The sequence below is a fragment of the Neofelis nebulosa genome, chromosome 4 (assembly GCF_028018385.1).
Source record: "Neofelis nebulosa isolate mNeoNeb1 chromosome 4, mNeoNeb1.pri, whole genome shotgun sequence".
NCBI lineage: Eukaryota > Metazoa > Chordata > Mammalia > Carnivora > Felidae > Neofelis > Neofelis nebulosa.
Window position 1 is genome coordinate 37,378,738 of NC_080785.1, and position 144,179 is coordinate 37,522,916.

At 35.7% G+C, this 144,179-nt stretch overlaps 1 long non-coding RNA gene across 2 annotated transcripts; it reads left to right on the forward strand.

Moving 5' to 3' along the window:
* Positions 1 to 3,894: 3,894 nt before the first annotated feature.
* Positions 3,895 to 119,962, forward strand: LOC131509113 (uncharacterized). Of its 2 annotated transcripts, XR_009260296.1 has the most exons (3): positions 3,895 to 4,187; positions 119,338 to 119,412; positions 119,766 to 119,962. It is a non-coding gene; the product is annotated as an uncharacterized LOC131509113 (long non-coding RNA). The 2 variants fall into 2 exon arrangements; XR_009260295.1 differs by lacking the exons at positions 119,338 to 119,412; positions 119,766 to 119,962 and adding an exon at positions 54,339 to 54,831.
* Positions 119,963 to 144,179: the final 24,217 nt, after the last annotated feature.

Genomic DNA, 144,179 nt, shown 5'->3' on the forward strand with positions numbered 1-144,179 from the left:
TAGGGATTATTATTAGTGTAAAATTTTTTTGTCTTAACAAAAACTTTATTAAAGAAATTCTTTTTTTTTTGCTGCTATGGTATCAATTTAAAAACTTAAAATTAACTGAAATTTAAATATTTAAAATTTAAAATACACAAAACATGATAATGGATGGTGATTATGTTTGGTTAACTCTATGTAAAGTATTATATTTTCCAGTGGAACTAGTTATTGGAAACAGAGGTAGTCATAAATATGTTTTAATTAACTGAAGACTATACATTTTTCCCAAATGTAAAAATTAAGTTAATACGTGAACATGCATTCTCTAGACTCTTTGGGCTGAGGTCAAGGTATTAAAAGTCAATATAAAAATGTATTTCATGAAAATCTAGAAGTAAAAATACAGAAAGAAGTATCTTTTAGTGAAATCTTACAAATTGCCAACCAAATACTAGTAGAGATGCAGTTCTGTTATTTTTGAAAGCAAGATGTTTTATACCTAAGAATAACATGTTGTTTTTCTTTTTACTGTAGGAAATACACTTCCTCATACATTAGAGGAATAGAAATCATCTACCCGTCAGCTGTCACTTCAGATGTGAGGCAGCATAATGGGCTCCCAGGCAACTGCTGAAAATATCTCAGAAAGGGCTTTTCAGAAGTTTGTGGCCTGATGCATACACAATGCAGTGGTGTGGCTGTTAATATTATTTAGGAGTAAATTAGTAATTTTTCCATCACAGAACAGCACTGAAAAGCTAGAAAGCAACTACAACTTTCCTTGACGTTGGTGAACATTCATCATTGCCTTATATATTTTTAGCTTTTAAAACACTTCTATTAAAGACTTTATTTTTTACAGAAGCTTTAAGTTTACAACAAAATCAAGAGGATTTCCTCATTCTTAGATGTAGATTGTAAATTTTGTCAGGAATATCACATAAGTGGTTTTGTGTTCTTCCCAGTACAATTTATCAGGAGGTACATGATGTTGATTTGCCACAATGCTGTTAATTTTAACCTTGATCAGGTAGTGTCCACTAGGTGTACATAATGTAAAGTTAGTATTTTTCTATTTTGATTAAAATTTATTCATGGAAGATGTTTTAACATGATATAATGTTCTTCATAAAACTTTCCTCTACTATTAATATCTAGTGATTTTCTAGCTCCATCATTCCTTTCTCATTCAGTAGTATGCTTTCTAATATACATAGGAGTGTTTACTTGTTGTTTACTTTAATCTGTGTATCTTTATGGATTTATACTTCATTCACTAAATTATAGTCCATTAGTCTCATTATTTATGTTAATGTACAAATGTCCCAGATGTGGGAAGCCAAAGTCCCTTCAATTGTGTCCCATTTTCTTTTGACATATTCCCATCATTGTTTGAGTTATTTCCTATTTTCTAGCACAATAAGAGTTTTGAGGCTCATTCTGAAATTTTCATGTCCCTAACTTTGGAATCAGTTATATCCCCCAGGGTTCTGATTCATTTTACTTAAGAATAATACTTAGAAATCAAGGTCTGCACAATTTAGTGTGGTACTTTTGATTGGTTCTTTAAGTGTGCTCATAACTAATGCTTCTAGATCCTCTTTGTTAGGAAATACACACACAAACATACATACTAAAACATACATTTACACATATATAATACCTATCATCTATTTATTATCTATCGTTCTCTCTCTAGGTATGTGTTTCAATTGATACCTCCATTGCCAATCCAACACCATAGCATATAATCTATTCCTCCACATTTTCTTATTTGTAACTTAAATGTGGTTTTACCATCTTATACTCCAACTTGAATGTTTCAGAGTTCCAAATGTTCTACATCCCTGCCAATATTTGGTGCTATCTTTCTTTTTTGATTTTAGCCATTCCAGTAGTTAAATAGTGGTATTTTATGGGGTCTATTTGGCATTTACCAATGACTAATAACATTGATATCCTTGTTAGTTGTTTATATATCTTCCTTTATGAAATGTCTGTCCATGTTTTCTCCCTTATTTGTTCAGTTATTTCTTTTTTTGATTGTGCTGTACAAATCCATTATACATTCTATATTCTGTATAATGTTCTTTGTCAAATGTGTCATGGATTTTTCTTACAGCTGTTGGCTGAGCCTTCCAATTTCTTAGCACTGTATTTTGCTGAGTGGAGAATTTTTTTAAATTTTGATAAAGTCTAATTTATCATCTATTGTGTTAACCTTGCAGATTTTTGTTATTTGTGTTCTGTTCGAGAATTTTTTGCCTCCATCTGCCCCTACCTTATTTAAACAGATATTTTCCCTTTTTTCTTCAGTTTTTTTATGTTGATATTTATGATCCACATCAAATTATTTGGATAAGATATAAGATAGGGGTTGCTTTCCTTTTCCCCATATGGATGTCCAGTTGTTTCAGCACCATTTGTTGAAAAGATTTTCTTTTTCTCCATTGAATTGTTATGGATCTTTGTCTAAAATCAATTGACCATGTATGAGTACATTTCTGAATTCTATCCTTGTGTGAACACTATACTGTCTTGACTACTTTATTTTTATTCTTTAAATCAGGTTACTTAATTCCTTAAATTTTGTTTTTCAAGATTATTTGGCTTTCCATGTCTATAACATTTCTATAGGAATTTTAGAATCATCTTGTTAATATCTATTTTAAAAAGTGATCTTTCTGGATTACCTATTATATTTCATTTTCTAAGAAGAGCAACAACAAAAAGTGAAATAAAGACAAATTTTACTTGTATCTAAGTTTAGAAAAAAAATTTTTTTTCAATGAGTCCTGAGTCTTTTCAATGAAACTTCTTTAAGCTTTTCAAATTTATGTACTAATAGAGATATACATTCATTGGAAAATTTGAAGGTAACATAGAATTTCTAAATTCCATTAACAGCCATCTGTAACTTATAGTTCCTCGAAATAATTTCAAAGGTACAATACATTCTGCCATGATCACTTCAAAATTATATTGAAAATTTAGAGAAAAATGTTTGAAAACTCTTTACAAAATGGTTTTTGTGAAGTTTTTCAGTAAAATTAATATTGAGCTAGCATACAAAGAATTCACTCTTTAGAATTTTTAAAGAAGCTAGTCAAATAGGTAAAACAAGAAAGTAGCTAAGAAAATAGCTTCCTAATATAGATAACCTTGGAATCTCAGTATTCCTTCTTGGTTAATAGCTAATTCTCAAACCATATAAGCAAAACAAACAAACATAAATTAACACCAGTTCCTTATTGGTAATTACCAAAGTTTATAAAAGAACTACCTATGATATGTTTTACTTGACATGATCTTTTGCCAAAACCCTCTCTGTTCCCAATACTGCTTAGAAAAATGTCTTTTAAGTGAGGGCCTGAAAACTGAGATCAATACTTCAAAGAGATAGGGATGCTAACAGCACAACTTTATGGCATGGCAACTTTAAGTCCTAATCATCCCAACTAGATCTTGCCTTTTATTCTATCTTGTTACTGTACTGATAGTTCCAGGGTCATGCCATCACAGGAATGGGACAATGAGGACTTAAAAATCATGCAGTTTGTAATTCCAAATCCTGTCTTCAATGACTTCTCCATGATAAACTCTGTTGGAGCCACAGAGAAAATGAGAAAAATTAGAACAAGGTGGCAAATGTTTCATAAAATTAAATTTATTAATCTTTTTATCCCATGCCCTTGTTGCTTTTATATTAAAATATCTTCTACTTTATGAAATTATATGCTATCTACATATAACACACACTTATTTAGTAAAATGAAAAACTGGTTGTAGGTCACTAAATTTAGGAGAGGAAAGCTCTAGAACTTCTGATTTTAACGCAATCTTTCCCTTTATTCAATGAATTCTAGAATGTCCCTTATAATAACCATGACAATATTAGGTAGTTTACAATCTTAAAAATTTAGGGTTTATCTTAGATATTCTTATGCTATGAAGTAAGCTTATATAAGTATTGTGATAATTCTACCAGAGTTCACTTGACTGTCCAGAGTCCATCTAATCAATCATGTGTTTGATGAGCCAGATAGTCTCTAGGTAAGACACTCTATGGGTGTGTCATAAACTACAATTACTGAAACAGGTAATTCAGTTTTTAAAGAAATTAACCTGATATGTAAAAGCCTTAGCAAAATAGGACAGTAAGAAGTCATCTCCAATTGGTCTAAGAAACAACTCAGCCCAAGGTAAGTGTTCTAAGAAAAAGTGATTTTAAAACTAGAAAGAGAAACTAGAAAGTTGGAACCTGGGTAGTGATAAAGTAAGGCCAAAAATTTAGCAACGGAGAGGGAAGAGGGAAGGGGGAAGGATAGGGTCAGAAATTAAATTTCTTTTTCTCTTCTACGTAGCAACATTCTTCTTGGCAGGAAATTCTTTTATTATTAAAGTATTTTGAATCTTTGAAAGATGATTTCCTATTCTCCACTCACAGCATGGTTCACTTTGGAAAGGGATGTCAAAATAATGAGAGGACTATACATTTCTGCTTCAGAAAAGAAAGAAAACTTGGGAGAAGAGAATATGGGGAATAACATGAGAAATAGAGCAGGTATTGAGGTATGAATAAGTGAGAATGTGAGCAACATGATGGCATATAGGCATCCACTGAAAATCATAGCCATCATGGTCAAACAATTTTTAAAAACAAGTTCTATTTTAAGTAGTTTACATTGTGATGGTATTAAATAACTATCCTTTTTTTACCTCCAAATCTCCAGTTTGAGGAAATGAAGACAAACAAGATAATTTCAAATCTAAGTTGCCACAGAGTGGAAAAGGACTAAAATCTTTCTGTCCACTATCTGAAAAATTGACCTTTGGTTAACTCTAGCTTTGTTTCCTATAGTAACCAAAAAAAGGAGTATCTTTGTCAACCGTGCTTCTGGGGTTGGTTATGATAGAAATGACATATGTTTGTTAAATTATGTCTAAACATGAAGAAACTATAAATGTGGTGACAGTCCTTTCCTCTGGAACATGTTCATATAGCAACACCTTTATCTCTTAGTTGATCAGAGTAGCTGACTTCCTCCAACAGGTACTTTCAGTTCTTTTTGACTTTAAGTCTTAGGGTTTCTAGGAAATAGAAAAGCCTTTCTATGTATTGAACATGATTATACAAAGAATCGGTTAAATTGGGCACAAGACATGGTCTGGGACCCAAATTCATAGGCCTGCCAAACAAACTTAATGTGACAGATACTATGCTTATTTGTAGGCATCATTTTAGTTTTTATAATGCTAGTGGTATCGTTCCACCTTAACCCCATAGATTGCTAAATCTTAGCCAAGGAGTTTTCTCCAGTTTGATTCATTCATGCTACTTTTTCAGAGGACAGAGGCTCATAGGAATCTACAAATACTTATATAATTCCTGGACAACAGTAGAAATAAAAACACCTTTTTTCCCTAACCAATGCACTCTAATATATCAAAAGTGGGAATTTCACATATTGAAAGAGTTTTCTAAAAATCAACTTTTGAGGAAAGACTTCAGGCCATCCTGACATCATACACACCAGTAGACAAAATCTCTTCCTTTCCACAGGCATGTATTCTATAAAAGCCACTGCCACCAGGTTCCTGGGAGATTTGGCTGGGGATTCCTGCATTTACCTTGGGAGTGCCCCATTAAAAAAGTCTTCTGAGAAATAGCATATTTTTCAAAATACATTGTGAATCATTTCATCTTTTTGTTAGGCACAGTAAGAGTCTAATAATGCCTTTAATATCCCTCTTTTATTCAGATGATGTTATTAATACCATCACAACATTAACCAAGCAAATAAGTACTATGAACAGGTATTACTTCATTAGGTAATTCCCACGGTCCAAATTTCTTCTAGCCTCTTTTATAATTGATTTGTCCACTTCATTTTGTGAAGTGTTTTTGGAAACAAACAAGCCTTTCTTATTGTGTTAAAGAGTAGAGCTTTGAAGTTCAGAGTCTGACATGTTTTAACTACAACTTTTGTAGCTCTGTCAGCAAAATGAACTACTAATCTGAGCAGGCAGTTGTAAAGTTTCTAACAAATAAGCTATTAATTTATCATTAGTTAATTTTTAGTTCTTATTGAAATTAAAACTCTACTTTTAAATTTTTGCATGACAGACACTATATATTTATTTGTAGTAAATATATATTATGTATTTAAGTCTAACCAAGAATCATTCTTCTAGTAATTGCCGTTAATTCATTTGCCTATGCAAATTTAATTCTAGACAAAACATAAACTTCCAGTGTCTTACAATAAATTACTACAGCATAGAAGGGTTTAAGTTGGCCATTTTCCCCAAGTACATGACACATCAGTAAACACTATCAAATATGCAATATGAAAAGGAGTATCAAGTAATTCCACCTGGGTTTTTCAAATTTTGAAATTCTAAGAGCTGGAAGGGAGACAATAGCAATTTCACTTGTTTAAAAGCCTCTTTAGATCCTAGGGACAGAAACAGATCCTAGGAAGAATTGTCCTGTATTTGTTTCATCAAAGATTTGGTCCATTCTGCAAAATCTGTAATCTTGTCTATAATGCTGTACTAGACCCAAAAATTGTCCAAGTTTTGTGTGTGTGTAGTAGTAGTAGGCCACTTAATCTGCAAAATTGGATTATTCCCATATTGTAACACTCTGTGGCCTATAACTGACAACAGGTGCCCTACATATTTATCTCAGATAAGTAATATTGCAATTTGTCTATTGAGGTCTTATGCATTTGTGAATCAAATAATTTTAACAAAGCCAAAGTATTAGTTTTGCATTGTTTTTTTTAAGTTTTGGAGGTTACTAGAAAGCATCTACATTTTGAATAATTATAAATGGCTTTAGTAGAACAAACTTCTCTAAGTTATCCTGTAAATGACTAGAGACGATAGTGAGGGAGTCTTGAAACCCTCGAGTAATTCTTTATCATAAATATTGAGGTGCTTTTAAGTAAAATCAAACAAAAATCTCAATTGGTCCACTAGAGGGACAGAAAAAGTAGAACACAGATCAATCATAGGAAAAGACTTTGCAGATAACAGTACTGAAATCAGAATAGTTGCAGGGTTAGGAACTACAGGGGTTAATGAGTTTTCTAAGATCTTGTACAGATCTCTATAGTAGCTAACCAGTCTCTCTTAGCTTTATTTTTTATGGAAACATGGGAATATTACACAGTGAATACTCCCTTTTTAAATTATCTGTTCTTATTCTAGTTCTTTTTTACCTAATTTTATTCTTTCTAATTGAACATCTGACAATGGATTTTTATTTACCTCATGGCCATACCTTATCTTTTTGGAAAATTATTTGTATTAGCTTTATATTTTTAATTAAACCAGAATCATAGTTCCCTAGGACCCAAAGCTATGCATACAATTGTCTCAGCTCAGGGTGCTTTTTTAGAACAGTGTAAGACTGCCACTCTCTGGTATATCCCTTTTATTCCAGAAGGCAGAGAATAACCAATCCAAGTGCCTTTTTCCTAAGGTAGCTTCATAAACATTCCAACTGGAGTATAGAATATGAGCCTTTAATTTGCACAGCAAAGCTTTCCCCCAGTAGGTTTACAGGAGATTCAGAACAAAGAACGCCTGTTCCTCAATCAGAGCAACTATCTATAAGGGAATTGTGGAGGGCAAGAAACAAGTAAAGGATGATCCAAAACAGCTACAACCTGCTCTGTGGCCAAGTGGAAAGTGAGAAATTTCCAAGGAAACTGCAGAATAAGTGACACCAGTAGTTATCAGAAAAGGCAAGGATAGATTAGCCTGAGAAAAAGTTATTGACACGTGGTTCACTAGTTCCCACTGTCAAGATTCCCTCCATGTTTCTATCTACTTTAAGCCATTTGCCAAATATTTCCTAGCTGAGGGTTGTCCCTTAAACTCTTTTGATTCTCTTATTCTTATAATCCCTACATCCTTCAGAGTCTCTTTCTGCAATCCCCTTCCTAATTCCCTGGCTTTTTGCAAAAAGGACATAGATTTACTGTCTCTTTTCTTGCTTTCTTTCCTTCATAGGTTGGCCAGAGTAGGGATTATTCCCTTTAGTAGAGTTCTAACTGAGCAGCCAACAGAGCTATAAGGTTGTCCAGTGTCTATAATGTTGCACTAGATTATTCTCAAATAGTAGCTACTGCTAACATATGAGTAAGAGTCTGTTCTTGCCATCTAACCACCTTTTCTGTAAACTGGGTTTAGATAATGGGCATGAGAGCCAACACAAAGGTAGTTAGGCCAGGAGGCAATTTTTCTCTCCCTGGGATCTATGAGGATAGATTTTGAGAAAATTCCAACAAACCAATGAAAGATATCAGCGGAACCTTACCCATCTTCTGAGTATACTGCTGCAACTTCTCCCAACTCATCTTTACCAGAAAGATATCAAGTAAATGGCTGTTAGCAAACCCTCTCAGTGGATCTCTATTCCTCTTAGCTCATCCATATTTTGGGAGGAGGGGAGGAGCAGATAGTTGATTTCCCTTGGCCACCATACCCCTTGATGTGGTGACTGTCTGCACCCCAACATTTGCACTATCAAAGGATGAAATTACCAGTTTTCTAAAGTAAATACTCTAAGAAAAAGGATGGGGAGGAGTCTCTTCCTTTATTTTCAACAGGGATAATTAGGCTTCTTATTTATTTTATTTGCACTTACTATATACAGGGTTATTTTTTTGCAATAAAATAGAATTTTCCCATAACATTTAAATAGGAAATTTCACAAATTTCACTGAAATTATTTATTATTGAATTATGTCATATAATTTCTTTTCTCATCTTTACAATAGCAAAAACTACAGAGATGCTTGTGTATGTTAACAATTTTACTCCTCTGTGCATAGAGTCTATTCCTTGATAGACTTAAGGAAAATGGCCTCCATGGTTTATAATCATCATTGCCAATTATTAAATTCTTATTCTAAATAGCTGATAACCAATGGCACTGTTTGTAACAGATCTCTTTCCCCTGTGCTGCTCATTATTCTCATCATCACTGCATGGACTATAACATGTACTCAAGCTTTGTAAAACTTGTACTGTCCCTATCCACAGCCATCCAACTAATTAATTATCTTCAATCTCAACATTACTCATAGAAGCAACATATTTCACTGATCATAGTGGTTAACTCAGCCAATGATTCAATTGAAGCTGCTAAGGGAATATTTAATTTTTGAAAAGAGATCCTCCATGCAGCAAACTAGCAATATCAGAAGTACTTATATCCATATGATATTCTCTAGTGCTTTTTAACTTTGGAAAGCTTTCCTGGACTTCACAGCACATTAAGAAAAATGAGTGTGACATAAGGGAAAATTACCACACGTTTCAATGTTTTGTAAGATGTAATGATATATTTTATGGCAATGCAGAGATTACTATACTCACTAAAGGGAAGTTATAATACAGTCACATATTTTTTGATGGATTGAAATAAATTGCATTAGATAGCCAATAAAAATTCTGTGACTCTACTTTTCTTTTTCTTTTTTTTTTTTTGGTAAAAGAACAAATTGACTTAATTCTGATTTTTCTTTCAGACTTCTCTCTCATTCCAAAAAATTAAGTTTAGTATTTTTTAAAAAATAATATAAACTTGTTATAATGTGAATATATCTGGTCAACACAGACAATAGTCTAATCTTTTAGCCATTCATTAATTCATTCTGACTTGGTAATTACTTAGTGATATATAGAACACATGGCCTCTACTGAAACCACAGGGTGAAGGGTGTTGTCAGTGGTGCTAACTGGTAGTGAAAGTCCTGATTGCCCACCAGTCTTCTTCAGACACAATCCCAGGGAGTAGTAGATAGGGTAGAGCAAGAGGGCTAGTTGGAGGTGGAAGTCCAGACTCCTGACATGGTCTCCACTAACGCTGGGGGTGGGGTTTTAGAATGCATTGCGAGGTTGAAGCCCCACTCCCTTACTTTTATGTCTTTGACACCACTCTAGCAGAAAGATTGGGTCCCCACTTGTCCTTGCCAGAATGGATGGGGGTCAAGGCAATACCTTTTCTGTAGTATTTTGCCTGAGTAAAATGGTTATTATATACAAATTTTTGGTCTTGCTAGTTTCTATCTTTCCTGGTGCTTTGATTAGAGACTGCAGGTTCTGTTGTTGTTTGTTTTGTTTTGTCTGTGTCCATTGGAATTTCTAAGTTGCCCACTTCTTGAACTCTAATCATGGGATATATGAGAGAAAAAGTATGGAAGTATTGAATCACTATATTGTACACCTGAAACTAATATTACACTGCATGTTAACTAACTGAAATTTAAATAAAAACCAAAAAAAAAAAAGAAAGAAAGAAAGAAAGAAAGAAAGAAAGAAAGAAAGAAAGAAAGAAAGAAAGAAAGAAAGAAAGAAAGAAAGACAAACCAAGGCATTCACTACCATACTGGTCAAAAAAATTAAATTTTGGATTATTTTGAGAATACCTTCTTGGAAATGTTTAATTTCTCAACTAAGAAAAATATAGGCTATATTACATATAAATATATAATATTCAATATTTTATAATATTGAAGTATAAAACTTCAATTTCATTTATTTAGTTCCCAAGGTTAGTTACCATTTTTTGTAACAGCAAACCAGTCAGGAAACTTAATCTTTACCAGAGCAATTTTTTTTTCTCCTGGAAGGTGGCATGCTTACTTTCTTGAAATAATATTAAGTCATATCATTTCTCAATATTTAATGCTCATATGAATAACTTTATATGTTCTAAAGCCTGTAACTTATAACACATATAGTAGTGGGATATTGGGCCAACCATATATTGTGCTATAATTCAGGAAGTGAATATGAACAGAAATATCTGCCTTATGAGAGACCCTCCACCCAGCACCTTTACATGACTTCTCTAAGAAAACAAGGTATTATTAAGCTTCTTAATACACTTTTAGGTTTTTTTTTTAATTTTTTTAATGTTTATTTATTTTTGAGAGAGAGAGTCAGAGTGTGAGCAGTGGAGGGGCAAAGAGAGGGAGACACAGATCCGAAACAGGCTCCAGGCGCCGAGCCATCAGCACAGAGCCCAATGTGGGGCTTGAACTCACGAACCATGAGATCATGACCAGAGCCAAAGTTGGACACTCAACCGACTAAGCCACCCAGGTGCCTCTATAAACTTTTAAATGATAGTAAAAGTAGAATAGACAGTCACTACTCCTAGTGCAAATGAAATGACTTGGTGTAGAAATTGTTCAGTCTACTGAGTTTCAAGAACTGGCTTGAATATGTCACTGCATAGATGAGATGATGCCAGCTTGCTAGTTTCAGTTCAAACTTCTCAAATAGCTGCTTCATTTTAGCTGATGCCAAGTCATATGAAACGCCAATGTTTGGATTCTTTTAGATCTAGTAAATTCACCAGACTGTCCCTCCAATTACTAAGATTCCTCATCTGGAACATGTCTGGATAGTGTCCAAAAGAGAAATTAGCTCTTCTAATAAGTTTTAATAGTAACAACTGCTTTATTTTTAAATCATATTTGAGTTTTAAATATTTTTTCTCCAGCTAAAAATTAATAAATAAGTCTTGATTTAAAAGAATGGCCACACTGATGTCTGTCAAGCTCACCCAAATAGCCACTTATCACCTATGAAATTAACATGTCCCTCCAAATCTTGTTTGTGTCCCTGATAAAATGTATATAAAACCTGTCCCTAAATTTTGATCACTACTTCAGAAGTGTTTAGATCTGTGCTTATATGTATTTATATGTCTTGGTTGTTTCTAAGTCTCTACTTATTCTATATTTCTTGATCATGCATAGAAGAACCCTTTGGTGAGTTGGATGAAGCCCTATTGAAAGTGTCTGTGAAATCAGTCATGCCCTTTGAACTATTTATCATCCAACATATAGATTAATTTTTTTGGAAAGGTTTGATTAAATTTATTTCAGTGGAAGTTTATGGGAATCCTGAAATAGGATTTTATTTTTAGATCACAACATACTTAGCCTTATCATGCTTGCATTGGGTATTCATGACTAGGAGAAAATTGTCATTTTCTGTCATCTCTTCCTAAAAAACTGGAGACAAAAAAAGCATGCTGATGACATTGTTTTATTGTCAGATGTAGAAGTGGATTCAATAAAAAACTGTTCTAGCTAATTACTGTCAGAATAATTTTTAAACTCAAATGATCATTTTTTGCAACTATATTCTAACATTTAATTGGTATACATTTATGAATCCTAGAGTAAATAAAATTGTTGAAATACTTGGAGACAGATTTTGAAATGTGTTTTTTTTTTGGGGGGGGACTTATCATTACTTGAAATTTGGCCACCCTTGGGTACTATATTAACCATATTAATGAGTGCATTGGGTATTTGAAATGCTTTTGACATTTCAAGGCTAAAATGTTCATGTAATACTTATAGCCCTAAACTTTGAGGTTTTTACTGCTACATAGTTAGTCTAGTATTTGAGCAGCTTTAGCGTTACATTTTGAGGAAATACTGGCCTGCTCAAAGATAGAGCCTTGACTTAATCTTGTACCATATGTGAAATGGCTCTACACAGACATGTATCCTGACTAGGGCATCCTATTTTCATAAGATTTCAATACAAACTTCAATAAATCGACTGTTTGCCAAAGCAAATGCATGTGACCTGAATTGTCAGTTTAGATTATCTGTAATTAAGTTTCATGGAAAACTGCCTAAAGGAAAAGCAGTACATTTGTTCTAGGCATTTTAACTTTTATCCTTGAATCAAATTGTGCCTTCAACAACCTACAATCCTGAACTATGCAATCTGGATGGCATATTAAGTAATTTCCATTAAGATATATCATATGTAAGATCCAAGTGTCACCAGTTCCTACAAAGGATATCATACATTGACATAAATTTCTAATTTTGCTGGCTATCTTAGTAGGCTTAGCCAGCCCAGCAACAGGTTCTCCAGCCCCTGCCAGTATCACTTTCGCAGTCTATCCTTTATCAACAGGTAAATCTTAGAGTATAGAGAAGGTGTGCTACCTATGCTGTATCCCAATAGCTGTGCCACTGCCAGGAGCTCTCACTTACCAGGTATTATTCTGGCCATCACAATGCCATAGTTTCTCTGTTTGCTCCAGCAAACACAGTATTTCTGTTTGTGTCCTGTGCCATCAGGTCCTCTATCTTACCCCTTCTGTTCCACATTAGGTTGCCAAAGCTGATGGGTAGTCTATAATACAGTACTAGAGAAAATGAGCCTCCTTTTTATGTCTTACATCATGTTAGAGGAATATCAAGAAGTATTGTGTGAACCACAACATATTACATAAATAGCTATTTGCTTTATTTACAAACTCCTATATTTTTAAGACATACACCCATGTTGATGTGAACAGGAACATTATTTTCAGTGTTTTTTCCACTTCAGTCACCTTGACAATAGTGTTGGCTGACCACTTGCAGAGTCATGTCTCACTTCTGTAGTAGTTTCCTATACACTCAGTGGAAACACTATTCTTGCTTCTCCTCTGGACTCTATACTCATTGTGGCAAAGCTTCCCTACAGCATGATGTGCAAGGCAGGGAAGAACAGATGGCTCTCTCCTTAAGTACTTGTTATGAAACCTAGAATTACTAATGCTTGTTCCCATAATCAAATGAAGTCATTTATGAACATAGCTCATGTGTATGCTGCTAACTCATCTCCATATCATGCCCCCAAAACCAACTCAAGAATGAGACAGTGGCTATGCCTTTCATCCTCCCTGTTGGTCTTACTGGCTGGTGTTCCTGCACCAAAATAAATCTCTTCCTAACCTCACAGAAACAAAAGCACCTAAGCAGAACACCACATGCAAATCAATACCAGCAAAGTCACAGACCCAAAGGCTTCCAGAAATAGTAATTAATTTTGGGCTCACTTAGAAGTCCAATCCTTGGCCAGAACACATAAATTGCCAAGTAGTGAATAAAGAAACCATAGTATGATGTCTGCTAATCTCGACATTAGCTGGGCCTGTCTCTCTGACCTCCTATTTGTTGTAATCCCATGCTTACTTGTGGAACCTACTGCTTTAATTTCTTTTTCCTGGTTTAACATTTCTCAGGCAATGCTCTCTGCCCGTGAATCTGCCTACAGGCTTCCCACCGCCCCCTCCAACCCCGCCCGCACTGACCCGGAACTGCCCCCTAGAGGACACAGGGGGGCATTGCTGGGCCAGTCAGGCTTTGGAAGTTTCATGATCAAACCTGAAATGGCCCACACATAGTAGATGCCTGATGAATGTTTGCTGATGATTCTGAATTCAGTACCAATAATAAATTACTTTATTACAGTATCTCACTGCTCTGCAGCTGTTTCTCATCCATTTTTGTCACACTATATCATTGAGCCACATTCCCCAAGGCTTCGGCTAAGCTACAACTTGATTGTAAATTAGACATCTCTGGAAAAATGTGTTAAAATTTTTCATAGTTTGTTTCGTGGGGGTAGGTAGTGGGGACTGTTGTTGTTATGTGGCGGGTGTTGTGTGAAAATGAATACAGCTTTGCTAATATAAATCCAAGTTATGTGGCTCAAAATACCAAACTCAGTGTGTGGTAAAGGCTAAGCCAACACTGCACATAGCCAAAGGCTTTCCTAGATCTAGCTAAGTGCATTAACCAAAAAGCAGCTTACCTGGAAGAAATGTACAAATGAGAATTAAATCTATTCTAGTTAAAATCAAACATACTTGAGTCTTCAAATATGAATGACATTTCTATGTACTGCTTCTTAGAAGAAGTATCAATTACCCAAGAGTTATCAAAATTTACTTTTCAAAGAATAGTCTTTATATTTTGAAACCTGGTTGTAGACCTAACTAAGTATTAGTATACCTTTTGGGGGTATTTGCATCAACTGCAGACATGAAAAATGTCTCCATTTGTGCTATGGTATTAACAAATTCTACTATCTACAGGACAGTGGCAACTGACCATTTTCCCTATGTAGACTTAGGCACTGCACACCCGTCAGAAATACTCCCCGCCTGAATTGAAATGGACCAAAAGCACTTAAGAATGTTAGGCAATGTCAGCATATACTACATCTCTAATTATAAACTCCTCAAGGACAAAGTCATTGTTTCTCACCCCTCTGTTTTTTTCACTCAGGCACCTACAACAGGATTATTCATTCATCAGTCTCCTAATAAATAGTGATGACTGTACTCCTTCTGAAACATAACACTTACCCAGATTAGGTATCTTCTAGTCGATTTGTCAAACACCATAAATCAGGGGTTCTTAAACTGAGAATGTAAGAAGATATGTGTTCTCGTATGGGAAAAGGCTAAAATTTTTATTTTCATAAATCCAACCTCTACTGAAATTTAGCATTTCCTTCAATTATGAAGTAACAGCACAGAATAGTATTAACGGTATCTATGACTATAAACAATAGAATTCAGAGGTGATTTTAAACCATATTAATTTTTGATGTTTAATTTATTTTATACTCATAATTATCTGAAATGGCATGAGTGATTGGGCAAGCCACTAAATCACACATGATTAGAGCTGTCTATTTACAGATGTTAGTGTAACGTAACTGCCGACTCATGGGCAACTCCGTGCCTGGTGATCATTCAGGCACCCAACAATAAAGGTGCATGTGTTTTCATCAGTGATTCAACGACATTACTTTCCAGTACTCCATATCTACAGGTGTTTTTTTTATTCTTTTTAACACTTATTTATTTATTTTAAGAGAGAGAAGAGCAGGGGAGGGGCAGAGAGAGAGAGAGAGAGAGAGAGAGAGAGAGAATCTCAAGCAGGCTCCATGCTGCCAGTGCACAGCCCAATGCACTCTTCTTCTATAAAGAAGTATATATTTTAGTATATCACAAAAATTTTTAAACATTTTCTTAACTCTTTTGGTATGGCACAAAGCTTTCAATGAACATATGTCTTATGTAATAGAAAATAATGGAAATTAAAGTATGTCCAGGTATCTCATGTAAGTGATCACTGATTAGTAAACTTTTTTATTCTTCTTTCTATCTTCTAACTGATTAGTTTGTCTGCAATGTAGTAAAACTTTGTATTCATGTGTCAGTATAGTGCCAAAGAATTCCACGAAGACTCTCTTTTATGCTACTACAAAGATTTTCAATTTGAGGAAGAAGGAATTGCCCTTGGAACCTATTAATCTTTCAAAAAAGACTAGAGTAGTAAATGGTGAAAATAAAGTGTAACTAAACGAAGTATTTGACTTATGGACAAAAGAAACATTTTCTCAAAGAACTAAACCAAGTGAAATCAATTTGTGGGTATAGATAGTTTTTATGATCATTTTTATTGAATACACATTTAAAAATCCATTATTCAGGGACTCATTTCCAAGGTCTCTTTATCATAATAATATTTATAATTTTCCTAGTAAGAATTATCATTTATTCAAGCGGAATCTTTGAACTGAATTGAATTCAATGCTCTAAGAAACAAAGTCACACTTAGTAAAAGTCAACTGCTGAGCAATCAATGGAAATAGAAACTTAGTGTATGAGACCATTGATCATTTGCTATTGGGCTGGATAGAAAAGACACTACTATAAATGGAAGATTTGGTCATACCTTATGGACATGATGGTTCTGTATAGTTATCGTGACAACAGACTTTGCCATAAATAAACAGAAAGGCAATTTATCTGAGGTATTAAGCTTCACCCCAGTAGAATACTGCAATTATGCAGTTTTTCTGTGACAGAATTGCTTTCATGAACTCTGAAATCTATTATGCATCATTTCCTATAATATTGCTTTCCCATAATTTTCCTTGGCAGGTAAGATCTCAGCTATACACTTAATGTAAACTGTGATAACAGCATCTACATTACTAAGAAGTTCCAATTAGTCTTTGAAGATTATAGAAAGTAAATAGAACTTATAATAATATTTTTAGTTATGGACTTTGTTTCTATTTTACCAAATGACTAGAAATAACAACTGGACTGTAGATTGACAGATTTTAGAAAAATATTCACAATGAGAACAAATTTTATCTTAGTATTTCTTGTATTTAGTTTCATTTACAATAACATGCCAGTTTAAATTACATCAATTTGGCTCATTTCACTTAATTTCACACTTAAGAGACAATGCAAATTTGGAAATCACACTTACATGTGGCATAGGCCTACACTTTAAATGTCATGCTTGTGTTCTTGTTTATTTGATTTCTTTCGAAGCCCCTGGCAATTAGCAAGCCATGGAGGAAGTAGTTTAAAGACAGAGCTCACAGAGTCGCCTAACAGGATGTATGTGGGATATAAGAGAAAGTGTGGAATCCAGATGACTACACATTTTGAATCTAAGAAAACTGGATTTCCAATAAGGAAGATGAAGGAATGAGGAGATTTAAAGGCAAAATCAATATGCCAGTTTTAGGTACCTTTAGATGCCTACTATATATCCAAGTAGAGATGGTAAGAGGAAATTCAATTCTAAAAGTCAAAAAAGAGAGACCCATGTTGGAAGCTCACAACACATAGATATGATACAAACCATATCGATGGATAGGATCTCTTAGAAAGTGAGTGGTGAGACAGAGGAGAACAGGTTCCAGGCCTAAGATAGAGACCACTAGAAAATTTAAGAACTGAAAAGGTGAGGAATTTCTAGCAAAAGATACTGGGAAGGAGTGGTAATTGTGTTGAAACAAAAATCTGTTAGAATGTGATGTGAAGAAATGTTTAAGGAGGAAAGATGAAATCAAGAGTTTCAAATGCTATAGACAGATCAAGTAATAGAAACTAAAATTTGCCCAATAAGTTTAGCAACAAGGAGGTCACTGGTAACCTTGATAAGAAAGATTTCAGTGGAGTAATTAAAAATAAAGTCTGATTGGAATGGGTCAATAGAGATTAGAAAGTAGGACGTTGGAGAGGGGGAATATATACAACCCTATCTAGGAGTGCTATCACAAAGAAGAGAGAAAGGAGAAGCCTGTAGGAAGATGAAGGTTTAGCATTTGTGCTTGTTATGGTTGTCTTAAAGTGGGATATATATATATATATATATATATATATATATATATATATATAGTGTTTGCACCGTGATGGAAATGTTCAGTACAGTGAAAAAGAAATTGATGATTTAAGAGTATGAGGATAATTGAAAGATAAAGGTCTTAAGTAGGTGATGAGGGATAGAATCCAGGGCACAAGTAGAATGACTGTGGTTGGGGGGCTGGGTGGAAAGATTGTATTACGTATAAGAAAAGGCTAGATGTAGAAGTATACATAAAGGTCATGTGCAGGAAGATGTAAAGATTCTTTTAAAATTGCTTCAATTATTTTGTTGAATTAATAAGACAGCTCAACATCTGAGAGTAAAGATGAAGGAGGGATAACAGATTAAAACAGAGTTGACATGATATGAAATAGTATTCTTAGAAAATAGGGATACAAACTGATTATGAAAATGTCACAGAAGCACAGGGTAGTGTTGGGGTTTCATTTGAATTCTGTGATTTAGAATCTGAAATGAGACCAGTCAGCTTGGCTGCATTTTCTTCAGCAATGTTGCTCTGATATACATCTAGAGTAGGCAGAGAGTTTGATTTAACAAGCTTTGGAGTTTTGCCAAGAGGAAGGGAGAAAGAATAAAAAAAAGAATTATGGGTATATGCAAAAGATTGATTAGAATAGTGAATCATGGAATCTAATTCTTTGTAAGAAAAGAAATAAGGACATAACATGGGTGACAGTGAAAAGCTAATAGAATGAATATATTGGAGTCTGAGTCAGGTCAAAGAATAGTTAGAATTAGGGTGCTAGAAAAATAATGGAAAGATGGAGTTGGTTGTCAAAGACAGGGATACTTGTGATAAACAATTTAGATGAGTTGTAGTTATTGCACACAACAAGACCTGGAATACATTAGAATATATGGCTGAGATAAGAGGAGAAAAAAATCACTAGAAGTCAGCAGGTTAAGAAACTAATAAGTCAGGGCGCCTGGGTGGCTCAGTCATTGAGCGTCCGATTTTGGCTTGGGTCATGATTTCGCAGTTTGCAGTTTGTGAGTTCGGGCCCTGCGTTGGGCTCTGTGCTGACAGCTTGGAGCCTGGAGCCTGTTTCGGATTCTGTGTCTCCTTCTCTCTCTGCCCCTCCCCCACAGTGCTCTGTCTCTCTCTATCAAAAATAAGTAAATGTAAAATTTTTTTAATAAAAAAGAAATTAATAAGTCAGCGTTGAATGTATTATATAGATAATATACACGGAATTGAAATTACTCAGACTGAGAAGAATGGTGCAGAAAAATATCTTGAACCAGTATCATCAATAAATGAAGGCAAGTGACCATTAGTGATGAAGATGACTGGAATAGAAGGTGATAGCATGAGAATCAAAACTGGGCTTTTGATAGTGGCTGAAGAAACAATGTCTGGAAGGAGCAATGAAGAAAGGTGAACTTACCACACCTCTAGTAATATGTGGGATGCCACCACCTGAGAAGGCTGTAAGAAAGCTAGCTCCCAATTAGAGTACAAATGAGAGCCCATTTATAGAATATGCAGAGCCATGTAGAAAAGAGATTCTGGGTAATGAGAGATGTCCATGCACCTTAGACTTCTTAAGTCTGTTGACTGAAGTAAACAGAAATGGGAGAAATCATGGATTATTTTCTTAGTGAGTAGTTTGATGTTAGTTTTCCACCTTGGGATAGTTATCAAGTAATTTGTGGTGGTAAATCAGAGTGTACATGATACTGATGAATATCCATCTTACCAGGAACATGGAGTAGTCTCTGTCCCTCTCCAGCTCTGTAAAGAGGGACTGTTAAGAGTAGGGGACAGCCTTGCTAGGAGCATAAAATTTCAAAGGTTATAAAATACAGCATTTATGGCTCAAAACTCATCAGATCCCATGGGACTCTGCAATGACATTGAGGTGCTCTAGCAGAATATGGTGAAGATCTGTTATTGAATTTTCCATAAGAATTCTTAATTGTTAAATCAAAGGTTGCTCTTTTATGGAAAATAGCAGACTTCTGCAAAAGGAGGTTGAGATAAACTTCTGTTAGTAAAATTCATACTTTTTAATTACTGACTATAAGGTATAACTAAATATTTAGTGGAGGTGGCAGGAAGGAAATAGATGACCACAGAGGAGAGTGAAAAGGCAACAAAGAAATCACTGTCCTAGAGAAAAAGGTGATTTGTATGCACAGAAATCAACTTCTGCCAAAAAAAATGCAATACTAAAATAAAAATTATTTCAAAACCTAATAATATGTGACTTAAGAAAATGTTACCAAGAATAATCTCTGACAGCAATGTACACAGTCTACTTCTCTTTGAACCAAACGACAAACTACAAGTCTAAAAACATGTCCAATGCTCTGTACCAATCTGCAGAAAGATTATCTAATATTGGATAGATCATAACAGATGAGGTACGACTATCAATCAACTGGATTTGTTGTTCTTAAAAACATCTGAACCTATTATTCAAGAGCTGGGATTTCTGTTTCCATTACTATCTTTCTGCCTACAGGTCTGTGTTGCTTAGAATACAAAATGTGCATTACAGAGAAATGCCCAGTTTAGAGAAATAGCATCATCTTCTCTCTAACTGTCTAGGAATAGGATGACAAAATTATCAGCAAAACATAGGGTTTAAAATAAAGTCTTACAAGCTTTATTTCTATCATTTATATAAACAAATCCTATAATTTCTTTACTAAATAATTTTCCTAATTTAATTATGTATTCATGCATTCACTCACTTATTTTATTAGTGTCTACTCTGTTACTCTGGACCACACACTGTGCTAGGCCCTGTGAATATAACAGTGAATAAGACAGAGAGATAGCTACAAGACAGATAGCTACAGAGAGATAGCTACAACAAATAGACATAATGAATAAATAAATAATTGGAAGCTATAATTAATAAATAAAATAAATACCAGGTCCTCACAGAGACTATAATATTATGGGAACAAAGTTTAGATTGTAAAGTCAAGAAAGTGATATCTCTACAATTTACTTGTTATCTACAAATGGGAGAAAAGATATCTTTCTAGTGGAGAAATCTGGCAGATTCTATCTAAGAATCAATAAAGTTATCACCACAAATATGCAACAACTAAAGTGGTACACTGAGATAGTATTTCTATAGTATTCCTGTAAAAAAAATAATAACCTAAATCCAACCATCAGGCAATCATTAAAAACAACAACAACAAATAACTGGCTTGGACTTTTCAAAAATGCCAAAGTTGTTAATGTCAATGAAAGGTTGAGGGACTGTTTCAGATGAAAGGAGACTAGAGAAATATGAAAAACAAATGTGATGGAAGTCTAGATTGGATCCTAGATGGAAAGGTAAAGTTGCTATAAAAAACATGGAGTCAACTAGCAGATTTTGACCATGGAGTACATACTAAACAAAAGTATTTTATTGATATTAGTTCTCCTTAATTTGAAAAAAATACCATAGTTACATAAGAGAATGACCTTACTCTTAAGAAATAGATGCTAAATTATTTTGTGGTGAAGGATCAAGGATCAAGGTGAGTGTAGATTAACCTAAAATGGTTTAACATAGACAGAGATGGGTAGAAACAGAGAGAGAGAGAGAGAGAGAGAGAGAGAGAGAGAGAGAGAGAGAGAGATACACATGGCGGTGCCTGGGCAGCTCAGGTGGTTAAGCGTCCAACTTCAGCAGCTCAGGTCATGATCTCACGATTTGTGAGTTTGAGCCCAGCATTGGGCTCTGTGCTGACAGCTCAAAGCCTGGAGCCTATTTCTAATTCTGTGTCAACCTCTCTCTCTGCCCCACCATAGCTCATGTTCTGCCTCTCTCTCTCTCTCAAAAATAAACATTAAAAAAAAAAAAGAGAGAGAGATACACATAGAGAAACAGAGACAAAGAGAGACAGAGACTGACAAAATATACACAAATGATGAAAATATTTACAAATGGTAAATGTACGTTGAAGTTGAATATGTGTTCATTGTACTATTCTTACAAATTTTCTATTGTTTTAAATTTTTCTAAATAAAATCAAAAGCAATTTAAACTTATACCCGATGGAACAAAGAATGGTATTACCTATATGGTAATATAAGTAATAAATTTCAATATGGCAAAGAAAAAAAGATGTTCTGAGTTCAAAGTTCTGAGGGAGGAAAAAGAAAACAAAATGCCATGCAGTCTAGCTGAACTAAAGAGGGTTAAGTTCTTCCCTGAGTTCAGAGAGATTCCTCTACTGGTGTTGAAGAAAGAAGCCACCACAAATTGTACAGCTGCAAGGGAATGCATGCTGAAAATCAGCATGTGGGATTGGAAGAGGATCCTGATCCTAGGACTAAATTGATCCCAAGCTGACACCTTGATTGCAGCCTTTTGAGAACCTGAGCAGAGTAGCCTGGACTCTGACTTGCAGAAATGATGAGATAATAAGTGGCATTATTTTTAAGTTGCTAAGTGTGTGGTAATTTGTCACACAGCTATAGAAACTAATACAGTTGACCCTTAACCCAGGTTTGAAATCCATGGATCCACTCATACACAGATATTTTTTCAGTAAATATAGTACAATACTATAAATGTACTTTCTCTTCCTTAAGATTAATAACATTTCTTTTCTCTATAATAGGAAACTATTATAAGAAAAAGTATATAATACACATGACATACAAAATATATGTTAATTGACAGTTTATGTTATTGATAAGTCTTTCAGTCAACAGTAGGCTATTAGTAGTTAAGTTTTGGGGAGTCAAACGTAACACATGGGTTTTCAATTAGGTGGGGATTGGCTCCCTCAACCCCTGTGGTGTTCAAGGGTGAACTAACTGTACGCTATGCAAATGACTTAGCACAATCTTGGAAAAGAAAAGTTGGAAGACGCTACCTGATTTCAAGACTTACTATAAAGTTTAATTAATCAAGACAGTATGATTTTGATGCAAATAGAGATAAACAGATCAATGAAACAAAAATAGAGAATCTAGAAATAATCACAAAAATAGACAACTTATTTTTGATAGTCACTTAGGCAATGCAATAGGAGGAAAACCAGTATTTTCAAGAGATAATACTAAAAACATTGAATAAACAAATAGGAAAAAAAATCAGCCTCAAACCTCATTTCAACACCAGGCATGAAAATTAATTCAAGTTGGATGACAGTTCAAATTTTAAAGCTAAATCTATAATGCCTCTAGAAGAAAACATAAAGGAGTGTCTTTATGATCTTAAGACAGGAAAAAGATTCTGTTTTTACCTTTAAGTTTTTAAAATTTTAATTCTAGTAAACATACAGTGTTATATTACTTTCAGGTGTACAATATAGTGATTTAACAATTCTATACATTACTTAGTGCTCATCATGATAAGGGTGTTCCTAATCCCTTTCTCCTATTTCACTCATCTCCCCACCCACCTCTACTCTGGTAACCATCAGTTTGTTCTCTAAAGTTCAGACTATGTTCATTGGCTTGTCCCTCTCTCTCCCCCCCTTTTTTTTTCCTTTGCTCTTTTGTTTTCTTAAATTCAACATGTGAGTGAAATCATATGGTATTTGTCTTTCTCTAACTGACAGATTTCACTTCTCAACATACTCTCTAGATGCATCCATGTTCTTGCAAATGGCAAGATTTCATTCTTTTTTATGGTTAAATAATACATTGTATATACATATCACATCTTTATCCATTCACGTATTGGTGCACAGTTGAGCTGCTTCCGTAATTTTGCTATTGTAAATAATGCTGCAATAAATATAGGGGTGGATGTATCCCTGTGAATTATGGTTTCATATTTTTTTGAAAAACACTCAACAGTACAATTACTGGAGAGTAGGGTAGTTCTATTTTTAACTTTTTGAAGAACCTCTATACTGCTTTCCACAGTGACTACATCAGTTTGCATTCTCACCAACAGTATATGAGGGTTCCTTTCTCTTCACATCCTCACCAACACTTGTTTCTTCTGTTTTTATTTTAGCCATTCTGACAAGTATGAGGAGATATCTCATTGTATTTTTTATTTGTATATATCCCTGAGAATGAGTAATGTTGAACATCTTTTCATGTATCTGTTGGCCATCTGTATATCTTTGGAAAAAAGTCTTTTCATGTCTTCTGCCCATTTTTAATTGGATCATTTGTTTTTCTGGTGTTGAGAAGAACTGTTGTATCAGTTCTTTTTTTTTTTAATTTTTTTAAGTCTATTTTTGAGAGAGAGACAGAGAGTGAGCAGGGAAGGAGCAGAGAGAGAGGGAGACACAGAATTCAAAGCAGGCTCCAGGCCCCAAGCTGTCAGCACAGAGCCCGATGCAGGGCTCGAACTCACAAACCATGAGATCATGACCTGAGCCGAAGTCGGACACTCAACTGACTAAGCCACCCAGGTGGCCGTAGTTTTATCAGTTCTTTTTATATCCTGGACACTAAACCTACATTGGATATGCCATATGTAGAGTGGGAGAGGGCCAAAGCATAAGAGACTCTTAAAAACTGAGAACAAACTGAGGGCTGATGGGGGGTGGGAGGGAGGGGAGGGTGAGTGATGGGTATTGAGGAGGGCACCTTTTGGGATGAGCACTGGGTGTTGCATGGAAACCAATTTGACAATAAATTTCAAAAAAAAAAAAAGGATATGTCATATGCAAATTACTTCTCCCATTCAGTAGATTGCCTTTAGTTTTACTGATTGTTTCCTTTGCTGTGCAGAAGCTTTTTATGTTGCAGTCCTAATAGTTTATTTTTGCTTTTATTTCCCTTGCATCAGGAGACATATCTAGAAAAATGTTGCTAAAGCCAATGTCAGAGAAATTGCTACCTGGGCTCTCTTATAGTATTTTTATGCTTTCATACGTTACATTTAGGTCTTTGATCCATTTTGAGTTTATTTTTGTATATGGTCTAAGAAAGTGGTCCCGTTTCATTCTTTTGCATGTAGCTGTCCAGTTTTCCCAGCACCATTTGTTGAAGAGACTGTCTTTTTATCATGGGATATTCATTTCTCCTTTGTCAAAGATTAACTGACTAAATAGTTGTGGGTTTATTTCTGGCTTTTCTATTCCATTCCATTGGTCTATGTGTCTATTTCTGTGTCAGTACCATACTGTTTTTATCACTACATCTTTGTAATATAACTTGAAGTTCAGAATTGTGATGCCTCCAGCTTTCCTTGGCTTTTTCAAGGTTTCTTTGACTATTCAGGGTCTTGTGTGGTTCCATACAAATTTTAGGATTGTTTGTCATAGCTCTGGGGAAAACGATGGTATTTTGAAAGGGATTGCATTAAATGTGTACATTACTTTGGGTCGGAGGGACATTTTAATATTTGTTCTTCTAACCCATAAGCATGAAATGTCTTTCCATTTCTTTGCATCATCTTCAATTTATTTCATCAGTGTCTTATATTTTCAGAATACAGGTCTTTTATCTCATTGGTTATGACTATTCCCAGGTATCTTATTGTTTTTGGTGCAATTGTAAAAGGGATTGTTTCTTAATTTCTTTTTCTGCTGCTTCATTATTGGTGTATAGAAATACAACAGATTTCTGTACATTGAGTTTGCATCTTGTGACTTTCTTAAATTTTTTTGTCATTTCTGGCAATTTTTCAGTGGAAGCATTTGGGTTTTCTATACAGAATATCGTGTCATCTGCAAATAATAGAAATTTTACTTCTTTCTTGCCACTTTGGTGCCATTTGTTACTTTTTGTTGTCTGACTGCTGTGGCTAGGACTTCAAGTAATATACTGAATAATGGTGGTGAGAGTAGACATCCCTGTTGCCTGGCCTTAGAGGAAAAGCTCTCAGTTTTCCCCCCATTGAGGATGATGTTTGCTGTGGGTTTTTCATATAAGGCCTTCATGATGTTAAGGTATGTTCTTTCTGAGCCTACTTTGTTGAGGATTTTTATCATGAGTGGATGTTGTACTTTGTCAAATGCTTTTCTGCATCTATTGAAATGATCATATGGTTCTTATCCTTTCTTTCATTCATGTGGTGTATCATGTTGATTGATTTGTGAATACTGAGCTACCCCTGCAAACCAGGAATAACTCCCACTTACCATGATAAATGATTTTGTATTTTATTGTTGGATTCAGTTTGCTACTATTTTATTAAGAATTTTTGTATCTTTGTTCATCACAGATATTGGTCTGTAGTTCTCTTTTTTAGTGGAATCTTATCTGGTTTAGGTATCAGTGTAAATTGTTCTTATAGGATCAATCTGGAAGTTTTCCATCCTTTTCTATTTTTTGAAATAGTTTGAGAAGAATAGATATTAACTCTTCTTTAAATGTTTGGTAGAATTTGCCTGTGAAGCTGTCTGGTCTTGAATTTCTGTTTGTTGGCAGTTTTTGAATTCTGATTCAATTTCATTCCTGATAATTGCTCTGTTCAAGTTTTTGATTTCTTTCTGTTTCACTTTTGGTAGTTTATATGTTTCTAGGAATTTATCTATTTCATCTAGGTTGTCCAATTTGTTGGCATACAATTTTTCATAATATTCTTTTATAATTGTTTGTATTTTTGTGGTATTGATTATTTTTCCTCTTTCATTTGTGATTTTATTTATTTGGGTCCTTCCTCTTTTCTTTTTAATAAGTCTGGTTAGAGGTTTATCAATTTTATTAATTTTTTTCAAAGAACTAACTCCTAATTTCATTGATCTGTTCTATTCGTCTTTGTTTTTAGTTTCAATGTTATTTATTTCTGCTATAAACTTTATTATTTCCTTCTTTTTTCTGGCTTTAGGTTAGGCTTAATTCATTATCCTTTTTCTAGTTCCTTTAGGTGTAAGGTTAGGTTATTTGAGATTTTTCTTACTTCTTGAGGTAGGCCTGTAGTGCTATCTACTTCCCGCTTAGGACCACTTTTTTCTGTATTGTAAAGGCTTTGGACCACTGTATTTTCATTTTTATTTGTTTCCATGTATTTGTTTATTTCCCCTTTGATCTCTTGGTTGATCCATTCATTGTTCAGTAGCATGTTATTTAACCATATATTTGTGCTCTTTCTAAATATTTTTGTTGGTTGATTTCTATAGTTTCATAATGTTATTTTCAGAGAAGATGCATAGTATGACTTCAGTCTTTTTGAATTTGTTGAGACCTGTTTTGTGTCCTAGTATATGGTCCATTCTAGAGAATGCTCCATGTGCACTTGAAAAGAATGTGTATTCTGCTGTTTTAAATCCATCTGGTCCAGTGTGTTATTCAAAGTTGTTTTCTTGTTGACTTTCTGCTTGGATGATCTGTCAATTGATTTAAGTGGGTGTTAAAGTCTCCTACAATTATTGTGTTATTATCAATTTATTCCTTTATTTTTGTTATTAATTGTTTTTATATATTTGGGTGCTCTCTTCTTGGATGCATAAATATTTACGATTGTTAGATTTGGTTGGATTGTCTCCTGAATGATTATATAGTGTCCTTCTTTGTCTCTGATTACAACCTTTGTTTTAAACTTTTATCCAAAATAAGCATTGCTACCATGGCTTCCTTTTGACATCCATTTGCATAATAAATATTTTTCCATCCCCTCTCTTCCAATCTGCAGGTGTCTTTAGATCTAAAATGAGTCTCTTGGGGCTCCTGGGTGGCTCAGTCGGTTAAGCGTCTGACTTCGGCTCAGGTCATGATCTCGCGGTCCGTGAGTTTGAGCCCCACGTCGGGCTCTGTGCTGACAGCTCAGAGCTTGGAGCCTGTTTCAGATTCTATGTCTCCCTCTCTCTGACCCTCCCCCATTCATGCTCTGTCTCTCTCTGTCTCAAAAATAAATAAACGTTAAAAAAATAAAATGAGTCTCTTGTAGGCAGCATACAGATGGGTCTTTGTTTGCTTTTTTTATTGAATCATCTTTTGATTGGACCATGTAGTCCATTTACATTCAAAGTAATTATTGATAGGGACACCTGGATGGCTCAGTCAGTTAAGTGTCTGACTTCAGCTCAGCTCATGATCTCATGATTTGTGAGTTTGAGCCCCATGTCGGGCTCTGTGCTGACAGCTCAGAGCCTAGAGCCTGCTTTGGATTCTGTGTCTCCCTCTCTCTCTCTGCCCCTCCCCCCACTCATGCTTCATCTCTCTCTCTCTCTCTCTCTCTCTCTCTGTACGTTTCAAAAATAAACATTTAAAGATTTTAAAAAGTAATTATTGATATATACGTATTTATTGTCATTGTGTAATTTGTTTTGTGGTTGTGTTTGTAGTTTTTCTATGATAGTTTCCTCTTTTGCTCTCTTTCATAGTTTGTTGGCTTTCTTTAGTGATATGCTTGGATTCCTTGCTCTTTATTCTTTACATATCCATTACTGGGCTTTGATTTCTGGTCACCATAAGGTTTGTATATAACATCTTCTGCATGTAAGTTGATGTTCACTTCTATATTAAGTTGATGTTCACTTGAGTTTGAACCCATTCTTTTCTCCTCTCCCTCTTATGGTTTAGGTATATGATATCATACTTTACATTCTTTTATTTTGTGAATCCCTTAACTGATTTTTACAGATATACTTATTTTTACTGCTTTTGTGCTTTCTACTTTTCACATTCACATATGTCTTTCCTTTCCACAAAAAGAGTTCCCTTTAATATATTTTTGTATGGCTGCTTTAGTTGTCATGAACTCCTTTAGTTTTTGCTTGTCTGAGAAATTTTTATCTCTTCTATTCTGAATGATAGCCTTCCTGGATACAGCATTCTTGGCTGCAGACCCATTCAGCACTTTGAATATATCATGCCACTCCATTCTGGCCTGCAAATTTTCTGCTGAAAAATCCACTAATATCCTACAGGGTTTCCCTTCTATGTAATCATCTTTTCTCTTCCAAATTTTGAATTATTTATATATCACTAATTCTTTGCCATTTTAATTACTATTTGTTTTGGTGCGGACCTCCTAGGGTTGATTTTGCGGGAGGCTCTCTGTGCCTCCTAGATCTGGATATTTGTTTCTTTCTTCAGATTAGGGAAATTTTCAGCTATTATTTCTTGAAATAAATTTTCTCCCCCCTGCCTTTCTCTCCTGTTCTTCTGGGATCCCTATAAATACAAATGTTATTACACTTGATGGAGTCACTGAGTTCTCTACATCTATTCTTATTTTGCATAATTCTTTTTTCTATCACTTGTTCAGCTTAATTACTTACCATTACTCTGTCTTTCAAGTCATTAATTCATTCTTCTGCTTTCTTTAGCCTGCTATTTATTCCATCAAGTGTATTTTTTATTTCATTTATTGTGTTCTTCATCTCTGATTACTTTTTTTTATCTCTTTATTAAGGGTCTCACTGATATTGTCCATTCTTCTAAAGTCCAGTGAGTAATGATGATTACTTTAAATTCTCTTTCCAGAATATTACCTATATCTGTTTCACTTATGACCCTTTGCTGTGGTTTTGTCCTGTTCTTTCATTTGGGACATATGCCTCTGTCTCCTCAGTTTGTCTAACTCTGCGTCTGTTTCCATGTGTTAGGAAAGTCAGCTGCACCTCCTACTCTTTTTTTTTCTATATATTTTTGAGAGAGAGAGAGAGAGAGAGAGAGAGAGAGAGTACAAGTGAGTGAGGGGCAGAGGGAAAGGGAGAGAAAGAGAATCCCAAAGTGGGGCTCAAGTTCACCAGAAGTGGGGCTGTTTGTTATGCTGTCCCTCTCAGGGTGGGGACGCCACTTCCTAACACCCTTAGGGCTCTCCCAGAGCCAAACTTGCTGATTTCTTAAAATTCCAGAATTTAAGTCCTGCTGTTTGTAAGAATTCAGACAATTTGTCCCCTCTCACTTTCAAAGCCAAATGTTATGGGGATTTGTCTTCCCCATGTAGGCTCCACAGTATAATAGTAGAATACTTTTTTTTGGCCTTCTTCCCACCTTCAGCTCCCTCCCCACCATGGATGGCCACTGTCTGTTTCACTCCCACACCACATCTTCACCCTTCCTACCTTCTTCAGTGTGACTTCTTCTCTGCCTTTAGTTGTGGAGTTTGTTCTGTCAGTCTTCAGGTCATTTTCTCAGTTATTTATACTGATGTGTTATCTAGTTGTATCTGTGGGACAAGGTGAGCTCAGTGTCCTCCTATTCCACCATCTTCCCCTGCCAAGCACAAGGAAAAGGTTTCTTAGATAGGATATAAACTGCATTGAACACAAAAATTTAGTAAGTTGGGCTTTATCAAATAAAATATGCTTATGAAAAGACTCCATTACGAGGATTAAAAAGGCAAATTGTGGCCTAAGAAAATACATCCAACCAATACATAAATAATCACAAAGCAATAATAAAAAGACAAAAATCTAATAAATAAATAAACAAACAAACAAACAAACAGACAACCCAATTTATAAATTGGACAAATTGACATACACATCCCCAGAAAAGGTATTTGAATAACCAATAAAGCTTTTGAAAAGGTATTCAACATCATTAGTCATCAAGAAAATGCAATGGCATCAATTAGATGGTTAAAACTATAGACATCGGGCTCTGTGCTGACCGCTCAGAGCCTGGAGCCTGTTTCAGATTCTGTGCCTCCCTCTCTCTCTGACCCTCCCCCGTTCATGCTCTGTCTCTCTCTGTCTCAAAAATAAATAAACGTTAAAAAAAAATATTAAAAAAAAAAAAGGGGCGCCTGGGTGGCTCAGTCGGTTGAGCGTCCGACTTCGGCTCAGGTCATGATCTCACGGTCCGTGAGTTCAAGCCCCGCATCGGGCTCTGTGCTGACAGCTCAGAGCCTGGAGCCTGTTTCTGTGTCTCCCTCTTTCTCTGACCCTCCCCTGTCCATACTCTGTCTCTCTCTGTCTCAAAAATAAACATTAATTTTTTTTTTAAACTATAGAGACTGATAACAATAAATGTTGGTAAGGATATAGAACAATAATATTAAGAACAATAAATCCTCACTATAGGGTTATTTCAAATAGTATATTAATTTAAAATACTTATGTATGTTTTATTATAAAAATGGTTTTAAGGTCTAGCTCTTACATAAAATGAGATATATACAAAAACATGCACAGATGGAATCCTTTAGGTTTGATCCCAAAAGAATACTGATCACCTTCTCCACAGTTCTTTCTGCACAGGTTAGTGTAAAAAGCAAAAACAAAAACAAAAACAAAAAACATTTTATGTAAGATTTGGAAAGTGGAAATGACACAGCAGCCTTATTATTTTTACACTCAAGGGTTGATGTTAAAGTACCAGGAGTTATGGCAGTTCACATATCCACTGGCTCAACTTGGTGGGTTAGTACAGCAACCAAGTCAGCAAGTCTTCCAACTGATCTTATCAAATCTCATCTCATCTGACTCTTGAGCCAGGTGTGTGTTTAGCGTTTTGATGAAAGGCACCAGATTCTCTGGTAGGTCACTCTCAGCACTGTAGTTAAAAGCTTGAATTTCAGTCCATCCTCATGGGTCTCTGCTTATACTTACATATTCCTGTTTATTCTTGATCATCCCCCCAACTCATTTCTCATTCATCTTTCCTTCTCAACTTCCTTCCCTGTTTCAGGCCACAGGACCCAGAAACATCCACAATAGCATCATAGAAACTGTTTAGTCAGCTTCCAAAGTTCTGTAGGGTCAAATTACCATAGGAAATCACTCATTATATACCAGTCCTATGGTTTTGTTTCTCTGATTGAATCCTGACCAATACTATCACCTGCCCTATGACCCAGCAAGGTACTCCCAGATATTTTCTCAAGAGAAATAAAAATATATGTCCAAAAATAGCCTTGTACAAAATGTTCCAACATCTTTATACATACATACAACAAACTAAATGTTCATCAACATGAAAATAAGCAAATAAGGTACTAATACATGCAACAACATGGATGGATTTCAAAAACATTATGTTAAATGCAAGAAGTCAGAAAAGAGACAACATATTCTAAGATTCCATTAATATAAAATCCAAATACAGGCCAAAACTAAATTATCTCCACAGAAATCAAAATATCTCCATCCCCAGTGGGCAATGGAAATAAGCACAAGGGAACTTTCTGGGTTATGAAAATGTTTTATATCTTCATTATAAATGTCAGTTTCACACAGAGGGATACATTTGTCAAAACTCAGTGAATATACATTGATCTGTCCATTTTACCGAATGTGAATTTTACCTCAATAAAAATGTATTAATGAAAGTGATAGAATACGATATATTTAAAAGTGCTAAGAAAATATGATCAAAGACATTAATTCTGCTTGAGGAGATTAGGGAAAGGTTAATAGGAGGAGGGGCATTTGTGCTCCTGCTTTAAGAATAAATAGGCAATGCCCTGGCAAGCAAAGTTGACAAGGAAATGAAAGGGATTTGCTTGAGAAAGGCTGAATGCTATGCAAGTACGTAGAGTGGGAGCTCCATGCAATGGTACAGAATTTGATACAGTTAAACTGTACACCAGGGGAGGTATCAGACTGGAGAAAGTATAGGTAGAAAGCTAGGCAGAAGCAGGTTATAAAGGGAAGTTTACATTTTGCTAATAAATTTCAATTTTATTCTACTGTGAATAAATTATTAGCAATGGCATTTAAGTAAAGCAAAGTACTGAAGAAAATTAATTTGTATTTTAGAAAGGTAAGCCTGTCAGTATCCAGTATAGTTGGGTTATTTTATATGGAGAAGAAGCAGTGAGACCAAATAGGAGATGAGTATTATAATTCAGCAAGAGTTAATAATAATCTGGATTGTGTCAATGGTTATAAAAGAATGACAGGTATCAGAGATGTTTCAGATACACGACTATAATGATTTGAGGATGAAGAGTCAAACAATTTCAATTAACATGGGTTGAACAACCAGATTTTACATTAACCAGATGTAGGTGGAAAGGGGGTAGATTCAGGGATGGAAATTAGTTCAGTATTAGATGTGATAATTTCAAGAGGCCTATAAAGGAGTTCTAAGTGGAGTTATTTGATGCACAATTAAAATGGCCCCTTGTTGGCTATAAAGCAGAGTTGAGCTATAGATTCATTTGCCTAATTTTTCCTATGCTAATCTTTAATAAAAAGAGAAAGTAAATAATGTAACCCAGGATTGCACCTGGCACTAGCTTTGGCACAAAGTATGGAGGTTTAGTGTTCTGGGCATAGAAATACTGAAATAGATGGCTATTAGGTGCTGAATGTGGTAGCAGCACAGATAATCCATGCGGGGAGGAAAAAAAAAAAAAAAAAAAAAAAGACCTGCTTGAAATGAAAGGATTAAGTGATTAGAAATTGTAGTGCAGGTAGGGAGAAGATCTTTAAAGGAGGAATAAAAGAATGCTTGGCTGAATAAAAGAATGCTTGCTTAGGGATACACTAAGATAACTCACAAAGATCAAGTTGATGTTACCTTTTATGGCTAATAAGGAGCTTGTGATGTAAACAAAAAGGCAATAAATACACAGACTGGTAAATCCTATAGTAAGAGTAAATTGTGGATATTATGTGAGAATGTAGGAGTCCATCTAACCTAGTCTTTTATAAGTCATTTTTCTCATTGGAGAAATAGACTGCTTAGCTAAGTCCACATAAGTGGCTAATATATGTCAGAATGTAAAATCAATTTCCTCAGCCCCACCACCCAAAATACACCAAATCTAAAAAACAGTGGTAGTAAGGCTAGTTCTAAATTTTCACAGTTCAGGACTTTGTGTACCACTAAAAAATTTTGGCTACAAAACTCCTATATATTAAACTAATTTAAAAAAAACACTTCATCTTTAATACATAGCTAAAATGTCCTTGATTTCTGATTCTTTATTGTTAATGGTTTAATGACCAGGGCATATGAGTATCCAATTTACTGAATTAGACTCTAAATATATTTCTCATGAACATTAAAATGCAGCTTTCCTGTGAATTTTCTATTTTAAAAGTTAACTTTCTATCCTATCATAAAACAAAAATATTCTAAAATATGGCCTGATTCAGTGATTGATTTTAGTTTTCAGGTACTTTTTTAAAAAGGAAAGTCCTCTCTCTCTTTTCTCCTCACCCTCATAAGAGTTTAACTTAATACTAAAGATTCTACTAATCACATCAAGAGTACACAAATCAAGTACACAAATTTGATTTTGGGAAGTTTTCAGGCTTGTTGCCTCCCACAGGAAACAAAACTACTTGTGAGTCAACTCTCCTCAGAAATGTGTTCCATTTCAATTCATAGGCTGATTATTTTCCAAACTTTCTTTTACATTTACAACCCAAATTCATATTGATGACCTATATGTTACCCAATGACACTTTAGAATAATAATTCCAGACCTGAGTGCCACAAAAAAGTGTAACATGTCATATATTTGAGATTCTGCTCTTAGGCTGGTCCATGGTAGTTTTCAAATAATTATCATTAGGGAAGGGGGTCCAGATGGCACCAGGAAATACACACATATGACAAAGACAGTAAGCAAAAGGATGAGTAGTTGAGAGAAAATCAAATTACTATACACTATAAACAGCAAGAACAATAGAAGGTGCCATGAAAAGAAGAGAGTCATGATCACCATAGATTTGTCAAGGCTTCAGATGCCAAACCATCTGGTCTACTCTAGTAAAACACATTATCTTTATAACTCATAGAAGTCTCATTAAAGTTTTTATTAATTTTACTAAATTTCTGACCAAAATGGCAGGATGTTTCTGGACTCCTATGGACATGAGCTAAAAGAACAAAAACTGGAAATAAAATAGAAAGTCCAAAATTCAGCAAACAATCATACTTCAATTGGAATATAACAATGAGCTAGCATCCTTAGCTAAATGGTGCGCTGAGACAATATACAAACTCTCAGGTGAAAACTGCAGGTAAATTTGATCAAAGCTCACATACAGAGAATGTCAATAAAGAAAAAGATCATGAACAAATTCCCTGAAAATGGCTCAAGGAAGGAGCCAGAAGGAGAAAGAAAGAATTCAAATAAAATTAGTAAAATTAGCAGTGTTTAAAAGCAAAGAGTGAAAAGACATCAAGAAACTTGCAGGGATGAATATGTTTGATATCTTGATTGTTGGTGATAATCTCAAAATTTACTAGATTGTACACTGTAAATATATTCAATTTATTGTTTGTAACTATACCGCAGTAAAACTTTAAAAATCAATACATTTGTATCTTCTTCTATCACAGAGACTTTACTTGTGAAACATTTGGCATAAATTCTCTGTTTCCTCTGCAAAGCAAGTCAATACTTTAAAAATGCCATAATTCGAATGAGATAAAAATCTATGCCTTTTAGAGTGAGAGCTCTCATGATGGCTGTAGATTGATAGCCTGAAAAGTTACAGAGTTGCAGGAAACTATTCTTTCCTTAAGCAATCTTCAGAAAGTTATGCAAAAGAAAAATAGAAATGTGGTTCACGAAGTTACCTCAGAAAAATGTGTTTAAAGATGATATCACAGACAACATTTCAGATGAAAATTATGGAGTTTTAATTGGTCTGCAAGCTTCCAAAATTCCCAGTAGGTAAAATGCAATAGCAACAGATGGCAGACAATTTGGAAATCACAGTGGAAAGCAGAGCATCTTAAAATGTAGATGTATACCTAGAAAAAATTTCAAGAGAGCCTTATATGTAAGCACTCCGATCCAAGGCACGTGTTTTAATATAGATTATTTATCACTGATAAAGTCACTTTAATGTGGACTTATACAAGATAAGCTTACATCATTATTCTTTCTGATTCTTCAGGAAAAAAAGTGTCTTTGTACATTTGGTGCCTTTCATGATGATGAGTAATTCTTGATGTGGAAATTTTCGTTTTCTTGGTTTATCACTTAATCAGAAGCCCTGAAAGAATTTTTTAAAAAGCTAGCTCTATATCACTTGCAAATTGAGCAATGACCCACTGAGTAATTAAATTGCCTGACTTTTTTAAGATGACATCTGAGATAATTACAATGAAGCTCACTGATTCATTCATTCACATATTCCTACAATACTGTTGAGTATTCAATATATATCAAACACTAGAACAGACAGCGAGGATTCAAATAAGAGCCAGAAAGGTCCTGTGGCAAAGCAATCTGCTTTCTATTGTGAATTTAGAAACTAAATAGAAAATATTATGTGATAAGCACTATGACAGAATTCCTGCACATAGCATTGAGTAAACGCAGCCAAGTGCACCTATCCATGGACTGGGGGGAACTCAGAAAAGTTTTTCAAAGAAGTCATATTGGAATTAATGAGGCAAGGAAGGTGTGGTAGAGGATAGAGAATATGCAAAGGCAGGAACTGACTGAGTATTTTCTCTCTCTTTACAGTGAAATTTGGCTGATTTTATACTAGTTTTTCTATATTGCTTACATATAAGCCAGTAAGTTGAGCTAAACTTAAAAGCGGCTGATACATCCACTTAGACTACTTGGTCAAAACTTCATTGACAAAGCAATATAAGACATGTTGTGTCTGAATGATTAAATAGATACGCATTTAAAGCTTAGGGCAGAGGACATTCCGGAACTTCTTTATCTCATATTCACTCCAATCAATTCTCAATGAGATCCCATCATATTTCCTTCAATGAAGCATGTCTTGAACATGGGCTTTGGAGTCAGAAACACCTGGGTTTGTCCCCAATATTGTGTTTGTACACAATAACTAGCTTGAATTTGGGTTTAATTTCAATCAGTCTCAGTGTTCTCATCAGCCCTGCAATGTGAGTTTTAGCAGTATCCACTTCACGTTGCTGTTCTAAGAACCAAACGAGGTGAAGTTTGTAAAATACACGAGAGGTTATTTAGTAAGAACTCAGCAAACAGCAGTAAAAATACATACTCTGCAAAATGCACAGCTGCATATCCCCAGCCCCAAAGCATGTGTTTTCACATAGTATTTTAAAATTCAGATAAAAAAGAAATCACTTGAGAATCTTTTCCCTGAGGTGGAAGGTCCAGCCTAAGGAGTTTGCTGTTTCACAGGGACATTTAGACTTCCACCTGAAACATCTGAAGCTCCACCACATTTGTGCCAACCTAGAAAAACTGCATTAACTTGACTCTCTGCCTGTGCTGAAGATCAGTAGTGCAGCTTGTAAGAATTAATATATCATGTGTTTCTAATCTACATGAAATAAGTGACAAAATCAAGGCAATATCATAATCAAATGCACCCGTGTCAAAGTTCATCCTTCCACCCCGGCCAATGCCCTCTCCTGGGGCTTGAGTGCCTACCTAGTCCTTATATTTCATCAAGAGAAGTGATTTGTGAAAGAAAAGAAGTTTCCTTAACCAGAGTAATTGTTCTACAATGTAGAGTGAGGATGCAAATTTAATTCACACTACAATCTGTGTATTTCAAGAAAAAGCAAATTCCTTTATTTTTTTATAGATTATCTGTACTTCCATACAAGTCCACCCAACCTTTAGCAGGGAAAAATTCACTAAATGCCTAATATAATTAACATTTATCATATTTCAAATAGTAACTAAGGGAATGTTAGATTTCCTAGGATTAACTCAGTTCCTCAGGTGGTCTTCTCTCCTTGCCTCTCCTTCTAAGATGGCATCTCAGAGCATGCCATATAGAGGAATGTGTGATTCATGAGATCACTAAAAAGTGAATTACTTGAGGTCTCTTTGTATGGTATTTTCTGACCTTTTATGTGATGCTCACATATGATCTCTGAGCTCAAGATTTGTATATCTCTGAGTTTACTGGCATTTTATATGACTATATAATAAGTACCACAAACTAAAATGTTCAAAACAGAACACAAGTTTTATTCCTGTCTGAATCCTCCTCATTAATATAAATGATCCCATCATCACCCATGTTCTCTTGGCAGTCAGACTGATCTTGAAAATGTTATTCAAACCTTCAATCTCCTTCAAAACCATTGACTGTTCCCATTGCTTGTAGCATGCCTTAGAGCCTTTGTAATTCACTGTTCTGTGTGCTTAGGTTTCTGGCAAGCAAAAATGTTACTTCACCAGAGACATTTGTGACCACATTGTCAAGAGTGGCAAGAATTGAGTTCTCTGCTTTGTATCACATAGCTTTCTTTGGATTGCACTATTTTTTCTAATGTATAATTTTTATCATTAATTAAGCAATGTGTTTTTTTTACTAGTTTATAGTCTCTTTTCCTTGGTTGTAAACTCCCTATAGGACTCTATTTGCACTGTTATCATCGTATCTCTGTCACTTAATTTACTGAGCAGAATAGATTAATGAAATCACTGTATGCAGCAGTTTGATCTACATTTAGTTATGCTTAAAAATTATTTGCCAAGTTATACAATTTCTTTCATAGTTGGCATATTATGGCTTCAGTCATTTTAAACTACTATTATTATTACCAATACTCGACTATTGTTATCACTATTACTACTGTTGCCTTTTAAACATTCCATAATGAAATAACTGATGTCTCCTAACATATTTAGAAACAAGAGCCTAGTGCTTCACTGGGAAGACCGGGTAATAATTACTGGAGCGTTGGCCATATCTGCCACTATCACTTTAGGACTCTGCCAGGAGCATTTTAGAAGCTAGCGATGATGATTGCCTTGAAGATTCAGTCATTTGAAAAGTTCAGATAACCTACATACACTTAGAAGAAATGTATAGCTCCTATACATAAATTGTTAACTTCTCTGGAGTGTGCCCTTTTCTGTAACCATGCAGATCTAAATTTTATGCCCAAGGTTCTGATAAAACACATAGTCCAGTGATCCTTTGCATTTCTATGGTCCTGGGCCATGAAGCATGATATTGCATGAGACCAGTATCACCCAGAATTATCACTTGTCCTGAGGCCTGAAAAGACCTAATGAAATTTAATTTGTTTTGCTGGGAGCATTATTGGCTCAAGCATATTGCATTCATCTGGAAGCTTATCTCTGAAAACCTAGAAATAGCTGCTTTGACATTAACTTTTTCCTTCTGTTTTGTATCATCGTGAGTATTGTGGATATCTGCAGAAATTACTCACATTTGTAGCCATGGTGGTTGAAACTGTACATTAGACTTTACAAACATGTGAACTTTCCTTAAATTCATGCACAGAAAGAAAATTCAAGAGTCTTTCTCCCAGGAAGCTTTCTTAGAAAATCCTTTTAAGTTAACCAATAGAATACTTGTCTTCTCTTTTATTAAGAGTTCTCAGAATTAATTTCACAGACATTTTCCGCCTTTACACCTTTTGCTGAAACTTTTTTCAAGTCTGATAAATATGTTAAATCGCTCAAACTAGCTGATACTAGTGTTGAAACTTATATCCATCAGCCCTAGCTCCTGTGTTTGCTGTGTTCTGTGTGACTTTGGCCAAGTTTTTTGTTTTTGTTTCTGTTTTTGTTTTTTAACCTTGTTAAGTCTCTATTTTTCCACTGTAAAATAAGAATACTAATGACTTATATTGTATATGATTCTCCAGGGTTAAATTAGATAAAGCAGTAAAAGGCCTTAACCAGGGGCTTGGCACTGTTGTCAATATATGGTAATTACTATTAATAGCTACCTTGATGGCTATTTCTTCTATCTAGATAATTCTTTGTGTCTAACATATTTGGCTGAAAATTAATTATTTACTTCTGCAGAAAGTTTGTTGTGTTTTCAATGCTTAAGTGCCATAACTATCCATTTTACTCACTTCCCCCCATTTTTCTTATTTTACATTTTACCTCTTAAATAGGTAAAATATAATTACAGTAAAAACTTGGATTGTAAGTAACTTGTTCTGTAAGTATTCTGCAAGATGAGCAAACATTTCTAATAAATTTTAACTTGATAAGCGAGCAATGTCTCAGAATATGAATAGTATGTAACACCAAATGTCACATGATCACAACTGAGCCAATGGTTCTCGAAATTCACTTTGACGTACAAGTGCTTTGGACTACAAGCATATTTCTGGAACAAATTATGCTCACAAACCAAAGTTTTATTGTATACGGGCATTATATATTTTGAATGCCTTTATTATGCTTGGCTAAATTTTTAAGACAACTCTCAGTATCACTGCATTGAGTACGGTTGTCTAACAGGGACCATTCTTCCCTTTGCTCATGTTTTGGCCTTATAAAGCACCTCTGCTATTATGAGAATAGATGTTTCACACCTTTTTCCCACTTAAAGGCATATTACAGAGACTTCTTTCAACACTATATATGATCCCTTATTAACTCCTCACCAAAGGAGGGTTGGTGATATAATTGATTAGAGTCTGAGACAGTCTTTGTGCTTTCCAAATGATAGTGTTACTGTGCCTTGAAAAGCAACCACATGGGAGCCTTTCTTCCCTTTCGTATCATCTGCCAAGAGGATTTACACCTTCTTTTTGTTACAACATTTATCTTGGTTTTTTTTTTTTTTTGGTTTTTTGTTTTTTGTTTTTTATCCCCCTTGTAGAGAGCAGACACGAAAGTGTTTCTCACCAAGGCAAAGATGCCGATACAGGCCCTCTCTGTTTTAGTGTCTCTCCCTGTGGATTGGTGGGTACCTCCAGCTCCATGAGAGTGACTGGGCAAGGAAATTTAGAGTCTGTCTGAAAGACTCAGGTGTTCTAAATCCCAGGGAATAGTGAGTACAAAGTTTCTGGGTCTAGCTTTTCAGGGAAACTCTGATTTCAGAAAATTCTAGCTTGTCAAGGAATTAAGAAATGTATTTGGCTATTGTTTCTTGTGTGTGGTATAACTTCAAAGGATACCCACAAAGACAGAAAAAGTGAACAAAAGCTTTAAGTCATCTACAATCCTTAGTGTTATGCCCCTTCTTTCAGAGCAATTCCAGGAATGGTTTCATAATGTAACATAAAGAATTATAAAAAGAGAAGTCAGTCCATTGGTATTCACAGATTTTCACTAAATATTTTCGTTTTCACTATTCATTTTTTCCCTTCAATTCCACCTAGAAAAGGTTTTCAGAGTGTAAAATTTTGTTAAAAAAAAAAAAGACTCCTAACTGTGAAATAAACACTAGTTCTAAAAATAACCTTTATGTTCTTCAGAAAAAGGCAGCCACAATCTCAAGAACCCAGTCGTGTAACTTGACCATTATTTAATGTCACATGGACTTGCAGGACCTATTTATATAAATTGGCAGACGCTGAAATGGTTTCAAATATATCTCTAAAACCCCACATAATCCCATACTTGTGTGATATAAATTCACAATCTCATGAGGAAAAAGAAAATCAATTTTAATTTCAAAATTAAACTTGGAAGAAACCAACAAATTTAGTAACAATAAAAAATGTTTGACTTGGTGTTCCCAGAGTTTTTAGTAAGAAACTACTAAAAAAGCTTATTTTTAATATGAATTTTGGGGAGCAAACTATCTCTCCAGTGAAATCTAATGATGAAGTGTTTAAAATAAAGGCATAGGCTCTGGAGTGAAACAGAACTGGGTTTGATTCCTTAACTAGGTGAACTCAGATTTTTATAGACTTAAGTTTCCACCTGAGTAGAAAATGAGTGAAAACTCCTTCCCCATAGGGTCATCGTATCAATGATAAATTTGTCAAGCACATAGGATAGCAGTAATCTACTAGATTACTAATCAATCTGGTTAGTGAGTACTAATCAATAAGTAAACTCAAAATAAAAGTGGGACAGTACAAGAATATTTTTATTTTCATTTTAACACATATTTTATAGCTGGCTGCAAGATATTTAAAAAATATTTTCATTTTTATAAAAGGAGATAGTAATAGTGTAACCAGATATGTATTTGGACATATAGGGATATTAAATGAAATTAACAACCTAATTTATTTCCCAGCTTCTGTGTTGTCATTCTCTCTCTGATTGAGAGTTCTGCTGAATTAATCTTTCTAAAGTATAATTACCATCTTGTTACTCTCTTGTTCAAAAATCTTCACAGATTCCCCACTGACCACTGAATAAAGTCCAAACTTCTTATCGTGCTTTTTAATACACTCCACAAATGTAATCCTAATTTATCCTTCAGATATTACTCCTTACTATTTTCCTCTGTAAATCTTATGCTTAATTCCTCAAATTCAGAGATCTTCATTTATTCATCTTTGCAACCCTACCATCCACTCTACTGCAATGTGTACATGCCGTTCCCAGTCAGTACCAATATGGTTGTTTCCAGGTTTGTGATTCTCACCTCCTCCAAAATTTACATTGTGATTTGTCATCATTTCGAATGCTGTTTTGGTCTTTTGAAATGTTAGTGATTCCCACAGAACTCTAGAGCACACCATTTCAACTGCATCATCAAATGGTTATTTATAAAACTAAGATGATCCCTTCTGGGAAATATATCACTTCCAGTATAATGTGGATGCCTTCTTCATTTGGGACCTAACCCATGCCTTCACCATCTGAAGATATGACTATCAAAGACATTAAAATCTTTTGCTTAGTTCAGTGTTACAGAGAGTAGATGTTCAGATGTTATTATTTTTTTCTTTTTAAAATTATTCTTAGATGTTATTTTTTGAATAAAGAAATGAGTTGAAGTTCGCAATGAAGGATACAGGCTATCTACTTTTTCTCACTAGTCGATAGTATGCCACTATTGCAAAGAAAGAACATAGTCAATACAAATATTGTCCTAAAGGCCATAATGCTTTCCAGCCAGTACACTGTGATTCTTCATATGATTACACATTAATTTTTCACAGACTTGTTATAGCTTCTTACCAAGAATGGAATGTCTATAATTGTCCTCTGTTTTCTTTAAAATACTGAGAGCTACCATCTTCATTCTGTTGCTCAAGCACTCATATTGTTACTAGCAACTAACAAATATTACTTAGAATCCCATATGCATAGAGCACCTTGTTAGGTACTATAACTAATAGTTAAAACAATAATTCTCAAGAAATGTATCGATACTTGATGCCTATACTCCCTTATGACCATTCTCTTCTTCACTCACCATACATGGGCCTTGGGCTGCTTAAGCACTCTGCTAAAATCACTGTTGTCAAAGCCAATCACCTCTCTCTCACAAAATCTAACTCGTATCCCTCTTCTCATCTAGGCAGCATTTGCCACAACATAGTCAAGAGTCTCTTGATCTCCCCTGTGCCCACCTTTCTCCAAACATTTCCCTAATTCTTCCTGGGCTCAATAAAAATCACTGCCCTATTATTCAAGAAAAATTAGAAATCAGTCTTATTTTTTTTCTTCGTTCACTTGCTGCATTCAAACTAATAGAACCGAGTTGTATTAGTCTTCCTACAGAATATATTCTGAGTCTATTTCCCCTCATCTCCACTGCAACCATATTAATGACAGATTCACATAAAGTGTACTCCATCTGTGACTGAACTACTACCATTACAATATCCTTCTAATTGGTCTCCCGCCATGTCTCAACCCTCTTATAATAGATTCTAAAGGTAATAAAAACTTCTCACTTCCCTCCTTAAAATCTTCTAGAAATTTTCTACTGGATATAGAACAGCACCCCAAAACCTTACCATGGTCTTTGTACAAGGCCTCCACGAGGTCCTGCCAACACTAGAAATCTCTCTTATCTCTTCCTCTACTAACAAGTTACTTATATAAACCAATCTTCTTCACAGTACAGGGCCTTTGACTTGCTTCTTCCTTCTCAGAGAATCTTTCCCTGACCACCCAATATTAAAGAGAATTCTTAGTCCTTTGTTGTTATATTATCCATTTCATTGGCTTCACAACATTTGCATTTACAACAGCAATGAAATGGGTCATAATTCTGGTCATTTACTGATATGCTTCTTTATGTTTTGCATAAATTGTCCAAATTACAAGTTATCTGGGGGCCAGGAATTGTCTTCTTCTTTATAGGTCTAGCACACAAGTTAGCAAACAGTTGCTTCTGAGCCAACCCAGACACTGCCAATTTTGTAAACACAATCTTATTAGAACACAGCCACACCCATTGATTTAAGAATGGTCTATGGCTGCTTTCATACAATAAGGATAGAATCAAGTAGTTGCAACAGAGACTGTATGACCCCCAAACAAAAATATTTACTATGTAGCCATTTCCATATAATGTTTGCCAAGGATTTTACTTCAATTACAGAAAGCCAAGGTGGTTGGATCCATTATAAAAAAACAAAAAACAAACAAACAAAAAAAACCCAAAAACAAAAACCTTACCAGTTATCTAGCCAAGGACTTAACAAATTTTGGAGCCTGAATTAGGGTATTTGTAGTAGAGTCTGAGAGAAGTAAAGAAATCACTCAAAGAGAGCATATATAGATTTTCACACCTGCCGGAGTATAAGGAATGAAGGAAGAGAATGGTATGACTCCAGGGTTTTAAGTCTGGGTACCTTAGAGAATGTTGATACCACTAATGAAAACTGGGATGTAAGGAGAAGGGTGTGATCTGGAGTGAGGACAAAAATATGATAATGGACATGTTAAATACACAGTGCTAGCAGCACCTTGGAAGTTAGTGGAAGAAGCTGAGAAGAGGGATTGAGATGAGAGAACTGCATTTCAGACTCATACGTACGTGAGCAATAACAATTTTTGAAATACTTCATGGAGATAAAGATTCAGAGAGATAATCTTTTTAAGCAAGAAGATACTGAAGGACAGAACTTTAAGAAATATATATATGTAAGGGTGAAAGAAGAAACAAAGGAGAAAAAATAATCATCTAAGAAGGAAAATTACAATCGTTTCCAGAAGAAATGGTTTTTGAGTCTTAACTGCTAAAAAAAGAAAGTTAGAAATGTAAAAGGAAAAGCACAAAATAGGAAAATTTTTTGCACATTTATAACAAAAAATTATTCATATACTTCATGAGATGTATAAATAAAATTATATGCATACACACATACAGAATTCTTATAAATTAAAAACCACAATTCAAACACCTTATATTGGTAAGGATAAAGGCATCATGGCTATGCCAGCTGATCAAATGACAGTGACTTAAGAAATATAGAAATTAACTTCTTCCTCATGTTGCAATCCGAGCATGAGCATATCAGAGCTGACATAGCAGCTCCATGGGATGGTGGTAAGCACCAGGCTCCTTCTAGCTTGTGATTCTATTATTCTTAACATACATCTTCTATTTTGTAGGCTATAATGGCTGCTCCAGTTTCTGCCAAAATGCCCTTATTCCAGCTGAAAAGGAAGGGGGAAAGACAGTAGACAACACCTCACTCTTTTTATGGACCCAGACATCACACACATCAATACTGATCATATTCCATTAGCCAGAAAACAGTCACAGGGCCACTCCAGCTACCAAGAAGCCTGGAACTTGTTTTTATCTCAATAACTATGTGTCCAGATAAAATGTGTGGGCTCATTCCCAACTAAGGAAAGGGAAAAGATACCAGTAATAGCTGGTAGTTTCTGTCCAACACCACCTCAAATGGGGGGATGGGAGGAAAGACACAGAACATGAGAAAAAACACAAAGAATGTAAATAGCCATTAATGATCATCAAAGAAATAAAAAAATGTAACAAGATACTAGACAATTCTATGACATTAACAATAACCAAAAAAATGCTAATATTTACAGGTAAACAAGCCTAACCATCCATCCCTGCCTAAACCGAGACCAGACCACTTCACTGTCACACCTAGACTCGTACAATTGCCTCCTAATTTACATGCTCGCTTCAAATCTTGTCATTCTCAATCAATCCTCCAAAGTGCTCTTAAGTGATCTTTAAGAAAACCCAAATCTTGATCAGCTTACTTTTTCCATAGGGAAAAAAAAATCCAGGATTCTGACCTGGTATTAGACCTTACAGATCTTCACCATTACTCTACATGCCAGGCATGAGGAAATGCTGACAGTTCCCCTAATGGACCTTAATAGTTCACACTTTTGCTGATTCTGCTTGCTCAGTCTGGAATGCTTTCTTCTGGCCTCCCTGGCAAATGCCTACTCATCTTTGGACTCAGCCCAAATGCATCTTCTTCTGTAAATTCTGATATCTTTTTACCGCATATAGAATTGATTTTCTCAGCTCTGCCCAGACTGCATCCTGTATATATTTGTACTACTTTATCATGAATTTTTGTCTACTTCTGTCACTAAAAAATTAAGCTTTTTAAAACACAGGATTGCATCATCTCTTTCTTTGATCTCCTTTAAATACCTTAACTCCTGTCACATAATAAACCTTCACTAAATGTTATTGGTGAAGGTACCAGCACCCATCCTTCTAATAACAATGTCTCTTAAATCTTGGACTTGAGTAGAAGGGACAAATCTTACCTGAAGGCTGACAGGAAATTTTATTAGACATAGATGTCCCCATACCTTGACACTTGAATACTGTCCTGGCCTAACCTTGCATAGAAAAAAGCAAAACCAAAAACAAGACTTTTCTTTCTTTAAGTTTTAAGAGGCCTCCATTGCAATATCTTGCTGTCTGTTCTCAAATGTCAACCCCTCCCTATTCTGTGGAAGCACAATGAAAAGAGGAATTAAGTTGTTTATGTTGTTTATGTTCCCAGAATCTGGTCTCCACCTCTGATATTCAAAATAGACAATGGATAGATTCCTCCATGATCTAAGCTATTTATCAATTACAGGAAAAACCTACATTAATTTTCCATTTGTTGCCTTTCTCAATCCATAGTCTCTTTGGGGGAGGGAACATGGGAAATTTAAAATTAACTAAATAACAATATTCCCAAATCTAAGGAGATTGTTTTTTTAATTCCGTTTTTAATGTTTATTTATTTTTGAGAGAGAGAGAAAGTGTGTGTGTGTGTGTGTGTGTGTGTGTGTGTGTGTGTGTGTCTGTGTTTGAGTGGGGGAGGGACAGAGAGAGAGGGAGACACAGAATTCAATGTAGGCTCCAGTCTCTACATTGAGCTGTCAGCACAAACTCACAAATGAGATCAGGAACTGAACCAAAGTTGGACACTAAACTGACTGAACCACCCAGTTGCCTCCAAGGAGATATTTTTTAATGGCAATGAAATTAAAACCAGGAGAGCCATCAGTCAGTTCGCTGACCAGTCATAACTTCTTTCCCAAGGATGTAACGTCAGATGTTTAGTATTGAATCTGGGATAAGGAAGATTCAGAATCCCTAAGAATTTTTCTGCCACTCTTGAGTTCTTTCTGATTTCATTTGTATATTCAGCTGCCACATGACTAATATAGGTCTTTATACCATTAGGCCTCTGGAACACCACTACTTGCTAATGCTTCTCAATAAACTAAAGAATGATAAACAAATTTGTATGGCAGGGTAGAGGATAAGAAGGGCATGTCAGGAACAAATGACTAAGATCTCTACCAGTTTTTCCAACTCTAAGCAAATTCAGTTAGAGGAATTATATTATACTTTATTATCTCGTAATTCATCTGTTCACTTTAAAAATTTTTTGTTTAATGTTTATTGATTCTTGAGTGAGAGAGAGACAGAGTGTGAGTGGCGAGGGGCAGAGAGAGAGAGAGGGAGACACAGAATCCGAAGCAGGTTCCAGGCTCTGAGCTGTCAGCACAGAGCCCAATTCGGGGCTCGAACTCATGAACCATGAGATAATGATCTGAGCTGAAGTCAGACGCTTAACCGACTGAGCCACCCAGGTGCCCCCATCTGTTCACGTTTTTAAAAAGTAATGTACTGTTTCTTCATAACGTCATTAACTTTCTTTAAATTAAAAAAGTTAGAGAGGGAGGGAGCCAAACCATAAAAGACTCTTAAAAACTGAGAACAATCTGAGGGTTGATGGGGGCGGGGGCGGGGGTGGGTGGGTGGGTGGGTGATGGGTATTGAGGAGAGCACCTGTTGGGATGAGCACTGGGTGTTGTACGGAAACCAATTTGACAATAAACTTCATATTTAAAAAAAATAAAATAAAAATAAATAAATAAATAAATAAATAAATAAATAAATAAATATTTAAAAAAGTGTATCTTTCTGTTTTTTGGAATTACGGTTTTCTTTACAGTGACTTCTAAGCATCACATAGGATTATAAACTAATAAAAGATTATCTCTCAGAATAGAAGCATAATCTGAATCTTTACTTTTGTGTTTGTCAATATTTGCTCTGGCCCAAGGCATTTTTAAGTGACTAGTCAGAGACCATTCCTGTTCTCTTTTTCTTTTGTTTGCTTTTTCCTTTGAATATTTCCCAACTGAAGTTCAGAGAGAAGCATCTTTCCTCTCTAGATACAAAGCTACATAAGGGAACTCTGGAGCTCCTGGAGGGCAAAACCTTTATTTTATGGCAAAAACTGACTTAGAACTGAAAACAAAAGAGGAAAAGAGCTAGGAGTGGGAGGTGGGAGAACGGGAGGGAGAAAGAGGATGAGAGCACAAATCCTGAAACATACAAATTCCTTGTTCCCATCATTCCCTACAGTGACTTCATTCTTGCTCTTTTTATAATTTTATTATGTGAACCACTTATTTCCGTTTCACCAAATCCGCTTTGAGTTTAGTTTCTATTCCTTGCTTGAGAGAGTTGAGAGAGTACTAATAAGCACTAATCAGTCTCTGACCATGATAATAAAATTCCAAATTTTGGTTTTCCTCTCAGAATTTATGGATGCAAGGGGATTAATTCAGAAATGAATGAAGAATGCCCTTGGTTTTGTGAATTCAAAACATGTTAGCCAGTTCTCTGCCTACTGCTTTGAGAATGACTATGGAGGAAGTAACTGGGGAGAAAATGTATGACTACCTTCCTTCCATAATCTTAAAATTTGCTGAAAGTGTTAAAATTTCCCATGTAAAACATTTCCCATTTAAAATGTAAAATTTAGAAAATGTCTAACTCTTGCTATTCTGCTTTCTGGTAGGAGCTGGCACACAGCTGTATATGCAGAAGCTGTGAGGAGGACATTCATGTCTTTGCCTAATTAATGTGCAGCTTGGCTGGACTTTTGTCCAATCCCTGACAATGCCAACAGTGATAAGGGACCATTAAAGTCTAATGAGCTTGGAAAAATTAGAAATCTGAGTCTTCTGTAGAATGTTAAAGCTGATCTACTTGTGTGGGGGAAGAAAAAATCTTAAGACTTTCGTTCTATTCATTAACAATGTCCTTTTGAATTAGTAAAGAAATGTTCTTATCATTTAAAGCTCTATTATGTAAGTGTTTCTTTCATTTTTTAAGCTCAAACTGTGTTGACTAACTGCAGCAGGGAGAACAAATAAATTAAATCCTTCTTTTCATCAGAAAGCAAAACTGAGTGTGTCTAAATCAAGTTTTTTGTCTTAATAAATAAAAGGTTCCTAGAGGAAGTGTTATCTGATCTTAGCAATCTGATGTAAAAGTAAAATGTACACAATTTTGTGCAATGTGAACACAGATTAGTTACTGATGTTCACTGCTAGTCCATTATTAATTCACATGTTTCATTAATACTTAAATTATTACTTTTAGTTGGAAAATTATAGAGGATGCCTAATAAATTTCTTCATTCTTCTTTATCCTTGACTTCAGCCATCATAAATTGAATTCATCCATTCTCCAATTAATGTATGTTCATACACACAAGCATATTACAGGATCACTTTAATACTATTAGTACATGAGTATATTAGTAAACAAGACAGATACTATCTCTACCTCTACCCTATATAGGAAAGCCTTTATGGAAAGTCTTCTTGTAAAATACTTTTTAATATAATGGATTCATGCAATTAAGTAATATTGTGTGTTACTATGATATACTCCATATTCTAAGCCTCCTTGAATAGATCAAAAGAATACCATTGCTAGCCTGAAGTCCATGTTATAATGAATATTGTTATAATGAAACTTCTGTTTGCTTCCAGAAGATGAATAACATTCAAATTAGAGAAAAAGGCTTTCCTGGAAATGACCTAACAAGACATTTAAACTCACCATCACTTCTGCATTCTGAGGTATTTTCCTCAGAAGTTCACATACAAATCATTAAGGTCTATATATCATTCCCATTTATGCAAAGGACAGTGACAATACAAATCAGTCATTTTGATCATCAGTAAAAATCAATAACGACACACTCACTGCCTGGATATTTGTGTAAAAATTTGTGATTTTTTTCTTTCTGAATCATTTCCCCTGAGCTGTTTCTACTGACAGAGTATGTCTACTCACATTAGTGACAGGAAGATATAATTAACTGTATGTTGTCACTAGTGATTGGATGATCCATGAAGTAAGGCACACTAAGTGGGGCAGATGAAATCCAGGCTATCCTTCCCCACATCTGCTGAAACAGAATTAAGAAATAATCTCTGAAACATTTCCACTTCTCATTTCCAAAGTTTATGAGGATAAAAATGACGATAATCTATATTTTATAGGATCTGTAAGGGAAATATCCTACTCTACTCTCAGAATGTGTCTGAGATAAAGATAAATCTATGTAATTGTAATTAGGGTGAGATCTTAATAATTGGTAAATGTTACTATGCCTGATTGTTAAGTGTGAATTGTTAGTAAAAAAAAAAAAAAAAAAAAAAAAAGAAATCATTATATGGTTCCTAATCATTCACTCAACAAATATTTAGTAGGTGCCTTCCATATATCACAACTTTTCAAACAACTGAGAAAAGAGAGAAGATTAAAATATAATTATTCTCCTTGGAGTAATATCAGCCTAAAGGAAATTAGAAAATTGATGCTTAAAATAAAGCAGTATCAAAGCTATAGAAACAGGAAGATCACAGGAGAAGGATTAACAGATGTGAGGAAAGGGGCCTCAGAAAAGCTCCAGGAGCATGTAATACTTGATCTGAACCTTCTAGGATACTTGGAAGATATCTAAAAAACTAAGAGTAGAGGAGTTTACAGGAGTTAGGTAAAATGTAGCAGCTAATATATAATTCCAGAAAAAGGCCACCCAACAGCAAAGTCAAGTAGTTGTGAGGTCTTAACACTGGTGGGAAGAAGCAAGTAATATGGTTTATTTGGAGAGAAGGGAAAGGAAGGAATATTGTAGAAAGTGAGCCTAAAAGAGACAGCCTAAGGTCAGATCATAAAAGACCTCAAATGCCTCCATGAGGACTTTGAATTTTATTCTCAAGTTTGTAATAAAAATTTCCAAACATGGCTAGTTTTGTATCTTATTTTATTTTATTTTATTTTATTTTATTTTATTTTATTTTATTCTATTAAAAATTTACTTTAGAGACAGTGAGAGCATATGCACAAAGTGAGGAGAGGGTCACAGGGAGAGAGAGAGAATACCAAGCAGGCTCCGCACCCCGAATCTCACACGGGAGTCAATCCCAATCCCACAACTGTGAGATCATGACCAGGGCCAAAATCAAGAGCCGGGCTCTCAATTGACTAAGCCACTCAGGCACCCCTCATATGAAAGATCACTCTGCTATTAAGTTGAGATGAGTAAGACTGAAGGCAGGAGATCATTTTGGAAGAGATGGAGCAGGAATGGAAGATGTCCCTCTCATATCAGTTAGAAAACTAGAAAGATGGCTGTGCTTCTTCCCAAAAATGGAAACAAAGAGGAGTTTCCTTCTTTGAAAGGTAAATGATAAAGGAAAGCCCAAGTTCAATTTGGATATTCCAGTTTCAAAGGCATGTACAACATATGAAGTGGGCAGTGGAATAGAAAGAGGACAGGAGCTTAGAAAAACTATGGGTGAGAAGTAGACCATGGGCAGTATAATCATATGGGTATTGGTTTCATCGGTCCTGACAACCTCCTCTTCGATAGGCCCATGCTGCACTGGCTATTGTTATAGGTTTGCTCACCTTCACTGAAGATAGCCTCAAGTATTCATTAAAAGAATTTTTAAAAAGAAAAGAAGATATTTCCAGCTCTCTTCCCAGAATGACTGAGTAAGAATCTTCAAGGAAAAGCTTGGAGGCCTGTTTGTCTCATTTTGTTTTAAAAATAATACCCTTAGAGGATTCTTACTGGCATGGAATTCTAGGATCTGCTAATCTAGCAGCAGTATTTGTTAAGCACCTACTATGTGTTAGCATTCTACTCTAAGCTTTGTGCACATATAGTCTCTAGGCCTTACAATAATATAATACAATAGATATTATTATTGCCATTTTAACATGAAGAAACTGATGTTCATGGTCTTGCTCAACGTCTCAAAGCCAATGAGTGGAAATAGCAACTTCTACAAATTCCAGTATCTGCACACTTTACATTAAAATATACCTTGCCCTGCTTTGTTTTGAAGAATTCCCAGAATTACATGAAAGGTATTTTCTTTTGGTAATGAACCTACAGCATTGGAGAGAACATGAAGAAAGTGCCAACAATATTATCTCTACGAGTCTAACACCAGACCATCTTTAGTGTTGCCAATCCCAAACACATCTTTCCTTTCTTGCACCAATATTGCTTGCTAAGCAGCAACTGTAGGTGCTTAGGTGCATAGCCTCATACCCTTTAAACATGTTCTCTATTATTTTTGTCTTTTCTTCCTCTTTTCTCTTCATTCTCTTGCCTGAAGATAGAAACCACTACCCATTGAATTCTGGCCAACTTTGAGTCAAAAGATGACTGAACAAAATGAGGATAATGAGAAGGGAGGCTATCCAAGTGGGAATGGCAGGTGGGAGGAACAGCAGTGATATCAAATATAAATAGAGTATAAGTAAATACAAAATGCTTGATTAAGCTATATTTCAATGGTAAATACTTTTTTGCTACATTAGTCTTGTGTTCAGCAAGTACAAATACATTTTCCTCAACTACAGGTGTCCTACTCTGACAATTAATGATCCTAGGATCCTCATCCAAAATCATGTGCCCTGCAGGTCCTTGTGGTGCTAACAATTGGAAAGGTTAAGTCATTTTTTAGCCTGCTATTCTTCCTGAGGTTTACAATGCAGCAAGCTTTTCTGTATATGACCATCAATCAACCACTACTTAATAAAGGCCCAAAGGGTGCAGCATCATACAGAATCCCATGCCATGGTAGATTTAAGAAAGCAAAGACAATAACTGATAGGCTTCAAAATAGATGATACAGAACACATCCAAGCAGGGATACTGGAAGCACAAAGGAGGATCCAGAAGCCGGTGAAGATAAAGTTAACTAAGCATTATGATGTCCTTGTAGAGACAAAGGGTATCATAAAGGGACAGCAAAGGCCAAGAAGTTCCACAATACAAACTATGAAGCCAGTAAGTGAAACATCTTACACTGCAGGACAGTAATAAAGTACTTAAATAAGAATGGAAACATGTCAAAAGATCATAAGAGTCAGCTTAAAAGTGTCCCACTAATTAAATCTGGGACAATTTAAGCATCAAAATAATTGCCTTAACAAGTTAAAACCCATTAAATAAGAATCCATGAGTATATGCTGATATTAATCAATCAATTAGACAATATGAAAGAAATGCTCTTTCTTATCATAGAATGCCAGCCATTAAATGAAAAAGGAATGATAGAAAATCATTTGGCAACCATCAACACAATAATTGAGTCAGGCAAAAATCGTCAATGGATGCTAAAACTAGGGGGTGAAAATTTAATGGGGAACAGGATATTTACATAGCCTCAAAGTATCTCATACAAGATATTTATTAATTACAAACTAAAAAACAGTAACTTGAAATGTTGTTTATTATATTATCATTAATAAAAAAATGGTTCTATTCTAATTTTATGTCACTGTTCTATAGGAAAATTCTTTAGTATGTATTTGAACTAAAAGTTAAATTGAAGCCAATTTTTCTGATATCAATTTATTTTGCTGTCTTCTCTCTAACTCCTCTAACTATTGCAGGGAAAGAATTCTGGGTAATTGGTTTTTCTAATCAGTTGCATTTTTATCGATCAAGATTTTATTGACTTTATGGTCCTAATTTCAGTGAATTTATAAAAATTATCCATCATTTTTCTTTAACTTTATAGTTATGGTATACTCTCTCTCAGAACAGATCTCTTAGAGGTCTATAAGGAAAATAGCACTTGGAAATCATGTTGTCAGAGCTATGGAGAAATGATCTGGGTGAGACAGATGAGAAAATTATTCTCAACCCCACATGCACCATACTGGATAGAGAACCTATATTTAGCCTGAGCTCAGCAGAGCGGGAGGGATTGGTGCTCAAGGAAATGAAAGAAACAGATGTAGCACTCTCATGAAAAGGCCATTCAATCATAGCACTTTAGAAGGATTATTTTCATTCTAGCCTTGGTGCATTTAAAAGAAAACACTTCTTTCAAGTACTGTACAGCATAGCTACAGGGGCTTCCAAGTCATAGTATTATGTTTGGCCTGTCCCAAGTGAATTCCAAGGAACACAAATCCTATAAGATGCCAATACATATTCCAAAAAAGGTGGTATCTATGGTCAAATAAACTTGGAAAAAATTGGGTTAAACTAGGTTAACTGAATTCTTTTACCACACAAACATTTTGAGAAACTCTTAGTTATTCATCTGTGTAGAATGCCAAATTTCCAGAAGCTTTGTGATACCCTACACATTCAAAATTATTTGATTGTGAAACCTCCCTTCTTTCTTGCAGAGCTTCTTACAGACCTTGTGTTCCAGTAAATAAGAAAGAAACACAAAATACCAAGAAACTTTGCCCTTTACATCAAGGAGAGAAAAACAGGCCTTCCCTGAATGATTGAGAACAAATTCAACAAAGAAATGGTAATTGATGCATGGAGAACACCTTTATAAAAGTCCTACAAGACTGTATTTAAAATAACTTGTTCCATCTAGCACCCAATCTTAGTTTCTCCTATAAAATGACGCAGGGCTCCTTAGAAAACTGACTAATTCTAGAGTTGGGGCAGGAAAAGTACAAGTTGACCCTGGCCATCATGTAATGACAGAAAAAGAAAAAGTGCTAAAAAATTAAAAACACAACTATGGATACATGTCAAAAGGATATAAGGTGAGCTGAAAGAGTTCCCTGTGGCCAAAGCCATAACAATTTGAGCAAAAAAAAAAAATGAATAAATTTGTACTGGATTATAACCCAAAGTATAAAATAAAAAGACATGAGTTAATATTGATATAAATAAACAAGTGAATAAATAAATAAATGAGGAGAAAAGACAAATAAATCTTTCTTACAGAATTCCAAATGGTACTTTCTACCCAGAAGGTGGAGCCAAACTCTCCCTCAATCCACTCCTGACCCCTCCTGTGTGGGCTACACTTAGTAACTTCCTTCAAAAGAACAGAGAAGGAAAAAGCAATTTACTACAGAGAAACTAGAAAAAAAAAAACTACCTGGGGTAAAAAATCATGGTTCACATCATCAGTGGTAAGATAGGTTGATAGTGTATTACCTGTATTGCTCAGGCTGCCATAACAAAATACCACAGATAGGGTGGCTTAAACAACAGAAATTCATTTTCTCACAGTTCTGAAGCCTAGAAGTCTAAGATCAAAGTGTCAGCATGTTTGGTTTCTTCTGAGGCTTCTTTCCCTTGGTTGGCAGAGGGCTGACTTCTCTCTATGTCCTCAATCTGTATTGTCTGTGTCCTGATGGCTTCTTATAAGGACACCAGTCATACATCACAGCCCACCCACATATAAGGAATTAGATTGTAATAGCAGTAATTTATGAAGGCATTAGGAAATATGGAAGGAAGGAGTAGAAGAAAGAAAGCAACACATTATGAATGGGATAAACCAAGACCAGTTTGTATGTTCTGAAAAAAGACACAACAGTATTATACAGTGCTATACTCAGCACAGGTGTCAAGTATGACACTGATGTAGTAAGATGGACAACACTCAGGAGAAAGGAATAGGAGGCGAAGCAAGTGTGAAAGAATTCACCTCTCCATCTTTCATGGAGAGCTATCCAGACCAAGGGTAGATATGGAATTTAAAATGCTTCATACTTGGGGCGCCTGGGTTAAGCGTCCGACTTCAGCTCAGGTCATGATCTCATGGTCCGTGAGTTCGAGCCCCGCATCGGGCTCTGTGCTGACAGCTCGGAACCTGGAGCCTGCTTCAGATTCTGTGTCTCCCTCTCTCTCTGCCCCTCCCCCACTCATGCTCTGTCTCTCTCTGTCTCAAAAATAAATAAACGTTAAAAAAAATTAAAAAAAATAAAATAAAATGCTTCATACTTACATATTTTTCCTTATTATTTTCTTCTATTTTAAATAATTGAAAATACTTTGGCAAAAAGAAACATTTGTCTCAAGTTTAATAATTCCTTCAGTTCCTTTTGTTTCTTGTTCTGTTACATTCAAATAGAATTAAACATTAATACTTTTTATTTTTAAAACATGTAGACTATCATTCAATTATTATAAAATTATATTTGGCTCCCTTTCTCTTTCCTTCTGTGTATACATAGACAGATATATCTGGGGAAATCCTTCCCAGATGTAACACTGGTCATTTCAAGGTGATAAAATTCTGGATGAATTGTCTCTTTGTGTTTCTCTATATTGTTGAATCTGTTTAAGAAGAGCATGTATCACTTTATGTAGGAAAAAATGGTGTTATCTTTAAAAAATACAGTTACAAGGAAGAAAGAAATATTTATTCTTTTTTCTACTTTTTTCAAGGCTTTGAAAGGGGGAAAAAGCAGTGAAATAAAGGGAAAGGGAGTTTACAAACTGGTTTGAGATGAGAAAGCCAATTTCTTTGAGAAGAAGGATTCGTTATCTGATGAGTGCTGAGTCCTATCTGAGAAAGCCACACAATGAAGCACTCTCAGGGTAAATAAGCAACACTTAAGGACACCATATGGGCTTTTTATGCCAAAAACTAAAATCAACTTCTTGGGTGATGATGAATGAACTGAGAGTGGAGGTTCTATACTACTTACAAAGATGAAGGAAAAAGATTAAAATCAAAACAAAATAAAAGGTAAGCAATAATTGATAGATAATGGGCAAGTTTAATGGCAAACTGTACTTAAAGTTATCAAGAACCACTATTCGAAATTTATTGCAAAGAGATTTGTAATTTTTATTAAGAATTCCAGTAAACCCTAGACTTCTGGGTAATGTGAATCATTGAGAAGGAATCTGCTATTTTCAGGCCAAAATGTGATCTTTTAATGATGTAATAAGGTCAACAGATCATGAAGTCTCCATTAACTTACCTTATATTGAACTCTTTAATGACTTTGAAATGTATGAATTAGGCTCTGTCAAAGATTGGATGAAGATTATTACAGTTTTGATTGCCCCACTCTTTTATTAAGCATTTAAGGTATATCTGTACACTGTTTTCACGATTCTCACCTTTCTTCCCAACAATCCATTATCCCTCTACACTCCCTCTCCTTAATAGAATGACTTGCATTCTCTTCACATACAGAAACATCAGTATCTATTCCTGAATAATCACAGGCAATACATTCAAATAATTGCCTAGTTGAGAAAATCCCCTTTTAATAATCTAAGAATGACTATTTCAGTTGTCTTCTAATAAAACTGAACTAAATCTCTGCTAACGGAAGGTTGCTTTCAGTACTAAGACTAATTCTTTCCAGATCAATTCCACTAGATATTTTGTGCAAAAATGATTTGATGGCCAAATAGATCTAGGGGGAAAAAAATCATTCCATGCACTTCCATTGATAGGCCCCAAGGCACTATAGTATATTAGAAGCTTTGAAAAATTCTCAGGAAAGACATAGTTATGATTTTGTTCAATCCAGTGTTTCTTGCACTTGTTTCACTGGGGAACTATTTCCCTGCTCCCACTTCCCACACCATTTTAGCAGCAGAACATGTTTTGAAGTTTCTTGCTCTAGGACTTTATTTTTCCATGTTGTTATTTTTTGTTGTGATAATTTTTATTTTTCAGTTTGTATTTTCTGTTCATGATGAATGGTTTAGATCTAATATTCTGCCTTTCAAAGGGAATCAACTGTCAACATGGCTGAGCTTTGTATGTTCTTTTGACTTGGTACTAACAAAGAGTTTTTGCTTAATAAGGCATATTCTTCATCACTTCTTACTCTATCTGAGCCAATGCTCTTATTTTATGTAAATTACCAAACACTTCTTTTAGATTGATATGACTGTATCTGTTTTTAGAGACAGAGAAAACATTATCTGGGTCATAAGGATCGAATCACAATCTTCTCTAAGCTCCAACTCAATGTGAGATCTTGTTAACACTTAACATTTCTACCATTTAAAAAAAGTCTCTAAGTCACCATTACCAATTTTTATTCAATCAATTCATTCAGACAACAAAAAAATTAATAAGCTTCTAAGGTGTACCAAATATTCCTTTACTACTCAAACATTTATGAAACATTTGCCATACTGCAGCCACTGTGCAAGGTGCTGGGGATAACACAGTAAAACGAACATATAGGGCCCATATCATTACCATCGAACATGGAAGATAAACAGTAATTATAAAAAAGTAAACTATTATGAGGAAGTAGAGAGGGCTACAGGCCATATAATGAGTAGATCTACTATGGCTGCAAGAATCATAGGCTTCTTGGAAGAAATGATGTTTAAGTTGAGAGTGTCACTCATTTAACAAATATTTATTAAGTACTTACTCTGGTACCATGCTAGAATTGGAGATGCAATATTGAAGCAACCACTGTCTTCACGGAGCTTAAAACTTTGTGAGGAAGACATAACATGTAAGCAAATAAATTACAAGTTGGCAACTATAAGAAGTGATAGGTAGTGAATAAACAAATTACAAGGAAATCTAGATCTGCTAAAGGAGGTCAGAAGAGTATTCTCAAAAGAGCAAAATCCAAGCTGTGAAATGAGGAATAAATATCTAAACATTTTTATGTTTGGAGAAGGGAAGTTCCTGGCATAGGAGTAGCAAAGGCAAAGACCCTGAGGCAGGGAATACATGGGTCTGCTCCAGGAACTGAGAAAACATGAGCATTATTAGTCTAGTGAGCAAGTGATGGAAAGAATGGAATTGGATGAAACTGGAGAGGTTATATCCCTACAAAGATCATGGTTAAAAAAATGCATATTTTACTCTCATTGGGGAACTACTGTAGACCTTAATAGGAGTGACATAATATGACTTGGGTTTTAAGAAGGTAACTTCAGTTTTTGCATGGAGAATGGAGAGGAGGAAGCCAAGAGGAGAACAGGAAGGCCAATATGGAGGATGTTAAAGAAATCGAGGAAAGACCATAGAAAATAAGATGGAGAGAATTAGATGAATTTGAAATACCTTTGGCATTAGAACAATGAAATTTCCAGGGTTCTGCTTTAGTAATTGGGTGGATGATGATTTCATTTGTTGAGTGAAGAAAGTCAGGGATATCAGGTTTTCTGGAAAAGAGAACTAAATAACTGTTTTTTACCATGTTAACTTTGAGTATGTCTAAAACATCCAAGTACAGATGACATGTAAGATACTATACTTTTAACTTTGGATCTTAGAATAGATACTTATGGATGAAGATCCTCATCTGGTACTTTAAGTCGTGAACATTGCTGAAATCACCTATGAGAATCCATAATAAGAGAGGAAAATGGGACCAAGCACTCAGTCCTGGAAAATTCCAGCAAATAGATTTTGGGGTAAAGACAGAACCAGAAAAAGAAGTCAAGAGAAATGGCCCATGAGGTAGGAGGAAAAAAGAGTATATATATTTTTTTCAGAAAAAAAGATAAAGATGTTTAATAAAATTACATATTTTATTAAATATTTCTAGGAGATCATGATGAGGGCAGAAAAGTTTCCATTTGATTTGGTCACATGGAGGTCTTTGCTTATCATGACAGAGGTGCATATCTGGAAAAAAAAAAGTATGAACAGTAGAGGTGAAAAGAAGAGCAAGAAAACATTACAATCAAGAGAAATACCATATATGAAAGTGTTACATGGGAGAAGAAGAGGACAAGGACCAGAAATCCTGTATGGTTGAAACATGGGCACAAAAGAGATCAATAGGACAGATAGGAGGCTAGAGAGGAAGAAAGAAATTTTATTAGGTACTGAAGATATAAATGTCAGGAGAGTACAGGCTTTGTTAGTATAAATGGCACTAACAAAGAATTAAAAACTCACCACATAGAACTGTGGTTGTAGAGGCATCAGGGAGGCTATTCCAGAGAAAAGTTCTGCATATACAAAAGGCCAAAGCTAAGGAGTAGTATGCTACCCTTGGAACAATGAAATACTTAGCCACGCTAAAGTAGAGGGTTTCACAGCATTTAGGGGGAAATAGTTAGGGATCAATCATGAGGGGCTGTGTATGGCATGCTGAAAGTTGGGCTTTGTCCTGCAGACAGTGGGAAGACTGAGGAATTCTAAGTTGATAAATATGATTTACGATGATTCATGCTTTGAAAAAGTAACTCTGGTAACAGTATGGAAAAGAATTGGTGAAGATGACTTGAAGTAATAGACCCAAATTAGGAGACTACTGTAATAGCACAGGGAAGAAATGTTGTGAGGAGGGAAAAGACAAGTTCTCAAGATTTTAAAGAGGTGGAAATGAAAGAATTTAATGACATTTGGAGGTAAGGGACTTTGGAGAGAGACACTTAAGATTGTTCCCAGGTCTCAGGCTTGGGTGATAAGAGATCTTGATGTCACTTTACCAAAATAGGAAATGAATCTATAAAGTAGCAAGTAAATAAAATAAAGCATTCCATGAGGTCAAAGAGCAGATATAATAGGAGATTAAGTGATGGCAGTATAAATGTTTGTAGTCTGAAAGTGGGATAATGGAATTTGGAGTTTTAAAGTGGGAGCTTCCATAAAGAATAAAATGGATCAAGATACATTACAGAACAATAAAAAAGGTAGAAAAATTAAATGCAGCCAAATATAAGATTAGAATAAAAGAATTATGAGATGTCAAATGGCTCTGAACATATGTTCAAGGTGGTTGATAATTTGACTTGAAGCTTTCCAGAGGATAGACTGAATCAGTACAATGTGAATTCATAGTGTCTATTCCAAAAAGCTGTTCCTCAGAAGTCTGGCTTTCCATCATTATAGGACATGAAAAATTTTTCCCCCATGAGTTCTTAAAAGAGGACAATGCCTTTGCTTTTAAACTGGATTGTGCTTACCTCTGAGAGTTATGCTAAGGGCTTGGTGGTACTTAAATCCTAGGATAAACAGTTTGTCTCTGTGGAATTTTAACTTTATTTGAAAATTTAAATGAGAATAAGAATCATTATTTGTAAAATCCACACTGATATGTATATAATGGCAAAATAAAACTCAGTGAGCTTTTAAGATAAAATATGAGTCTACAATTAATTTCTACACTTAACATTATATTCCAGAAACTGAGAGACATTAATGTATTCTCATCTACCTTTTGGACATTATAGAGACTCAGTGCTTACCAATTTTTTCATTAATTTAAATACTAGATAGGTAAGAATATAATAGTAACTATAATAATGACTTTTATATAGATTTTGTTCTGTCAATGGAAGCTGGTGATCTAATGTTAATAAAAGTAATGCTCTAGGGGCCAAAACTATGCAGAATGCTACTCAGCTCTCTTTTGGTCTGACCTGATCCAAGAATAAATTATACTAAGGATTGAAATGATACATTTCACATAGTCCTTCAAGACTATTATTTATTTTAACACAGTTTTTATAAATATTAGATGGCAGAGAGATCAAGATAGCATTATTTGCTAGGTATCTGGAGTGTAATTATCTTATACAGCTAGTTATACTTGATTTATATTCACTAATGATCAAAATTTTAGATATAAATTTAGGTTAGCAGAATCTAACACATAAAGAATATGTGACTGAAAAGAAGGACATATTAGTTCTTCAAGGAGATGAACTGAGGCATAACAGAAAGTTCAATTTAGTGTAAATGATTCAGTAGGTAACCATGAACAGAGATGAGCTATCCCTGGAAAACAAGTTTGCAACCATTCCAATTTATAAATAAATGGATAATCAAGTTTCCAAAGGATATATATCAAGAGCATGGCTATGATAATTCTAAAATGGAAAAATAATTTAAATAAGTGCTACTAAACACCTGTTATAGACATGAAAAAAATACCAAAGTGTTTCTAATGGTTATTTATATTTGGATCAAGTGACTTCCTTCATGACCCTCTAATGTAAACTGATTGCACAAGGTATTTGTAAATAATGAGCAAGCTGGCATGCTGAATACAGTAGTTACAAAACCTGACTTTGCCTTGGCATCACTTGAGAAGATTTTCTATATCACAAATCCTCAGGTCCTACTCCAACACATCCACTAACTGGGAATCTCTGTAGATGGGTTCAAGGAAACCGTATGCCTAAAATGCTTCCTAAGCAATTCTGACACATCAAAATTTGGAGAACACTACAAGCCTGTTCACTACAAACTGGATGAAGACTAGATGTTCATTACTAAAAATGATTACTCTCTTGCAATGGTTGATGATTAGCCATTCTATCTGACATTAATTAGATAGTACTTCTAACACCGTTCCTAATTTGTAACAGTAAAACAGTGTTCCCAAAATACACAAAAGAGATTGTTTTTATATTATTTCTAGCTGGAGAGCCAGTGGGTATCTATGCCAAACTACTCAAAAAGAATATCAAGTTATTAAGTAACTAGTTGAAAAGGAAGGATTCCAATACACATCTCTGTTTTACATGCAGGAAATTATTATCTGACTCATCAGGAGACTATTTCTGAGTGAAGGTTATATCAAAGCTGCTGGCCTATAACATATTCATTTTATTAGACGTATAGCTGATTCATGGATTTGGAGTCAAAGGTTATGAAAGATCCATAAAATCTACATGCAATCCTATGTTGTTCCGACAAATTTGTCCCAGAGATGATAAATATAATAATAGAGCCCAAATCATCATCTGCCCCTTTCATAAAACACTGTTCTCAATAGCTTCAGTTTAACTATAAGCCTAAAAACCTGTAATTCAGACAGTAAAAGTTACCCACTCTTTTTGTTTGTTTTATTATAAAGACACTCTATATTAAAAGGAAGACAATAACAGAGCCCAGAATGGTTAATAAACTGACATGGGATTTAAATATAAAACATAATATTTTTTTTCATTCATAAACCTGTGGAAGTAAAGGTACAGCTGACAGGCACTTAGGAGGCATAATGGAAGATGACGTGGAGAAAACAAAGGGACACTAAAAATCTCATCAAATAGGGCATGAGTGGTCAACAGATGCTGTCTGCAACTTTATGGAACAAGAAACAGTTTTTTATTCAAGACTATTTTTTAAAGCAGTTTCAGCATTAAAGTAAATGGGAGGATACAGAGATATGCCCCTTACCCCTACACAAACATGACCTCCTCCATTATCAACATCCCCTACCAGAGCAGTACATTTGTTATAACTGATGAACCTACATTGACACATCATTATCGCTCAAAGCCCATAGTTTACATTAAGGTTCACTCTTGGTATTGTACATTCTATGAGTTTGGATAAATATACACTACAATGACATATACCCATCATTATAGTTTCATACAAAGTATTCTCACTGTCCTGAAATTCTTCGGTCCTCTGTGTAGCATGCCTCTGCCCCATATCCCCCAACCCCTGACAGTCACTGATATTTTCACTGACTCCATAGTTTTGCCTTTTCCATAATTTTGGGATCACACAAATGTAGCTTTTTCAGATGCCTTCTTTCACTTAGCAATGTGCATTTAAGATTCCTCCATGTTGTTTCATGGCTTGAAACCTCATTTCTTTTTAGTACTGAACAATATTCTATTGTATGGATGTACTACAGTTTATTTATCCATTCACCTAATGAAGGACATCTTGGTTGCTTCCAGCTTTTGGCAATTTGAATAAAGCTGCTATAATCATTTGTTTGCAGGTTTTTTAGTGAACATAAGTTTTCAATTCCTTTGAGTAAATACCAAGGTATGTGATTACTGGTAATATGGACAGAGTATATTTAGTATTGTAAGAAATTGCCACTCTTTCAAAGAGGCTGAACCATTTTACATTCCCACCACCAATAAATGAGAGTTCTTGTTGCTCCATATTCTCACCTGCACTTATTGTTGACAGTGTTCCAGATTTAGCTATTCTGATAGGTGTGCAGTGGTATCTCATTGTTTGAATTTGCATTTCAGGAGTTTTGTGGAAGTTTTTTTAGTTTTGGGTTTTATATTTAGGTCTGAGTTATATCCATTCTGAGTTAATTGTTGTGAAGGGTTGTTAAGATCTATGTCTAGATTCATTTTTTTGCATGTAGATGTCAGTTGTTCCAGTACCATTTATTGAAAAGACTATCTTTCCCCCCATAGTATTGCCCTTCCTCCTTTTTGAGCTAATGCTGAAGTTTCTATAGGGAGGCAAAAGACCCAGAATAACCAACCCAATATTAAAGGAGAAGAACAAAGACTGAGGACTGTCACCCCTCAACTTCAAACTTATTACCCAATTTCAAGACTTATTATAAAGCTAAGTATTCAAGACAATGTGGTATTGGCAAAAAACAAAATAAAACAAAATAAAACAAAATAAAATAAAATAAAATAAAATAAAATAAAATAAAATAAAATAAAATAAATTAAAATAAAATAAAATAAGCAAGCAAATGGATCAATAGAACAGGACAGAGAACCCAGAAATATATTCCTGTAATACAGTCAACTGATGGTATTGAGTTTAACTGTGTCCTTACTAATATTCTGCCTGCTAATCTGCCCATTTATGATGCAGGGATGTTGTAGTTTCCAAATATGATAGTGAAGGCATCTGTTTCTCTTGCAGTTCTATCAGTTTCTGCCCTAAAAGTCTGACACTCTGTTGTTAGGTGTATACATGCCCAAGACTGCTATGTTTTCTTGGAGAACTGACCAACTTTCACCATGATGCAATGCCTTTCTTTATCCCTTATAACTTTCCTTATTTTGAAATTTGCTGTCTGAAATTAATATAACTACTCCTGCTTTCTTTTGATTAATGTTAGCATAGTACACATTTCTCCATTCATTTACTTTTAATATATATGTGTCTTTATATTTAAATTGGGTTTATTGTAAGCAACATATAGTTGGGTCGTGTTTTTGGATCCACTTTAACAATCCGTCTTTATTCGTACATTTAGTCTACTGGTATTCAAAGTAATTATTGATAGAATTAGAATAATATCTACCATATTTTTACTGTTCCTATTTGTTGCCCTTGTTCTTTGCTCTTGATTTTGTCTCCCACGGTTTTTCTGCCTTTTGTGGTCTTCATTAAACATTTTAAATGATTCCATTTTCTGTCTTAGCATATCAGTTATACTTCTGTTTTTTATTTCTTCTACAGTCCTCTACTATACCAGCTAAGCTATCGAAGGGTGCTATACTTCTTTTTAAAAAAACTTCTTTTGGTGGTTGCTCTGGAATTGGCAATTTACAACTAATCCAAGGCCACTTTCAAATAACAGTATATTGCTTCACAAGTGTTTGAGTAGCTTATAATAACAAAATATTCCTAATTCCTCCTTTCTGTCCTTATATCAGTGTTGTCACTTACCAAGCATGCATAAACATGTTTATATATACAGATGATATATACATAAGCATACATTACTAAATACAATGTTGGTATCATTATTTTTTTTCAATATAAGAAATTTATTGTCAAATTGGTTTCCATACAACACCCAGTGCTCATCCCAAAAGGTGCCCTCCTCAATACCCATCACCCACCCTCCCCTCCCTCCCACCCCCCATCAACCGTCAGTTTGTTCTCAGTTTTTAACAGTCTCTTATGCTTTGGCTCTCTCCCACTCTAACCTCTTTTTTTTTTTTTTCCTTCCCCTCCTCCATGGGTTTCTGTTACGTTTCTCAGGATCCACATAAGAGTGAAACCATATGGTATCTGTCTTTCTCTGTATGGCTTATTTCACTTAGCATCACACTCTCCAGTTCCATCCACGTTGCTACAAAGGGCCATATTTCGTTCTTTCTCATTGACATGTAGTACTCCATTGTGTATATAGATCACAATTTCTTTATCCATTCATCAGTGGATGGACATTTAGGCTCTTTCCATAATTTGGCTATTGTTGAGAGTGCTGCTATAAACATTGGGGTACAAGTGCCCCTATGCATCAGTACTCCTGTATCCCTTGGGTAAATTCCTAGCAGCGCTATTGCTGGGTCATAGGGTAGGTCTATTTTTAATTTTTTGAGGAACCTCCACACTGCTTTCCAGAGTGGCTGCACCAATTTACATTCCCACCGAAAGTGCAAGAGGGTTCCCATTTCTCCACATCCTCACCAGCATCTATAGTCTCCTGATTTGTTCATTTTGGCCACTCTGACTGGCGTGAGGTGATATCTGAGTGTGGTTTTGATTTGTATTTCCCTGATGAAGAGCGACGTTGAGCATCTTTTCATGTGCCTGTTGGCCATCTGGATGTCTTCTTTAGAGAAGTGTCTATTCATGTTTTCTGCCCATTTCTTCACTGGGTTATTTGTTTTTCAGGTGTGGAGTCTGGTGAGCTCTTTATAGATTTTGGATACTAGCCCTTTGTCCGATATGTCATTTGCAAATATCTTTTCCCATTCCGTTGGTTGCCTTTTAGTTTTGTTAGTTGTTTCCTTTGCTGTGCAGAAGCTTTTTATCTTCATAAGGTCCCAGTAATTCAATTTTGCTTTTAATTCCCTTGCATTTGGGGATGTGTCGAGTAAGAGATTGCTACGGCTGAGGTCAGAGAGGTCTTTTCCTGCTTTCTCCTCTAGGGTTTTGATGGTTTCCTGTCTCACATTCAGGTCCTTTATCCATTTTGAGTTTATTTTTGGGAATGGTGTGAGAAAGTGGTCTAGTTTCAACCTTCTGCATGCTGCTGTCCAGTTCTCCCAGCACCATTTGTTAAAGAGACTGTCTTTTTTCCATTGGATGTTCTTTCCTGCTTTGTCAAAGATGAGTTGGCCATACGTTTGTGGGTCTAGTTCTGGGGTTTCTATTCTATTCCATTGGTCTATGTGTCTGTTTTTGTGCCAATACCATGCTGTCTTGATGATGACAGCTTTGTAGTAGAGGCTAAAGTCTGGGATTGTGATGCCTCCTGCTTTGGTCTTCTTCAAAATTACTTTGGCTATTTGCGGCATTTTGTGGTTCCATATGAATTTTAGGATTGCTTGTTCTAGTTTTGAGAAGAATGCTGGTGCAATTTTGATTGGGAATGCATTGAATGTGTAGATAGCTTTGGGTAGTATTGACATTTTGACAATATTTATTCTTCCAATCCATGAGCAGGGAATGTCTTTCCATTTCTTTATATCTTCTTCAATTACCTTCATAAGCTTTCTATAGTTTTCAGCATACAGATCTTTTACATCTTTGGTTAGGTTTATTCCTAGGTATTTTATGCTTCTTGGTGCAATTGTGAATGGGATCAGTTTCTTTATTTGTCTTTCTGTTACTTCATTATTAGTGTATAAGAATACAACTGATTTCTGTACATTGATTTTGTATCCTGCAACTTTGCTGAATTCATGTATCAGTTCTAGCAGACTTTTGGTGGAGTCTATCGGATTTTCCATGTATAATATCATGTCAGCTGCAAAAAGCGAAAGCTTGACTTCGTCTTTGCCAATTTTGATGCCTTTAATTTCCTTTTGGTGTCTGATTGCTGATGCTAGAACTTCCAACACTATATTAAACAACAGCGGTGAGAGTGGGCATCCCTGTCGTGTTCCTGATCTCAGGGAAAAAGCTCTCTCTGTTTTTCCCCATTGAGGATGATGTTAGCTGTGGGCTTTTCATAAATGGCTTTTATGGTGTTTAAGTGTCTCCTTCTATCCCAACTTTCTCGAGGGTTTTTATTAAGAAAGGGTGCTGGATTTTGTCAAAGGCCTTTTCTGCATCGATTGACAGGATCATATGGTTCTTATCTTTTCTTTTATTAATGTGATGTATCACGTTGATTGTTTTGCGAATGTTGAACCAGCCCTGCATCCCAGGATGAATCCCACTTGATCATGGTGAATACTTCTTTTTATATGCTGTTGAATTCGATTTGCTAGTATCTTATTGAGAATTTTTGCATCCATATTCATCAGGGATATTGGCCTGTAGTTCTCTTTTTTTTACTGGGTCTCTGTCTGGTTTAGGAATCAAAGTAATACTGGCTTCATAGAATGAGTCTGGAAGTTTTCCTTCCCTTTCTATTTCTTGGAATAGCTTAAGAAGGATAGGTATTATCTCTGCTTTAAACATCTGGTAGAACTCCCCTGGGAAGCCATCTGGTCCTGGACTCTTATTTGTTGGGAGATTTTTGAGAACGGATTCAATTTCTTCGCTGGTTATGGGTCTGTTCAAGCTTTCTCTTTCCTCCTGATTGAGTTTTGGAAGCATGTAGGTGTTTAGGAATTTGTCCATTTCTTCCAGGTTGTCCAATTTGTTGGCATACAATTTTTCATAGTATTCCCTGATAATTGTTTGTATCTCTGAGGGATTGGTTGTAATAATTCCATTTTCATTCATGATTTTATCTCTTTGGGTCATCTCCCTTTTCTTTTTGAGAAGCCTGGCTAGAGGTTTGTCAATTTTGTTTATTTTTTCAAAAAACCAACTCTTGGTTTCGTTGATCTGCTCTACAGTTTTTTTTAGATTCTATATTGTTTATTTCTGCTCTGATCTTTATTATTTCTCTTCTTCTGCTGGGTTTAGGCTGCCTTTGCTGTTCTGCTTCTATTTCCTTTAGGTGTGCTGTTAGATTTTGTATTGGGGATTTTTCTTGTTTCTTGAGATAGGCCTGGATTGCGATGTATTTTCCTCTCAGGACTGCCTTCGCTGCATCCCAAAGCGTTTGGATCTTGTATTTTCATTTTTGTTTGTTTCCATATTTTTTTAATTTCTTCTCTAAGTGCCTGGTTGACCCACTCATTCGTTAGTAGGGTGTTCTTTAACCTCCATGCTTTTGGAGGTTTTCCAGACTTTTTCCTGTGGTTGATTTCAAGCTTCATAGCATTGTAGTCTGAAAGTATGCGTGGTATAATTTCAATTCTTGTATACTTACGAAGGGCTGTTTTGTGACCCAGTATATGATCTATCTTGGAGAATGTTCCATGTGCACTCGAGAAGAAAGTATATTCTGTTGCTTTGGGATGCAGAGTTCTAAATATATCTGTCAAGTCCATCTGATCCAATGTGTCATTCAGGGCCCTTGTTTCTTTATTGACTGTGTGTCTAGATGATCTATCCATTTCTGTAAGTGGGGTCCCCTGCAATTACCACATTCTTATCAATAATGTTGCTTATGTTTATGAGTAATTGTTTTATATATCTGGGGGCTCCGGTATTTGGCGCATAGACATTTATAATTGTTAGCTCTTCCTGATGGATAGACCCTGTAATTATTATATAATGCCCTTCTTCATCTCTTGTTACAGCCTTTAATTTAAAGTCTAGTTTGTCTGATAGAAGTATGGCTACTCCAGCTTTCTTTTGGCTTCCAGTAGCATGATAAATAGTTCTCCATCCCCTCACTCTCAATCTAAAGGTGTCCTCAGATCTCAAATGAGTCTCTTGTAGACAGCAAATAGATGGGTCTTGTTTTTTTTATCCATTCTGATACCCTATGTCTTTTGGTTGGCGCATTTAATCCATTTACATTCAGTGTTATTATAGAAAGATACGGGTTTAGAGTCATTGTGATGTCTGTATGTTTTATGCTTGTAGTGATGTCTCTGGTACTTTGTCTCACAGGATCCCCCTTAGGATCTCTTGTAGGGCTGGTTTAGTGGTGACAAATTCCTTCAGTTTTTGTTTGTTTGGGAAGACCTTTATCTCTCCTTCTATTCTAAATGACAGACTTGCTGGATAAAGGATTCTCGGCTGCATATTTTTCCTGTTCAGCACATTAAAGATCTCGTGCCAATCCTTTCTGGCTTGCCAAGTTTCAAAAGAGAGATCAGTCACGAGTCTTATAGGTCTCCCTTTATATGTTAGGGCATGTTTACCCCTTGCTGCTTTCAGAATTTTCTCTTTATCCTTGTATTTTGCCAGTTTCACTATGATATGTTGTGCAGAAGATGGATTCAAGTTACGTCTGAAGGGAGTTCTCTGTGCCTCTTGGATTTCAATGCCTTTTTCCTTCCCCAGTTCAGGGAAGTTCTCAGCTATAATTTCTTCAAGTACCCCTTCAGCACCTTTCCCTCTCTCTTCCTCCTCTGGGATACCAATTATGCGTATATTAGTTCTTTTTAGTGTATCACTTAGTTCTCTAATTTTTCCCTCATACTCCTGGATTTTTTTATCTCTCTTTTTCTCAGCTTCCTCTTTTTCCATAACTTTATCTTCTAGTTCACCTATTCTCTCCTCTGCCTCTTCAAGCCGAGCCGTCGTGGTTTCCATTTTGTTTTGCATTTCGTTTAAAGTGTTTTTCAGCTCCTTGTGACTGTTCCTTAGTCCCTTGATCTCTGTAGCAAGAGATTCTGTGCTGTCCTCTATACTGTTTTCAAGCTCAGCGATTAATTTTATGACTATTATTCTAAATTCACTTTCTGTTATATTATTTAAATCCTTTTTGATCAGTTCATTAGCTGTTGTTATTTCCTGGAGATTCTTCTGAGGGGAATTCTTCCGTTTGGTCATTTTGGATAGTCCCTGGAGTGGTGAGGACCCGCAGGGCACTTCCCCCGTGCTGTGGTGTATAACTGGAGTTGGTGGGCGGAGCCGCAGTCAGACCTGATGTCTGCCCCCAGCCCACCGCTGGGGCCACAGTCAGACTGGTGTGTGCCTTCTCTTCCCCTCTCCTAGGGGCGGGATTCACTGTGGGGTGGTGTGGCCTGTCTGGGCTACTTGCAGACTGCCAGGCTTGTGGTGCTGGGGATCTGGCATATTAGCTGGGGTGGGTAGGCAAGGTGCACGGGGGCAGGAGGGGCAGGCTTAGCTCGCTTCTCCTTAGGTGATCCACTTCAGGAGGGGCCCTGTGGCAGCAGGAGGGAGTCGGACCCGCTGCCGGAGGGTTGGCTCCGCAGAAGCACAGCATTGGGTGTTTGTGCGGAGCGAGCAAGTTCCCTGGCAGGAACTGGTTCTCTTTGGGATTTTGGCTGGGGGATAGGCAAGGGAGATGGCGCTGTCGAGCGCCTTTGTTCCTCGCCAAACAGAGCTCTGTCATCTGGGGGCTCAGCAACTCTCCTTCCCTTTGTTCTCCAGCCTTCCCGCTTTCCGAGCAGAACTGTTAATTTATGACCTCCCAGATGCTAAGTCGCGCTTGCTGTTGGAACACACTCCGACTGGCCCCTCCGCTTTTGCCAGCCAGACTCAGGGGCTCTGCTTGGCCGGCGAGCCTCCCCTCCGCCCCGGCTCCCTCCCGCCAGTCCGTGGAGCTCGCACCGCCTCGCCGCCCTTCCTACCTTCTTCCGTGGGCCTCTCGTCTGCGCTTGGCTCTGGAGACTCCTTCCTGCTAATCCTCTGGAGGTTTTCTGGGTTATTTAGGCAGGTGTAGGTGGAATCTAAGTGATCAGCAGGACGCGCGGTGAGCCCAGAGTCCTCCTACGCCGCCATCTTCCCTATTCTCCAGCACTATCGTGGTATCATTATTTTGAATAAACTGCTAGATCAGTTAAAATAAATCAGTTGAAAATAAAAAATAAAAGTTTTATCTTATTTCCACTTATTTCTTCTTGGATGTTCTTTCTTACTTTATGTAGGTCTGAGTTTCTGGCCTATATTATTTTCCTTCTCTCTAAAGTATTTCTTTTAAGATACCTTGCAAAGCAGGTCTACTGGCAACAATTCTCTCAATTTTTGTTTGTCTGAGAAAGTCTTTATTTCTCCTTCAATTTTGAAGAAAAATGTTACTTAGTACAGAATTCTAGGTGTTGGGTTTTTTTTCTTTCAACACTTGAAATATTTTACTCCACTCTTTTGCTTGCACTTATGAGGAGACAGATGTCATTCTCCTCTTTGTTCCTCTATAGGTAAGGTATATTCCTCCTCTGGCTTCTTTCAGGATTTTTTTTCCTTACCTGTGATTTTCTGTTGTTTGAAAATGATAGATGTAGGTATAGATTTTTGGGGGGTTTTATCCTGCTAGTGTCCTCTGGATCTGTGATTTGGTGTCTGACATTATTTTGAAAAAATTCTCAGTCATTATTGTTTCATATTCCTTTCTCTCTTTTTTCTTCCCTGGTAGTCTCATCACATGTATATTACACTTTTGTAGTTAACCTCATGATCCTTGGATATTCTGTGGTTTTTTTTGGTTTTTGTTCTCTTTGCTTTTTTAGTTTTAAAAATTTCTATTCATATATCCTTTAGTTCAGAGATTCTTCTCTCAGTCCACTAATAAGCTTATCAAAAGCATTCCTTTCTGTTACAGTGTTTTTTATCTCTAGCATTTCTTTTTGATTCTTTCTTAGGATTTCCATCTTTCTCCCTACATCATCTATCTGTTCTTTCATGCTACATTATCCATTAGAACCCTTGGCATATTATTCATCGTTGTTTTAAATTTCCAGTCTGATAATTCCAACATCTCTGCTATGTCTGATTCTTATCTTGATTTCTCTGTTCAAACTGTATCTTTTGTCTTTTAGTCTGCATTGTAATTCTTTCTTGATATTTAGACATGATGTACCATGTAAAGGTCATTATTGTAAGTAGGCCTTAGTAATGTGATGGTAAGATGTGAGGGGAGGCAAAATATTCTATAGTTCTTATGATTAAATCTTAGCCTTTAGTGTAGCTATGAATCTGGACTGTAGACTTCAGAAGTGTTACTCAGGTTTTTGTTCCTCTCCTTGGATGGCTAGAGTTGGCTGGTATTAGGTATTTCCCTTCTGCCAGAGAAGTTAGCCTCTGATAATATTCCAGCAGATTAGACTCTGGTTTACTAGTTTCTCCTGAGGGCAGGCCTTCTTAAGAACAGAATGCTCTGGCATATATCAAAATGATTCATTTCCCCCTCTCCCTGTTGGAAGTATAGAGGATTTTTCTCTAATATTTTCTCTAACAATCTTGTTGAGTTCTAGAAGTTAAAACTCACAAAAGTTTAGGGGATACCCCCTCCAATTTGACTGGGTCCCCTTGGAGTTTTTAACTTTCAGAGTTGTCCACATTAAGTCTCAAGCAATTTATCAGTTATAGTTCAGATTTTCCTACCTTGACACTGGTTCCCCTGGCAAAGTTTCCACTTGTGAGTCTTTGCTCTGGGAAGCCATGACTCCTTGTACTGGCCTGTCTGTCCAATCTTGAGGGCAGTGTGTTGCCCTGTGTCCTTCCCTCCCTTATGGATCCAAGAAGAGTAGTTGATTTTTAGAATAGTCAGCTTTCTACTTGTCTTAAGGGAAGAGTAACTTCCAAGATCCTTACAGGTTGAACCAGAAACTGGAAGTACAGAAACTTAGTTTTAACATTACAAAAGAAGCCAATACACAAATGAAAAATTAATACCTATAAAAATAGAGAGGATTTCATTGAAATAAATCTTCAATTTTCATAATGCTGAATCAATAAAAATCTTAAATTGATAAAAATAAAATTATGTCTATGATTTTGTTGCTTGGTAATAACTGGTATAAAAGTTAAAAGGAGGTTGTTTCTTTCTGGGAGGCAAGACAAGTCTCAGTATAACTTGGTGGACTGAAGTGAATGGTAGACAGTGATTCCTTATTATTACCTCTTCTGCACTATTTGACCTTCTTAACCATATGAAAGCATTACTTTAGAAAAAATTACAAGGGGAAAGAGAAACAGGCCTGAATTCTATAAATGTTAGCATTGGTTTTGGTTTATACAATAAGCATAATTAAGCATAATATCAATTCAAGGAGTGGCTCAGTCAGTTAAGCATACAACTCTTGATTTTGGCTCAGGTCAAGGTCTCAAGGTTCGTGAGTTCAAGCCCCACATCAGGCTCTGGGGGATTCTCAGAGTGAGAGGGATTCTTTCTCTCTCTGCCCCTCCCCTATTCTCTCTCTCTGTCTGTCTTTCCCTCTCTCTCTCTCTCAAAATGAATAAACTTAAAAAAAATATCAATTCAAACTCAGGTTTCAATGACCTCTCTTATAAAATTCAGGAAACTGAGTCTTAAAATCTTCCACTTAAGCTTCAATTGCAATACTGAGTTTGTTATTTGTTTTTGAGAATATAATGTTCTTAATACTTAGTTTAATAAGCTCTAATATGGCCTCTTTGGAATTTCATTTTCTACATTGCTTTTCTAATCACTAGCATTTTCTTTGATAGCTGAAATTCCATTTCAGAATAACAGAAGGGCAAACAGGTGATTTTGTGATGATCCTCCTCAATAAGTGTAATCATCTAGACAAGAGCAAAAATGGATGGCTTAGATGGAAAGACATGTCCCTAATTAAGGAGGAAATTCCTTAATTTGATTGCTGAGTTTCCTACATAGTAATTTTTGATATCTCCTGTTTTAGGCTGTTAAATATTCTTTCCTGAAGTCCTTGTGGTTTACACTCCTGTGCATGTCACCTGTGATTCTGCAGCACATTATTCTGGATGATGCCTCAGCATCTGTTGGAATTCCTTTTAATGAGGTTTTATGAAGAGACGTTATAAAGCCATAATTAGAGGGTTTTGTAAAATCTAAACTATTTAATTATACATCCCAATATATGGTGTTTCTGTGTGACCAGACCATTCCTACAAATCCCCTTAAAATTTGAAAGTAACTTAAAGCCTCAGGAAAAGGTGAATCAGCCACCATGTTTAATTGTACCCTACTAACCTCACTTTCCCAATTCTGAATGATTTTATATTTCAATGGCAGTAGAAAAAAAGAGACTATAGGAAAATCATATTACCAAAACTTAGGTGAAGGGTGGGGAAGAGAGAAGGAAACCTGGAAGAAGCTTAAATTCATATTAGTAAGTGAAAAAAAAGCCAATCTGAAAAGGATACACACTGTATGACTAATTATATGACATTCTGGAAAAGGCAAACTATGGAAACAATAAAATGACCAGTGGTTGCCAGAGGTTGGGAGGAAGAGAGGGATGAATAGGAAGATTTTTAGGGCAATAAAACTGTATGTGTAGACATGATACTACAATAATAGATACATGTCCTTAGAGTTATAGAATATACAATGCCAGGAGTGAATCCTAATGTTAGGTGATAATTATCTGTCAGTGTAGGTTCATCAATTAAAACAAATGTACCACTATGGTATAGGATATCAATAGTGGAGGAAGTTATACATGGGTGAGGACAGGAACTATATGGATACTTTCTGCTCATTTTTGGTGTGAACCTAAAGCTACTATAAAGAATTAACTTTTTTAATTAAAAAATAAAAGAGGGGCGCCTGGGTGGCTTAGTTGATTGAGTGTCTGACTTCGGCTCAGGTCATGATCTCACAGTTTGCGAGTTGCGTTGGGCTCACTGCTGTCAGCGTGGAGACTGCTTTGGATCCTCTGTTTCCCTCTCACTGCCCCTCCCCTGCTTGCTCTCTCTCTCTCTCTCAAAAATAAATAAACTTTCAAGAATAAATAAAAATAGGGGCTCTTGAGTGGCTCAGTCAGTTAAGCGTTCGACTTTGGCTCACGTCATGATCTTGCAGTTTGTGGGTTCGAGCCCAGAGTTGGGCTCTGTGCTGCCAGCTCAGAGCCTGGAACTTGCTTCGGATTCTGTGTCTCCTTTTTCTCTGCCCCTCCCCAGCTTATGCTCTGTCTCTCTCTCTCTCTCTCTCAAAAATAACATTAAAAATTTTTAAATAAATAAAAATAAATTAAAAAAATAAGAGAGTAATTAGTGATAAGTTACTATTAACATTTTAAGATAAATTTAAGAGAAAAGTTGCATGTAAAATACCATAGAAATATTGTTTTTACTTATTCAAATTTCCAACCACCCTTTCACTACATGTTTGGCCAATGTAATTGCTTCCTGGCCTACAGGAAGCATTCTTAATACTCATTCTCCTTATTGAAATTTTATTATTTACCATTCTACACAGCTCAACACTGTGAGTATCAGTTATGGTAAAAGTACAAACAGGTAAATATATGTGCAAATGGCATGTTTCTCAGCAATTAGAATAGGAGGAAATGGGATTCTGCTTTAGCCATTATGAGTGAGACCTCAGCTACATAAATGTTGGGTCTCAATTTCTTTCTTAAACAGAATCAGAGGGATGGACATGAATATTTTATTTCTCAGGTGCTTTCTAACCTATTATTTAAGTCTTCTATAATTTTTACATTTCTTCTATACAAAATTCCTTCATTGAATGAAAACAAAAATTGCCTTTGGGAGCGCACCATCAGCCAATGTTTTACAAACAAACTGACATCCCATTTACTCGAGTGAGGATGGCCCTGCTTCCTTGTTCCAAATATTATAAAGCCAATAAAAGTTGTGGCTCGGGTATGTTTAGATAGACTGAATTTTCTCCATGCATCCCTACTCTGAATTCTCTGACTACAAGACTCCATGCGGGCATGAGCAGTAGAGAAAGCATATTTAGGGTTGTCAAGCATAGCTGTGGTAATCAAAGATATCACTTGAAATGGAGAGCGGAAAGTCAGGTATGAACAAAGTTTAGGAAGAAGTGTGAATTCTATGGGTAAAGAGTCAGAAGGAGAGGAGATTTTCCCTTTCCACAAAGCAAGCCAATGTCATTGTGTCCTGCTGCCCCAGGCAGAAAGTCTGTGTAACCAAAAGATCCCATTACCTGTTAAGTAGAAAAGTATGTTACCCTTGGACAATTTTACTAATTTAACATGTTATAGCAAATTCTATATAAGACATTTCTTAAATCCTTATTTTTTTTCATGACTAGTCAAATCTATAAACCTATGGTTTATATCTTACATAAAACATTTTATTCCTCAAACAGTTCCTTTCTTGGTTCTTTCAAAATTACAGTGAGGGGGCTTCCAGAGACTTGATTTTGCCTTTACTGAGGAATTAATTTCATGCATGAAGGGACTATGCAATATCCCAGCAGGGCAGATCATCACTAATAGTGCAGCTGCAAGTCCTATAGCAGTGGAAAAGAGTAAGGGACTCACTGAAGCTTTCTGGCTTGGGATTTTTTCTTTTTAAATAGAGACTGAGAGTAAGGATTCTGAGCCCACTAGTGTCACTCATCTTTAAGCTTTCCACTTGCTGGTAGAATGATTTATGGGGGAATGAGTAGGCGTGGGAGTGAACTTGAGTTACCATACTTGTGCATTTCACACCTATATGGTAAAAATGTCTTTGTCATCTCCTTGGAAAGAAACAAAATTGACAGAGACAGATGGAAGCTTCGCCTTCTTCTCTGAGGAGGCGAATTAATACAATTAAAATGAGCGATGTGCTTACATTGACTGGCTTGCTAAATAGACTAGCCTTGATGACAACCACAAGTATATTTAAAATACAGATAAATATTTATAGACGTTCAATATTAAAGGGAAAAAAACATCTGGGTTGATGAAAGTGGGAAGGGAAAAGATCCTCACTAGGTTTCTAAATACCAGTGAGATATTCATTTAAAAACACAGCTATAACTTAATTAACTAAAGGACAAACACTAACATTTAGTAAAACAGAAATAAATAACAGAGAGCTCTAACAACAAGAAATAATTAAATCACTCAGCAGTTGGGGCGCCTGGGTGGCTCAGTCGGTTAAGTGGCCGACTTCGGCTCAGGTCATGATCTCGCGGTCCGTGAGTTCGAGCCCCGCGTCGGGCTCTGTGCTGACAGCTCAGAGCCTGGAGCCTGTTTCAAATTCTGTGTCTCCCTCTCTCTGACCCTCCCCCGTTCATGCTCTGTCTCTCTCTGTGTCAAAAATAAATAAATGTTAAAAAAAATAAAATAAATCACTCAGCAGTAAATGAAATTAACAGCATTTAAAAAATATGTTTAATGTTAACATAGAAAATAAGGTTTGCTGATAAAGATAATAAGAATAAAGCCCTCCTTATTAGTAAAAAGGTAAAACAAAACTTTAATAAATGAACGGTTATTAGGGAGAGATGAATTCTAGCTTCTTAAAGTAACATCTTAAAGAGGAGAGTATAAAAATTAAACTCTATTTCAAATGTCAGAAATTTGAAATATGTAAAAGCCTTCTTTTGCATAAATGGGACATTAAAGATGAATGTCTTGTGTGTTTACCTAATCTCTTCAAATATACAAACTACAGTTTTAGGTGTAAATTATGAAGCTTTAAAACATCATGGGATGCCTGGATGGCTCAGCTGGTTGAGCATCCAACTCTTGATTTTGGCTCAGGTCATGGTCCAGGGTCATAGGATCGAGCCCCACATCAGACTCCACACTGAGCATGGAGATCTTCTTTTACTTTGCTAAGCCAGATAGATGTACCTGGGTCCCTAATCCCATCAACACTAGATTTTTAAAAACTGTAATTTACAGTTAAATGTTATTTATTAATTATCTGAATCTAGAATAGATATTTAATATAAGCATACTTCAACATGTCTGGTGTTGCAGAGGGAAATATAATAGGTCTTTGAAAATTAAACAAAGCAGGGACACCTGGGTGGCTCCATTGGTTGAGCGTCCAGTCGACTTCAGCTTGGGTCATGATCTCACGATTCGTGAGTTCGGGCCCTGCGTTGGGCTCTGTGCTGATGGCTCAGAGCCCGGAGCCTGCTTTGGATTCTGTCTCCCTCTCTCTCTGCCCCTCCCCCAACTCATGATCTGTCTCTGTCTCTTTAAGTAAACATTAAAAAAATTTTTTTTTTAAAATTAAAGCAAAAACAAAACAAAACTGAAATGTGATTCTATAAGAACACATTTCCAAATCAGTTTAACTTTCTTCTGTTAAGAAATATTAAATAACCTTCATGAATTCCTCAATAAGTGGATATTTATAGAGTTACATTATATCTGTAATGTTACATAAAATACAAGTTACTTCACTGAAAGTGATAACCATAAATCAATTTATATAATACAAACATACTGCAATAAGCTCTTTCTCTATTATCTATTTAGTAAGCAATAAAACTGTCTAATGCATTTGAGTTTATATATTTGTTTTTCTACTTATGAATACTAAAGACATGCATACCAGTGATTAAATGAGCTTTGTGCAGAAAAGTAATTCATAGCTATATCAAATAGGTAAAACATTATTTATAAAGGAGTATGATTATGAATAAAATTCTTTTTATTTTATTTTATTTTATTTTATTTTATTTTATTTTTCAACATTTTTTATTTTTTATTTTTGGGACAGAGAGAGACAGAGCATGAACGGGGGAGGGGCAGAGAGAGAGGGAGACACAGAATCGGAAACAGGCTCCAGGCTCCGAGCCATCAGCCCAGAGCCTGACGCGGGGCTCGAACTCACGGAGTGCGAGATCGTGACCTGGCTGAAGTCGGACGCTTAACCGACTGCGCCACCCAGGCGCCCCTAAAATTCTTTTTAATAAGCACTGGTAAAATGTTCTTACTCATTTAAGTTTTCTTACTCTTAATTTATTATTATTTCATTTCAGGGGGTAAAGATTTTCCCAATCCCTCTTCTTTTCACAATCTCCCAAATGAAATGGTTATGAAACAGAACTCAGTATTTCTATTTCTCCTATAGCAGTTTTCTTGGAAGAAGTGGACAGATCTTAAATTTATGATGATAGTGAAGGTTCTACCTGCCTAAAATATACTGGTAAAGCCATTATTGTGACACTACTCTCTTTGCACTTTCTGGGTCACTGAAAACAGGGCAGAAGGCTCTAAGCTATGTGCTCTAAGTGGAACTGTTTTGTTTACATGCACCAATGCCCTATTTGTAGGGAACCACAATGTAACCAGAGAAAGGTACATAAAGGATAGATTTATTTTATAGCCTGGCTTTAAAACAATAAAGATAAGCCCTCTCAGTTTCAAACATTTAATTTGTTTCATCAAATGCTAAGAACTATATTGCTCAATGGTTTTTATCATGTTTAGTGACCATGAAGGACAGAATTCAGGCGATGTCTTCTCCTTGTCTGTTTAGTAGAAGTATTCAATACATGACATATAACTTAAATACACTATTCAATAATAACAAGGTTCTTGTAATGATTTCACACAGATAATATTCTTGAAAAAATGTTAAAATATGGTAAAAATATGCATCATTAGAATAATAGCTATTTAAAGAATACCATACGACTGAATTTTGTCTTATGCAAATAAGGAAAAAGAGCCACTCCAAAAGAGAAATAGATTTATCCAAGTGCATGCAAGTAGTTGTATAAAAAGTCATCTAATTCTGCAACTGGTGTTCTTTCTATCACACTTCATTGCAGACAATGAAATGTAATATTTACTTTTCTAGATCTCTAATCTCTATCCTGAAGTCACATTTTCATGTAAACTAAAACATGAAGAAATGCACTAGTAAATAGGGTCAGCTTAAGTAAAGGTGCAGTTTTCTACATGGTGTGTTTTTAGACCCACCGAATGAGCTCACAGTCCAAAACTATTCTCCACGTCTATTGAGCTATATGAATATACTGTCATTATGGTCACTGTTAAAAATTAAGTCATAAGTGATATTATGCATATCAAATTGCATAATATGCAAATTTGTTTATTCCCCCATTACAAAGCATAGATAAGATCCGTTCAATAGTGGCAAGAGTGTAACAGAAAAATTCTGATTATAAAATATGATGTTCATGGAGGTTAAAAACAGGGGCAGGGTTTAGGGAGTTGGGAGGAAGGGGTAATTCAGTCAACAAAATAAGGCAGAGTGTACCCAAGACTGGTTGGCATGAAAGAAGAATCAAAGAGTGTTGAATAAAACTATCTACCAAATTACTTTGCCTAGAGCCATCAGTGCTATGTACATATTTTTAAGCTTCTTTCCCTGAAAGCATGTGTTTTTCAAATTGTTTCACTCCTCTGTGCCCTATTATATGAAGGGATAATTTTCAGTCAAACCTTTTTGATATGTATCCAACCTCAACTTGCTCATTTTGCAAAGATCTAAAATACAAAGTCATGGGATCTAAACATTTGCCTTTAGAGTTATAATTCCTTACTACATGTGTATGTGGTTAACTGTCTTTAAAATACTCCCAATTTAGGGGAGCCTAGGTGGCTCAGTCAGTTGAGTGTCCGACTTCAGCTCAGGTCATGATCTCATGGTTCGTAAGTTCGAGCCCCACGTAGGTCTCTGTGCTGATGGCTCAGAGCCTGGAGCCTGCTTTGGATTCTGTGTCTCCCTCTCTCTCTGCTCCTCCCCCACTTGTGCTCCGTCTCTCTGTCTCTAAAAAATAAATAAATGTAAAAAAATTTTTAAAAAGACTCCCAATTTAATAAAAAAATAATAAAATAAAAGACTGCCAATTTAAGATTCCTTATCTGTAAGCCCATTTCTCTCTCCTATACCCTGATTTCCAATTAACATTTCACCAATGGGTGCCTGGGTGGCTCAGTCAGTTAGGCATCCAACTCTTCATTTCAGCTGAGGTTATAACCTTAACAGTTTGTGAATTCGAGCTCCTCATCAGGCTCTGTGCTGACAGTGCAGAGCCTGCTTGGGATTCTCTCTCTCTCTCTCTCTCTCTCTCTCTCTCTCTCTCTCTCTGTTACCTCCCCATATGTGTTCTCCCTCTCTCTCTCAAAATAAATAAATAAACTTAAAAAAATTAAAAACAAACAAACAAACAAACAAACAAACAAACAAAAACACTTTTCACCAAAAGGCCAGAGACTATAACAGAATACTGCCACATGGATAAGGTAAAGGCAGGTCCTCCTCTTCTGGTCTGAAGGTATTAAGAGAATAACAGAGAAAGAAGAAAGAGAGAAAATAACATACATATGTTTTTATGAAGAAGGACAGGATTTAGCTTTCCTGCACTGCTCTTGGGTTGCTGTGTCGCGGACAAGACCCAGAAGTTCTCTGATCTTAAAAGGAGCGGCCGAAAGCAGCTGTTTTGTGAGCTAACAGGCTTGCCGTGGGATTTATTAGGCCACAGGAAGGATGGAGGACATGGCAGAGGTTCAGTAGGTGAAAGGCAATGGTGGGAGCCAAGTGAGGGAAGGCTGCCAAGCTCTGCCCATGCCAAGAGAGGCCAGACCAGATGTGTATACTGATCCCCAAGTTCAGTCCAAGTGCTGGCAGGCTGATCAGAGCACAGGCAGATGAGAGACATCTGCATAGTCCAGAAAGACCAGGGGACTCCATGGAGAGCACCTGCTTCCCCTGCTGCAGCAAGGACGTGGTCTGTTCCCCACATTCCCGGCAGATCAGTAAGTAGAAAGAGAGGCTTGTGGAAGATTGAGTGATTTGACAAATGAAACAAAGTGAAAACTAAAGGGATCACTTAAATGACTAAGTTGGACTAAATCATAAACTGAAATGGACTACATGTATTTTGTTTTTGTTTTCTTGCTGTCCAGATCATTTACATGAGTGAGGTGTAGGTAATCTGCAATGCTGCCACACATACACACTCAGTCAGGATGACTATGGATTCATTGAAACAGATTCTATCCCTATTGTTTAATAAGGCAAAAACGGTTATCACATTAATTTGTACCTTATGGCCCCTCAGTGCAACACTAGGATGATTGTGCCCCTAAAAGAAAGCAACAAATGGAGGTAAAGTATATTTAATTAATTCTACCTATTTAAATTGCTTTGTTTACATAAACTCTAAAATAGGCATTTCAGAGCATATTCTAATTAGAAATGCTATAAATCAGATGTTCCCAAACCTTCTTAGTTCAAAGCATCCTAAGAGTCTCACTAACATTTTTTTTTATTTAAAATTTTTTTTTCAACGTTTTTTATTTATTTTTGGGACAGAGAGAGACAGAGCATGAACGGGGGAGGGGCAGAGAGAGAGGGAGACACAGAATCGGAAACAGGCTCCAGGCTCCGAGCCATCAGCCCAGAGCCTGACGCGGGGCTCGAACTCACGGACCGCGAGATCGTGACCTGGCTGAAGTCGGACGCTTAACCGACTGCGCCACCCAGGCGCCCCTCACTAACATTTTTTAACAAGTTACCAAGATCAAAACAAAGAAACAAAACAAAACAATTGGATAAAAAAAAAAAAATCTAATGGTTCTTTTTCTTACGTAGTTAGGTACAACTTAAGAAATTTTATACTCTAATAAAACCATTGTTATTTGAAAAAGTAATGCAAAAAATTTGAAAGAAAAAATTTTTAATTTTATCTTTAAATAGTTACAATTATTTACTCCTGAGATGTTTATCTCTGCTGAGTACTGAACAATTTCACAAATCGTGCAAACTGGATATGGCCAGTCACCCTCTTTATGGGCTTTTATTTTTAAATGAGAACTTTTTTTTAGTTGAAGCATACTTCAGAATACATGGTTCTAAAAGATATATATAAAACATTCCATCCAACAAAAAGAGAATACACATTTTCTTCAATTGCATACAGACAAAACCCCTGGTTAAATGACATAAAAAGAGACATAACAAATTTTACAAATTAAAGAGAACATAAATCACATAAGAAGGTTAAATCACATAAAAAGAGACAAGAAATTTTACAAATTTACAAAAATTAAGAAATCCTACCAAATATATTTTCCAACCACAATGGTACAAAACTAAAGATCAACAATAAAACAAAGCTAGAAAATTTACAATGTAAATATTAAGTGTTTAATATGCAAATATTAAACAACACACTACTACACAAGCAATGGGTCAAAAGAAATCAAACGGCAAATCAAAATATGTTTCAAACAAAAGAAAAAGAAAATGCAATATTTTGAAACATATGGGGGTGCAGCAAAAGTGATGTTAGAATGAAATTCATGCTATAAATGCTTGTGTTAAGAAAAAAAAGTTCAAAAACAAAAAAGCTGCTGGGAGAACTGGACAGCAACATGCAGAAGAGTGAAACTGGACCACTTTCTTACACCATTCACAAAAATAAACTCAAAATGGATAAAGGACCTAAATGTGAGACAGGAAATCATCAAAACCCTAGAGGAGAAAGCAGGAAAACACCGCTCTGACCTCAGTCATAGCAATTTCTTACTTGACACATCCCCAAAGGCAAGGGAATAAAAAGCAAAACTGAACTATTGGGACCTCATGAAGATAAAAAGCTTCTGCACTGCAAAGGAAACAATCAACAAAACTAAAAGGCAACCAATGGAATGGGAAAAGATATTTGCAAATGACATATCGGACAAAGGGCTAGTATCCAAAATCTATAAAGAACTCACCAAACGCCACACCCAAAAAGCAACTAATCCAGTGAAGAAATGGGCAGAAGACATGAGTAGACACTTCTCTAAAGAAGACATCCAGATGGCCAACAGGCACATGAAGGAGGAGCTCAACGTCGCTCCTCATCAGGGAAATACAAATCAAAACCACACTCAGATACCACCTCACGCCAGTCAGAGTGGCTAAAATGAACAAATCAGAAGACTATAGATGTTGGAGAGGATGTGGAGAAACGGGAACCCTCTTGCACTGTTGGTGGGAATGCAGACTGGTGCAGTCACTGTGGAAAACAGTGTGGAGGTTCCTCAAAAACTTAAAAATAGATCTACCCTGTGAACCAGCAATAGCACTGCTAAGAATTTGCCCAAGGGATTCAGGAGTGCTGATGCATAGGGGCACTTGTACCCCAATGTTTATAGCAGCACTTTCAACAATAGCCAAATTATGGAAAGAGCCTAAATGTCCATCAACTGATGAATGGATAAAGAAATTGTGGTTTATATACACAATAGAATACTACTTGGCAATGAGAAAGAATGAAATATGGCCTTTTGTAGCAACGTGGATGGAACTGGAGAGTGTGATGCTAAGTGAAATAAGCCATACAGAGAAAGACAGATACCATATGTGTTCACTCTTAGGTGGATTCTGAGAAACTTGACAGAAGACCATGGGGGAGGGGGAGGGGAAGAACAAAAAAGAGAGGGAGGGAGGCAAACCATAAGAGACTCTTAAAGACTGAGAATAAACTGAAGGTTGATGGGGGGTGGGAGGGAGGGGAAAGTGGGTGATGGGCATTGAGGAGGGCACCTGTTGGGATGAGCACTGGGGGTTGTATGGAAACCAATTTGACAATAAATTTCATATTTAAAAAAAAGAAAAATATTCCAATAAACATCATTATATCACAAGAAACTAGAAAAAAAAGAAACTTAGCTGAAATTTAGTAGACGAAGGAAATAGCGAAGAAAAGTCAGAAATAAATAAAAGACACTAGAATAAACAACATAACACTGAAAGTAATGACCAGGTTTTCAAAAACAAATAAACAAAGTTGGCAATGCTTTAACTGCATTAAATAAGAAAAAGGAGAAAGAAGACTCAAAAACCAAAATGAGAAATGAAAGAGAAAACAATCCAATGGATAACCACAGAAATATACAGTATAAGAGATTACTATAAACAATATATACTAACAAAGCAGATAACTTAGGAAAAAAACAGATAATTCCTAAAAATTCCTAAAAAATATATGATTTTAATCACAATTTAGTGCAAACTAATGTCAAACTGTGAAAGTATCTCAAGCTAGTATTCATACAATGTCTCATAGTTATTGGGTATCACTATGTTTCCCTTAAAAAGCAAATATGTCCTGGGGCATCTGGGTGGCTCAGTCAGTTAAGTATCTGACTTTGGCTCAGGTCATGATCTCATAGCTTGTGGGTTCAAGCCCCAGATTGGGCTCTGTGCTGACAGCTCAGAGCCTGGAGACTACTTTGGGATTCTGTGTGTGTGTGTCTCTCTCTCTGCTCCTCCCACACTAATGCTTTGTGTCCCTCTCTCTCAAAAATAAACATTATTATTTTTTTTTAATTCTTAAAAGCAAATATGTCCCATGTTTCTCTGAGTTTGCTGTGGTGCCTGAGGGCACCTTGGTACATAGTTTGGCAACCACTGGTATAGCAGTTATGTTCTTTTAGCTCATTGATGTAAACTGAATATGGATAGGGGGATTAATATTGTCTTAAAAAATTTTAGGGGCACCTGGGTGGCTCATTTGGTTAAGTGTCTAACTTCAACTCAGGTCTGATCTCACTGTTTGTGAGTTCAAGCCCTATATCAGGTTCTGTGCTGACAGCTCAGAACCTGGAGCCTGCTTCGGATTCTGTGTCTCCCTCTCTCTCTGAGCCTCCTCCACTCATACTCTGTCTGTCTCTCTCCCTCTCAAAAATAAATAAACATTAATTTTTTTCTAATTTTAGAGCACTTCACAATTGGTAAGAACATTTATTACAATCTAATAAGTGGTACCTACAACAATTACTACTTCTAAGTAAGACTTTACTGGAAACCAGCATATTTTAGTGATCAAATGCTGAGCTTTTGCTTCATCTCATTTATGGAAAGATATCCCTCACTATTCTTTATCCAATGATCCTAGCACTTGGTTCACATACCTACTGTAGTCGTTATAAGTGTCTTTATGTCTGACTCTATTTATAAGCAGATCAAGGGCAAAGAACACTCTTTTTAAAAAAAAATTTTTTTAACGTTTATTTTTGAGACAGAGAGAGACAGAGCATGAACGAGGGAGCGTCAGAGAGAGGGAGACACAGAATCTGAAACAGGCTCCAGGCTCTGAGCTGTCAGCACAGAGCCCTACGCGGGGCTTGAACTCATGGACCGCAAGGTCATGACCTGAGCCGAAGTCGGCCGCTTAACCGACTGAGCCACCCAGGCACCCCATAGAACACTCTTGTTCATCTGACATCCCACTGTGCTTGGCATATGCACTTTGCTTGGCATAAAAATATGTTACTAAACATGTATTGAATGAATCAATGGTCAAATGCAGAATAGTAATCCTCATTGGTACTAAGTACTGAATCATAAAGAACTTGACATATTTAATTCTCAAAAACCACTCGATGTTGTAAAGAATCTTTGTGTGAAGAGTTTTTGATCTTAGAATATGAGGTCTGACTTACTGAGACTAGTCATCTGAAAGAAGATCATACCCAGAGAAATGATTTAAGCTTCCAGATTGTAGCACTTAATTTTTTTCTAGAACACTAAAGAAATCAATATGCTTGTCAGAGTGATCTTTATGTGGTCATATCAAGTGTTAGGATCCCTACAAATCTGAGTATTAAGAATTTCATAAAATATAAACTCAGCTCAGAGAATGTGATAACTTGGCTCAATATACTTCTGAGGTAAAAGATATGCTTACTATACTATTTACCCGCAAACACTTGCTCAACTCAGGTCAAGGAATTTAACTAAGGATTTTCATTCCAGGCATGTTCAAATTTATAAGGTTTCCCCAGGAATTTTAAGTAGAATGTTTTTGATGCTCATCTAAACTGAGTTTGACATAGTCAATCTTTGATAAATATTTCTTGGTATTATTTAATAATAAATTTTTTGAGTAGATGAGGAACATAAAGCTAAATATTGCTCAATTTATTTAGTTTTAAAAAATATGTAAGTGAAATATATCAAAGTGAAGTATTTTTTTTTTCCTTTTGGAAAACAAATCTGGCACAAAATTGCTAGGAAGTTTTTTAAAATTATTTTTGAATCCAATGGTGATACAACAAAACATTAAACTAAACCAATTTTAATTTTCAACTGAAATGTTTGAGCTCTCACTCGAAACTATTGTCAATAAAATAATGACTCAGTGAGGGAACATAGACGAGAGGATTATGGAAGTGGGAATTTGTATCCTTATTTTCTAAGGATACATTGTACACTTCCACACAGTATATAGTCAGAAAATACATGTTGAAAAATATTATAAAGATCAAAGAATAAAAATAATGGATATTGGAAAATAAATCTTCCCACTAGAATTAAAGGTCTATAATAGATTGGAATTTAATGGTATATCTTCTGCCCTATATCCCTAATAACATTAATAAGACTCCTCATTACAGAATTCAGAGAAAGGTTATTTTAGTCACAAACCACAGTATATGAGCTGTTTTAGAAGTTCTTTTAACTTTCAACTAATGATGCCCAAGTAAGTATAAATAATATCATCATGTATTGTTTCTGGGTACACAGAAATTGCAAAGTTTATACTGGCAAATTGATGTGGTTCTCTCTTTAAGTTGCTAAGCATTTTTCACATATCCTGAAAAATGAATAAAGCAATAAAACCAAAACAATGCCTAATATAGACTTAAAGTATAACCATGAAAATAGTATTGTATGGGGTGTTTGTTTATTGTGATTTAATATTATATTGTTATGAAAATAGTGATTTTCTAAACACTTTAAAATTCTACTGGTATTTTTTTAGTAAAATATCATTTACTAGGTTTTTCTGCTTGCCACTTTGTTTTATTTTTAAAGCATTCTGGTTTTAAAATATATTATTTGATTTAAGAATTTTTGGATGAATATGTAGGTATTAATATAATTGTAAGATTCAATATTTGAATCAATAAATATATGGCTAAAAATTAGTAATTTGGATAGGATAAATGCCTTTATGTTTGCTGGAAAAATTCACTGTTATTTATAAATAATATAATATTGTAGCATACGGTAGCAGATAATGTTAGAGAACCCAAATGTTAGCTTATTGCCTTGCATTTAAAAAGGCCTATAATTTCATAAAAATAAAATTCATAATATGATTGACTATCTAGAAAGTCTCTATTGATGACAAGATATTTAGCAATTATTCATGAATCCTGAATCACTAGGTTATAAAGTGACTGGGCAATAAGAATATCCCAGATAAAAGAATCATTCCTTCCCTTATCCTTAGAGCTTCTTTCATTACATAGCTAACTCCCTGGAATGCGCTGGATGTAGAGCTGAGCTAGATTGATTCTGGAAAAGCTGTGAGAACCACAGAGCTCTGACTTCCCCTTAGTGCAGAAAGTCCTTAAAACCCCATAATCACACAATCTTTATAAGTCATCTTAGAAAGCCATAGACCTGATCCTCCAAACTGAGGGATGTATTTAGGCATTTCAGGATGTCTCCAGTTGTGGGGATCTGCCAACTACAATTATTCACTTCCAGGACAGAATGAAGAAAAATATTCCTTTGACTTGAAGAATGAAGATGTACTTTATCCCACAAATTATATGGTTGCTACACTCCTAACATAGTAAGAATAGTATGAGTGATTTTAATGGCTAGATTTCATGCCAAGTCTTTGCCGCAGATACTTCTAGAAGAGTGGCACATAATATGCATGATAATCGGGTTTATGGTTCTGCAGCCACAAAGAAGACCATATCATGTTGGATAGCCAACCAGCTGGATTCCTTCCTCTTTGCCTCATTATAAGACATACATCCTAGTGAATTAAAAATGTTCCCTACATGCTCATGAAAATCACCAATGTGTGTAACAAATTTGCAAGTTTTTACCAAAGGAAAGAAAAATTAATGTTATGTTAGTTACTGTTCTTACTTTTGTTTTTGAAAAGACACTTATCTGAAGAAATGCTATAAACACTGAAGTTACTTCTTAGAAAAATCGACCCTCTCAGACAAAAATATTTTTTAAATACCTTAAAATACCTGAACAATGAGGATAATCTAAAATTAGAGACAGCTTTGTGGAGCAGATGACATAAGATAGTTCTTGGAAGATGGGTAGAAATTTGACAGGTGGAGATAAAGAATAAGGATATTCTGGGCTAAGAAACTGACATGGAAAATGCAATATGTTCAGAAAATGATGAGTATACTGCTATGCAAGGAATGTAGGGCATTTGGGGTGGAGGAAGGAATATATGTGTGTGTGTATATGTGTGTGTGTGTGTGTGTGTGTGTGTGTGTGTGTGTACATATATATGAATATATGGAGTATTATATACATACTCAATATACATAAATAAAAGAAGCACAAATAAATTAAATACCCAGCTTTTTCAAACTTTCTACACATTTTTTCAGTAAACATTTTTGATACAGAATCATCTGTAACAAATTGAAACACACACTTACTATTGATAGTGTTTGCTCAGATATTTGAAGATGAAACATATAATTACCATGTAATACAGTGTCAATCTGCACTGAAATAACCAGGTTAGCATCATCATCTTTTCCTCCACTAAGCAAATACCAATACAGCAAAATGACATACTTTTTTAATTGCCTATATTTTTTACAAACTTATTTAAATCTCAATAGCTGATTGCTTTTCTTGAAAAAAAGAAAACATTTCTTAAACAGCTTTTAGAAAATAACTATTGAAAGCCTCAAGTTTCTATAAAAATACTAAATATAAGCAATATATTCTGAAAGACTTAATTTGAATATAATGGACTCTTGTCACTAAAATAAGTGGCCAAACATTGTCTTTACATTTACTTAGACTCCATCATATCTCATTTGTTTCTACTTTTCCTATATTCCTATTTTCTGTCGTTTTCTTTTTTTCCTTGTTTTTTTTAATTTAATTTTATTTTTTTATTTTAGAGAGAGAAAGAGATTGCACAGTGGGACAAAATAGCAGAGGAAGGGACAGATAGAATCCCAAGCAGGCTTCACACTCAGTGCAGAGCCCAACACAAGGCTTGACCCACAACCCTGGGACCACATCCTGAGCTGAAATTAGAGTTAGACACTTGATCGACTGAGCCACCCAAGCACCCCATATTTCCTGTCATTTTCTAATTACTGTTTTTCACATTCCTTCCCATTATTTTTCTTATTTCTTCTTTATGCTAGGTTAAAAAAACAATGTATGGAAGGAGAAAAAGCACTTTTGTGATATATAATTTTTAAATGTGATATGTGTACTTTGGAAAACTACATTGGAAAATTCAGAAAAATAAAGAAGAAAATAAAAACCAATCATTCTCCCACCGCATAGCCATATAGAGACAACCACCGAGAACATCTGACGTATCCTCCTAGAATATTTTTTTTAATGTATGAATGCATGTAATGTTTTACAAAATCAGAATAACATCATATTTTATCTGCTTTTTTAAAGTTTCTTTATTTTGAGAGAGAGAGAGAGAGAGAGAGAGAGAGCGAGCAGGGGAAAGGCAGAGAGAAAGGGAAAGAGGATCTCAAGCAGGCTCCGCATGTCAGCACAGAACCTGACAAGGGGCTTGAACCCATGAACCATGAGATCATGACCTGAGCCAAAATCAAGAGCTGGACGCTTAACTGACTTAGCCACGTAGGCACCCCTATTCTGCTTTTTAAACTTGAAAAAGTATCAAATGTTTTATCAATACTTAATCACTAAATATTTGTGAAATGAATTTAAACAGTTTAAGCCTTCTGCTTAATAGACATTTATAATTGTTTCTTCTTTTTAATAGATAATTCCAATTATTCTGTAATAAATCTTTTATAAATATTTTATTAGTTAATTTAACACCTTAAAAAATTGTCCTAAACTTCATCAAATGTTACATACATTTTAAAATGATAGTGATTATTTTATGTTACAAAGAAAATATATTTATCATAAAATAAAATATAAAAGGCAAAATAAAATAATAATAGTCAAAGATAAAAACTTATAATTTTGCATATTTCCTTTAGGTCTTTTTTACATGCATATTTTATACATATGGTTTGCATACTGCTTTCTTGATTTTACATTATTTTAGGATAGTTTTCCTATAGCTATCTATTACCTAAAAACATGATCAAAGTGGAAAAAAACATAGAATTTACTATTACTTATAATTCCTTTAACTTGAGGTACCATTTTTACTGTGATACACATCTTCATAGACTTTTCTTTCTTTCAATTTGCATAGATTTAGCAATAAAAATTAAAATGCTAGTATACTGTATTCAAGGATTTTTTTCTTCCATCTGTATGTGATCTCATGTGTGACTTTTAATAGCATCTATGTACTAAAGTCTCCAAGAGCTATAGTTTCAGATTTCAGAAATGCCTCTGTCCCTCATAAATTTTGAAAGAATATCTCTGAGACATATATAATATATAATTATATACATATAATTTTACATATATATGAAATAATATATGTGATTATGATATAGAATCAGAAGTTAGTTTTACTGCATTCTACTAGATTGGTTTCCCAAATTGCTATGCAATTGTATATGCCCAAACATGCAAAAGGACCCCACCTTCCTATATTTTCACCAACATTTGGTATTGAATTCCTTCCTAGCATATTCCAATTCAGCCTGCCTATTTGGCCTGTGCAGAAGTTAGATGACTCTTGGAGAATAAAGTGAATTATCATAGGTACAATCAGGTGATGGTGACTCAAACTATAGCTATAGTTCTAGATGTGGTTTCATTGCTTAAACAAATTAATATATCCCCTGACACCCGGTATGCAACTATTGATCATATCAAGGCTTTTTTACGCTTGTTCTAATGGTTTATAAAGATCATCTGAAGGATTTTTCTTTCAGTTGGCAAGGCCAGCAATATACCTTCAATGTGTTACCAAAGAGGTATATAAGCTCATCAGACTTATGTCATGTAGTCCACAGGGAAGAAACTTGATCATCTTTTTCCTCCTTCACTTTCTCCACTATACTGGTCCAAAACATTGATGATATTCGGACCTGGTGAGGAGGAAGGAGCCACTACTCTACATACATTGGCAAGATACTTGCAGTCCAGAGGGTGAAAATAAAGCCCACAAAAATTTAGGGAGTTAAATTTCAGTGATCATGGAATTTAAGAATAACAAAGACAATATTAAAATTATAAAAGTATATAAAGAAAAAAAGTAGATCAACTACAAACAAATAAAAGATTGACATCAAATATCTCAATAACACCACTGGAGGCAAAAAGAGTAGTATATTTAAAATACTAATAAAGAAAACTTTATATTCTCAGGCATATAAAGTCTCAGATATTTTGCCACATATAAAGCCACATGGGAATACTCTTGGAAGAAATAAAATAAAAATGATGCAAATCAACATAATGAGTGTACCAAGAAACAGGGTATGTACTAGATGCTTTATAATATTTGTTGAATACAGTATTGAAAATTTAGATGAGTATAGTACATCAGTGTTTTAATATAATCTATCCTGGAGTCTTTATAGCACTGTTTTAATTATTGTAACATTATAATGCGTTTTAATATAATGAATTGTAACACTATACCTTTTTGTTTTTCTTTAAAAATCTGATTGGGGCACCTGGATGGCTCAGTCGGTTAAGTGTCCAACTTCAGCTGAGGTCATGCTTTCCCGGTTCATGAATTCGAGCCCCATGTCAGGCTCTATGCTGACAGCTCAGAGCCTGGAGCCTATTTCAGATTCTGTGTCTCCCTCTCTCTCTTCCCCTCCCCTGCTCACACTCTGTCTCTCCCTCTCAAAATTAAAATAAAACATTAAAAAAAATTTTAATCTGATTAACTTCTGTTTCAAATAATGATGGGAAAGCGAATATTGGATTTACCCCTTACATACACACATTCTATGTAACTATGAACTTAAGAAAACATATGAAACAATAGTTTCTAGGCATTACACAATAGGCAGGATAGAACTTGAAAAAAGGGAAACCAACAAAGTGAGGTAAACACCATACTCACTTAGGCTCTTTGCCTGGAAACACACTACCTACCATAGCTAAGACATATGGAATGAAAGTAGAGAAGCACTCTTGCTAAACTGAGGAGGCAGAAGTTGGGGTTAGGGCACTTAAAAAATATATATATATATATACATATATATATATATATATATATATATATATATATATATATACATGAGATGCACAGATGTGAGACCTGGAAGTCATGGAGATTACTCTTGAGTCTTTCACCAAAGTCTAAGCTGTACACCTACAGAGAAAGATTTCAAAAAGCCTATTAGAAAGCTTCAAAACTAAGAGATGAAAAAAGAGGACACCTGAAGTTTTGCAGTTCTGGGATATACTGGAGTACTGGCTATGTCAGGGTAAAGAGATCTCATTTAACCCTTCAGGCATTCAACTGAGACCCCAGAAATGGAAAAAATAGAAGCAAACATCAAGTACTAGAAATAGGACCACACCCTGAGATTAAAAGATAAAACATAATCAAAACAAAACAAAGTTTAAACAAAACATAAAGCTAAGAGTGAGAGATTCAAGAAGATCTAGTAAGTTAACTGCCAGCCAGGACAAAATTCAATATTCTTAAAAAGAAACCAATATTATCAAGAATCCCTACATTCTGTCATCCACAACATCCCCCTTATAATCTAAAATTATTGTACCTTCAAAGAAGCAGAAAAACAGAAAACATAATTAGATAAAAAGTAGTCAATAGAAAAAAATACTTGAGATAACCTAGATATTGAAATAATCAAATAAGAACTTTAAAATAGCTATTATAAATGTGATTAAAGACATAAGAAATGTATTGATAGAATAAATGAACAGATGAAGTCTTCCAGAAGAGAAACTGTGAATATACATAAATAGCCATATAAATTTCTACATGTGAACAATATATGAAATAAAAAAATTCACTGGTTATCTTATCAAAAGTGTGAATATAGAAGAATAAAGGGTCAGTGAAATTTAAAAAAAATCAATAAAAAAATACCCAAACTAAAGAACAGAGAAAAAAGAAAAAAGATTGAGGGGAAAAAAACAGCCTAGTTTAACAATATATGATATCAATCAGTCTAAGAAACATGATTCAAGTCACAAATAAAGAGGAGGGAGAGAGAATTTATGCTTCCAAATGTTGACCCAAATCAATAAGAGGAAGTACAAGCAGTACATTAAGCAATGTTAGTAGTATTCCTCAGGGTGTCCTCCATTTTTGTCTTGGGAGTACAGACTCATTTTCTTGTAGTGAAGTGGTTGGGTCAACCTACAGCCATGGCCACGAGTCTTGACCTGTCTGCTACTTTCATGGACTTTTCCTAGTTTTCAAAGATGCTACATGTTTCTCCTTATTTTCATATTTTGTTGGTCATTGCATTAGCAGTGTGAGAAAGAGATAGTGAAAATCCTGTAATCACACTGACGCTGAATTCAGAAATCTTTGTATCTCTTACCTTAGACTTTTCTTCCTCATTTAAAAGGAAGTAGAAATAATAAAGCAATCAAGTTCACCAGCCAGTGGACAATGCACTCGGCCACGTGCTTGTGGCTGACAAAAAGCCCCATGTCAGGCTCTATGCTGACATAGAGCCTAAAAAAGAGATTTAGTTCCAAATTAGGATCCAATGATTGACCATATATTATGAAAAGAATGCTATAGGACAAATAGCATTGGGGAACTCAATGTGGAAACTGTCTTGCTAAAGTGTTCTGGGTGAGGGGATTAGCATGGACTCTAGAGATGGTCAATGGTGTGATGATGCAGATGTTACTGTCTACTAGTAATTGCTTCTCACCACAGATGTGTATGGTACATATCTATTCTGAGGCATAAGGAGCAGTGAGTACGTTTCAAAGTCTTCCCATCAAGATCTTTGATGGAAGTCTAAGCTTTTCAGCCTATACATTTTAGACATCTTTAGATATGCAATATTTTTCCTCTGAAGTACACTAGACATTTATGATAGCTTTTAGTCATTTTTAAACAGATAGCCTTTTTCAAACCCTTAGGCTTTGTATTTGTTTTCATTACTGCTTCTACTAAAATATAATACATGCAGGAAAGTGCACAAACCACAAATATACAGCTCAATGAACCTTGACACACACACACACACACACACACACACACACATATGTAACCAGCCTCCAGATCAAGGCATTTACTATTACCAGTATTCTAGAACCCCCTCATGCTTTCTTCTAGGTACTATTTTCCACTTTGACTTCTAACATTCTAACATTAGGTTTAATCTGCTTTTGAATTTTATGTAAATAGAAGCCTACAGTTTATACTCCATTGAGTCCAAAATTGTTGAGTCTAATAGCTTCTTTTTCTCAGCACTTTATACTATTTATATATAATATTTATATGTATCTATTACATATAATATTTTCTTATTCATTCTACTACTAATAAACATTTGATCCACTTCCCAGTTTTCAGATATAACAATGCTTCTATGAATACTCTTGTGCATGTACTAATAATCATAGGTAGTAAGTATTTCTGTTTAGTATATGATTGTTACATCAGAGAATATGTATATGCTGAGCTTTAATAGATGCTGTAAAACAGTTTCATAAAGTGGTTTTACCATTTTCTATTTCTACCAGCTGTGTATGAAATTTGTATCTGCTCTAAATTCTCATCAATACCTGCTGCTGTCAGTCATTTTCATTTTAGCCCTTCTAGTGGATATGTAGTACTAATACACTGTGAGCTTAATTTCTATTTCCTTTATGGCTCAAAAATATATTCATCTTTTCATGTGCTTTTTGGCTTCTTGGATATCCTCTTTTGTGAAGTACTTGTTCAAATGTTTGCCTGTTTATTCACATAAGTTATCTGTCCTTTATGAATTTATAGGACCCCTTTATTCTATATAGGAGTCCCTTGTTAGATGTGTGTTTTAAAAATATCTTCTTCCTTTCTATCACTGCACTTTCTCTTTCTTAATGATGTCTTCTGATGAGCATACATTCATAATTTTAACATATGATATACTTAAAGGCAAAATATTGAAAGATTTACCCTCAAACTGGAAACATGACAAAGATGCTTATTATCACCATTTCTATTCAACATTGAACTGGACCTTGTAGCCAGTCCATAAAGGTAAGATGAAAAAGGAGGGAAGAGGAAGAAGAAAATGAACAGGAGAAAGGAGGGAGGGCAAGGATGGAGAGAGGGAGAGGGAAATAAAAGTTATAAGAATTATAAGAATTAAAAAGAAAAAATAAAAGCTGTTATAATTCAAAGGCAAAAATAATAATGTGCTAGAAGGTCCAAAAAAGTCTGCAAGCTATGAGATAATGGGTGAATTTAACCAGGTCACTGAATGCAAGGTTAATATTTAAAAAGTCAACACTTTTTCTCTCTATATAAGCCATGAGCAATTATAAAATGAAATTTTAAAACAATACTATTTATAAGAGCTTAAATAAAAGCAAATAGAAATAAATCTAACACAAAAGATGTGTAAGACCACTATATTGAAAACTACAAAAGGTTAGGGACAGAATTTAAAGTACAAAATAAATGGAGGAAAATGCCATGTTCATGCATTTAAAGACACACTATATAGAAAGGGCAATTATCACCAATTAAATGTAATCTACAGATTACATTTCAGACACTCCAACTGGAATCTGGTAAGTTAATTCTTTAAATTTTTTATTAAAATGTAAAGGACCAAAAATAACCAAGGTAATGTTAAAGAAGAGCAAAGCTGGAGGTTGCAAACCTTGAACTTTTCTAGTATAGCAGAATTGTATCACTGCTGCATTTACTTTATCAGTGTGTTCCACTTGGCTGAGATAAACTGCTGCATGGCCTAAAGCCCTACAGTTGCTTGAACTGAGTGGTCCTGCCCCTTGTTACTACAGATCTCTGAAGAACTGTTTATCAGAGAGTAGTTGACATCAGGATTATAATGGGGGACCCAACCCTTCAGGAAACTAGACACACCAGGAGCTTTGTTTTAGGCACAAATGCCTTATCTGCTTTTAGTGAGTTTTCCTTTTGCTTTTTTTTTTCTCTTATAATCTCTAAGCTTTTTGCCTTTCCTCTAGCCTTTTATCTTAATCTTTTAACTCTCCCTTAATACATTTAAATCCATTGGCTGCTAACCTTTTTTTTCTTCCTTTTAAAGCCCAGCTACTTTGTAGCATAATTATTTTCAACCCAAAATTGGGGAATGAGAAGTTTGCTTCCCTGTGGGCTATTCTTTCAGTTACTAGTTCCCACCAAACTCATCTGTAAACAAAACCTTGTGGAGTGAATGGTAAACAGTTTAATTGAGAAGTCTTATGCTCATTAAGGTGTAAAAATAGAGTGGTTTATTTCTCAATATCTGCAGCCTACTGCATACTACATAACTTCCTCCCTGCTGAGTAATGAGAATTCTAATTATTCCTGTACTTCTCTGGTCAATATTCAATCAATCAATTTAAAGTATTAGCAATACTATAGATGTTCCAATTCCTTTTCTTAACTGCTTTAGTTCACAGATAAGGAAGCTTGGGCTAAGAAATTTGGCCAAGATCTAGTAAATGACACTCTTTGAATGCCAGCAGTATGGCTTTAGAGCCAATAACCCTTATAAAAAGCCCATTGAGAGGAAAAAATTACTTATGTAAGATAGCTCTGAATATACTCAGTACATTCTTCATCAAGGGCTCTTAAACAACATACAGTGAGAGACCACATAAAATCCCTAAATCTGAAGGCAGATTTGGGGTACATACAGTCAATTTTTGATACTTGCAGCAGTTATATTTTATAATGTCACTGAGAACACAGAATTAGTGAATACTAAATCATTGCTCCTAAGGAAGATGAAGAATTTCTATCCTTGGGAAAACAGTGATAGATTTCTGCAAGCCTGTGGTCACAATTTTTTTGTCAACCAATTAATATATAACCTTGTTTTATGTGTTTCTGTTTTTATTTAATATATATATGTTATATTATATATGTATAATAATATACATATATGTATACATATGTATACATATATATATATAATTAATTCATTAACACTGAACTAATGACCAACATCACTATAACTTATGCCTATATTAAGTGTATCTAATACACATTTTCTGCATATCATGTATCACTGCCTTCTTATGCTTAGAAAAGCAGTTCAGCACTATGCTTGGGACCATTTTAAACAGTGAAACCACAAAAAAAAAAGCAAAAAAAAAAGTGAAAAACATGACCTTGAATATACTGTGACATTGATACTTGTTTGCAGTATGAAACCTGAAATAAGAAACCAAAGCTTGGTTTTACTAACTTCAGCTGTGAATGTCTACATCAGGCAACACAGATTTTTCATTGCTTTGCATGGGCACATACCTGAGAATGACCAGGAAAGGACTTGAAATGCTGACTTTGGGGTCACAAATTCTTCTACTGAGTAAGCAAAACCATAAATTTGGAATTTGTGAGTAATGATGCCCTATATATTATTTTCTAGGAAGATGCTTAGCTATGACCAGATCCTCAAAAACAGTCTGTAACCTCTTAGAATAACCAAAGAAAGAATGAAGACAGAGAATAATTTAAAGTTTATCTCTGACTCAAACCCCAACAAATTGAGACCGACACTGAACAATGTGGTATTTGCCCATTGTATGGTTGTTTCTACTGCATTTTGGTGGACATCAATGATTCATGCTGAAGCCTGAGGAACCACCTTAGTAAATACACGCTGAAATTCATTAGAAAGAAAGAAAGAAAGAAAGAAAGAAAGAAAGAAAGAAAGAAAGAAAGAAAGAAAGAAAGAAAGAAAGAAAGAAAGTCCAAATGATCCAGTGACCAAATGACCTAGTATATTAATGTTACTAATTGAGCCTAAATTTGATCAACAGAACATTTGTCTTCATTGCAACAAAAATGATGAGAGATGTTATTCTCAGTGTTGTATAGCATCATCTTTGAAAGTAAACATATAGGAAGTTCTCCTCTGATGTCAGGATAGGGATAAGTATTTTTATCTGAAGCACCTGGCTTGTTTTCATCTCAGGAGCACTATAAATCTTATCATGATTTTGTTTCCCTGTTCACTGCTAGAAAGCTTAGCCAAATTTATAGCTCAACATCAGCATAGTACATATGTACATTACCCTTTTAATTTTATCTTTCCAAACAGTATTTTACTCATGTTCTAATTTTTTCACCTTCTTTCCATATTTTTATATTTTCTTTCATTGCACCTTAAATCACTTCTTAAATAATAAGTTTACATAAATAATAAATGCTGAACATATAATTTTTTATTTATAATCTTTTCAAAAAATTCCAATGGAAAATGAGAAGCACCAGTAAAAATGTAGATGCAGATAATTTCTGCCCCCATAAAAGACAAGAGTTATTTTTCCCCAAAAGTCCTTTCTATACCCTATCGCAGCTCCTTTCAAACTGTGGTCTCTGGACCAGCAACATCAGTTTAAACCCGGAATGTTAAGAAATGCTAATGCTTAGGCATCACTCCAGACCTTCTAAATTAGAAACTCTGAGCGAGGGGACAGCAACGTGGGTTTCAACAAGCCATCCAGGTGATGAGGATGCACACTCCACACTGCTCGACAGGAAATTGTGTCACATGAAGCCCACTTATGCTCTCTTTTGCCATAATGATGGGCTTATAACCTTACACTTCTCAAATATAACTGTACTGGAATCCTACAGGAAGATTTTTATAATCACGAGGGCTTAGGACCAATTTATGGGTATTCTTTATACCTCTCTACATATCCTGATAAGCAAATGTGACAACGATTCTCTAAGTCTAAAGACAGGTTCAGTCATGAAATCAGTGATTACTCCTTACATCTTAGAGCATTTCAGGCTAAATCTTGTTCCAAGAAGTTCAAACTAGTATATTGCTACAGTATCATTTTGAGAAATCAGTAAACTGGGTTCCTGTCTTACTGTGTACACCAAAATAAATATCAGATTAAGTCCAAGATTTAAATGTTTAAAATGTCAGTCTATAAAAATACTAGAAGAAAATGCAGATTAAATTCTGCAAAATCTTGAGGTGAAAAAGACTTTAGAATAACCATGACCTAAGCCCAGAAGCAAGAGCAGGAGGATGGACAAGTTTTTCTACATAAAAATTGGTATAGGATGACATCGTTAAATGTAAGTAGGTAGATTATTTCCTGTGCTCCTTTTGCACTACTGTGTCAATCTAAGCATTGACGCAAAGAAGGAAGACAACCTTAGGGTAGTCAAACAGAATTGTGTCAATTTCTTGGCCTTTGTATGGACCAGTTTGAAGACAAAAAAATATGGAGAACAATAAATCAATTTTTGTTTTCCCAAAACAAAATAAAAATTCTCTGAAGGGTAGGAGAAAGAAGGTTAGAAAAGACCTGTACCTCGCTTCCTATCTGGAAGTCTAAGCAGGAGAGTTCTTCACAAGAGTCCTAGTTGGCATCACCACAGTATAGTGGGAGCAACTGGGATGCCTGTATGGAGAAGCTGAGGCAATCCCACCAACTTTTTGTAGCCCCGGAGAGTAAAAGAGATTAAATTACCCTGAAAAGTATATAGCTGTAAATTCCTAGAGTGAGCTAGGGGACCTGAAGAGGTCTCACAGTTGTAACTAGAGGAAACACCAGCAGATGGCAGCATGGACTATACTGTACAACTGGGGACCACAGCCATTTTAGTGAAGTCAACCATCAATAGGTGTTAATAGCCATCACAAAAGATGCAAACATGAACAGAACCCAACTGAGGGACTAATCACATTCTGCCAACACCATGACCCTCTAGAAGATTCCCAGAATTTATATGCCTCTTTAGGGACAAACAGGTAAGGGAGTGAAGTCCTGAGTTGCCATAATTTAAACTTGAAGTAACTGGATTTATACAAGTGAATAAAATCCACCTGTTATCACGTGGAACAAGAGGGGTGCAGAGGGGTTGCTGGAAAGGTAAATATTCAAAAACAAAGGAAAATATTACTATATTTTTATTTTTTGCACTCATGAGTATAGCTTAAGAAAATTATACATTGGAAATTTCTGCATGGCAAAAAAAAATTGTAAACAAAGTCAAAAGATACGTGATCAAGTAAGAGCAAATAAGGAACTTATTTGCCAAACAAGGGGCTAATTTCCTTGCTATACAAAGAACACTTAGTACCAAGAAAAAGTTCATTTTTATTAGACAAAGAGAACTATACAATAAGAACTGCAATTCATTCACCTGAAATGTGCAACCTTTACTGGAATTTTATGATGGGATAAAAAGAGGAGGGAAATGTGGTAAAGAATTACCTTGAATAAAGAAAAACTTACAATTAACTGACATATTCATTATTGAAAATGAGTTTATTGGATGATTTGAATCTATGATATATTAGTTAAAATCTAGATAGTCAATCATTCTTGCTTTTACCATACTGCAATGTCACAGGATCCACATTATCAGCTGCCCTTTCTTTCCACAGGCCCCTAGGAACTCTGAATATAGATCACTCACTGTTCTCAGGAATTTCCTCTCTAATAAGGCTGACTACAAAGCCAGACCCATTCTAACTAGCCCTCCTTCACTTTTCTCCCCATGTATAAACAATCTTATTTTAATGTTAAAGGCTTACCTTCAAATTAATTGTGGGAAGCAGACAAAAACTAACATGAAGAGAACAGAACTATCAAAGCCACTACTCCATATTCCAGGCTTCAGGGCACCATTTCTAAGTGAGTATTTTCAACGTAGGATAATTACTACATATGAAAAAAAAATTTGTTTTAGTGTATGTGGTGGCTTTCTTATGTATAGTAAACTTGGAAATTATAGAGAGGTAGAAGAAAGAAAAAGTGTCACTTGTAGTTCTCCCATGTAACATCACTACAGTCAACATTTTGCTTCATTTTCTCTGGCCTACAGCACCTCATTTTTAAAAAATGTATGTTTCCCATTTTTATAATTTACATTTTTACATAACAACAAAGGTCTTTCCAGAGAACTTTAAACTTTCCTCAAGTATCCTCTTTAATGATGCAGAATGGATAATTTACTTGAATATTCTTCACTCTTATGACAGGTTATTTCTACTTCTGACTTGCTTAAAGTATTGCAGAAATTGATATTTTTGTAACAGATTTGAGCATTTTTTTTCTGGAACTGAAAGTTCTTCAGGAGAGTTGCCCAACGGAGGAATTGTTAGATTAGAAGCATGTACATTTTTAAAGCTCTTGATTTATTCTGCAAAACTTTCTTTCCTCAAGTGTTCAACCTACCTGTCACTGAAAATGCACAACAGTATTGGCAGTTCGATGTCACTCTCAGTCACACTGGGCGTCTCCTTTTGTTTTAATATTTTGGTAAGTTAAATGGTATCTAGTTATTGTTTTATTTTAATTGATATATCTTTCTTGAATTTGCTTGTCATTTGTATGAAATATTTGCAACCTCTCCTTTTCCCCCCAGTGTGACCCTATGCTCAGCCAAACCCATTCGGTTAAATATATTATGTAGCAAGTATTATGTGTCAGGCATTGTGATATATATTGGGAACACATTAATGAAACTAATTTGTAGCTCTCTAATTTGCAGCTCTCTCAGCATGTAACACCTTTACTTGTTCTGGGCCTTTGCACTTGTTATTGTTGTTACCTGGAATGTTCTTTCTTCTCTGGATAACTCCCACTTGCCTGTTGGATCTCAGCCTAGGTGTATTTAGAAATTCAGCGTACATGTGTTCCCTATGTCTGCCCATCCTTTTCATGTGTAGGCATTATCACTTTGAACTATAATTTCATATTTACGCTGTACCTTCCACTGGATTGGCAGCTCCTTGAGAACAGACAGTGTTTCATGCTTATATTTGCACACACACTATTTAAAATTGTTGGGTACATAGTAACCAACTAATGAACAAACAAATACATTTCAGTGTTGAGTAGATGGATTACTAGCCATGCAATTTGCTCATTTTAACTCAGTGTCTTCATGTGTATGAGTGGGTGTGTGTGTGTGTGTGTGTGTGTGTGTGTGTGTGTGTGTGTGTTTCCAGTTCATTTTCCCTTCTACTTAATTTTTGGGGGAAGTGTTAATTTTGTATATTTTGGTAGAATCTACCCAGTATATCTCTTTTTTCCTTACCATGTTTAATTATAAATTCAACAGATGTTTCTGTTTAAAACTTCAAATAGCACACAAGGATCCAAAGTACAAGGTAGACACTCTCTCACCCTCCCTCTATGTGATCAATATAAAGTTTTTTGTGTATTTTCCCAAAGACTTTCAATGTATATATACAAAAATGTTTATGTGTTCTTTGTTTCTTTAAATAAGTGAGATAGTACTATGAATATTGTGTTCTGAAACTTGCTTTTTGTTCCTTAATCTTGGTCATATATATTTATGAATGGTATGTTTTGGTCATGGTAAGACATTTGTACTCATTATTTAGAACATTAGATACTATTTAATAAACTTACCATAATTTATCCAGTTATCCATCAGATATTTAACAGGTATGCATTTTTTTCTCATTAATGTACATATAATACTTAAAAAAAAGAATTACCCTTTCCTTACCTATATTAATCTATTCTATTTTTATCTTATTTTAATTTTTTCATATAATCATAAATCTTTTTCATGGGATGAAGATAGTCCTATTTTGCCTAACATCCCAGCCACCATCAGCATGTTCAAAGACTTTGCCCCTAGTATGTCTTCTCTCTTTTGCATCATTAATTCTTCCTTCTTTTATGGATCATTCCCACCACCACCACCACCAACAACAAAAATCATGCTATAATAATTCTTTTCTTAAACAAAGAGAAAGACATAAATTTATCCACCACTCACTGGTTGCTCCTTTTTATTGCAAATCTACTCAATATAGTTGTTACTGTTCATTTTCTACCTCCAATTTTCTTTTGAACCCACTCTGATAAGATGCTCATTCATACTACTCCACCAAACCTATCCTGGTCAAATCCACCCATCACCTCTATATTAACAAATCCAATTTTATGTATGCATTTATTTGAGAATGAATCTCTCTCTTTAAAAAACATTTCCTGCTATAAATATCGGGGTGCATGTATCCCTTCAAGTCAGTATTTTGTATCCTTTAGGTAAATACAGAGTAGTGCAATTGCTGGATCCTAGGGTAGTTCTATTTTTAACTTTCTGAGGAAACTCCATACTGTTTTCCAGAGTGGTTGCAACAGTTTTCATTCCTACCAGCAATGCAAAAGTGTTCCCCTTCCTCTGCATCCTTGCCAACACTTATTGTTTCTTGTGTTGTTAATTTTAGATGTTGAACATCTCTCTTCACGTGTGTTAGCCATCTGCATATCTTTTAGTTTTGTTGATTGCTTCCATGGCTGTGTAGAAGCTTTTTATCTTGATGAGGTCCCAATAGTTCATTTTTGCTTTTGTTTCCCTTGCCTCCAGAGATGTGTCTAGTAAGAAGTTGCTACTGTAGATGTCAAAGAGGTTGTGACCTGTGTTCTGATTTTGATAGTTTCTTGTCTCATATTTAGGTCTTTCATTCATTTTTAATTCACTTTTGTGTACGGTGTAAGAAAATGTATGGTCCAGTTTCATTCTTTTGTATGCTGCTGTCCAGTTTCCCTAACAGCATTTGTTGAAGAGTGTCTGTTTCCCACTGGATATTCTTTCCTGCTTTGCCAAAGATTAATTGACCATAAAATAGTGGGTTTATTTCTGGATTTTCTATTCTATTATACCAACTTTTTATTCTTTCAAAGTACCTTTAGAAAGATTTTGTCAACATGGAAAATATTCATTGGAATTTTCATCGAAACTATAATTGATTTGGGAATGATTGATACCTTAAAGCTATTTATTCTTCTTAGTATAAGCATCTTTTTATTAAAAAACCATATAGTTATAGAGCGTTATAGTTCTCTTCATATAAGCTTCACATATTTTTCTAACATTAAGGTTATTCTTTTGTAGTTTATCTCTTCATTGGAGTTGAAAATGAGATTTCCACATTATATATTTTTTACTTAATTGTATGTAGGTATGCATGTATTTATAGTGGTGGAATATAGAAAGGCTATTGATTTTGCATTTAAAAAAATACTCAGTTGTGTTATCTTCATACCCTGAGCTAAAGTCAACCAAAGAAAATACAGTTTAGTCATGAAATATATATTTCACAGATGAAGCCTATTTTAAAATCAACTTTCTGATGACAAAATAACAATGGTAACCTCTGCAGTTTAGCAAATGTAACAAAACAGAATTCAGTTTTGGAGCTTTATATATTTTTTTCTTAAGATGTTACATAATTAAACAGGATTGGACTGGTCTTTTATATCATAAAAAATGTTCATATCCATAGTCTAAATGACTATTTTCTGGATTATCTGAAGAGTCTTTCTCACATTTCCCCCTTCTCTCCTTCTCTACCTAAAAATTGGTTACCCTCTCTCCTAATGATTCTGCAGCCTGATTTACTCTCCATGATTCCAAACTAAAGCCACTGTACCTGGGGGTAAGTGTGCTAGAAGTGAGGAGATTAGGAGTTGTGGAAAAACAGTAGGTGCTTTTTGGTAGGTTCATCTTCTCTCTGATTCTTCTTCAGTGAAAGGACAATCTAGGCTTGACTGTTACTAAGGACGTCCCTTCCAATGATAAATGTTATTTATTTACATGGAAAAATATATCTTTACATTTCTTTTCCAACATTTAAATAAATCATAACTTTCACAACAATGTAGAGATAAGGGGCCAGCACAGACCTCAGCAGCAACACCAGCTTAACCCATTGGCATTCATTAAGACACATGAGTTTAAGCCACAGCAATAGTTGTAATCTTGTGACAATAACAACAATAACATCAACAACAACAACAAAAACAAAAACACATCAGATGAAATACATTAACCAAACTAACGATGCATTAAACATCTCTTAATCTCAGTTCAGTTTTACTAAACAAACCAACAGTAACTAGCTTAGTCCCCTTTAAGAAAACAAAGCAGCAAAATTTCAATGTGCTAGGTCAATCAGTTACTATGTGCTTTTTATTCATGACTACCACATCATCATTATGTTGTGTGTGTGTGTGTGTGTGTGTGTGTGTGTGTGTGTGTGTGTGTGAGAGAGAGAGAGAGAGAGAGAGAGAGAGAGAGAGAGGGAGAGAGAGAGAGAGAGAGAGAGAGAGAGACAGATACACATAGGAAAGGGTAATTTGAAGGAAAGACCTGGGAGACATCATCAATCATCAATTTATTTTTAAACATTATTAAGATAAATTTAATCTCAAGATATAATAGATTCATCAATCCAATGTTCCATTGCTTACATGCTGCCTCTACAGGGAGATTTTCCTTATAATTACCCCAAGGGTAAAGAAAGAAATCCCAGAGGAGCTGTGACTAAAGCAGAAGTTGAATTATTACTCTGCATTGTCTTCCTCACATAAAGAAGCTATCATAGCCTTAATTATGTCCTCCATTAATATACTGAAGCCATACCCTACCCCCCCCCCCCACATGTGGCTGTATTTGGAGATAGCTCCTTTAGGAAGGTAATCAAGGTTAAATGAAATTAGGAAAGCAGGGCTCTAGTCCAACTGCATTGGTGCTCTTATGAGAAGGGCAAGAGACACCAGAAATGGATCTCATTCTCTCTCTCTCTCTCTCTCTCTCTCTCTCTCTCTCTCTCTCTCTCTGGATCTCATTCTCTTTCTCTCTCCCTCCCTCCATACGAGTACAAAGGAAAAGCCATGTGAGCACATAGCAAGAAGGCAACTGTCTACAAGCCAAGAAGAGGGCTCTCACCAGAAATTAAATTTACTGGCACCCTAATCATGGACAGAACTGTTAGAAAATAAATGTCTGCTGTTTAAGCTGCCCAGTATGTGGTGTTTTTATGGCAGCTTGAGCTAACTAATACAGAAGTTCATCATCTTTTAATTGTTTATTCTCCTACAGTCTCTGAACTTCACCTGCAGTGTCCTACCATCATCCATCAGTTAACTTCAGTGTCCTCCCAAGGTGAGGAACTGAGAGATTTAGACACTGTTCATGTTTCTGTCTGTGATGTATTTGTAAATGTGTTTTATTGATTTATACAACATGTGGCTTATTATTTTCTGCTGGCCATTAAAACATACCTAGTTTTGGATCCATGTTTTCTGGTTTTGCCTCTGGTCGTGCTGCTTCCACTGTTGTCAGAGGTGCCAAATGCAAGTTGGACTGTAAATGTGTATTTATTTTTCTCACTGGGATTGTAACTGGAAGGCTAGAACATCACAGATTAATCAAACTCCCCTTTTGCATCAATACGGTGCCAGGTTCTTCGGATTAAAACATGCATTTGGTCCGTCAGATTGCCAAGTTTTAGGGTGATGGTGACAATCTTGATGAAGGGACCTCAGAATTTGAGCTTGCACTGTGGTTTGATGCTCAGGACACGGTCCATCTTTACCATATTCATCCACAGCAGTAGCATCACTGGCTGGGAGACTCGTGAGAGACCACATTTGATGCTGCTGCTGCTGATAATAATAATGCCTGTGTTCCTGGGTCATTTATGAGGTGAGAGGAGGGGGCTGTGTATTCATCTTGCATCAATACATTTCATTTTACTTTCTTGTTAATTCTCATAGTTCTCCATTTCATCCTTTTCTGCGTTTCTCTGTATATAATTATACCATATGCAAATAAAGATAATTTTTCATTTCCCTTATAATAATGATGCATCTTATTTTGGTTCCATATCTTATGGCTTTGATTAGCACTTCCAGAACAATTAGATAACAATGAAAATAACAACATTTTTGTTTTCCACCTGATTTTAACTGGATACTATTAAGAATGAAGTCAGCCATTGATTTGAGATGTTATAGAAACAACACATGTTAACGCAAATTCATATGTGATTTTGGAAAGATTTAAAAAAATATGAATGTAAATTTTTTTTCTAGAATTTCTCTAATTTTATTGAAATTACCAAATGTTTTTTTTTTCTTTCCTGACCTATTGGTAGGAAGTAGTATACTAATTGTTTTCCTAATATTGAACTAACTTTGTATAATGCACAAGATTTTGAGTCAAGAAAGTAAACCAGACCACCCTCTGAGGAATGTTTAATCACTAAACACGTTGTACACATTTCTGACCTATAAAAGATTCATGTTCAACTATGATCCCAATCAGCAACTTTCTCTTCCCACTAAAGGGAACAAATTATAACCCTTTCCACTGCTGCAGTAAACAGCAAACAGATTGCTGATTATACAGAAAGGGAAAAAACAGACATAGGACAGAGCATACAGATTAGAAAGAAGCCATTCCATCCTTAACACTAAGTAAATAGCAGACATTTTGCAAAGTGCATTAAAGGGAGCAGACTGCTATAGAAATCAATTAATACAGACTTGTTAACTGAGAGCAAACTATGAGCAATTATATTATCAAGTAAATAGAATAATCTGTAAATAGCAGTAAGGACCCCACAACAAAGAAACCACATGAATTGGCACCCTTTCCTTTTGTGTCCATAGCCTTCTGAGCTTGTCTCTCTAATTCAGCAGTATATCTAGTATTGGAAAGGAAAAAACAGAACAAAAGGACTTATGAGAGGCTGTTAGGAGAAGTAACTCAATGGCATTAAACAAGAAGTGCCCTGACACTGTACAGTGGGAGAAAATTTGTCTCCAGCTGAGACTCCAGCAAGTAAATGACTATTCTTGCCCAGAGGAGATCTATTTAACTCTTCCTGTATTAAAAGCATAAAAGAAACTCTGGACAGAAAGAACTCTCATTGTGGTCAAAATGCAAAGGGCAGAAACATTGAGTGGAAGGTGACCTATCTGGCAGTTATTGGAGGTTCTCACATGGGGCTGGCACCCTATAGAAAGTACTGAAAACACCAATCTGATAAGAAACATGTGATAAAGATTTGGGAGGAGATATCCTGTAGTGAAAAGATGGTGGGAATTAACAGCAGGGAGCTAGATCTTGCTCAAGATATTTGCCATGTGGCCATGAACAGTAACACAAATTCTGAGACAATTTTTCTTCATCTGTAAAATGGAGATATTAATACCCACATGGAAAAGATATCAGAACTAGATGAAATGTATATGTATAGCATAGAGCAACACACAGTAAATATTTTAAAAGATGGCTTGTTACTTTATTAGTTTTGGAGCAAACCTTGAGAAATATAACAGAAACTTGGAAATATATCTAAGATACAAATAAAGACCCTAACACAAAGACAATTTCATGACAGAACACTGTGGGGCAAGAATTATGTGGAACACATAAATATATTAATAAAACTTAGGAAGGAAAATCTCCATATGCACATGGATGGGAAGGGAGACTACCCCCTAAGCTCTATCAACTGTCAATCAAAATTAGCTCCTCAAGGAGGAGAATGGGAAATGTTTATCAAAACACAACACATATACTTTACAGGTATTTGGATATATGTTCAAGTTAAGGCATAGTAATACAGAGACTGTTTCATTTTGAAGGATGGATCTTTCATCCATCTTTGAAGGATTCTCAGTGAATCCTCTTTTGGTCTTTATAAGATTCCATATTAAATAACCACATACAGAGATAACTTCACAGGGGACTCCAGAAATTCTGGAGTACAACTTGGGCAAACCAAGTTGGCAGTACCTCTTACAGAATCATGTTTTAACAAACTTCTTTTTTGCCTGGCTAGATTATTCATCTTAACACTCATCACACTGTATTTCACATGTTTGTTTCAGTATTTGCGACTCTTATTCGACTGTGAGCTCCCTGAAAGCAGGTATAGTTTTATTCACCTTTGTGTTTCTTAGGACTACATACAGATATAGAGCTGCCTTAATGTCACTGTAAGACTGAGAAACTTCTTAGAGGCCCCACTCCATGTCATCTGAAACATGTTAACTTTTAGCAGTCACACTATGGCTCATTTTTACTGTATTTTACTGTAAAATTTTAAAGATACTTGTAATTTTTTTTGAAATTTGGTGATAAGCCAAACACTTTATGATTAGCTCTAATTTCTCTAGTCTCAGCTCATAATGCACATCCAGGAATTCTTGCAAAGTAAAATAATCTAAATTACAAATTGTTTTCAATGGTCATAAAATTTTAATGGACATGATGGACATGAACCTTAACAATGAACAAAGCTGGAGCAATATTAACTTTTGTAGACATTTAAACATTTATTACTTTACAATTTTCAGGGTTTTTTTCTTTTTATATTTTAGAATCAATGGTTTGTTTTTGTTTTTGTTTTTGTTTTTGTTTTCTTTTTGCTTCTTCAGTTCTTAAATGTTGTCAATGGCCTTTGAAGAGCAAGAAGGCCTAGGCACCAGGCCTATTGGCACACCAGGGGTTAATCAACCCCAAGTGCATACAGTAGATGGTCAAGTAGTGTTTGTGGATTTGATGGGTACTTTGAGAATGTGCACATGCCACGGGTATGTAGCACAGTTTGTGATGCAGCTTTATTTTACTAGTGGCACCACTAAGCCATTTTATACATAGCAGTGGCTGGCTACATCAGTCATAATGTTGGAAGTTGAGAAAGAGGCATTTTCAGGACTGAAGGGTTAAGTTGGCTGTCAGAACAGGCCAGCAGCTGAGATCGCCCCATAGTTATCAGCACAGAATCTCAAGCAGACAAGTGGAAGTCAGACAACCTTAAGACTTCAGAGAGATGTTGGGCTTCACAGACATTGGCAATACCACGGTCAGGCCTTACTGCTGATATTCATGAAGGGAGGGAGACTGACAGATGAGTTCACAAAAATAGATTGCTCTGATGCCATCTTTTCTAGGGAAGCCTGACTTCACAAACACTGTTCTCCAGACTATGTGTGAATGACTGCAATGAGCAGATGCTCCTGGGCTCAAGGGGCAGTCATTCCTCAGATGTATTATGGCAGAAAGAAAACAACTTTAAATATGGTAGTTGAGAAAGGCATTCAAAAGAGCAGTTGGATGGGACCCCAAGTTGAGATGGCTCATGTGTGCTTAGTCATCACCCCAGTGGCAATTACACCTGACACACCTGGACCTCTAGGTCTCAGTCGAGGTACTATCTGCCACGGTTTCATGGCTGCACTGTAATAGCTAAGCAGGATGGGAAGAGAGTTGAGAGTTTTAAAGTCTCAGTATGGATAGATATGATTCCTAAAAACCTCTGAGATTTCCACATCAGATTATTCTTTCAGGACTTCTCCAGGGTGAGAATCCTAAATGCTAGACCTTGGTAGACAGTTATTTACAATTGAAATTTCCATCTGCCTTAATGATTCCCAAGCATACTTGAACTATAATTGAATATCTAACTCTGAATTATGCTTATACTTTCATCAATTATTCAACTTTTTCCTTAAAATATGTTGGGTATAGAATCTTTGGCATAACAATTAACAGCTGCACAAAATGCATCTCTTTTAGCCATATTGCCTCCAGGAATTTGATGATCATATTCATGTTTGGATGCTCTCTCTTACAAAAGGTTTTTGTAAGATAGACAAATGACAAGTATCATGTTATAGCTACTTTATTTCAGGGAAAATGACCATGCATTGCAGCAAAACTAACTAACCCAAAGGCACAAAAGTCTTAGAGAGGAAGGTTGGGAGCTAACACATAATGAGGATCTATTATGTGCTGAGAAGTTTGTATGTATACACATCTTTTAGTAAGCATTGCTTCACAATTCTGTTTATCAGATCCATAACTCTGACCATTTTCAAACAAAGTCTGGTACCATGAAAAATGCAAAGAGGGCTCTACATGACTTTGGAGCATTTATTCACTTGCTTAATAACCTTCAGTGACTCCCTATCTCCCACTAGGTCAATTTTATAATTCTGCTTGCTTTTCAAGATCTTCACTGGTCTCCCTACTAGCCTACCTTATTTTTTCTTTCTTCCCACATATTCCCTCTGAGCAACATAGGTCAGTATTTTTACTAACCTACAAACATACTTTGTTCATTGCCTGTTCCAAGCATCTTTCTTTCCTCTTCTGCCACCTATGTAAATGTTACCGATTCTTCAAGGATCCCTTCACAGCTCATTATTTAGCAGAGTTCAGGGACCAGAAATGCTACAGAGACTTTGTTAAACACGATCTTAACTACAATATGGTAATTCGCAAAGCACAGACTTAAAACAATGATGTGATAATGTAGTTAGTGCACATTTATTTATGGTGAAGGGAGCTCTGAGGTTTTATCTCCTTGGAATAAAGCAAAGTGCTAGCTGATTCCAGCAACTTCAAACTCTAAGTCCCTTGGAATATAAGAGGTGGCATTTTTCATGGGACCTGAGTTCAGTAATATAGTTTTTAATCCTCCATTGAACTACTTGAACATAAGCTTGACAAATTTAATTTTTAAAGTTATCAGGCTCTAAAGTACATTCCACAGTATTTGAATTTGCAGGGCTACCACTTCCATAATAAAATACGAGACTTAGGATAAATAGGATGCCCACCTTCCTTTTCTTTTCATGAAGGGAGACTGCTCTATAATCCAGAATGGAACTCATGGAGACTAAGTATAACAGTTCATATTTTCTTTATAGGCAATACAAGAAGCCTAACTATCAAAGTCATACAACCTTTTAGTTTTGAATGACATTGTTCAGCAGAGGTTTTCACACTATGGTTTTATGAACATAGGCAGTTGTTAGAATTCTTTAAGGAAAATTTTTTATATTTAAGAATGTTTAAACACAATTTTTAAAAGTATCACTTTAAAGAGATTTATGATAATGGAAACTAAATGATATGCCCATTCCAAGAGTAAAGAGAACAATACAGTGCATTAAACATGGTCAGGTCAGAATCTGCTGCTTTTGATATAAGGTTGTTGATCTGGTAAAATTTTCCTTCTAAATATTCTAAAGTTACTATTCAGTCAATAAAATTTAAGAAGTATGCACTAAGTATTATATGTGAGCCCTGTGCTATGTACTAAGTGGCCAAAATCAGACATAGTTTCTGTCTTCATGGGAGCTTTCTGTTTGTGAAACAGACAGACATGATTGAAACGATCACTCTAATGACTGTATAATTACAAACTGAGCTAAGTTTTCTGAAAAAAAATGAAGTGTCCTAGGAAACTTAGTTCTGAGATTCCAGGTTCTCTTCCAGATATATAATAGCCAAAATAGACATATTTCTGCCCTATAAGAACTAGACTACAGTTAGGGGGATAGGCATTATGTAAGTAAGTAAGTAAGTAAACAAATAAACAAATAAATTCAAATAATACTTGGTCTTATGGAGAAAACAAGGTGTACAGTGATGAAGAACAATAAGGAATGGGGCTGATTAGATAAAGAAATAAGAGGTACTTTTCTTAGGAGAGATATGTATGCTGAAGACTAAGGAATGAGAAGGATCCTGCCATTTCAAGGAGTATTGGGGGAAGACAAAATCATGTATGAAAGTCCTAAAACATAAAAATAGATTTGTTTGTGAAAAGATCAGAGAGTATGCCACAGTGGTTGGAATAGAGGAGGGAAGAGAAGAGAGACATAAAATAAGGTGATAAAAAAACAGGTAGCAGTCCAATCATTAGAACCATATTAGAAATATCAAGGGGGGTTTGGATTAGATTCTAAATGCAATGAGAGAGCATGAAAGAGGACAAAATGATTTAAAGTTCAAATTGTTCCCCTTGGTAACTAAATAGACTATGACAGAAGGAATTGCAGTCAGACACTATTGCTGTCCTCCAAGGAAGAAGGGGTTATATTGTACCAGAGTCTTGGCAGAGAAGATGAAGAAAAATACAGATTTCAAGATATTTTGAAGGAAAACTCAAGGAATCTGTTGATGCATTGGCTGGGGGAAGGCAGGAAGATTAGGAAACGTAAATTAAGGATGACTCCCAGGTTTCTGACTTGAGCAACTGAATGGATACATCAATAGATGTGATGACATCTCCTAAGTTGGAGAAGTGCGAAAGCAGAACAAATGTGAACTTAGGTGGGGTGGGGTAAGGTGCAAAGGAATTTGGTTGCAGCCACACAGATTTTGATAGGCCTGTAAGACATCCTAGTTGAAAGGTCAGGTGGGCAGTTAAATATGTATATGAGGAGACATTTGAAATGGACATAATTGAGGGATCTTCAGTCTGTAGATGATTTATAAAGTAATGGTTATAAACAGTACCACCAAAAGAGAGAATATAAAGAGAGAGAAGAAGGGGATCCAAGACCAAGTTCCAGAGGAAAATGTTCTAGGGAAAACTAACAAAAGAGATTGGGAAGGAATGGTCAGTGAAATCTTGGACACTAAGACATGAAAACTAAAAGATAAGAGTGTTTGAAGAAATGTGTAGTGTTATTGAGAAGTCAGGTACTCTTTTGGCTTTTACTCATTTATTGATTAATATCTGTGATTTTATTTTTAAAAAAGATCAATGTATCAAAATAACATCATGTAAAAATAATAATCCATAACAGAAAGAGTTGGTAAAGTAGTTCTATACACATTATCTCACTTGATCCCAACAATTAAATATATTTTATTACTGACTGTATTATACACTCAAAAACACTGGAGCTTATAAAAACAAGTAATATTTAATAATAAAGTCAACATTTATTAAACAAGTATTGTGAATTTCTCCTTTGAGAGGCATGTTCTAGACTCTGTGGATATAGTTATAAACAAAAAAAATTGTATCCTTGAATTCAAAATGCTTACTTTCCAATGAATATTGTACTATACTGATTACAACATAGCACACAGGGCTTAGAAAATTATTAAGAGGTACAGAGTTTTAGTAATTCAAAAATATATATTCTCTCCAATGTTTATTGCAGCATTATATACAACAGCCAAGACATGGAAGCAACCTAAGTGTCCATCAAGAGACAAATGGATAAGGAAGATGTGAGATACATGCGCGTGCACACACACACACACACACACACACACACACACACACACAGTGGGATATTATACAGCCTTAAAAAGATGAGATCACACCATTTGAGACAACATGGATGGACCTAGAGGGTATTATGTTAAGTGAAGTAAGTCAGACTTAAGAAAGACAAATGCCATATGATTCCACTCATAAGTGGAATGTAAAAACAAACAAACAAAAACAAATAAATAAACAAAAACAGAATCAGACCTATAAATACAGAGAACAAACTGAAGGTTGCCAGAGGGGATTGGGATTGGGATGGGGATGGGCAAAATGGGTGAAGGGGAGAGGGAGATACAGGCATCCAGTTGCAAAATGAGTAAGTCAAGGGAATAAAAGGCACAGCATAAGGAATACAGTCAATGATACTGTAATAGCAATGTAACAGGACAGATGGTAGCTATACTTGTGAACATAGCATAATGTATAAACTTGTCAAATTACTAAATTGTACATGTGAAACCAATGTAACATTGAGTGTCAACTATATTCAGATTTCAAAAGTGCAGAATTCTGACCCGAGAGGTTCACTTTTTAAAAAATCTTAATTACTCATTAAAAAAAATTTTTTTAATGTTTTATTTTTGAGAGAGACAGAGAGAGAGCACAAGTGAGCAGTGGGGGAGGGGGAGAGAGAGAGGAGACACAGAATCCGAAGCAGGCTCTAGGCTCTGAGCTGTTAGTACAGAGCCAGACATGAGGCTCAACTTCATGGACCGTGAGATCATGACCTTGGTGAAGTCTGACACTTAACCGACTGAGCCACCCAGACACTCCTTAATTACTCATTTTTTTAAGAGTTCATTAGTATTGGGGAGCCTGCGTGGCTCAGTTGGTTAAGCCTATGATTCTTGATTTCCACTCAGGTCTTATCTCCCAGTTCCTGAGATAGAGCTCCACATGGGGCTCTGAGCTGACAGCTGAAGCCTGCTTGGGATTTTCTCCTGCTCACTGCCCCTCCCACACTAATCCTGTCTCTCTCTGTCTCAAAATGAATAAACATTTAAACAAACAAAATAAAACAAGAGTTCATTAGTATTAAGTATACACACATTGTTGTGCAAGAGGATCACTTTTTAAAATTCCTGCCAATGTTATAAATCTAAAAATAGTACTTTTTTGAATTTGAGGTAATACTATCTTTAGTAAACTAAATATACATGTTTACTCTTTGTCTATATTGACATATTGAGGGGTCTGTATCTTAAAACTTTTCAAAACCTTACCTACGCTCTGAGATTTCTTAATAATATTAATGCTTGCCAAGAATTTAAAAAGCATTAAAATCTGTACTGTTTGTGTCTAACCAAGTCTTTATCCATTTGGGCATTGTCCTGATATTCTATCAGTGTAGTCACTGGAGTATATAGGCTTCCTGATATCCCATAAATATTGTCTACTTTGTTTTCATGGATTAAGTGAGTCTTAGAACCACCTTGACAAAATAGAATGTCACTAAGTTTGTGCTTTTTCAAACAATACAGAAAAAAGAAATTTCAATGTATTTAATAGCATATACTTTATCTTCTTTTTCTTATCCTCTTTTCCTCTAGGAATTTATTCCTGTCTAAAATAATCTATGAATGCTACAAAAAATGTGGCATCTTATCTGTGAAAGAGTCAGATAACATTAGTCCTTGGTAGATTTATCAATATGTCTGGCACTTAGGAGATTTATGCGTGGGTCATTCTGACAGGACATATGTAACATTGATTTTTTGGCTGGATTCGTGCTAACTGGACTTGACTGTATAATTTTGTGTTAGAGCCACTGACCCTCTGAAAAACTGGTTTGCATTTGTACTTTTATTTTGGATAAAACCCGGTTTAGATTTCTTTGGCCTTCAAAATGACCACGATGGTCTCTATGGCTTCTTCTTTTTTTTTCTTTTTCCCTTCTGGAATTTACACTGGCCAAAGAACACTTTTCTTTTTAAAAACTGACTTTCACTGTTGCCATGGCTGAATCATTCTTAGAGCAACTTCAGTTTTACAGAGAGATTTTTGTTTAATGTCTTCTCTGGCATTTTATAAGGTTAAAGAGGCACTTAGCAATAACCTTCGTGTGCAGTACATATAGTCTGCAGTCATTGAAACATGAGCGCAGATGAATAGCTATGTTATTCCCACTAAAGAAAAGAGGAAAAAAAAGACTTAAATTCTATTGAAGCAAATGACCAATGGTTCTCCATGTGGTAGTACCTCCTTGTAGGGTGTGTTTTGGGAAAGCATGGGTTATTTGAGGTTGTCACAATGAGGGTAGGCTCTAGTTTTTCAAGAGAGATAGCCAAAGATATGTTCTACAGCATGCAAAGCAGTCCACTAACAAAGAATCGTCCCACAGCCCACATGACTTTCAAACATCCCACTGGTCACTTACACAGATGAAAAATCTGTTTATTATCTGAGCCTAGAAGCTAACTATATTTTATAGTAAGCACAATGTGTTTCTGTATGGTTTTCCCTGAGGTACTTTTTCCAGGAACGCCAGTACTAAGCAAATAGTGGGAAGATTTTATTTTGTTTTTTCTGGACTTTAACCAAAAGTTGTCTATAATTTTATAAAATCATGTCCTGACAGCACTGTCACTTGAGAGATTCAAGTCACCAGTACAACCAATTCAACATACCTGTATCAGTCTGCACTTACAACAGTCATATGTTAGGAATTCTAGGTATATAGATGAAAACATCTCACCACTTCATTTTATTTTCTTCTGTAGTCATGACTGAGTTTTTTCATATTAAACGCATAATATTTCATTTTATTCTTTCTCCTATTATGAAACCAGATCATTGTACTGATTTAAAAAAAAAAATATTAGGGGTACGTGGGTGGCTCAGTCAGTTAAGCAACCAATTTTAGATCAGGTCATGATCTCACAGGTCATGAGTTGGAGTCCCACGTTGGGTTCTCTGTTGTCACCATGGGGCCCACTTCAGATCCTCTGTCTCCCTCTCTCTCTACCCCTCCCCCACTCTCTCTCTCTCTCAAAAATAAAATAAAACATTAAAAAATATATTATAACATAGGATATACTATCTAAAGTGTCATTTTAGGATAAAAAGGGAACATTATAAAACATTTCTTATAAAAAGAGTTATTGGCTGAACACTAGAAAGAACACTTAATTTCTGACTTCTGAAACTTAAGAGAGAAGGGGAACTATCTCATCTCTTCTCTGGGGGGTTTTAGATGATGTTAATCTGGACAAATCACAGAGGCTTTCCTGGCAAGCATTTTGGAAGCACTGACCAGTTATGTCAGACAGATACAGACAAGGAATTCACCCTTTAGCATCACTGTTTATGTGGTATAATAGTCTATTTCATGATAGCCCTTAGCATGAGAGCTCTAACCTCAATCTCTAGAATCAGATCATAGCCTGATACAGTAAGTAAACATATCAGAAGCAAAACACTGGCCCTATTTATTCAGACCTGCCTTGGTCCTTGATTTGTACTTATCCCCTATATAGCCTGAGGGTCCTACTGCCTCAGAGAAGCCAACAATAAAGCCTTTCCCCATAGATGTACATCAAAGCTTTTTTTCCCCAAGAAATTTTATCACTGATTTGTGAACTTTGCAGTCCTGGCCGACACTCCCTCTGTGGTCCAACCTAGTATTAGAGCCCGAGGAAAATTCAGGTAGGCTGTGTGTCCTTAGCTCCTCTCTGCCCATGCCCTACCCCCTCCTTCCAGAGGCTTCCAGGACCATATGCAAATATGTCCTCTGATGGTTGATGATCATCTTTTATTATTTTTTGACATAGGCTCAGCTATTTACTGTAATCATTGAGCTTTTAATGATCTGAAATGGACATAATAAAAAGTAACTAACTTTACAAGATTGTGATAGAATCCTAGGCACAGGCAAGAAGAATTTTTTTAAAAAATTACCCAAATACACCTAGGTACTCAGGTGTGATGGTTTTTTGTGAAGAATCTATACCCACCATTCCCAGGTTCAAATGCCAGCTATGCCATTTACCAGCTCTGTGACCTTGGTCTAGTTATTTAACCTCTCTGGTTTAGATCTTCTGTACAATGGTGATAATAATAGTACATACCTACCACACAGGATTGTGATGAGGATTAAAGGAGTTAATGTATGCAAAGTTCTTAGGACAGCACTTTGCACATAGTAAGCACTCAGTAAACACTAGTTATTAGCCCTAGGATTGTGTTTCTGTTTCCAGAGAAAATAAATGCAGACATTTATTTTCCCAGGTGTTCAAGTTAGAAAGAGAGCCAAACGCTAATATGTTTGTTCATCCTCAAGTTTCTCTTGTGCTTTAAAAAAAGGTAGGAGTCCTTTCTTTTTCCAAATCACAAGTATGTGATAATTAAAATACATTCCCATGACCTCATGTACTTAAAAATGTGCATTATATCTTTCTTGTAAAATGTGAACCAAGAGGTGCTTTGGGCAAAGGTGGTTCCACTTAGGGGCTTAACCAGCAGGTTTAATTCTGATCCTAATGTTCCCTAGCTTCATCTATGAATCTAGTGACACAACATAGAATTCTTGCAACCATATAGCTTTTTCATTATTCTTTTTTGAATATTTGCTTTTTCCCTGTTGGAAAATAAAATTTCAAACCGCTATTCACATTGTTACTCCAATATGTCTAATGTGTCTTCATTACTGTTCACAGCACCAGTGATTACCACCGCGCCCAAACATCAATTAATGCCTGATGATGATTATGATGTTGATGTAGTCAGAACAGAGGAGCCCTTGATTATTCTCCATCTCTGTGTCAGATATTCAGTGTATATCTAAATATAACCCCAGATCATCCATTTGGACTGAATTGCTTTATAATCAGTAAAACTGAATTTTCCCCCTGAATTTACGGAAACTTTTTGTCTCACATAGGAGTCATAGCCTAAAGGTTATGAAGATTCTAGCCTTCTCTGCTTGTATAAATTAATAATACCAGGATCAACATTTCCTTCTATTTATTTATATTTAAAGCACCTGACATGAGAATTTAGGGGATTCACCCAGATTTAATCCTTTATTTCAATAGTTTACATTTCTTTACTTTTACTATTTTTTTTTCTTTTTCTATAGCAATCACTTTGTGGTTTTTATTATGTTATGGCTGGATTTTATGATATTAATGGCCAGATTCCAGCTGATTGGTTAGAAGGGGGAGAGGTAGTGATGACAGGTAAAGATGAGATCTGCAGGGCTTGAAATCCTGTTCTCAGAAATTTTTTTTCACTTTTCTCCTGGGATCCATTGTAAGACAGCACCATTTCATAAAGTGTCAGGTAATTGTTAACACTAGAAATATGTACTTAAATTTTCAAAGAACTAGAATAAATATTCAATCCATACAGACATAATTAGAATGATACATTTTATGTCTACCCAATTCCCTTGGATACATTTGCTCTATTTCCCAATAGAAAAGAAAACACATCCTATGAAATCTGTCAGGGAGTTGCCAAAGGACATTCTGCTGCTTCCATTAAAAGCACTGAACTTAAGAGAAGCGTATAGCTGTCCGTAACTCAAAGGATTCCTTGTTCAAAGACTAATGGCACCGCGGCTGCACATCATTGTGATTTTCTTTCATAACAGAGGATTCAAAGGTATTAAAGAGGCCTCAGTAAATTAGCATGCTTTTATGATCAATTTTAATTAATCATTTGAGTAAGACAATGTGCCACTACATACATCATATGGAAGAATTTATCACAGTGTCACTTGCTTATAATAAAAAATAACCCTTATTATCATAAAAGCTCCTTAAAATGGAGGAGGAAAAGACATTAAAAGTGGCAGGATAGAGAAAAGAAAAGAAAAGAGGTGGATGGAAAGAAAATAGATAATAAAGACAGAGAAGCATTGTAATATTTAAATGCTAACAGTGAGTCTATCTTTGTTAACTTATCGTGTTTGGCAGTACAAATGAACAACAGAGTAGGGAAAGGCACGATATGTTAAATTATTATGGGTATGTCAGATAAGCATTTTGTCTGATGTTTCCATCTCTGCTGGAAGGCTGGCTTAAAACTGTGTGACCTATTCTCCAGGGAGTCAAAGATAAACACCAGCAATTGTGTAATTCCTCCCACTCTGATAAAGATAAATATGTTCATATTTTTCCCAGCTAATCCTCCTTGTTGGATGATAACATAAGGCTGCATCCATGTGACATACAGAGATTCAAGATATCTGCACAAGCATCCAGCTATCTGTAATACTGTCTGCCCACTAGGTCATCTTGTTATCAGGGGCCCTTTCAGATTAAACAAGTTTGTGGTAAATTAATGCAAAAATAAATCTATAAACCTGAATCTAAGGCAGTGGTACCAGTCTTGTGTTGCACAAAATTATTGTAGGAAAAGTTTTTTAAAAAATGATGTTCAGGCACTATTAAAGACAAATTAAATACGTTTCTTTGGGTTTGGGGTCTGGGAATCTGTAAAAAGCTTCCCAAATGATTCTAAAAGTGCAACTTGATTTGAGAATAGTATGAAAGCTTTTGAGAATAGTAAGTATACTCAAATCTTGTCAGATTTCAACCAAATAAATATCAGGCTTCCTAATTTGAAAATATGACAGGGTATTTTCATTGGCTCAGACTGCAACAAAAATATATGTGTTAAAAAGTGACACATTAAAACCCAAAGCAAAAGTAAAGGGATTGTGGAAGAAACAACTATGAAGATAGGAAGTTGAACTCAATTCAACAAATGATTACATGAGCAACTCATAAGTGTAGCAGGTCTTATTTTGATTAAATAATAAATGGAGGTAAATGAGGTAAATAAATGAAGTCACCAAATAGGATTACTTAACCAAGGATAGTGATTGACATTTACATATACTTTCTGAACATAGGATGAAATGAGAAAAGTGTATATCATAGGGAAGTGTTAAGGTAGGCAAGTGTTAAGGAAAACATTTTGGAAGTAAGACCCTCAGCTCTTAAATAAAAAAAATACTGAAAACTGTGACTCTCTTGAACTGGAATGTTTAAAAATCAAGTAGACTTGCATCTGTCTAATGGAGTCACATTGTGTTATACTTTTACCATCCTATGCTTTTTATGTGGCTTCTCTATTCCTGCCTTTCTCCAAGTTCCCCGATAATCTATTGTTGACTCTTCATAATTGAGAGGAAATTCTACTTTTTAAGTCTGACTCAGGATTCTGTGTTATGCCCTTATCTCTGTACTTCATGTCATTAGCTTCAGTACATTTTAGCCCTGAACTACAGCTAGCAGGGTTTTTGTTTTTTGTTATGTGGATTTACCTAAGAGAATGTATTTCTACATATTGTTTTTATATAATATTTTTACATAATATTTTATGTAAAAAACATTTTATAAAATGTATAAATATGTAAAAATACATAATATTTTTAAAATCGCTTGAAGAACCCAACCTATAGTTTCATCTTCAAATTAAAGTAGTTTTCATAAAGTATGATGGGAAAACCTTAATTGCAACTGAGGTATTTTTGTCTCCCATTTTTATTGAGTTCTTAAGAACCTTATAGATGAATTAGTCCTTAGGAAGTCCCCATAGAAAGGAGAGTATAGAGGTCTCATTTTATCTTATTATGTGCTTTGTTCTCATAAATCACTCATTAAAAAGAAAATAAAGCTAAGCTACTAATATGTTCCAGAAACTGTGCTCGGTGCTGAAAATATTACCATGAAAAAAATATTCTAGGGAGAAGAGACAGACTATTAAAACATAAATAAATATTTTCAGTTGGAAATAAGTCTAGTGATTAAAAATAAGCAAGGTGCAGGGATAGAGAGTCAGGGTTGCAATTTTAACTGCAATGAACAGGGAAGGCCTCAATGAAACTGTGACTTTAGGGCATAGTTTTGAAGAAAGTGAGGAGGCAAATCAAGCACTCTTCTACCAGATATTTTCAAGAACTAGGTAGAGAAAAGAGCAAGTATGCAGACCTGAGGCAGAGAAACACTCTATGTATTTGAGAAAGAGTGAGGAAATGAGAAGGCTAGAGAAATGCTAGGAAGAAGGCATGTATGGAGGAGGGGGTAGAACAATTCTTTTCTCAAACATACTTATGATGAAATCAGTTATCCCTCCTTCTGCACTTTGAGTCCTGTCCCTAGAAGTAGGCATTTGAGGAAGACTTGGAGCTCCTAATTTTGACAGAGTCTGAATAGAAGGAGAATTCATGCATTAATAAGGGCCCTGGCAAGAAACAAGGTACACTCAAGTAGGATTGCTAAGAGGATTTAAGTAAGGGAATATTTATAGAGGAGTGGCCAGCAGCTAGCAACAGCAGGAAACCATCACCTGAATGGTAAAGGGAGAAAATTAGGTTACAAGAATCTAGTAGGAGCTATAGTCATGCAAGAGGAGTTGCTCACCATGAGCTGTAGACATGGATTGAGCAGCCTCTGACAGATTGGAGACCCAAAGAGGGAGCAGTGCAAATAATGCCCAATTTCTCTCTCTTTCTGTCCTCCTATCTTTTGTCAATGGCTCGCACTGGCCCAATTCACTTGGAACCAGAAGGCAAGGGACCCTGGTAACTTACTCTATAGGGTTCAATATCCTCAGGCACAGAGAAGAGTAGAAAGTGGATTAGGGAGAGAAGCAAATACAGAAAAACCAGCACACTATATAAGACTGCATTTCATTCACATTTTATTGAGTGTTTAGTCCAAAAGCAATTACAGCAGTATTGGTTAATAAGAATCAAAAATGTTAATATACTTTGACTTACAAGTAGTCGATAATTTACTGCTATTCATTAAAAACTGAAATGCCTATGAAGCTTCAAAGCAATTTAGATATTTTTAATCTACTACTCCAAAAAGGGGTTTTTGTTCAGGTAAGGATCATGTAATTTTTTTAAGTCGTATATATATCTATGTCTATCATATTGTCTTGAAGATTTGAAGAAACTGCTATTCTGTTCAAGTGAGTCATCTTCAAAATTACTTGTTGATCTTTATTCTGGACATCAAGCACTTTTTGGAGGGCCAGATGCATACAATTGAGCCTCCCTCTTGTTACATAGCAAGAAGCCATGTATCTGGCTACCCTGTGCCACACAGAGATCTCTGCATATTTCCGACTAGCCTTCAAGGATGCTGTGTTGCCTGAGATTGTGCTTGAAGCTGTCATATTCCACTCTCAAAACACTTATACGGAGGCTACTGAAAAATAGAGATGATGTCAAGTGATGTATATTCACAATATTCACTAGAAAGGATTCTGGTTGACAAGAATTTGAACTGAATTGTGTTATTGTATCTTATACTGCGATTTTAACCAGACAGCATAGAACCTGTCTTGGCAAGAAAGTATCTATTCTCCTAATTCTAATAATATCCTTCTAATATTCTTCCATTATTGTTACAAGCCTCTAGGTGGATGCTAATTCAGATGATTTGCTGGACTGTTTTCCATCATGAGAGGTTCCATTTATGCATTCTTTAATGATTATGCAGGATATAAAAAAAAAAAGACAGTGAATTGTTTCCTCAATAATTTTCCAGAGTTAAGGAACATCTGAGATGAGAACACTAACCTCCTCCCCAGTAACAGGACCAATATTATTGGCAAACCCTAGGAGTTAGGAATCATCAATACATTCATGGCTCCATTGCTTTAAGTAATGGGCCTCCTCACTCTGGGGTGCACACACTCAAAGGCAGAAGAAAAAAATATCTAAAGAAGAAAATTAGAATTGAATGACAACTTAGTCATTATCAATCTGCTTCAAGTATCAAAGATATCATCATTAAAGAATCTACAGAACATCTGGATCAGAAAGGACCTGCTGATAGAAAAAACCTAATGCTTTTGCCTCTCCTAAAACTAAAATTTTAGAGCTCATTTTACTAGGGAGGACACTGAGGCTAGTAGAAACCAAGCATCTGGTGTGTGTGTGTGTGTGTGTGTGTGTGTGTGTGTGTGTGTATACTTATATATCACAAAGTTAATACATAATCAAGCTAAATTAGGTTGGCCTCCCTAAAGGCAGAGCCTGAGACAGAGATTTGATGCTTGGAATTTACTGAGGGAGCGCTCTCAGGAGATACTTGTAGCTGCCTGAAGGAAGTGCAAAGAGCCCAGCAAGGATGTGTCACAGGTAAGTCTAACCTTGGCCTGATCCATGAGGGTAACCGAAGCATTAAGCACACTGATCTCAACCTTGGGCAAAGCTGCTAAAGTTTGGTATGCATTGGTCACTGCATGTGAGCCACCTGGAGGTGGAAAACAGACATAACTTCTTGGATGGGGCAGCTCTCTGGGGCCTGCTGTGAGCCATTTGCAGCCAACTCTGAAACTGAGGGTTGGAGCACCAGTCTAGTAAGATGGTTCCAGCATCTTCCATGGAATAAAAATTTGAATTCAGATCCCCAAACAACTACATACCTTCTTTTCAGTATGTAATGTTGACTAGAGCCTACCTATCGCCCCCCATTCAGTGTACCATAACTCATTCTCTAATGTTTTCTTCTCTCTCATTCTAAAAGTAAATAAGGTAAGACAATAAACTCCCAAAATTATTTCATCCTGCCCCTTTGTTTCTTCAGTTATTCAGATTTGTGAGAAGTGGTGTCAATGTCTGTGACAACATGAGGACATTGCTTTGGCATGCTATACTATTTTGTGCCCTTGAATTAGTATGGATTTTTGTATTGTGTCAATAGTGATAAATCTAAAATTCACTTTCTAAGCCTAGGTACCCAATCTACTACTTCTTCCTTAACAGAAGGCACTGAACAAAGTATTTGCACCAAATGAATCCACTTAAAAAGAACAGACTGAAAATGTAAGGGTAATGGAAATAAAAAGCTAGACCACAGGGGAAGATTCAAGTGATCACACACCTTAAATAATAGAAGTCTGTGAATTCATGCTGGCAGACCTAAGTAGGTCACCTAATCGGTTGTTTACTGTGCTGTTGGATATGAAGCATGATAAAGTAAGCAGGAAAGAAGCTGTATGAGCTTCATCTCCATAACAACAGAGAAGAGAACAAGAGACCCTGGCCAACCACCTCCACAAAAGCAGTTTTAACCTCAGAGCAATGAGGAGTGACATAGCAAACTGCTGCTAATGTCTGAATAACACAGGGCATTGAGCCAGGTAAAAACTTTCCCTTTTCAGAGGACTGAAGACTTTGATCCATGGACAGATTTGCTGAACTAGCTGAAACCTTGAAAGACTGAGCTAACTACTGCAGGAATAATGTAAGATAGTAGTAGAATGAGAGTTTATTAAAAGTAATTTAATTGGGGGCGCCTGGGTGGCGCAGTCGGTTAAGCGTCCGACTTCAGCCAGGTCACGATCTCGCGGTCCGTGAGTTCGAGCCCCGCGTCAGGCTCTGGGCCGATGGCTCGGAGCCTGGAGCCTGTTTCCAATTCTGTGTCTCCCTCTCTCTCTGCCCCTCCCCCGTTCATGCTCTGTCTCTCTCTGTCCCAAAAATAAATAAAAAACGTTGAAAAAAAAAATTTAAAAAAAAAAAAAAAAAGTAATTTAATTGTAGTATATACTATAATAATGTAAGACAACAACACATACTAGTAAATATTAAGAGATTGGTGCACTGTCAAAACTTATCTGTATTATCAAGAATACATCTTGTCTTAGACATGGTACTGTAAATGATAACTTGTTATTATGGCCTAAATAACATTTTGAAATAAGCGTTTTTTCCTTTTCTTTATCTTACTGAAATAAAAATTACACTAAATTTAACCTTTAACTTCACTTTTTCAAGGCATGACTGAACAAGTATTCAACATTCTCTTCAATAACCTTTTCAAAGCAATCTAGACAATTTTCTTATATTTATTATCATTTTTTAATGCATTGAGGAACTTGTTTGGGAGATTTGTTCACAGAGATTTTTGCCAGTGGATTAGGATTTTCATCTCTCAGCATAACCAATGGATCCGCTTTTTAGAAACTATAACCCTGGGACATTTGAACCTGATCTTTGATTTTACATTTCTGGACATTCTCCAGATGACCAAGTAATTCTCTAAGAAATTTTAAATCTGGATTTTTTTTTTGCCAATATAGAATATATTTGAAATACTTGTTAATAGCAAATCCAATGTATCAGTAATTATATCTCAGCACCTAATAAATTCTTCCCAACAGAATTCAAACTTCTGAGAGTTCTTTTCTCCCTGCTTCCCTCAGACCCCAGTTCTTTATCTCTTGAGTGTCTATAGGCAGGGAAGTTCCACTGTGTTGAGCAGCAGGACTGGATATCTTAGACTGCAGCCACATTCTACAGACCATCAATAGAAATGTATGTAAAGGAGTAGAAAACAGCATTCAAAAAAATCTTTGCTGGTTTGAGTGGACATAGCCAACATTTGGATGCCTCTCTTTGCAAGTCAAAATTTATGCCAGAAAGCTCTAATGAAAATTACTCTGCTTAACAAATCTACATGTAAAATCCTTCTAAACTCTGAATGAATTCATTCGCAACATGTGGAACATTTTTCATTTCTCTTTCTTCTTTGCAACATACATAATTAATTTAAGAAATTATGATTTAGGTCAGCCTATTATAAACAGACAATTTAATGTAAGCAGTCTTTAAAACAGACCTGTTTCTAGTAACTTTTATTGCCCCTTCAAAAACATTAAAACAGTATCTGGAGTGGTTTAAAGCACAGCCTGTGATGTTGGGCTAGAAGCCCAGCACAGCCCCCAGCTACCACTAGCTGTGTATGATTTGGGTGAGTTACTGAACATCTTGAAGCATTGGTTCTCTTATCTCTAAAAAGAAGTCATAACAATAATAATTACCTCACTGGGCATTAGGGAAATCTGATGAATTAATGTGAGCAATAACCTTTCCCTAGTGCCCCACACAAGTAAGCGCTCAACAAACAACTGCTTATTGTCATGTTTGAAAGAAAGCTGCATAATATTTTACTATATACTGCTCTGTTACCAAAATGTAACTGTATAATTAACGTTGAATGGAAATGCTCCTATCAGTGAAGACTTCTGATATTTCTAGAATATAAAGCTGATTCTACTTCCTTGCATAAAATCCTTTTGTGATTTCCCATAATCTTGCTAATAATATGCAAACCCTTGTCATGCACGATACACAAATTCTCTCATCATCTTCTCCCTCCTTGCTCCACATTTCCTCAATTTTATCTACTACCACTTCTGGCCTCAATAAACCCAACAGTCCTACAAAACCACTCACAGCCCCTGAATATGCATGTTGTGCTGTTCAGGCCCCTGTACCTTTGCCTATGCTGTTTCTTCTGTCTTAATCTTATTAGTTTTAATTATAAGACATTAAAAGAATGTCTTTTTAAAAAAATTTTTTTTAACGTTTATTTACTTTTGAGACAGAGAGAGACAGAGGATGAACGGGGGAGGGTCAGAGAGAGAGAGAGGGAGACACAGAATCTGAAACAGGCTCCAGGCTCTGAGCTGTCAGCACAGAGCCTGACACGGGGCTCGAACTCACAAGCCGTGAGATCATGACCTGAGCCGGAGTCGGACGCTTAACCGACTGAGCCACCCAGGCGCCCCAAGAATGTCTTTTTTTTAAAAAATAAAAGCATGTGTTTATATGTCTGCCTCCATTAAGCTACGAGTTTACTGATTACAGGCATGGACTTTGTCCTGTTTATTATTTCTCCAGCAGAGAATATTCTGTTTGGTTCATGTACCTGCTCACTAAAATTTGTTTTAATGAGTGAATTACTGACCAAATGTATTCACTGACATTTTTACCAGTTTTCACCACCTCTGTTATTTCACCCTGATTCAAATTGTCTTTGCCTCCATTCTGGTTTCTCTGCATCCATCGGCTTTTCTAGAGTCTGTTCCAAACAAAGTAGCCTGTGATAACCAATAGCCTCCAATAGTTTCTATTTACTTCCAGAGAAAGTCCAAAGTCCTTACAATACCCTCACAGCATGAAGAATCAGGGCACCATTGTCTCATGAACACTTTTTCCTCCTACTTTTATCCTCTACCACATCAGTATATCCATATAGTGCATTTCTTTAAACACAGTAAGTAAGCATGCACTTGCCTCAAGGCCTTTGCTTTATCTGGCAAGTCTTCACTCACCTATCTGTACAGTTCTTTACCTCACTTTGTGTGAGTCTTGCTCCAATATCAATTTATTTTAGAAACCCATCTGGTCACTACATATAAAATAATAACAACATATAAAATAATCCTACAACCAACAATCTTGCCCCAGCTTTCGCAATCCCATTATCTTCCTTCTGTACTTTTCTTCCTAGCACTCATCTCCATCTTATTTACATGCATATGTTTACTTCTGCATTTATTTATTGCTTGCCTTTCCCACTTGTATATAACAATTGCAAAGTATGTATTTAATAAATTAATATTACATTTAGTGTTATGCCCATTGTAGAATAATATTCTCTTTTTCCTGGCTAATTAATAGTCTAGGTTTACCTTCAGCCACCCCTATTGCTTTTCTCTGCTTTCCTTAACAAGGAAAGAAGAAAACTTAGAATGTATGTTTTCCTTAATGGCCAAAAATGAGAAATATATTTAAGTTGAAGAGCCATATTTAGGAGGTTATTCTGTGCATAGCATGGAGGCAGGGGGCCTAAGGAAACTTTATAAAGTAGGCAATTGGACTTTGAACCTCAGTTCTTTATTCTTATATACATTACCTTCCCCACTCATATCATCTGCCTTTCTCATTTCAAGTAGTCAGTACTTTGACTTCTTTCTCCCCAATTTGGAATTCTGAGTGACTCTCCATTTTGATCACTGATCCCTTTCTTCTATATTAGACACTCTCAAGGAAGGGCTTCTTGCTTTCTTCCTACTGTAGAGACTTTTCTCATAAAGCATTAGAAACTCACACAAGCTAAATCCTGAGAGGATTTGAATTTTGCCAGAGATTAAAGTCTTAAAATAGAAAACTGAAATTCGATTGTGGATTATGAAACACCAGCAGGAATGAGCAGAGGCTAAATTTTTTTTTATATTAAGTCTTGTTAACCCTGAAAGAGGTCACTCCCCAATGCTAGGTCCTAGGCAAAACAGAAAACTAACCAACCTTCTCAAGAGTTGAGACCTAGCTTTTGTTAAATATCTAGAACTGGAAGAATATACAGCATGTAGTGGACACTATGTAGACATGTATTATTTCTTTAAAGATTTTTGTGACTTAGTTGTAATCTAATAAACTTGAAAAGAGATAGGGGCACCTGAGTGGCTCAGTCAGTTGAGCGTCCAACTTCGGCTCAAGTCATGATCTCACGGTTCATGAGTTTGAGCCTCACGTCAGGCTCTGTGCTAACAGCTCAGAGCCTGAGCCTGCTTCAGATTCTGTGTCTTCCTCTCTCTCTGCTCTTCCCCAGCTCACACTCTGTCTCTTTCTCTCTCTCTCAAAAATAAACATTAAAAAAAATTAGAAAGGGGAATTTTACAAGGTTTCTACAATTATAGTTTTACTAAATTGCTTGCTTTACAGCTTCCTTTCTATCTTCCCAATGTTTTTCATGTCTTTTCCTAGTCCAGAATGCCTAGCAATTTCTAAGTACGTAGACCATAATAAATTAACACCTTCTCCATGCCCCAAAAGGACATTTTTATAGAACTTTCAAAAGTTCTTTCACATGGTTACCCAAGTTTCTCTTGGCCCTCAATAGAGAAGTTAAGTGATTCGCCCAAGGTCACAGAGCTGATGAGTGATAAAAGATGGATGAATCATATCCAATGACCATGAGGGAGGGTTCTTGGTGCTATATTATCCTCATATACAAGGATGATGTTACTGACCTACCATTGTCACACTCACATTTTAAGTTGCTATACTAATGACAATGATGGATTTGCTTTGATCCACCCATATATTCCTATCTTCATTCATGACCTACAGAGTATGTTGTTGTTTTTTTAAATATTCAATTAATTATGTAAGATCCAGCAATTACATAAGATGCAGGAGTGGCCAATTTTTAAATCTCTACAATAAGATTCTCTAACCAATTGATTGATTTTTAGAGAGAGAGTATGCAAGCAGGCAAGAGAGGCAGAGGGAGAGAGAAAATCTTAAGCAGGCTCCATGCTCAGCACAGAGCCCAATCCAGGGCCCTATCCCACCATCCAAGGTGCATGACCTGAGCCGAATCAAGAGTCAGATGCTCAATTGACTGAGCCACCCAGGCACCCCTCTAGCCAGCTAATTTAAATAGAGACCTGTCATGGTGGACATCAATCAACAAGGCACCAAGTAATTAGCTCCAGGAATATTTATATAATGAGTCAGGCCTGGGCCTAAATCTTGACAGGTGTTCAGTCTTATTTGTATTTTGGCAATGCTATTTGTTGTTGTCTAATGTTTTAATGTATTTTTATTACACAAAGGTTTCTTGGTGAAGGGCATGGATTTTTTAAAAGCAATTAGTAAATTATGAATCGTCTGATACACATTTTATGATGACTGAAGTGACCAAGTCAAAACTACATTTATGTATCATGTGTTTTTAAAACAAACATTTTATTTAACTATTTTTTATTTCTAATCCACTGAGAAATCTAAGAAAAAAGCATGAAGGAACAGAGGAACAGAAGCAGAAAAGGGCAATCAATGTTAAAAGACTTGGACTGGATTACTGAACAAAAAGCATTTGGACTGAATCACTGAACAAACCAGAGGTACATCTTTTTCCTTTCCTAATCCTCCCTTTGCACTTGCTATTTGTTAATGTGGATCACTACTATCACATTAACCCCTGTGGGTTATAAGTGGTATCAGCAGGCTGAATTAAATTTCTATTAAAAATGCATTTGGAGATTTGTGTCATATGTCTTCAGTTGCAGTTAGATATATACCTGTGTAATTTGGGGAGGTAAGGATCAAAATGGTCCTGAATATGTTTTTACTTTAGGTAATGAATTATAGACAGGATATGTATTTGTTTAACCAGATCTTAATAAATTCTCAAAATGCAAGAATCACATAGAATATTTGGAGGAGGAATATTAATACCAATACGCAAAATAAATCGCTACATGTTTTTCTTTATTATTCTCTGTTCTCTTTACATTCAGAAATCAGGAGGAGATTAACAGTCTACAAGTACATTTTTTGATCATTGGTAAAAGATAACTTCCAATTAAGCCAAGCTGTTCTTTTCTTACTCCTATGGTACTTAGTTGACATGTCGCCTGACACATCATGTATTAGAACCTATTTAGGAGATGACATTGTAGAGGAGACTAAGCATTGAACACTGTAAAACAGTGTTTTAAAAAGTGTGTTCTGTGGCGCCTGGGTGTCTCAGTCTGTTAAGCGTCCGACTTCGGCTCAGGTCATGATCTCATGTCTCATGGCTTCAAGCCCTGCATCCAACTGTGTGCTGACAGCTCAGGGCCTGGAGCCTGCTTCAGATTCTGTGTCTCCCTCTCTCTCTGCCCCCTCCCCAACTCATACTCAGTCTCTCTCGCTCTCAAAAATAAATAAACATTTAAAAAAAGTGTGTTCTGAGGAGCAACAACAGAATTACTGGAGTGGTTATTAAAGTGCCAATTTCTGGGTCCCAGACTACACCTCCTAAATCAGATTTTCCAAGGCCAGAACCCAAAAACCTGACTTTTCAGTAAGCTCCAGAGTAAATCACATGCTAGAGAATTAGTGACTTACTGGAGGCTAATTTCTAACTCTCATACAGCTCATTCCCTTGGTGAGAAGTAAAAAAAAAAAATGAGAATGGAAAAGTTGGTAAAGAAATAAAAAAGCAATTGATCATTGATCTCATATAGCAGAGATAACTTCCCCTACACAGTTTTAGTTTTGCTTTGTATAGATCATGAGTCTACACGAATGTGTTTTAAAAACTGTATTTTTCCTGAATTTGTAATCTAAATTCCTAGCTGTGAAAGTAATTAATTTTTAATTGGGATAATTCACCAAATTATATCTTGAGTTAGTGTAACATAAATCCTTAGACTGAGTTAGGATGAATTTAAACAGTGTGTAGAATAAGAACAAAAAAATGGTATGAAGGGGAAAGAGAAGGAGGTAGAAAGAGATATAGATGAAAGCAGATGAGTAACTCTTCTTGGAAATCTACTTCACACCTACCTGGCAAGAGATTATAGAGTATCATTTTCCAAGAATGAAACAGTCCTCTTAAATATTTTTCCATATTAGACAAAGGGATTATGCAAAGGAAAATAGTACCTATGTGCCTCTGAGATGGGGGTGGCCAGAAAATATTTAATAGGATGAAACATTCCACTAACCCTAAGCAATGACTGTAATAAAACCTTGGCACTTATGAATTTAACATTCATGATTTTCACTATTGTAGAGTGACCTGGGCTCCTGGCATGCAGTAATCTGTAATTTTGATAAGACACAATTTGAATTGCATGTGTTGAAAGGATAGGATGTCAGAGGGAGTCCTTCAGTCTGTCAGGGCACCCGGGCAGTAGCCTGGCAGTGGAGATGTGACCACTGTTACATATGTGCAATAAGGCTTATGCATCATCTCCCACCACCCAAAAGTTAGCTTTTAGAGCTGTTGATAGAAGTAGGGAAAAAGTCAAAAAGTCAAAGAAACAGACATTTTTGAAAAGGCAGAATTTTAAAATTAAAGAATGGCGTATCATTGATAAGAAGAAACTCAGTTTATGCTCCTTATGAAAGAGTAAAACATAATGGTTAAGCCCATGAACTTTGAAACTAGACTTCTTGCATTCTAATCAAATGGATTTCTAATAAAGTCCCAGCAGTGCCTGCCTCAGTTTTCTCATCTGGCAAGTGAGGGGTAATTATAGTGTTGTTCTCAAAGGATTATCATGAGGGTTGAAATTAGTAAATATTTATAAAGGGCTTACAACCGTACTATATCAATGTTTGTTTAAACAAATTTCAGTAAAATTAGCATATTGTTTCAGGGTATGTTCAAGCCAGGAGAGACAGAGCTCATCAAGTGAGAAAGTCTTAGCAACATGTGAAAAGACCTTTTGCATAAAAGGCATGTGTACCTGGATGGAAATATAACTTCTAGGAAAGCCAGGACTGTATAAACAATTCTGCTTTGTGATTCTGGAAAATTTTTTACAGGAGCATCATGTCTGAAAAGTAAACACCCACTATATTGAGCTGATAAAACAATAAATGATTTCAATGGGGGAAAGCTTCGCGTGAATATGGAAACAACTTCATCTAATACATAACTGATTTAAAAAAATAATGAAGGATATCTGCCCGAGGACTCATAGAAGCTTTACTTTCCTGTAGTAACATCATCTATGAGACAGGCATATTTGTCTTGATCTTCCTTTTTTCACTTTGTCAAGTATATTCCTTGGCAGTTGGCAAGTAAATGAGCAAAACCATAATCATAACTTCTCTGTATATAGTCCATTTCCTCAAAAAGCTGTATGAGCATAAAACATACATTCTCCTCCTATATCCTGCCAGAATGTTAGTGAGGCTGGCCTTCAAATAGGACTCTGGTGCATTCCAATTTACAGATAAGCATTACTTATTGTTGGGAACGCACTGTAAGGATGAAGAATGCAGGAACTGCACTGTTAGGAAGAATAAAGCAGCTTTCAAAGAATGGTGACATCACCCAGCAAACTTGCTGTCACTAGAATGAAATACATGGGAGAAGTTCAATTAAACTCACAGTCTGAAAGGTAATTTAAAGGCCTCTTTCTCCAGATTGGTGTGCATAAATGCCCAATTTTCATTCTTATCTTTGCTAGGATCAGTAACATCAAATACATAAATAGAATTGGCAACTAACAGCTTCATTTGTTCAGGGCAGAATCTTTCTATGAGTCTATACTCACAAACCACTCCACCCCCATGTCAAACTGCAATTTCCCTTGCAAGTAATTCACCTTAAGATAGTTATCTCCCTGCAGTTGTGTTTAAATTCCAGTTTTAACAGGTGCATGTAGCTGGTTCTAAAAAAAAAAAAAAAATTGTAACTTGAGATATAAATGATACATGGTAGCTGATTTCACTTATCTTCATAACAAAGGTATCTCATTGTTCTTTACAAAGAAAAATAAATGTCATATGAGACCAGTTACCCTAGATTTTCCTCAGTAGTCATCAGATGCTTGCTATTACTACTCTTCTCTGGAACCAAAATACTTTTAGGAAATTATACTGAATGACATACAATCAGGAGGTATGATTGTATACATTCAATGCCCTCCATGGCTAAAACTGCCCTCCATGGCTAAATTCCTGTTGTCACTTCTACGCAGTTAAATGATTAGCAAATGGCTAATGGCTACCAGCTCACTGGGCTGTCGGCTGCCCACCTGGTTCCACCACTGCCAGTGATGTGCTGCTCTGAAACACCAAAATGGCAGCTGCCATCTTGTCCTTTGAGATTTAAGTAAAATTCAAGGTTAAATGTAATGCCTTCTCTACGTTTCTGAGCATTTCAGGGACCTAAATTTTCATTGCAATTTCCTGCTCTGAATTTCTTCAGTTCCCAGTGGATTCTAAGTCTTTGATCTTGCAGCCATTCTCTTCCTGGAATCTGCTCTGTGAAGGCCTAGAGAATTTAGGCCTTTCTCTGATTTATCCCAACCTATTCACCCTTCACTAGAGATAATCACATGGAGCACTCAAGGACTGGAGCACAAGGATTTTTTATTTTTTGTTTATATATTTATATTACATATAAATATACATATATATGTTATATATATTTAGTAATTAGTAAAAGTTTATTGTGCATACACAAAAAAGACAGTTTGCAAAACCAGGAGCACTGAAAACAAAAATGTTTTATATATATATTTTAGAGAGAGAAAGAGACAGAGAGAAAGAGAGAGAGAGAGAACAAGCAGGGGAGAGAGGCAGAGGAAGAGAGACAATCTTAAGTGGGCTCCACACTTAATGCAAAGCCCGACATGGGGCTCCATCTCACCACCCTGGAATCATGACATGAGCTGAAATCAAGAATCAGATGTTCACCCACTGAGCCACCCAGGTGCCCCAATTAGACTCTGCTCAGCTTCTGCTCTTTTCACCTTGTAGACACCCTTTATTTATTATGTATAGTAACTGAGCCAACCATTGTCAACTCACTCCATGGTCTGATACCAGATGTCTGCAAATCCTGCTAAAGTAAGGGTCCTCGGCTCTGGCCCTCATTGTTCACTCAGTAGCACAGAGGAACCAATGAATGGTTTGAGGTTTTACAATTTTCTTTTTCCCATAATAGTCTCTGTGCATGCTTCCTTAACACTCACACTCTTGTATATATTCAAATCCTATCATTCACACTGGGGTTATTAAGTCATACTCTCTGGGGCCAGTTGGACTAACACAGTAATTTGACTCCTTTTATTTACCTGTTGAGTCTGTTAAAAAAATATTTGAGATGGTCCAAAACTAATTAAATGAATCAACCAAACAGCTAATTTGGTCTGTTTGTCTTTCTCCTAGCCTCCCTTCCTTCCTTCTTGCCATGATGACTACAAACCAATTTGCAAAAAAATCATTCTACTTTGTGATAGAGAAGGAAATCTGGGTCATATAAATTTATACCTGTAATTTTAAAGCTCCCAGATCCCTTCAAGAGTATTACTGTTAATATTTTTCTCTAAATGCATAAAGCCTAGAGTTGGATATTGTGTTATGTATCTTTGTGAATTGAACTTTAATCTCTAAGTCCAAATAGGTAAAATAGAATCTGAATTGTTCATGAATACAAATAAAGTATTCAAGATTGCACATAAATTAAATGTCTTATACCCTTCATTTGCCCAGGTCATGGACAATAAAATAGGGTCACAATTACATAGGCAAAAATAATATTCTCTAGTTCTACTTCAGTTTGCTTGATAAAAAAAACTCCAGGCCTCTCAAATCCCTTCTAAATAATTCTGAAGTCACGTCTTACCTTTGTTCTCAGCAGCCACCAGACAGGGAATATTTTTATCCTTTCCTGCTCAGGCCTTGCTTCCTAAAGCAATGGCTGCTGTTGAGGATCCCAATGTTAGAAACAAAGGTGTCACGATTTGTGCCTGGACTCCTTGCTCTGTTTTTTTTTTTTTTTTTTTTTTTTTTTTAATTTTTTTTTCAACATTTTTTATTTTATTTTTGGGACAGAGAGAGACAGAGCATGAACGGGGGAGGGGCAGAGAGAGAGGGAGACACAGAATCGGAAACAGGCTCCAGGCTCTGAGCCATCGGCCCAGAGCCTGAGGCGGGGCTCGAACTCACGGACCGCGAGATCGTGACCTGGCTGAAGTCGGACGCTTAACCGACTGCGCCACCCAGGCGCCCCTCCTTGCTCTGTTTTATTGTTTCTCAATTTCAAATGTAGATAAGCATGGTTTCCTGTTCAGACGTCTGTCATCTGTCCTCAAACAGTACCCCTTCTCTGATCTTGAAGTGAATCTTTATGACATAGTCGACAAGTAAGGTTTATTGCCTTATGCTTTTTCTCTCTTAGTGTGATTTTAGTAAAGCAGTTCTTTTTAAATTCTCAAATGTAATTTCCTCTCTCTCAGACACACAGTGTATTACAGGCTGGGATCCAAGTACAGATGTTATACTCACCTCCAACTGGTTCACTGCTTACCTTTCTCCTTATTTAGGTAAGTCCTATGCCTTTCAGAGCTCCCCAGAGATCCTTCCCCTCCATGAGACTTTAAAAATGCCCAGACCTTGAATCAATACAGCAAAGGCTCAAGCCCAGCTTCAGCAGATTTGTCAACAGGTCAACCCTAAGTCTCTAAATTTCTAAGTCTTGGAAAGAAGAAAGCTATTTTTGATTCTTTCCCTCACCCTATCCCTCATTTCTTTCTTTCTGATTATCTGTGCTGCAGGGTACTGGCTTTTACATACTTTATCCAAAAAGTAGGGATAGGTACTAAACTAAACCTGATCAGGAGAAAAAGGTACTAAGTCAGGATTAAAATTCTGAACCTGAGGAGCACAGAGGATCTTCATAAACAACTGTGCTGTAGTTTCAGTTCATGGTAACAGCCCTGCAGTTTAAAGGAATCTGTATGTTTAAAACCATGTGTTAGTGATTCGTAGATAATCACTATTTTTGTAATTTCCACATTAACATTGGTATCTCGTAAGAATGTAGGTGAAGGTGACAGAATAAATAAAAATAAAATATCATCTGTGCAGGATATTTTTAACCCCTTAAAATTACTCCCGAAATACAAGATAGCATTTGACTTCCATTATTGCCAGGCTCTGGGGTGAATGGCTAGAAGGGCTAATTGCCTTTTTCCTCACCCCTTTGCCTTTTGCAATGGAACGAACTTCTTCTGAGAACTGCAAGCCATCTGGCATGCTGCCCTCCTTAAGGTTAAAGTGGATCCTTAACTGTCAGGTACTGACTGGTGGGTTTGAAGCTAGGTGACATTTTGAACAAATTAAAAGGTGATCTGCTAATGCACACCTTTCATACAGGTTTTTGAATTGTTTCTTTTTATTCTTTTTGATTTCTCCCTAAATATTATGTTTCTTTTTATCTACTCTGAGGAGAGTTTTTCTTCCTAGGGTCTCTTGATTACCTGTCCACAACCTCCCCCTTCAAATGAACCCTCAGATTAAGTCTTGACTACCTTTAGCACTGTGAACTTAGATAAAATGGTGAGAAGGGGAAGTTGCCTAGAATTAAAGCTTTCAAAATGCTTCTTTACATCACCTTGGCACCATTATGGGCTATTTAAACCATGGAAATTATGTGTATCACTGAAATGTATCTATTTGTCTTCTTTACTGTCAGTATGTATTGTAAATGTATTTAAGTAAGTAAATATCAGAATTATAGAAATGTTTATACTTTTTCATTCTTTTCTGTTTTCCTCTTGGCAGTCTAACAGGTGTGGTCTCTCCACATTTACAACATTCCTGCTTTTTTCTTAAGAGTCCCAAGAGACTATAGTGGAGTCTGTGTCTAACCACACCTAAACAAGTGATAGATTAAAAGACAAATATTATCAGTTGTTTGGATACCTTGTTTACCCTTGCCAAAACTAACTGATTAAATGGCTACGTATTTAAGAGAAAAAAAGAGGTAAAGTTAAAACAAAGTTAAGAGAGTAATAAAGGACTCATTTTTCATTTCCAAACATTGGTCTATATAGATAGGCAATGTTGAATGTGTCAAAAGATTATGCCTATGTAACATCTTTCAAATGCTAATCAAGGGATTATATGCATATTCTATTATTTGTATGTTCAGGAGGCAAAGGATATTGTCTACACATTATGTGCCTTTGTCAATGTCATTAAAAGTAATCTCTTCCTTGGGGCGCCTGGGTGGCTCAGTCGGTTAAGCGTCAGACTTCAGCTCAGGTCACGATCTCGCGGTCCGTGAGTTCGAGCCCCGCGTAGGGCTCTGGGCTGATGGCTCAGAGCCTGGAGCCTGCTTCGGATTCTGTGTCTCCCTCTCTCTCTGCCCCTCCCCCGTTCATGCTCTGTCTCTCTCTGTCTCAAAAATAAATAAACGTTAAAAAAATTAGAAAAAAAAAAGTAATCTCTTCCTATTCACTTAACATGACTACTAATTTCAGGTAGTTAGATAATAACTATTGTATCCTATATGAAACTCTTGTATAAAAGATACACAGATTTCAAAGTGTATGAGTAATAGTAACTTTACAGCGGAGAAACCTGGTAGACAACCCCTTAACCAAGTAAAAAGTCATTTTGATAGCACCTCCACAGGGTGTGACGACACGAGCACATCATGTCTGTGGTATTCTTCCCCAAACTCTGCAACTTCAGTCTATTCATGAGAAAACATCAGGCAAACCTAAACTGAAGGACATTCTACAAAATACTTGATCTCTACTCCTCAGAAGTATCAAGAATGAAAGACAAGGAAAGAGCAAGAGACAGTCACAGATCAGAACAGACTAAGAACACATGATGCCTAAATGCAATGTGGTATCCTTTGTACCCAGAAAAATAACATTACCATAAGAACTGTGGAAATTTAAATGAAGGCTATAGTTTGGTTTATAATATCATACCAACATTCATTTCTTAGTTGTTGTTTTTTTTATAAATGTACTGAAGAAATATAAGAAGTTAACAAAAGGAAACTGGGTGAAGGGTATACAGAAACATTCTGTGCTATCCTTGCAACTCTTCTATAAAGCTAAAATTATTTTGAAAGAAAAAGTTTATCTAAAAATGAACTTGTAACTCTGAGAGCTTATTTATAAGTTTGTTAATTCAACATACTTAAATAAAATAGAGCAGAGCAAGAAGTTCCATTCTGGTATATAGCTATATCTAAAGATCGTTATCTATATTTATATCTGTATCTGCATCTAAATATAGAGATAGGCACACACAAATACTCACACATACACATAAGCACACATACACATAAGCACACATACACATTAGCTTTCTCAGTAAGGATAAGATGACAGGGATGAGAAGTGTATTCTGGTTTACTGTAGACAATAAGATGCACAGAAACTATCAAGTCCCAATGAAATCTGGGATTTGTTTAATATTCATATCTCTTTCTCTCCTAAGCCCATTAGCTCACTTCTCCATAATGCATCAGTTCATAGTGACATCTATAAAAGTGTTTCTTGCCAGTTTGTTCCTTCTAAAATTCTTACTCCTTTTCCCATCTGGCTTTGCAAATACATAAAATATCTGTGTTGCATCACATTATTTAAAGCAGCCTCCAATGATATACAGTGACTTCAAGCGTGGCTTAACGGTTCCAATATCTGATGCAAATGGCTTCTTTAATACTCCTCAGATCAAGCCACCCAACTTTGGGCCTAACTGTTGTTTATCATCATCTGTGTAGCAGTCTGCTCTACTTTTCTTCCGTCTGTTCAGGCTTAGGCAAGCTTACTGTTGAGCAATTGCATTCCTTACTATTGCCAAAACAGGTTTTATTTTATGTAATTTTACACAGCCAAACTGCTCCCCTGACAGTAGCCACCCTGCTAGATGCAAGCTCATCAAGCTCACTGGTAATAGCATCCGAGGAAATATAGTCAAGAATCATTTAAGTGTTGACGTCAGGAAACAAAGAAACAAACTTTCAGGGTATATGTTTCTGATTGTTTACCATCCAGGACTGGATGACCAATTCAAAAAAGTAGAGGTATCTTTTGATCTTCTATGATATTTATTCAGTGAAATTTAAAATGACATTAAGTAAGTGATCTTGACCATAAGTGCCATACATCTACCTATGCTTGGGACTATGAAATTGTAATGTTTTTTAAGAAGACATACAAATCTCTTGATAAATATCAAGTTGAGTCTGTGTGTGTGTGTGTGTGTGTGTGTGTGCGCGCGCGTGTGTGCACACACGTGCACGAGCACCCCTCTCTCTTTTTGGACAGAGGATGGAAGTGACTGCTCACTTTTTGCATTACACTTTGAAACTTTCAAAATGATTTGGTAATATGTATATAGGCATACAAAGAATTTGGGAATAAAATATTTTCAGAATTTAGCAAATGACTAGCAGCTCTGAGAGAACATATTGATGTATAGATACTCTGTTGTACTAATGATATTTAAAGGAAGAAATATGGAATAATCTCACTTTCTTCTCTGAGACAGGGAAGGAGACTCCACTTTATTCATATTTTTTCTTTAACAAGATGTAGTAATAAGTGTGAGATCAGAAAAAATATAGTGTTGTCATCTGTAAAATATTATTCTTTCCCTTTGTCTACATCATATCTGAAAATAATCATGCTGTACATGTCATTTGTTTTGTATTGTGTCTCACATTTATACTTAAATTCTCATATAAGAGATTTTATACTTAGAATCTCATTTTATGTTGATGTAATAAAAATATAATTCAGACAAATAAACCAATGATAACATAAATTTCATCAAAATGAACATATGATACTTTATATATGACTCAATAACTTTCTGGGAGAACACAGAAATATTTCCATGGGCACAGATTCTCAATCTTAGGGTAAACGCTCATGTAACTGGAAGGCAGAATAAGAAATACAGCAGGGATGTTCTTGTGGAAGAGAATGTCCCAGCAGTGTGTGCTCTTACTGAGTTGGCCTATCTTACCCAAAGGAAGTGAGCTAAAATGGGAATGGTGTACCCAATACATTATTCATTAACAGGGAGCACTTCTTCTCCATCTATGCCAAAAGCAGAACCAACCAATCTGCCTGCCATTCTTTGCTATGCCTTTAGAAGTAAACAGAAGCAAAGTACTCATCAGTCCTATAAAGAAATCATATAAAAGATTTCTTTAAGGACATAATGTAAAGCAATTGGGGAATTAGCATTATATAAAAGAAGCTTAATATGGATAATTTTGTGATGCAGAGATCACATTAGAGTATGAAAGTGAATACTTTTATTATACTATTGGTCCATGTGGCACACAGATGGCTAGAGTCCAACAATGTTTTAAGCTCACATTGGAGTAAGAAAATGAATATTTCCATTATACTATTTATTATTGATTAATACAACAGAGATAGCTAGTGTTCACCAAAATGATGCTCCCCTTCCATATGGAAGATTCAGTATTATGAGCCACTGACTCACCTAGGAACTACATTTCCCTGATTCCCCTTTAATGTAACAACCATGTACCTAGTTCTCACCAGTAGATGTGGGAAGATATGTTTGTCACATTCATGCTAGAATCTTTTAAAAGCAAATGTTAATTTTCCACTGTCTCTTTGTTTTTGACCTAAGAGCCCCAAGGGATGTCAAAATCACAAGACGGAGGGGCTCTTGGTTCCAGAATTACCACATGTAAGAAACTTCCTCCTCACCACGAACATTGATAGAACTATTAAGTTTGTGGGAAATAAATTTTCATCACATCAAAACTAAATTAGGGGTTAGTTGTTCAGCAACTAGCTGAACAGTTGGTCCATTATCACATGAAGATAGAGAAGTAGAAAGAATATCATCAACAATTACGCCTTACAAAGGCATCAGAGTAAAGGAGATACAACAAATAAAAGATTAGCTCTCTTAGCCGAGTTTGGGTTTTTATACCTGATATTCTAAGTAGAAGAAAATTAGCAGACCTGAAAAACACTCAAAGAGAATGTTCTTTCTGAGACAGAAAAGATAACCAAACATGAAGTTTTTAAAGGAAATAAATTGGTTACATTAGAAATAATGGTTCCCTATACTATGAAAAATTATATGCCAACAAATTGGACAACCTGGAAGAAATGGACAAATTCCTAAACACCCACACTCTTCCAAAACTCAATCAGGAGGAAATAGAAAGCTTGAACAGACCCATAACCAGCGAAGAAATTGAATCGGTTATCAAAAATCTCCCAAGAAATAAGAGTCCAGGACCAGATGGCTTCCCAGGGGAGTTCTACGAGACGTTTAAAGCAGAGATAATACCTATCCTTCTCAAGCTATTCCAGGAAATAGAAAGGGAAGGAAAACTTCCAGACTCATTCTATGAAGCCAGTATCACTTTGATTCCTAAACCAGACAGAGACCCAGTAAAAAAAGAGAACTACAGGCCGATATCCCTGATGAATATGGATGCAAAAATTCTCAATAAGATACTAGCAAATCGAATTCAACAGCATATAAAAGAAGTATTCACCATGATCAAGAAGGATTCATTCCTGGGATGCAGGGCTGGTTCAACATTCGCAAATCAATCAACGTGATACATCACATTAATAAAAAAAAAAGAGAAGAACCATATGATCCTGTCAATCGATGCAGAAAAGGCCTTTGACAAAATCCAGCACCCTTTCTTAATAAAAACCCTTCAGAAAGTCGGGATAGAAGGAACATACTTAAACATCATAAAAGCCATTTATGAAAAGCCCACAGCTAACATCATCCTCAATGGGGAAAAACTGAGAGCTTTTTCCCTGAGATCAGGAACACGACAGGGATGCCCACTCTCACTGCGGTTGTTTAATATACTGTTGGAAGTTCTAGCATCAGCAATCAGACACCAAAAGGAAATCAAAGACATCAAAATTGGCAAAGATGAAGTCAAGCTTTCGCTTTTTGCAGATGACATGATATTATACATGGAAAATCCAATAGACTCCACCAAAAGTCTGCTAGAACTGATACA